We start from the raw sequence: 115,226 nt of genomic DNA on the forward strand, positions 1-115,226 counted from the left end.
CTGCGCTTAACTCAAAAAATGCTAGCTGCTGTCATTTCTAGTAAACTTGTCATTGAGCATTAATCTTAGCTGTATAACAATCCTTGGCTCTTAAGTACTCTCTCCGTGTTTTTTTAAGTGACACACTTTTCATTTCCGACCGTATTTTTTTAAGTGACACACTTCCTCTTTTAGATTCCTTACATTTTAATAATATATATTCACCCCACTATCTCTTACTTTATCATTTCTCACTCCTTTCATGGTCCCCACTTCCTCTCACATTCTTTTACTTTATCATTTCTCATTCCTCCAACCTACCCCACTAACATCTGATTTATTAAAGTTAATAAAATCTCCTAAAACTCTGTACCGGTCAAACTGTGTCACTTAAAAAAACACGGAGGGAGTATACATATTACATACTTCACATAACTACAAAGAAACGCTGAGATTTTCAAAATGATGGCTTAGGGCCTGCTCTCTTTAGCTTATTTTCAGTTCAGTTCAGCTCCAATAAGTTCAATTCAGTTCAGTTCTTATCTTAATTTCCTTCTCTCATAATATATTTAGGGCCTGTTCATATTTACTGAGCTGAACTGAACTGAACTGAACTGATTGGAGTTGAACTGAACTGAACTGATTGGAACTGAACTGAACTGAATTGAGCTGAAATGAATATTCTATGAGAGAGGGATATTAAGAGCTGAACTGAACTGAACTGAAATTAAGTAAATGTGAACAGGCCCTTACTTCAGTTCAGTTCAATTTAGCTCCAATAAGTTCAGTTCAGCTCAGCCAATTCAGTTAATCAAAATAGGCCCTTAGGCAATATTAATCCCATTATTTGTTATAGATAATGAAAAATCTTCACCTCTTCCATTACATTCCCTGTGTCACATGATCTGTTTTCCTTCCTATGAAAACTATAGACATTTTTTTTTTGAAAGAAATGAAAACTATAGACATTAAGCTTTGAAAAGTCTTCACTTGAGTTCATTATATGTTTCTTGTTGGCAGGGTTGTTAAGATTGGGATTTCATTTTGTATTAGTGTGATTTAGGGCTTGTTTTGATTTACTGAACTGAACTGAACTTAAGTTGAAGAGAACAAACCCTTATATAATTGAATGTGTAAAATTATTTTGTGAGATCTTACAAATTTGAGAAAATGCATGATAGAATCTTAGAATGATACAATTTGATAATTTTACATCTTTCAAGCTATATAATATTAAATTGCATTGGTGGCCCAATAATAGATGATGCTACAAACTCAAGATGATTTTGAAATATATTTGAACATTTTATGATAATCATTGTGGATAAAATATGTTTTGTAGTAAGAGTGAGTGAAGAGTTTACATGTGGAGTACAAATTACGAGAATTTACTTTATAAGGTATCTCGAATTTTAGTGAATTCTCAACTCTCTGCCCATTGGTATATTAAAGACTTATCTTTGATATTTGTTTTTTTTTATTTTATTTTATTTTTTTAAATGTAACTCACATTAATAGATTTCACGATGATCCAATTTTATCCAATTACCTATGATGTTATAGCTTTAATCCAAACAAATTTGTTGTACTTATGCATCAGGTTTGTTTAGAGGAAACGAGAGAGACATGGATTATAGAGCGAGATGGAACAAGAAACAAAACAAAATCCCTTATCTCTCAAATTCTAAATCTAGGGGGGAGGGATGGAGACTAAAATTAGGCTGCTTATGAGACGAGACAGCTTGCGGGCTACTCGCGAGCTACTCAATTAATACTCGGTCAACAATCTATTCAAAACTCTAACGAGTCGAGTCGAGCAAGCCACTACTCGACTCGAAAGCTCGTTAGAAGCTCGATATAATTAACATTTGTTTCTAAAAATATTTTTACACTTCAAACAATTTTTTAAAATTATTCTCTTAATGTCTTAAGTAAAGCTTAGCTTCAAAGGATAATGCATTAAGATAACACTAATAATATTATAATTTTATTTGTAATTACAATATCATATACAAGAATATTAAACTAATTAAATACATACTATTAATTAAATCAAATTTACAATTCTTTAAAAAAATAAATCAAATTTAGAATGTATAAGTAATAAAATGTTAAGGTTGTTGGTAATAAAATATCTCTCTTTTTTTTTTTTTTTTTTTTTTTTTTACAAAAGACGATAATAAAATTCATGTATATTAGAATGTTGATGGTATATTCTATATATATGTGTATGATACTAATATACTATAATTGTACAAAACCATAATAATAATAATAATAATAATAATAATAATAATATACCAAGCAAAGCTTGGTGAAGTTGGGGAACTCACCTTGTGACTTTGAGGTCATGAGTTTGAACCCCACCAACTACAAAATGCTTGGGAGTAGAGGGATTCCCTTATTTCTCCCCTCTACTTTCAAAGCGATGACCTGTGGAGCTGGCTGGTTAAACTTATGAGAAGTGTCGGTTCAGTAGGATCCTTCTTCTTACCTTAAAAAAAATGATGTTACACAACTTGTACTATATCGATAAAATTATAATGATGTAGAATAGAATGAGAGATATATAAGATAATACTAATGGGGCCTTCTATAGGGCCACTGGTCATGCTATTGAGTTCAAATCAATCAATAACTATATACTAAAAGACACACCAGCAATGACACGTGTCATGTTCTGGTGTGTCCTTAGTTTTTTTTTTTTTTTTTTTTTTTTTTGAAAAATTATTATGGAAAAAAATCTTATACATTACATAAAAAAAAAGATACGGAGTAGAAAATTTATACATATATAACAGATTATAAAAGATTTGATGTATATTTCTATAATCTATTGTGAACTATATAAAGATAAGTAGATACAATAAGATTTTTTTTTTTTATAGAATTTGTGTCATATATTACAAGAATTCTATTTTTTATTAATTTTATTTAATAACATATTAGAAGCTCGGTAGTTCGAATATCAAATATTAAAAATTAGGGTTTTTCTACACAGTAACCCTATTTTTTTTCACTTTTCTACGTTGTGCCCCAACATATATGACTTTCTACACGGTAACCCCAATATACTTTTTGTTTCCATACGGTAACCTTGCCGTTAAAAAATTCCGTTAGTGGGTCCCACTCTCCATTTATTAATATTATTTTTATCGAATTGGTATTCCGTCAAAGGTTTCGGAGGCTATTTTGGGCCTTAGGGGTCCAAATTGAGCTCAGATTTGGTAAAAAAATAACGTAGATGCCTCGTTTTGCTTATTAAGAAATGTCTTGATTTACGTGTTGACATTTTAACACACAAAACGAGACATTTACGTTATTTTTTTTGTCAAATCTGAGCTCATTTTGTCCCTTAAGGGCCAAAATAACCCTCGAAACCTTTGACGGAATACCAATTCGATAAAAATAATATTAATAAATAAAGAGTGGGCCCCAGTAACGGAATTTTTTAACGGCAGGATAACGGCAAGGTTACAGTATGGAAACAAAAGGTATATTAGGGTTACCGTGTAGAAAGTCATATATGTTGGGGCACAACGTAGAAAAGTGAAAAAAACAGGGTTACTATGTAGAAAAACCATTTAAAATAAAATATTTGATTTATCCTTCCACAAAAAATAAAAAATATAACTACTATAAATTTAAGCATTAAAAAAAAGTGACATTTTTCACATAATTTGAGACATACATGGTGTAATGTCCAACGTTTTTTATCCAAATGATACCAATACAATTTGTTAGTGAAATCGAGTATATAAAAAAAAATATGCATATTAACAAATGTGTAGTTTTAAATGCCCCAATCATCGTTCACCTTTTATAATTTATATACACCCGGGTTCACATAGAGGTAGGTGTACGGGTGTACTCAAGGTAGTTTTTTTTGCTTATTTAATATATTTTTTTCTTCTCATTTAAGAGTTAAAAATGAGCAAAAATAAAAAAATATTGGCTAACGTACTCTTTCATAAATCATAATATTATAGACAAATTTATATTGTATAATTAAACGTACTGTTAATACGAAACAATTACTATAAGTTACCGTGCATGGCACGGGACCTAACCTAGTAGATCTCTAAGTTCTTAGATGTAGATAATTATGTACGTAGTATTTATTTTTTAAAAAAATTTGCTTAATTTATTTACTTTTATTTTTAATTTAGATGTGGAGTACATAATTACTTCTAAGCTCCTAATCCAACAAAAATTAGTTAAAAAGAAATTATTTCCTAATTTCTGTTCTAACTTTCTTAAAAAAAAAAAGAAAAAAATTAAAAGGATTTATTCCAATATCTTTCTAAAAGGATTTGTTTCCTAATTTTTGTTAAAAGGATTTATTTCCTAATATCTGTTAAAAGGATTTATCTTCTAAGAGTTCTTTCCTATGTTACTTGGACTCAGGTACCGATGTCTAACATGGGTATGTGTCTAAGCGTTCGACTCAGCTATTTTGTGAAAAAAATTCCATGGTTTTGAACCAAAAGTGAAGTATCCGGTGTCAAACCTATGTCCGAGTGTCGAGGATCTGACATTGGTACGTGAGGTGAAATGAAGAGTCCAAGTAACATAGGTTCTTTTTAACCCACCTAATTCAATTTATTTTTTTTAAAAAAACCACCACCCCTAACCACCAGCCAAGGCAACCACCCCCCCTCTGATCCGCAGTCCCCTGGAAACAGCTTCATCTCTCATCGGATCCGCTGCCCAAATCCCCTGGACCTAATGTATGTTTTCTTCCATTTCATTTATTAATTTGCTCGAATTTTGAGATTATTTTGTCCGAAAACTCTAGAAAAATCGATTTGGGGGTTTTTAATTTTGTGCATATCGATGGTTGTTTTGGCTTTGATTATGTATATATGTGATGCTAGGGTGATTTAGAAACAAATTGCAATTGATTTGGACTTGATTTGAGCATGTTTGAGTAAATTAGAGCCAAAAATTGATTATGATGATGGTTATTGTTGACATTATCAGTGCATCCTCTAATTGTTATTGAATTTTATGATGTGATTAGCTTGTTTCAGATAGAGGTTAATTGTTAATTGTTACTCAAGTTTATGATGGAGGATTGTTTGTTTCAGGAAAAAAGTTAGGATGGAGGTTAACTGGGCAGAACTGCCGATTGATTTGGTGGTTAATATACTCGATAAACACATAGTATCATTCGTAGATGGTCTAGCCTTTTCCGGTGTGTGTCGTTCGTGGCGCAAAGCTTCTGAATTAGTCAATTTGAAGCACAAGTGGGAGTGTCAAATGCCGTGGCTTATGCTAACTGATGGCAACCAGGATATCACCGAGCATGAATGGATAGGGCCTTATCTAAAACCCGATCATGTTGAGAGTGTTATCGTAGCAGCAAGGAGTATTGAAGACAAGTTTGATGATATTAATACTACTCGAAGCTTGTTGGATTTAACGCAGGAGAAAGTTAGATGTTACAGTGTCGAGTGTGATCTAGGATACGAAAGGAATTGTTGGGGATCGTCTCATGGTTGGATACTAACTCAAGGGATTGATGATAACATGTACTTATTTAACCCTCTTACCAAGGATCGCCTCGATCTCCCTTGTCGCCGTACAATCCCCTTCCTTCAGGATAATTCTGGTGAATTCCTTCGTGCATATTTCATAAACAGGGCTGTTGTACTTAAGGTGTCAGGTGATACTTTATTGGTGGTACTTATATATGATTGCTATCGTAGAGCTGCAATTGCCAAGCCCGGGGACACACAGTGGACACCAATTATAATTCCAAAACAGGAAGGTTTCCGGAGGGTTATGGATGTATTATACTGTAGGGATAATCTTGGTACCGATGGACTTGTATTCGTGGATGAGAGTGGCAATATTGCACTGGTAAACCTTGATGATGTTCAGAATAAGAAACCTCTGGCATTAAGTTGGTACGGATGTTACGTACCGTATATACAATCTGTATTTCTACATACAGATTCACATCTTAATTTTTTCGATCACTCTACCTACATAGTTAATTCTGGTCAGGATCTTCTCTTGGTATTGAGGAAATTTGACACGGAAATAAACGCTGAAGAAAAGGTCAGAGAAGATGAACATGATATTGATCATTACAAGACGGTTAATTTTAAGGTTTACAAGTTTCAGTTTGATGACAGGAGTTGGGAAGAGTTGAAAGATTTGCAAGATGTTGCTCTATTTGTGGGTAACAATGCAACTATGTCTGTTCGTGCAAGTGAGATGGGATGCCAACGCAATAGCATATACTTTACAGATACTTACCCGTTCGGTTCCAGTGCCACCAAAGATAAACTTGCGGGACATGACATTGGTGTTTTTCAAATGGGTGACAATATCATCCGGCCATTGAAGCTGGAGAATAACACCCACTTACGTTCTTCCTATTGTTGTCCCATGTGGTTTTGTCCTGCAATCTAAATCTAAAATCCATTTTGTCTTCCAACTTGTTTATATTCTTGTAACTTAAATGTACAAGCATTAATTTACATTTGCTTAAGTTTACAGAGTTTTATTGTTGTCCTGCAATCTACTTGCTTACTCCGTATCTATATGTTAATTGTAGTAAGTTTCTAAAGGTATGTTCACATTTATTGAGCTAAACTGAATTTATTGGAGCTGAACTGAACTAAACTATAAAGCAGACATGAATATTTTATGAAAGAAATAAATTAGGAGTTAAACTGAATTAGACTGAACTGAAATTAAGCTGAATTGAATAGCTTAAGTGCCTACTTTTGATAGAAATTAAAACAAAATCAATGGGAACTTGTAAACACACACTCACACAAAGATATTTATTGGTATCTAAAAGTACATAATATAATCAATTACTGGTACTTCATTTACTAGTCTATCACCTACCTTACCCATTTAATCTATGACCTACTTTACTCGTTTAATCCATGACCACTTACTATTACGAAGTACCAAGGATCAACATTCAACACCCACTTATAGAGCCAACCTTATCACCACATTACCTACAAATCTATCTTTACCCTTAATTTTCAGGTAGAATACACATCTAGATGATAAAATTATTATTCCCTCAAAAAAAAAAAAATGATAAATTATTGATTTTTAACAGGGAAATATATTGACATGTCACTAATCTTATTTAATGGCTTTATAAACATCTAATATTTATTACACAAGTTTTTAAAAATTGTACTTAAGGTGTATCTCATCACATATAAAAGATATCAAATATATATAGTAATAGTATAATAAACATGCATAAAACTGAAATTCAGTCTAATACTTTTTAGAGCTGGAAATTTAGTTTACTCAACAATAGCAACATTTTTTTTTTTTTTTTGGTGAACACGAGGGGCAAGCCTCAAAAGAGAAGAACAATCTAGCAACTAAAAAAACCAAGAAAAATAACTACTCTACGAACAACACAAAATAAACTACTCATTATTCTCCGGCACCATCCTAGGAAGCGCCATACCACTAAGGTCCTCCAATAAAACGGTATATTAAAGGGCTTTTTTGTTCACTATTTTCACTTTTTTCAAACCTAATAGTTCAATTATATTCAATGAATTCATGAAAAAATAAGTTATGAAAAGGGTAATCTAAGTTCAAATTACAACTAAAATAAATTCTAATAAGAGCTAATAAATTCAGGTAAATTCAAATTAGAAAGGTAAGTTCAAATAAGTGAAAATCAAGGAATATGATGGTTTCTATCAAACATTAAAATTTGTAAATTATAATTAGTCCTTCGTTATAAACTGATGTTTTTTCAGGTAGTATTACCATCACTACACTTTTTATGTATGTTGTATGCTGTAGCACGCCTGATCTTTCGCAAAACTTATAAGAATTGTAGTTTGCAATTGTTTACATAGAATAAAGGAGTAAATACAAATGGAAGCACCTGAAGTTTGACAAAAGTTGCAAACAAGGTACTCAAGTTTCAATAGTTGCAAAGAAAGTACTGAAACCTTGACTGTAGGTAAAAAATCCATTGGCTACTTATTCCAACCGGTTACCTCAATTTCTACAACTTGTTGTATTATGGTGGAAGTGGTTAACAGTGAAGGAAGGATAGAGAGAAGTGAATTAAAAAGTTGTAAGGTTATAATGTCAGTGTTCAGTATGTCACCAAATATTGGTATCCTCTCATTATGTCATTATTTTTATTTTCCTGTTTTTTTTGGCAAATGGTAACCCGTTGTAATAGGTTGTTTTTGGATTGAGTACTCTAACTGCAACTTTTGAAACTTGAGTACCTTCCTTGCAACTTTGTCCAAACTTTAGTACCTTCTAGTAGTATTTTCTAGATGGTATTGTTATCGCTACAATTCAGATGTATGTGGTATGCTGTACTTTTTGTAGCACGTCTATTCTGTAATACTTTGAAAATGCCCTTCTTTTAAAATACTCTTTTACTCCAAATTAAATTTATTTTTAGAAAATATTCAAAGTATTATCCTCACCGTGATAACGGCTAAGGCCTATTTTTAAAGTCACACGACAGAAAGCTAACTTTTAAAAACTCAAATAAAATAAAGTTTAATCAAACCAAACTCAACTTTAAAACCAACTCAAGGCCCTGTTCTTTAGAGCTGCTCTGTTCTGCTCTGCTGAAATCTAATCTGCTTTGCTTTGCTCTGCTCAGCTTAAAAATAGTACTTAATGTTGAATTTATTATTATAACATAATATTATTTAATAATAATAATAAATTATTAATATTTAATAATAATAATTATAATATTAAAAAGTACTCCCTCCGGTTTTCAAAAAAAAAAAGTACTCCCTCCGTGTTTTTTTAAGTGTTACATTTTGGCCGGCACATAGTTTTAGCCAATTTAATTAACTTAAATACAATAAGAGGTAAGTGGGGTAGTTGGAGTATTAAAAAATTGTAAAAGAAAGATAGTGAAATTGATAGTTTATTGAAAAGTAATGAATGTGAGAGGAAAGCTATTATAAAAAAGTAGTACTGGGTTTGGGTGGGGACCATGAGAGGAGAGAGATATAATATTTAATGTAACTTTTTGACAAAAAAAAGAAGTGTAACACTTAAAAAAACACGGAGGGAGTAATATTTAATAATACTAATAATATCAATACTAATAATAATTAATGTTTAATAATTATAATAATAGTAATAATAATACTTATAATTAATAATATTACTTATAATAATAATAATTGATTTTTTATAATAAAAATCAATATTTAAAGATAATAACTAATATTTAAAGATAATACTAATTATTAATATTTAATAATTATAATAAAAATATTTCTTATTAATTTTTAATAATAATAATAATAATAATTAAATAATATTTAGTAATAATAATAATTAATATTTAATAATAAAATTTTAAGATTATAATAATAATAATGCGATAATATTGATAATAGTAATAAGAGGAGTAGTAGTAGTAGTAGTAGTAGTAGTAGTAGTAGTAGTAGTAGTAGTAGTTAGTAGTAGTAATAATGATAATAGTACTAATAATGATAATAGTAGTAGTAGTAGTAGTAGTAGTAGTAGTAATAATAATAATAATAATAATAATAATAATAATAAAATCTGCTCTGCTCGGCTCTTAACTGCTGAAATCTGTCCTGCCCTGCTGTGCCCAAAAGCTCAAAAGAACAGGGCCTTAGATCATCTCCAATGGTGAGACTCAAGTGAATATTTTTAGGGAAGAGAGAGTATTTTATGCAATGTATATCAATAAGTTGGTATCTAAACCTAGCAGCTCCAAAAGAAAGTTGCTAAGTTTAGATACTCAACTTTGAGTCTCATTTGACAAAAGTGTGGGCCTTTGTTAACATTCTAATAATATATTTTGTAATTTATTTATGTTTCACCTTTTTTTATTGTTTGAATCTTATAATAATTGATGGGTCATAAATTGAACGTGACATTTGTTTGTTTTAGAGAGTTTCACCATTAAGAAATTAGACTTCACATGAGTTGCTAAATTGAGAATTAAGTATGGTATCACCATTGAAGGTAAAAATCAACTCATTTTGTATTTCAATACTCAAACTTGAGTCTCACCATTGGAGATGGTCTTACATCAAACCTATAAATTGGAACCATCAAAGGCCTTTTTAAAACCAAACTAAAATATAAACAATACAAAACGGGGGAACTGGGTAGGTTCTTAGGACTTAAGTCATCCCTTCTGCTTTGGAGTTTAAGGCTGAAACCCTTCCTGGTTGCCGATACCGGGGGAACCTATAAATTAATGCTATTGTCAACGATTACATAAATAATTATGTTCGTCACTCAATCCCATTATGCTTGATATACTCATTTTACTTGTAGTTCTCTCTATTTCAACCTCACTACTCGCCATATAAAACGGGTCATAGTAGGGCCAATCCAAAGAAAAGACAAACACAAAAAACAAAGTATAAATCATCAAAAACTGAGTACATATGCACTAACAAGAATAATCACACCAACATGAATATCCTAGCAATGGAAAATACATAAATAAATGAATAAATAAACAAAACATGCTTGTCAATTAATAAAACATGCTTGTGAAGCGAGGTGTTTTCCCTGGTAGCAAATGTCAAAATTTCCTAATAAAATTCTAGCAAATATAATATTAATAAAACTCATTAAAATTCCATAAAGATACAATCTTTAAGCTTTATTAACACTTACAATCAATAGGTATATAAAACCTCCAAATTAATTGCAAGTTAGAACCCTTAAAATCAATTCTTTTATAATTAAAACTCTAACTTTTAATACTTTATAAAATTTTGAAAATAAAACATTTTATAATCTAAAATTTACAATCTTTAATCATCAAAACATAATTATAGAACATACTAATTAGTTTAGATAATAAAACTAAAAAAAGTCCAAAGTATAAATTATAGGAATAATAATTAAAACAAGAGGAGAAAGAAGAACCAACATCGGAGGGGTGGCCAGCCGACAGCTGGGTGTGGGACGCCAGAAGGGTGATGTGACACGCCGGCACGTGATGATTGATGATGTGGCAGCGAGAGTTCGGCAGCAACAAAGAGCCAACCGGTCACCAAACTTGTAATAATATGTTATGTGACACGTGTCAATGATCACTACGTGATTAGTTGGATTAAAAAATTAAAAATAAAAAAAAAATAAAAACTTAAAAAAAAAAAAAAAATCGTTAAAAACCCTAGCCCCACCGCACAAATACCACATTCGAGGTCTGTAATCCAAACTTTCGTCCATTCACTCAAAATAATCCCAACTATGAATTATTATTAAATAATCCGAACTTTGGGGTCATTTGCTTTTAACAGACCCAACCGGTCACCAAACTTGTAATAATTGGTTATGGGACACGTGTCACCAACACGTGTCACCACGTGATTGGTTAAATTAAAAAAAAAAAACTCGTTATAAACCCCAGCCCCACCACACAAATACCCCAGTCCGGCGACGGAGCGACGGCATTTAGGGGAGTACCTGGCTGGCAGTAGGCGGTGGCTGCCGGATTTGAGGATTTCGGGTGCATGGTGGATTTCAACTTTTTTTAAAATAAAAAAAAAATTAAAAATTCAACCAATCTTGAGGTGACATGTGTCACACAAAAAAAAAAAAAGAATTACCTCTTTAACAGGTTACCGGTAATGATAGTAAGATACAATTCGATAATTCGATTATTTTGAACCAATCTTGAGGTGACATTTGTCACATAAACACATGATTTATGTTCCCTCTTATGAAAATTGTAGACATTAATTTTGCAAAGTGTTCAATTTGAGTTCAATATCTTTCTATGAATTGGTTTGTGAGATCTTACAAATTTGAGGCAATGCATGATAGTAAGATACAATTCGATAAAATTTAAATCTTTCAAGCTATATAACATTAAATTGCATTGCTTTGGTCCAATAATACATAATGTTACAAGAATTTTACAAGTTTTCAAATTAATACAAGAAATTACTATACTTATCTACCTAAAAACTTGACAATTTAAAAGACAATTATAATTATTCATGTCCCATTTTATCTCACTTTCTTCCTCCACTTCACATATTTGTTGAGTTGCAACTATTTTTTTTTTTACTGAATTCACATATAGCGAGGGAAAAAAATTTAAATACAATGATGAAAAGTCATAATAGTTTTGAAACTCTTTATTTATTGAGGCAATTACAACCTAGATTGGCCTTATCCTATTCTTCAAATTTTGTATTAGAAAAATAAATTTAACTAAGACCATTTTTAATTTTCATTAATTTCATTAATTATGTTTATCTCATCTTCATTTCGGTTACCTCTCACAATCTATCTGAAATTTCTCCCTCCTTACTCCATCCAACAGAAGGTTAACATCTCCTATATCAACATATGTGTTTTAATAAACCTCTTCCAATCTAGCGTATCTATTCGAAAATGGGTTGCCCCTCAAGCCCCTTTGATAAAGTTGGAAACTACGATATCCTTGTAAATTAAATCCGTTTGATAGACTTCTATTGGCCTATTAAAAAAAGTTTTTCGAAATTGTTCAACGCCTACCGTATTTAAAATTTTAAGTGGTATCATTATCAAACGCGGTTGTGTTTATTTAAACGTTACTTTTTCTTATATTTTAATAATTTTTTTTATCTCCACCCAAACTCACTCCTATTTATTAATTATTATTTCTTTCATATCACATTAGTTACTTTTGAATAAACTATTAACCTTAATATATTATTTAAGTTAGTTAAATTCTCTAAAACTATATGCCAGTCAAAGTGTAACATTAAAAAAAAACTGATGGAGTAAAGAAATGGACAAACAATATTTAACGTGGGAAAAACCCTCAATAGAAGAGTACCATGAAAGGGTGAGTAGTACAAGCGAACTCTCACTAAATTAATAGAGAAGGTAAATAATTCACAAGTAGGGTAGATATGTATGAAGGCTTGTGTATAAGCATGGCTTTATGTGTATGTATTTCTTGATTAATGCATATGACCTATATTTATAGTGGAAGATGGAACTTGGAAGAAATGACCGAAAGATTTAAGAACTTCTTTCATCATTCTTGTAGCCATAATATTCTAGAAAAGAATAATGTTCACGAATTATATATATTTGTTGTTGCTTCAAATATCAAGAATTCTCTAGAACATTCAACTAGATAATTCTAGAGAAATCATTAATTATTACTAACCCTTGATTTTTTTCCAAAAACTTTTAGTAAAATTTATTCCACCAAATTAGAAGCTTAAAAATTTTGGGACACACACAATAAGGTGATATCACCTCTTACATGGTTAAGTTGGTTTCATCTATTAAGAAAAGTTTGGTGATTTATTGTAAAAAAAGATAGAAAAGTTTTGGGAAAAAAAACTCAAAATCGTAAAAGAAATGAGGAGAAAGAACCTTGGAAAAATGGAAACAAATGTTTTAGGATTTGGGAACACATGCTTGGAAAAAGGTGAAAGCAGAAAGATGGAGAAGGGAGTTAGGAAACAAACCTACTGTTCAGTTCCAAAGATATGCTTGGAGGACATAATATTGATGTTTTTCGAATGATTGACAATATAATTCGGCCACTAGATCTGGGAAATAACACCCACTTACTCTATTCCTATTGTAATCCCATATGGTTTCGTCCTGCACTTTCAATATAGAATCAAGTTTATCTTCACTTTTAAGCTTAGCTTTTCATAAGTGATATCTACATTTAGGCCTCGTTTGGTTTGATATAAAAAATTTTCAATGAAAAATTAGTTGGCTTCATTTGGTTTGTGAAGGGGTAGAAAACAATTTTTACAATAGTAGAAATTTGCAACCCTCACAAAAAATAGTGGAAAAGATTTACCTTCACAAAACAAGGGGAGCCACATTTCCTCCCTCCTTCTTAGTTCTTTTACTTTCCTCTCATTCACCCTCTCATTCTCACTCCTATCTTTAATTTTTCTTTTACTTTCCTAAAATGCAACTAAACAAAGGAAACTAATTTATAATTGTAATTTTACTTGAAAATATGTTACGAAAACTAATTTTTCATTGAAAATATTTTACATCAAACCAAACAAGGCCTAATCTTGAAAAGTCTTCACTTTGAGTTCATCATTTGTTTCCATTGTTCTCACTAAAAATAAACGAGATTCTCGTTAACAAGATTGTTATGATTAAGATTCGCTGGCAAGATTGTTAATATCGGGATTTCGGTTTGGATTGGTGAGAACAATATGATAATTGAATGTGTAAAATGGATTTGTGAGATCTTACATATTTGAGAAAATATAGGATAGAATCATACAATTCAATAAATTTACTAATTTTATGCATAATAAAACATTAAATTGCATTAGTTTGGTTCAATATAATAACAGACGGGTATTATTTCACCATATGCCCCTGAGTTTTTTTGTTTACTCATCATATACCCATAAAAATTTTTAAATTCATCATATACCCCTGAGTTTTCACAAAAATACACCATTTACCCTTAATGACTAATGATTGTTAATTTCATCAATCATTTGGATTTAATATGAACCAAAACCACCCTAAATGCATTCCCCTACCCCTGAAAGCACCCACATTCCTTTTTCCCACCCCTAAATCCAACCTAAATTTCTTTTTTCTCATCCTTAAAACATCATACGGATATGGTTATAGAGATTTAGAGTGGTTTCGGGGGCTGGAGAAAGGAGAGGAGTGGTTTAAGGGCTGAGGGGGGAGATCTAAGGTGGTTTTGATGTATAAATAACCAAATTCCACTCATTTTATTTTCATTAGGGGTATACGGTGAATTATTTTAGCAACTTAAGGGTATATGGTGAATGTGAAATTTTTCATGGGTATATGGTGAATTAAAAAAAAAAAACTCAAGGGTATATGGTGAAAAAACCGAATAATAGATAATGTTTTTTCCAAATAATGCAAGAAAATGCCAAGTTTTGTGCATAAAACCTTAATAATCTACAAAGCAAGAAAATTTTATCTTCGTCATACCATGATTCAATTCTCACCATTAACATAAACTAAGCTCCCAAGATGTTTCATGTCCATATTCTCATTTCACTTTCTTGCACTAATTCACATATTGGTTGATTTGCAACTATCTTTTGACTTGATTCACAAATAGTGAGAAGAAGAAATAGTTTTGATTAAATGGTGATGAAGAGACCATTTAGTTGATTCAGAGCTTTTTAATTCTGTGGTAAACTATAATATCAAAAGAAAGTTGCACTTTGATCACCTGACAACTTTAGTATGATGGCCCAATCTTGACCAATCCTGGACCTAATAATCGATGAGAGTAGTGGCGTATCTAGGATAGCTAAGAAAATAAAATTAGAAACAAGTAATTATATGTAGGGGCGTATCTTACTCGTGTTTTGGTGTGTATTAGCCCACCACACATAAAAAGCGTTGTATTGAGTTAGTGGACAGAGTTTAATAATTTCTAAATTAAGGTGGCCAGTAACTCAAGTAGAGAAATAAGGAGAAAAAAAAAATATAACTTAATGTAGGTACTATGTATATTGATTGTTAGTTCATTGTATTGAATTTCATGTTTTTTATCCTCCACAAGTGAAAGAAAAATATGAGAAATAATATTTATATACATAATAAAATATCAAATTAAAGGTTTATAAAAAGATGTGACTTTATTCATGCATGCTATATGGGAATATCAAAATCTATTTTTAGAGGTTTCATGTAAAATTTCAAGTGGTTTTAGAGGCTCGAGAAAAAAGATATGACATTATTTGTGATATACGAAATACAATATAATAATATATACAAGGATCTCGTTGTTATTATACTAGTAAATTTTTCCAAACATATATTAAGTTCACAAAGTTTCAAATGTGGTTGGCCATACCGTGTGGCCGAGATTACTTGGTCAGGGGTTAGTTGGTCAAGGGTTACTCGTGTTTTGGGTTACTTGTGTCTTATTGTGTGTCAGCCGGTCATAAATAAAAGTGTTGTATTGAGTTTCAAGTAGAAATGAGGAAAAAAAAAGGACTTAATGTAGGTATTGATTATTAGTTCATCGAGGTTGAATTATATTTAAAAACTTTACATCCAATTTAAGAATAAATAAGTTGTTTAAAAGTAGTATATCACTATTTTGAGAGGTTAATAATGTATGATTAAGACATCTATGTAAGTAAATTCATTATTACTCATTAAATCGTTTTATCTCACAATTTTGTGAATTGAATATAGGTATTAAAATTTGTACGGCCCTGTTCTTTTGAGCTTCTGGGCAGAGTAGAGCAGATTGAAGTAGAGTATAGTAGAGCAGAGCCGAGCAGAGCAGCTCTAAAGAACGAGGCCTAAATCGTGCATCACACGGGTACTATGCTAGTTTCTACTAAGGGTCTGTTCTCTTCAAATTATTTTTAGTTCAGTTCAGTTGTTAATATCCTCCTCTCATAAAATATCCAATTCAGTTCAATAAAAGAGAATAGGCCCTAAATATATAACACATCAAACTTGTAATGATGATTAAATTTTCAAGAGGAACAAGAAATGGAGAATAGTTAGGCATTTACAAATGCATAGCAAAGGGTATTCGTGTAATTATACATATGTACAAACAAATTCATATTCTGATATCATTGGGCAATCAAATGGTACCACTGAATATACAGTGATATTATATATGCACATAATGGTATTATATATGCATTTAGTTGTACAAAATTTATGCATAAATAGTACCACTGAGGATTCAATTGTACCATATAAACTTTCAGTGGAACAATCAACATGTGGTCCCCTGTCACGTGATACAATCCGACCAAAAAATAGGTGGGGTCCACTTACAAACCTCTCTCTTCCTATCTCTCTCTATCATGTGTTTTAAAAATATTTTAATCAATGTTATGTATTTACAAATGCCTAACTTTCCTCCTTTTAAAATTCCTTAATTTTCAATGCCTCAAACTAGTAGGATTACGAGGAAGTATTAATGTACTTAAAGCACATGGGGGTGAGTGAAAGGAGGAGAGAGATGGGCACGTGGGACTAGTTTTAAATGTACCACTGAAAGCTAATATAATACTCCCTCTATTTTTTTTATATGCATCAGTTTGACCGGCACATTTGCCGAGACGCAACTTTGACCATAAATATCTTTAATTGTGTATTAGTAAAAATTGTAACAAAATTATATTATGAAACTAGACATTATGACGAATCTAATGATATATAATATAATAACATTTATTCATTTTTTAGAGGTGTAAAAATTAAGTCGACCATGGTATGTGAATAGTGCAATTGTCAAAGTGATGCATATAAAAAAAACAGAGGGAGTATCATTGACTATGTAGTGATACTATTTCTACACGTAGTTAGTACCACTAAATGAATATACAGTACCATTGAATGAATACATAGTACCACTGAATGTTCAATGATACTTTTTGATCATCTAGTGATACTATTAATTACCCACTGGTACACTTAAATCCAGCACATGGGGGTGGGAGAAAGGAGGAGAGAGATGGGTAAATTCCATGCGAAAATTCCATGCGAAATGTCTCTTATGCCTCTTGATATCTATGTACGTATCTATCAAACCTCCCTTGGAAGGCCTCGTAGGATTACAGAGTAGCTATTCGGAAGCCGACGTGGACAAAATATAAGGGTGCCATCTAAACCCTCACCCAAATGTCCAAAACCAACAACTTCTTCATAGTCCAACACCACTTGTACCTCTCCTTTATAATCCACACCATCTTCCCCCATTTTCAACCGAAGCCTCTCGAACAAAACACAAAGCTTCGACAAAAATGGCGCTTCGAGCTCTGATGACCAGAAAAACCCTAGCTTCTGCATCTTCGCACCAAGGTCTTCTTCATCAATGTCGATCGTTGCAGACTTTCTCTCTCCCTGACCTTCCGTACGACTATGGCGCTCTTGAGCCTGCCATTAGCGGCGAAATCATGCAGCTTCATCATCAGAAGCATCATCAGACTTACATCACTAACTACAACAAAGCTCTTGAGCAGCTCGATGATGCTATTGCTAAAGGCGATGCTTCTACTGTTGTTAAGCTTCAAAGCGCCATTAAATTCAATGGCGGAGGTTCGATTCTCTCCCTCTCCTCTTGAATTTGTCTTGTGGTTTGATTGTCGTGTTTTGAGCTCGGATAATTGATTTTTCTGGAATTAATCGCCTAAGAGTTTCATCAATTTGACTTTATGAACAACAATGAAATGGTGATTGTTTGGCCATGATTGGTTTACCTTTCGATTTCGATTGTAAAATTGTTTGAGAGAATCAATATAGAATTTGGATATATAAATGCTTCTTAGTTGTTTGTATTAACATCCAATATGATAGCTTTTATTCATCAAGTTGTAGATTGGAGTCATAAGCAATGCTATATGAGTAAACAATTTTAATTTCCTTCAACTGATTAGAGTCATCTTTCATTGTTAAATTCGTATACCACTTATCGATTCTCGAAGTCTTCATTTGTATTTTTGTGAATTAGTAGCTTTACATCTCTTGTGATATTGTTTTTATTCATCTGATTGTAAATTGGAGTTATAGGTAATGCTATATGAGTAAACATTTTTGAATTCCTTCGACCGATTAGAGTCATCTTTCTTTGTGAAACTCGTACAGCTCTTATTGTATTTCAAAGTCTTCAGTTATATGGTTGTGATTGAAAAACACTTGGAGGTGAAGTGTAGGTGGCCTTGTATTATGTGGTTGTGGAATATTGGAATTGGCTTCTTTAGGTTGCAAAAGTGAAGGTGTAGGAGGAGGGTATTAGCAATACTTGGTACTTTTGTAGATATGAGAATTTTTCTCAACGCCAATGATCTGTGACAGGTTACATTAAATTTGTTTTGAGTGTTAAGAGGTTAAAAAAGGATTGAAGAGGATTGCATCCATGGAGTGTGAGCAGCAAGACAGACAATTACTATCTGTGTCTAGTGTTTTCTGAAGCTGTGTTGACATTGTACTTGCTTGCAGATTGCAGTCTTCCAAGAATCCTAATTGGTTCTGTACTATGCTCTTTGTTGGAATTTGAATAGTTGATCAACTGATTGATTTTATGCATTGTCTCCTACATTGTCTTTTGGCATTATATGTATAATTATAAGTATTCCGTGATGTTTCAATGTTTTCCTAGCTTCCTACAGATCCTACCTTTTAATCAGTGTTTTATTCATATCTTTAAGTTGAGTTTGGACAAATTTAATGGCAGGTCATGTAAATCACTCTATTTTCTGGAAGAATCTTGCTCCAATTAGTGTAAGTGTTGATACTGAGATATTTTGTTATCTAGTTTATGATTAAATTCGATAGACGATGTAATTGATATCATGACATTGTTGCAGCAAGGAGGTGGTGAGCCTCCAAAAGCTTCACTGGGTTGGGCAATTGATTCAAACTTTGGCTCTCTGGAAGCTCTTATCCAGAAAATGAATGCAGAAGGAGCTGCCTTACAAGGTTCTGGATGGGTGGTAAGTTTCAGTCTCAGAAACCTTTAGTTGAACTTTCTCCTTTTACCCCTTCTTAACTGTGTGATAATTTGAATTCTTTGGAGCAGTGGCTTGGACTTGACACACAATCGAAGAAGCTTCTTGTTGAAACCACTCCAAATCAGGTGAATGACCAGATTGTTATCTTTTATTCATAGGAGCAAAGCTTGAAAGTTTTTGTGTTTCTAACGTGATGTTGTTAGAAGGAAATTCCTTCGTGCTGATTAGTATACCCTTTCCTTTAGCATTTAGGTTGTTGAGTATTTTCTAGTCTGTGCGGTTGGGTTATTTTATGACTGCTTATTTTTTTTTTTGTTTCAGGATCCTCTGGTAACTAAAGGACCAAGTTTGGTTCCTATACTTGGTATAGATGTATGGGAGCATGCGTACTACCTGCAGGTAATTATTCAAAATTCTTTTTATTTGCTAAATTGTACTGAGCATTTTGGTCTCTAATGCTTGACTCTTGCTTATATGTGGTCAGAAGCTTCATTATCTGGCAGTTTGGCCTTCTTAGTACCTGCAGAAATTTTCCATGTTCCTCTTCTCGGTTTACTTTATATATTGATAGAGCAAGCAGAAAGATGTTCATTCACATTAAATTGTTATTAATAACCAGATTGCATATAGTATTTTCTTTTTATGGTAAGAGAAAAGGATAGATACTGATAATGGGTCATGAGTCTCATGACTGGCCTTTTTTGCAGTCAATCTATATTCAGCCTCGTCAATGTTCCTATCCATTGGCTGCATTAGGTAACATTGGCACATGATTGTTTCTAATTTGACTTTTAAAGCTTGCAGACAGAGGAGCCTCCATACTGTGCTAAATACTATATGCAGCAATACCTTCTTACATTTTGCTCTAATTTATCTTGGTGATTCTTGGCATTCTTCAGTAGCTTGTCTGTTTGTGATCATGAAACACTTGCTTTTAAGGGAGAAGTTCAAATGTTAAAGATATTTTATCTACTATCATTGGATTGGGGGGTACATTGGTATATGCAACCGAGTGGATTGATGTGTAGGAATAGGCTGTAGGCCTGTAGCCATATATGTGTGATAAAAACACTGGCTTCACAAAATTGCCTTTGGATCGAAGTATGATGTGAATGATAACTGGTTATGGGGATTGGAGATTGATGTCTCTGAGGAAACAGCCTATCTAATAGTCCTTTATTAAATAGGGGTGAGACTGTGCATCCAGGCCTATTTAAACCTTACTTCAGAAGGGCTACTACTGGCATTGTTGAAGAATGTAGGGATTTACCACCTAAATGAATCCTTGTTAGGTTTTGGAATGGATGTGTATCCTGTTTTGATAGATAAGCTGATACCTAGTAAACCTCTTGAAGTTGACATGACAGAATGGCCTTAGAAACAGGTTAAACGGCATAAATAAATGGCAGTATCATTTTTAGAAAGTGCCAGCATAAGTGGGTTACAAGAATACAAGCTACGGGTTTTTCTTGTTCTTTGACTTCGGTATTTGAGCCTTTGAGGCAGATTTTGAAGCAAGTATTAAATGTCTGCAAGATGGATTGCATGTTAATCTGAGTTATCTACCTAGGATTCCACATCCTCTCAAATATGCTGAATATAGAGCATATCAACATCTCGACTGAATTAGGTGAAAAACTAAAGTCATTTTATAACATAGACAACAAAGAGATTCTCTCTAACCCTCCGTGCTCCTCAAAAGGGTCATTCAATGCCCCAACCCAAGTACCTTTGCTATTAAAAGCTCTTTATATTCCACTTTTTTTTTTCTTTCTTTTTTTTTTTCTGATCTTCATAACCTGATAAACTATTGAACATAAAATCTTTCTATAAAAATTGCTGACTCGCTTGATTCTGATTTAATTTCAGTTTTGGATACATCTCATTGCTTTGATCAATGACAATAACAAAGATAGATAAGAAGGGGAAGGGGGAAGGGTGAAGGGGGAGGAACTTTGAGGAGAGGGTTGTAGATTTGTAGTTTGAACCTTCAAACTTGTGTCAAATTACATAGCCCTTAATTTGTTCTGCTCTTCACCAAGCAAGGTCAAAGCCAAATACTAACCTGATGTTTAAGTCTATTTCTTTCATGCCTTACTTTATTTGATTCTCTGCTATAACCGGAATGGGGCAGACATGCGGAGAGGAAGAACCCACCACCCATTTTGTTTTCCCCTGCTCCAAGGACCTTGCCTTTAAGCCTTTTTGTCCCAATTGATGCCTTATGAGTTATGACCCAAAACTGCTGGTATGCTTTGCAGCTTGCAATGACTTCAAATGAGTAGGGGATCTATTTTTCCTTCTTGTGGGGTGTATGGACTAACGTATTGATTGAAAGGCATACAGCGTCTAGTCGTCTATCAAAGACATCAATTTCAAGCCAATAGCACTAGTATAAGAGAACAAAATCAAATCCTTTTTTCTAAAAAGACTTTATCTTTCTGTTTCTAATTCCTAACTTAATTTGCAAATACTTGTTTTTGTTGTCCTCTGTTGTCCATGCATGTTATTTTCCTGTTCATTTATATATGAACATAAGCTAGCATTTTGTGATCACTTATAATATGGATCTTGGTTCTGGCTTTTGTTGACATTTCTGCTGTTTCTCTCTTGTGCAGTACAAGAATGTGAGACCTGATTATCTGAAGAACATCTGGAAGATTATGAACTGGAAACATGCAAGCGAGGTGTATGAAAAAGAATGCCCCAGCCACTAAGCTGATACCATCACTTACGTACCATCATTTGGCAAGAGGAATAAATATAATGCTTTAGAAAGAGAGGAAAGCCATGTTGTGCAGGTTTGCTTTGCTGTCTCATCTGCAAACAGGCTTGCTTTCCTCTCTAGGATCTCGTAATCCTGTTTCAACATTCTGTGTTTTTGACAGATTAATAAACTGTCTTAACTACTGACACTCACTGAGGCTTTTTCATGTAGATTGTGTGCAGAAATTCTGTTCCTATTTATGTTATTTTTCCTTCCAAATTCTGTTAGTCGGTACACCATAGTATTTGGTAATGTGATATCGGGTGAGACACCCATTCTTGCTTCTTTCAAAGTTCCAAGTATACAGCACCCAAGCTTAGTAATCATCTTGCTTGTATAGGAAAAGCTTATGTCTTGCTATCCTACAATTTCTGTTATGCCATGTTTTAAGTTCTTAACATATCATGTCTTCTGTTTTCCCTTGTTCCCGTCAGAACGTCAAATATGCAATTGTGGACAAACATATCAGGCGCTTAAACTGCATGAATTATGTCCTTATCTCGTTTCTGAGATTTTGCTAAACTTGAACAGGATATTCAAGATTAGCCATATGTCCGTGAGCTGAATACAGTCTTGTGGTTTAGGCAGTGGCTTGTAAGGTGATTTAGAGCGTCATGTGTCTTATTACTCAGATACTTTGTATGCTGTTTTATTGGCATGTTTCCTAAGTGCTGGTTGATGTCACAGTGGCCACCAGCCTGTGGTGCCTCATTTCCCTAGCTAGCTATTGTAAGAGGTGGTTTTTAATTATAAGATAGGGATTGATCAATTGAACGATTACAGTTAAATTTAATTAGAAGACAAAACTGTCAAAAATAATGCCTTGTTTGTATTTCCTATTTGTGAACCAGTACATAATAATTTTTCACTATTTCAAGAATCTAACATGATTTTCACCAATGAATTTTTCTTTGGGATTTTTATCTAGAAATCCCAGTTCGAATCCTGGCTTCAGCAAATGTATTCCTTTTTTCCTTAAAAAAATGCTTAATATTAATGGTTGAGTTCTCAATAACTTTTTTTTTTTTTGACAGAGAGTACTAATAACGAAATACAGAATACAAAGACTACCAACAAACTACGCTACGCAAAAACACCAATGAGACACCTGCGAGCAAACTTTATTCGAGCCAAGTTGGAGTACTTGAAGTCCACACTAGGCCCACGATCATGCTTTGTACCCACACGAACCACCTTGCAATCTGGTGTTGAACTAGGTCGATCCACCAAAGAACTCATTTTCCTAAACCGAGGATGACAAATAGACTTGTGATGGCAAAGTGGTTGACCCGAAGACTTGACATTGGGATGAAAAGCGGCAAAGTGAAACCTGGAATCACTCGCTTTTCCCACAAACTCCGGTGAATTCATCCCTCCCATATGACTATCAATATCAGAAAGGGTGCACTCCGAACTGTTGTGCACCACTGGATCACCTAAGGACTGCTGCAAAATGGGAGCTGACTAAGACTCTGTTATGGGCACTGTCTGTCGCTCCTCATCACATGATACATGTAGTGAAGTAAGGGTAGATGACACCTCTACACTGGACTTCACATCTTGGGAGGCCTCTGTCATAACAGAGGAGATAACCTTCTCCGGATATGATTGCAAAACCGGAGCATACGTGGATTGCAAAATGGGAACTGACAGGAACTCTGAAGTGGACACCTCCTGTTGCTCCAATCCACCTGGAAACTTAACTGAAGTAGAAGTAGAGGTCTCTGCTTCCCTGGAAGTTACATCTTGGGGGACCTCTGTCTGGATAGAAGTTTTACTCGGACGAACCCGAATAGACATTAACGACATAGACTTAGGATGGAAGAAACGAATGACATTGCCTTGCCTAACCTACTGCAAATTTGAGGAAGAAAGCCGAAGCAATAATCTCGAACCATTTCGAGAAACAAACTCATGCATATGAGGGACTTCAGCTTCCTGACGAAAAGGTGGTACATACTTACCACTCCTGTCATTACTAACCGCATCTGATTGGAAATCACATTCCATATCAACACATTCTGAAATCGGTGGTGGGAGATTACAATCCTTATTACCACCGGACGAACCAGGCAATAAAACCGACTCCGAAACAACGGCTGATCTTAACTCACTACGCGAAAACTCAGCAATTGGAACAGTCATATCCGCAATACAACAATCCGTTTTGACCTGACAATCATCGGGAACATGAGAAGTCGACTCCACTTGGGTAACAGACTGGACCATCTTACCCTTTCGTTTCAGATCGACCAAAGACGCATCTTGTAACAAACCCTCAACACAATGTAAATTTCTTAACACCTCTAAATTATTAGGATCACCCTTAGTGGCCTTAACCAGATCCTTTCTAGCAGAACGAAGCTTGCCCAATTCTTGATATGCAGAGGCTCTCCTATAAAGGGCCTTAATATGACAGGAATCAAACTCTAACACAAATGAACAAAGCTTGACAGCAGCAGAATAATCAAGAAGCTTCAAAGCACAGGCCGCAAGATTAAGATGCAAAGCAAATGCCAAAGAACGAAACGAAGAAAAAGCTTCCACTGAACATGGCATAGTAAAACACAACAACTTACTAGCCAACTCATACTTAGAAAAGGCAAGTTTAAACTTGCCAGCCTTAAACAAGGAGTTCCCTTGCTCTTTGAACTCCGAGGAACGAACAACAACATCACCAGGATTATCCATAGAGGAAAGAAGGTGGAAAATACTTTCATCATTGAAATCATCGGGAAGATGAAAAGAAATAAAGGCGGGAAATAACTCCATATTAAGACTTAAAAAACTAAACTAAGAGCCTAAAACAACGACTAACCAGAAACAACATGCAACTCAAGGAGGAGGGAACTCCACCAAATACAACCACTCAACGACGTCTACTACAAATCAAAAGAAGAACATCACTCGAACAGAACAAAAAAAACTCCAATAACTCTATTAAAAAGTGGTAAACTAACCCAAGAAAAAGAAATCACTAAAAGAGGCAAAATCTAACAAAAACATTAAAAGAAGAGAGAAAAAACTAACTCATGAACAAAGAGAGAAAACAAGAGCATATAAAAAAGGAATTAAAACATGACCAGGAGACTAAACAAGAGCATATAAACAACACAACCAAACTAAGGAAAAACAAGAACTGAAAAGGAAAATTGAACTAGTAGTAAACAAAGAAAGGAGAACGAAACACCTAAAAGATCGGGGTTGCCGGCGGAAGGAACACCCCAGCGACTCTGTACGAAAGAAGAGTTGAGGCTCACCGGCGAACGGGAAGCGGCGAGGCCTAGCTAACCCAGTTCGCCGGCGAGCAAGCTTGAGCGGTGGGGAAGCGGTGGGTACAGAGAATCTAGGAGAGAGAAAGTGGTGAAAGCGGTAGTTCTCAATAACTTAGAAATAGCAAGAAGCCAGGAATTATCATCGAGGACAAAAAAAAAAGAGCTTCTTAGAGGCACATACTTTGAACCTTGACAACATCATGTCCTCATAACAGATGTTTAAGCACACACAACACACAAATAAATTGAGAGTGAGGGATGGCTCAAGTGGTTAGAGCTTCCCTCCCGATTCCAGGAGATCTTGGGATCGATTCTCACCCCCGCCCTTGTGGCTCTCTAAACACCAAAAAAAAACACACAAATAAATTTTGTGCTCGAAAAAGGGGTGAAAAGACATCTAGATTGAAGGTGACAACATCTTAGTCATTAAATCGAGCATATCATTATAGATAATTAAAATCTTCTCAACAATTTTGAAAGTTCCAAAATATTTACCGAGATACAAATCGAACAACAGATTAGATTGTTAATACTAATCATCTAATCAATAATTACTCCATGAGTGTATAAATAAGTTCATCATTTTTGGAAATGATACACTTGTCAATGCACAACTTTGATTATAATTATTTTTAACTGTATTAATTTTAATTTATACGAACTTGATATCATGAAAGATATATTTGACTAATCCAACTAAGTCTACATACGAGTATTAACATTTGGTAAGGGTCTGTTAACACTTACTGAAGTGAGCTAAATTGAACTGATTGGAGCTGAACTGAATTGAACTGAACTGATTGGAGCTAAACTGAACTGAGCTGAAATAAATATTTTATGAGAGAAGAAGATTAGGATCTGAATTAAACTGATCGGAGCTGAACTGATTAAAGCTGAACTAAACTGAACTGAAATTAAGTAAATGTGAATAGGCCTTAATCCTATAACAGAAACTAACTTATCCGAGAATACTTGGGAAGCATCATTGTGTCATCGAAATCGTATTCTTTCTCGTTGATCAGTTTGTTTTTGTCCTGTTGAAAGTTGAGATGCTCCTTGACCTGATCCATCTTTGACAAAATATGAAGTCCAACCGCATGATACCGTGAAAAAACAAATGTTATCATTCTTGTAAGACTACGGTAGTTCTTCATAATAGAAAGTATACAAAAGTACAATTTTTTTAAAAAATTGATAATACGAACAATACTACCCCAAATTATCGTTTAATTAATTGTGACGCTTAAATAAAAGTACTAAAAATGCAATATTTACACCAAAAATTTCAGTTTGATTTTTCTTACTTTCTTTTAAATATCTTTCAAGCTTGGATTCAATTTTACATATTTTTTTTTTGCACACCATTATTAAAAACAGTTTTTTTTTTTCTTGTTTTTATTTGAAGGGAGGCTTATCAATTTTATTTTATTTATTTTTTATTTTTTATTATTATTATCTTTTACAAAAATGCTTATTAATTTTTTTTATTATTTATTTTTTATTTTATTTTTTTGAAATATGAACAAAATTGTTTATTACTAGAGTAGTAATTTAGAGTTTCTCAAAAAAAGAAAAAAGAAAAAAGAGTAGTAATTTAGAGAGACATCTTATTATTAATTTTGTTTTTTCTTTTTCCATAATCTTAGAGTAGGGAATGCGAGGGTAAGTGAGTGTCCAATATAAAAACCCTCACACCTTTCATTACTTTAGAAACCCTAATTACTCAGAGAGCGCAGCTGCAGTCGGAGGAGAGAGAATCATCTTCTACCTTCAACAATGGTGATTTTCTCCATCTTCTCCATCTATCTCTCTTCATCTTCTTCCTCAATCTGAAACTCTCTTTGTTAACTTCTTCTGTGTTTTAATGGCAGACTTTCAAGCGAAGGAATGGAGGTCGCAACAAGCACGGCCGTGGCCATGTCAACTTCATTCGCTGCTCTAACTGCGGCAAATGCTGCCCTAAGGTCTTCGATTTTTGAATATTTTTTCGATTTTTCTTGTTTTTTTTATGAATCTGTGAATGTATGAAATGGCGATTTTTGAAATCCGGTATGAATTTGTGCGTCTGTTTGTAATTGTTGTTTGATACTATGAATATGAGGATCGTAATCTATTTTGTAAGTTTGTTTACAAAATCAAGGTGTTATTTTTCCCGATGAATCGAAAGTAATGTTCTGATGAGATTTTATAGTTTGATATACTTAGAATTATATCAATTACGAAATAAATATGCTTGCAATTTGATTAATTTGCACAAATGTGAGGGTTTTGTGTTAGTTTCTTCTTTTGAGTGTTTAGGTGTTAATGTTTTGTTATTGGATTTTGGTTGTGTGTAGGACAAGGCCATCAAGAGATTTATTGTGAGGAACATTGTTGAACAAGCTGCCGTTCGTGATGTTCAAGAAGCTTGTGTCTATGATGGTAATACCCCGGTTTCGTGTAATTTGTAATGTGACTATATTGAGGTTTAAGTAGTGAAAGTCGAGTTGTATTTGCTGACCTCTTGTGGATTTGTGTGTGTAATTTTGAAGGGTACACACTCCCAAAGCTGTACACCAAGATGCAGTATTGTGTTTCTTGTGCTATCCACTCCCACGTTGTGAGGGTGCGATCTCGCACTGACAGGAGGAAACGTGACCCACCACAGCGTTACACTAGACGCAAGGTACCCATTTCATTTGCTCATTGATACGTTTATTTGGTTGCTTATTCTGTGTACTGTATGGCTATCTAAATTGGTGTATGTGCGTAAAATCCTACTCTTGGCTTTTGGGTTTGTTGGTGATAATTGTAATTAATTGTTCCTGCCTTGAGCTAATTAGAAGTTTAGAACAGTGAAAATGTGAAGAGTGGAAATGATTTTAGGTACTCATTTTGCATCCATTTCTCTGATCAATCCAGCTCTGAATTTTGTAGTAAGATGTTCCTTTATAGCTATGCTTGCACTGTTATGTAGAGAGTATTGCATATTCATGTGTTCGGTGGCTTGCTAAGCGGTAAACGTGGAGAAAACTGCATCAAACCATATGTTCCGTAAAAAACTCCCGCAAGTTTTAACAGTCTTAACATTTTCTATATTGGTGCCTTGTTATATTTGCACTTAGTTCATTGGCAATGGAGCCTTAACAATTTAATCTCACTATGTCAAGGAATTGTGAACTTTTCCTTACGACCCAATCTTAATGGGATGCTTAACTATCATCTATGACTTTCAAACTTCTTGTTACCTACACCTAATAGTAGAAGAGAGTCAAGTAGGCATTTTAGTGGTAGAAGAAATTGATTATTACTTAGCCCAATTTGCAAGGAAAAGAGTGTATTGAAACCAAAAGAGTGAAGAAGAAAGCATGGATTTCATATTGCGCCCATGGTCTGTTATTGCCCTAATTTTTTTGATGATTGCAACTAAAAGAATCCTTCAAATTTGTTTCCACCTTTAGAAGACCAGCAATATAAGTTTTGTTTTGGATGGGATGTATGCATATACTGGATTAGCTTCCATGCATTTCTGTTGAGAATTTAGTGGCTTTTAATTCTTTTAAGCATCTCTGCTAGGGGTGGACATACTAGTGACTTATTTACAGGCTAAAAAGTCCCAATAGATCCAAACCTTATCTATTCATGTGTCCAAATGTACCCCTTCAGGGTGGACATTGTGGACTAGCTGGCTAAGTGTACGATAAATTAGTCTTCTTTTATTGAGATACTCCTTATTACTCAGTCTGTGGCTCAATGCCCCATGTTTGGTTTCATCAGAGATTGCCAATATATGCTGAAGTCACGAGGACTAAACGTCAGTTTGGGGGAACATGGGAAATTACAAATGTATTTTGGGAAGCCATCTTTTCTATTTGATAGAAGAGTGAAACTTGTGATTGTTTTATGTGCTGTCAACCAAACTGTTATGTAATCTTCCGTAATCTATACTGTGGATTGGTAGAGGTATTTTGTGTGCTTGACTTTCTGCCAGTTAGTTGAAGCCAATTTCAGAGATTAATTTCTTGTAGAATTAAATTGATTGATATTTGACCGTGTCTAAGTGGTTGATTATGGTTGTGTCTTTACAGGAGGATACACCAAGACCTGCTGGTGCTGCTGGAGGAGCTCGCCCTGCTGCTGCTGCTGGAGGAGCTCGTCCATAGAAGACAAGTCATGTTCATCTGAAGCTTTATGCCTCCAAGTTTATCCCATAGATTTTGAGAACTTTAGCTCTAAGTTTTGGAACAGAATTTTTGTTATCTCAACTATATGCTTGTGTTGTCTTTATTTAGCTGTCAATGAGGATGATTGTTACTCAAAATTTTAATGTCTCTATTCATAAATGGTAATTTTCAGCGTACTTATTCTGTGTGGATCACCCTGGGAGTAGTTGTAAGGTTAATTAACAACAATTTGAATTTGCCTATGTGCTTATATATATGCCGAGGTTTGTCCAGCAGGACACCTGCTTGCCAACGGTTAATTGCATATTCTCTACTCGTAAAGCTTCATATTCCTTTCTAACCAGAGGCAGTAAAAGGTTGATGCTACCAAAGTGCTGCAGGATGTCTCTTGCACACCTTTTTGCCCAATTTGATGAGCTATTCTGCTTTTACCAAGGGGTTTGTGTACTCTTTGAACGTTTACATGGACAGTGTTAGGTATGTTAGCTAAGATATGTGTAAAACAGAAATCAGAAACTCAGTGTAAAAATGATGCAAGCAGTCTTGTTAAAATGATGCATTGGAGGTATTTGAGTATGCAATATGTTTCATTAGTTGTTTAGAGTTTTGGACATTAACATGTGAACATGTATACTGTACACAATGCTTCATTAGTTGTTTAGAGTTTTGGACATGAACATTTGAATTGTGAACATGTATCCTGTGCACAATGCCAGGCTTCAAGGCTTCTGATCTGCTGAATGCCTATTCTGAACTCTTAAGATTACAGTGAATGTAGGCGCCAGATATGATTATCGATCAATCAAGTCACAAAAATCTAAGATTGTTGAAGATTACAGGCAAAACTATATAAGAACCACTTTCAATGTTGTTCATATTAATACCTACAAAATTTACCACAAGTTTGAATCCAATGAATTATACTTGGTTGTTTCTGACAGTGCAACACCAAAATCTTTGTTAATATCAATTCAAATGTAGGTTGGATTGGATAGGTGAAATTTTCTATCTGATGCTTGAGCCTTAAAAATGTGTTTTTAGACAAAATTTGCTGTCAGTTTTCAAGTACATAAACATATACAAATACAACTAGACATCCTAACAATGGAGCTGAAACTGTCACCCTCTCGTGCACTCCCTTGTACCTATTAAAGGTAAAGAGTTCGTAAAGTCAATTCTTCCTGTGTCCTCAGTTAATCAAATCCAACTTCTGTTCTTTTTATGCAACAACTGGATCAGAATTGTCTGCCTTTTGCACTGGTTTCCGCTGAATCAAGATGTGTTGCCTGAGATATGCCAAGCTACAGCATCTTGCGTTTCTTCTTGTTGGAACTCCCAACTGCATGTCTTATAATAGATCAATAAGAACTTATATAACTTTATAAGTTCTAACTCTGGTCTCCTTCATGCATGGGTTGTAGTTGTTGAATTGTTAAGGTCCTTTGCAATGCTAATGCAAGTAGTCATTGGACAATTTGTCTTGATCGCGTTTGATACAATATGCGATCTGCTTGCAGCATAACCCTCCTGCAAAAGAATACACCATACCTCCAACACATCAGTTTTGTCATATAATACAAGTTTGTTGACGCTTAATTTTGCATATGAAGTTAAAGTTAATGCAGCTAGAGCCAAATGATGGCAACTTCTGTTGGTTCACAGGAGGCACAAAAGCCATCATACTGAGGAACCAGGCCGGGAATTTCATTTACTTCAGGTTCAAGTCTATAATACTACGTTAAAATCTCACTAGTACAAAGATTCTCAGTCATCAACTCATTATAGCAGCATATCAGAAAGTATACCTTCTGCAGGGTGCTTATCAAACTTCTGAGGGACGGAGAATTTACTTTTGCACGTTTAGCTATCTGGCAGGTAATATACAAAATTAGATAGGTTATTAAGCAGAATCACAAACAAATGATTCAAACTGAAGAGTTATCAGATTGTAAATATGTCGAGAAATTTGAATACCGTACCTGATCTATTTTGATATAACCTGATGGTAATTTTGGATCGCTTTCACCAATCATCAGGTTAATAACTTTCTCCAATTCGAGGCCTATGCCATTACCTATCCATCCCCATTGTTGAGCTAGATCTAATAACTCTGCAAGGTACGCACCATCATGGAGTGGTCCAGTCCAAAGGGGCCCTGAGACAACAAGTGAACCACCAGAAGGCGGCTGACAGCAGACGAGAAATTTATAAATACAGTAAAATGTGCCTCTATGTATGTCACAAATCCTATGAGATGGAGTATTCAAAACTTTTAATGAAAAGGCCCTAAAGAAGGGGCATGCATGTTATGTGCCTCTATGTACGTTACATGCCAGAACATAATATGTGTGAATATTGGCACATGTAAGTCACGCTCTATGAAGAATTCAGTAGACATGTAGATTTCATTTAGGCCTTTAGGCTTGGTGATTAGGTTTGAGGTTTTCACTTAAATTCAGAGTCGAGTGGGATAATAATATCCAACAAACCGTCTGATTAATAAAATATATCCAACAAACTGTCTGATTAATGATTAGACGAGTAATTAAGTTGATGTGGAATAATAAACGAATAATAAACACTCATACTAACCCAAAATAATAGGCTTTGTATGATTTTAGATCAAATCTGGTCAGTTTAGATCGTTATTTTTTGCCATTAAATTGCAAATCAAAACAATGATCCAGAAAGCTGTTCATCAGTAGCCAGATAAGCGATGGGGTCAATATGGGGCTATTTACAAGAACACGTGAAAAGCGAGGAACAAAGAGCACTGCTTTGTGCTTTCAACAACATATCAATCCACTTAAAGTAGGAAAATGCATGTTATAACAAGCAAAATATGGAATATCAATCAAGTTTAAGTAAGCACCATAAACATCAGTATCAACTGAAGCAATAATGGACCATTTCATCAATGCTTCTAAAATTCACAGGACCATAAATAATACAGTACTTTGTATTCCGTATTTCTATGACAATAACTACAACAATAATAATCCAATATTGATTCGACATATTATCCTCATATTATCATGTTTGGTTGGTCTCTTCATACAAAAATTCTAATTTCTGATCATACAAAATGTGTACATTCAAATAGGCATATCGGTTTTTAGAAGCTTCATTTTTTGGCCAAGTAAATGATTCAATGAGAAATCCATACCTTAGTGCTGCAGTTGGAGCAGCAGATCTTTCCAAGTTCTTGCCAGGTAAATGTCTCAGAGTTTCCACAATCACGACAGTAGCTTATGAATCCATAATGTCTGCCATCAGAAGTTAAAGCCACCTAATTAGCTCTCTGGTGTACGAAATTAAATGATCGATAGCATAAGCTAATAGTGTCACAGTTCCAACAAGTATAACCTCATGTCAATTAGCCTCCCACGGTTAACTCGTAACATAACTCGAAACACAGGTCCATGGTAAGAGTAGTATGAAAAGAGAGGAGTCACATGGTATCCCATCACACAAGCTTCACGAACTGCACCTCCTATTAGCATTCTTAAGCCAATCTCGTTTGGATAAGGCATTGGCCTAATATAAGCTCCATAAGAAGCCAGAGAACTAACAAACAAAACAGCAACACTATTAGGTTCAGATAAAGAGATACCAAATTTATTTTACAATTTATCATAACAACAAGTTCAAGTAAGTTCGGATAAATTATCATTATTCCACTCTATTTCGAGATTTTTACTTCAAGATACACAAAGCCAAGCTCTGTTTAGCTGAATGAATACATGTACTCATCAAATTGATTATGTTTATATAATATAGAGAGTAGATAAAAGCTCTAACTCATACGAAGCTAAAGATTTACTATATATCCCTCAATTTAAACATAATTGTCGCATTAACATGATTCTTCATAATTATAAGATCCATTATTAAAGACAAATAATAAAAATACAAAACTAATATTCTACTTGTATTACTCTTGTACTCAGATAGCTAGCCATTTGTCAAGTTAACACATTCTTTAGTAGAGCTATGCTACTATTTGCCCAACTACCCATACATATTCAGGCAATTAATTATAACATCTGTTAGATCCAACATGTCCAAATCTTCTTTTCTTTTCTTGATACATTAACAGTTCCAAAGATTTACATAGATTTAAAATTTGTTAATATAAACAATTAAGATGTGGAAAATAGACTAAGCGAGGCCTAAGAAATGAAAGAGACATAAACATGATGATTCACGTGAAATTATAGAAAATGACAAATTTAGCTAAATGCCCTTTTCACTATTTATTAATTCCCTTTTACAAAATATATATTACATATCTTAAAATTTGAATAGTCCAACATAAGCTGGTTGAGTACTCCGTATCATTCATTTATTGTTTGCTTTCTTACTCATCTTTTGTACTATTCTCTATCCACTTTCGAAATCTGTATCTGCAATCAATAATTATTCTTGTTTCTAATAAATTAAATAAAATATTCATTCTGATTTACAAAAGACCCTAATATTTAATTACGGTATATTTCTAAGTCACTTCAAATTACATACAATTCAACCCATTGCAAAGTCGAATTTTACATGATTATAAATTACTACGCCTATTGTTTTTAGTGTAATTTTGCCTAACATAGTTCATGCACAATTCTAGCAATCTGTCACCTTCATACTTAATTGTCCAATTAAACATCATTATAGAATCCAACCTTCAACATGTCCTACTCTAGTGACTTCTACTACTTCTCAAGAGCCAAAATCATGGAATTTACACAAGGGAAGGGGGCCTAGGCTTGACTCTTGAATATACACTATTCAAACTTAAGAAAATTCAATTAGGTTAGTACACATATTCACATAAACATGACCCACAAACTTTGGCCTATGAGCTCTCCTTGATAGCTAATTTACCTCCACCCTTATCTAGTTAATCATACGAGATTTGATCTCAGTTTTCGACTTTAACCAGCTAAACTAATCGACAGTTTCACACCCAAACACGAATCAATGTCAATAGTAAATAGTTTCTTTTTCAAAAAGGTAATGCATACAAAAAAGCATAAGTCAAAAACATTTAAATGACCATGAGCTACAATCCAAATGGGTATAGTTGGTATACAATAATTTTGCAAATAAAAGTATAGAACCACAAGGACCATTTTCACAAACAGTTGGTGTGCATTACACACACATTTTAAACACAACCAAATAACAAAATGTCAATATTTGAAGAGATCAAGATTAGGTGTACTCACTTATGGGGACGATGTCCTCCAGCCGAGTAGCCATCAGTTGAAGTAACATAAACCAAACCATCCATTTTTATAGCATTAAAAGCCGATCTCAAGAAGCTTGTTTCACTACCAAATGAGTCAACATCAATAAAATCGAAAAAATCCCTTTGAAGATAACACTCACTCATCACTCTATTAGCATCCAAATGGGTAATTACCCATTTCTTTTTACCCTCTAAATCCTTTGGAATTTGAGACAAATTATCCATTATCAATCCCCTGTTTTCCTCATTTGCATCATTAACTAACACAAAATCGGCCCCCGATTCGGCTAAGTACCGAAGGGACCGCACCCCGCATCCACACATTGCATCAAGAACCCGTAATTCGGGGTTCGAACGCTTGTAGTGGGCGGCAGAAAGAACCCCGAGGTCTCGGCCTATGAAGCTTTCGTGTCGAAAGAACGAATCACCCACTTGAAATTGGAGACCCCTTTCGGTTTCGTAATCGGTGGATTGAATTGATGAATGAGATTTGGGGATAAAAGAGGGTGGAATTTGGGGTTTTGGAAGATTGAAGATAAAGGGTGAAAATGAAAAAGTTTGCATTTTTGGAGATAATAACGAATTTTTGAGAAATTTTTGGCGGGAGATTATATAAATATTTGTGTTTTTAAGAAATTGGTTTGGTTAGTTGAATATATTTTCTGGGTTCTGTTTGTTGGATTTTTGGAGGGGGTTTGGGTTTATTGGTTGGATAATTGTGAAAATTGGAAGCACACATTTTTGAGACATGGCAACAAACAAAAACAGGTAAGTGTATCCATAATTATTTTATTTTATTATTTTTTTTAAAAAAAATTTCTTTTCTTTATTAAAAACGTAAGTAATTTTTAACTTGACGTGTAAATAAAAAGAGTTACGGAAAAAATGTATAAAAGAGATACTATAAAAATTCTTAGGTATAAATTATAGAATTATGCCAATATAATGATTTTAAATGTTACATTTTTAAAATTTTGAAAAGATCTTACCTTTATTGTCTTAACTTTCTTTATGAATTCCTACATCGCGTATCAAAAAGTTAGAAAAAAGTGTGATAATTATTTTATAAGAGAGATACTATGTAATTCGTATTACTTTGGTATAAACAACCGAATTAAGCCGTTGTTAAATTTTGTTATGATTTCAAACTTTCTATTATTAATTTTTTTTTGTAAAGATCTTTCCTTACCTTCATCGTGAATCCCTTACTAAAGTTTTTATTGTTGATATATTTCTGATATGTTATGAATATTTGTTTTAGCCATGGTAATTTTGTAGCATGTTACAAAGTTACTTTTTTAAATTTGAAAATATAAAATTTAAATACTTTAACACATATTGAAAATAGTTATTCCCTTCACTTGTTTGACAAAAAAGTCAAAGTAAGATGAATAGATAAAAGAGACTGAAAGGGTACTATTTTCCCTTCTTTTTTTTTTACACAAAGGTACTATTTTTCTAGTTTTCATTTTATTATATATATATATATATATATATGTATATACATATATATACACATATGTATATATATATATATATATACATATCTATATATATATGTATATATATATATTTATATATTTTATATGTATATATATATATATATATTTATATATTAGGGACATATATATATATATATATATGTATATATATATATTTATATATTAGGGACATATATATATATATATATATGTATATATATATATTTATATATTAGGGATTGTAAATTGGATCACTAATCTCAACTGCTGGTTATATTTTATTTTTAAAAAGAAATATATGTATGGTGAGCGAATTATTATTAAAAAAATATTAATATAATATTAATTTTGAAGTGTGTAAATATAAACCTATTTTGAGATTCTTCATTTTACTTTAACTTAGACATAAAAACTAAATTGTGATAAAGCTACAATAGTTTTACAATCGATTATAACTTTTGTCCATATGTCATTTCGGATATCAATACAATTCAAGTAATTCAACCATTAACACATTTTGTTTCTTCTTGACGGGATTTGTTAACACAATTTATATGTTTCGTTATACATTAGCATATTTAATGATAATGTTTAATCTTGAGGAGTGCGTTTGATTTGTGGAAATTGGGGATTGAGATTGGGGACTGGAGATGTGCGAATTTATATTATTATGTTGCCTTCGTTGGAAGGAGAATTTAAGATGGGATTGGGGATATAATGGGCCTATTCCCATGGTTTTATTGCTAAGGGGTGGGATAGAGCACGAAAACACTAAATTTTCATTAATGAGAATAATAGGAAAGAAACTTGGTAAAAACAATTATGTAACCTTAGTATTTATTCCGAATCAAATTCTCATTACAAACCAGACAAGGAATTGTTAATAATTTTCTAATTAAAATTTTTCATTCCAATATCATCCCTGGTTTTTTATTCTACATATTTTTAGCTTGATGATGTGGTATGTTTATGTATAAGGAGGGTCCCACGTGGCATATATACAGTATTGAGAACAATTTTTATTAAATGAAAAAACGTTTTGTGTAAATTAGTTTAGATATTTTTTAGGGTACACAAAATGTATTTTGAATAACTTTGCCATCTATTTCAACTTTTTGCATATTCCTTCCTCATTGTTTTTGATGCTCTTCTCTCACTTCAAGCAAAAAGTCTCAATATTTTACAAATTTGCTTTGTCAACATTCGTCACTTGGTACCTTATTTTCCTATTCTCATCCGATCTACAGGTAACTTTATCAAGTGTATACCTTTTGTATAATCAAATTTTCCATTTATTACCTTTTCATTTTTCTGATTATAGTAGTATGAAACTATATATATTAAAATGATACATTTAGTTGGATTCCAATGTTACATTTATGGTTTGATATGTGATGTACTGAAATTGTTCATGTTTAATCCCTATGTGCCCTTGTTTTACTTGAAACCTTAGTGATAAAATCAAGGCTTAATTTCTGTTTTTTTTTTTTTTAAAAAAAAAAAATCAAGACTTGATTTGAACAATCACGGTGAAATCAATTTTTATGGTTTGAAATTGAAATAGTTATTTACTTTGTAGATTTATTTCAGATTATAACTCACAAAGTGTAAATCTGAAAACTAAATAAATCAACAAAATTCCCTCCATATATCAGTAACATCGCTATTTTTTTTAGACTTGAATTGAATTGTTGTGGCTTGATGTTACTTGGGTGGTTGCCGGTAGTAAGAAAATTTTTCGCCGATGCAACATTATTTGTGATTTTGATGACTAATGCAATGACTACGACCGACCAAACATGTGAATAGAAATTAACACGTCATTACTACATCACACATGTCAATCCTGTGAGCCAAATGCCTTTATTAATTCTGGTTGTTTCCAGGAAATCTGCAGATTTTTCTGCTGATGCAACGTATCTCGTCAACGTTGTTGACTAATTTAATGACTATGAGCAACCAAACTCGTGAGAGGAAAATAACACGTCATTACAACGTCACACATGCTGATATTTTGAATCAAGGGTCTTTATTACTATTGATTGTTACCGGTAAATCTGAAGAATTTTCGCTTATTTAACGTTTTTTGTTTACCACTATTGATGACTAATGTAGTAAATATGCGTTACCGAATACGTGTATAGAAATAGTAGGACTAATTCAGTGACTATGTGCTTAACACATGTATAGAAGAACTAGTCGACCGTTCCGCACCCTATTATGTCAATATTTATAAACCAAATACCAAATAAAAAATACCATACCAAATACCTTATTATTCTACATAGAAGAAAAATAGGGGAGAGAGAAACCTAGACATATACGGAGTAGTGCATACCACCTCTAAACCCAACAACATAGATTTGAGAAGAACCCTTGAATATTCTTTCCTAAATTTTTCTCTCTTTTCCATTGTTTTTCATTTAGGCAGTTGGGTTTGTTTCCTGTTTAATACTATGGGTATTAAAACTGGAAACTACATCTAATTATGGAAGATTTCAGCGTTTCTTTGGAATTCATTACACTCAATTGCTCTTTCTGGGCCAATATCTTTCCAAAATATATCTAATTAAAGAATCTGCTACCCGATTTACATGATCTTGAGGGATAAAAATTTTGTATTTTTATTTTCTTCCCTAATTTTGAAAAATCAAAAATCCCATTTATTAAACATGATAAACTATTTCCCATGCTTTTCTGATTTCATAATCATCATAATTATAATTTGTATTTATTGTTGTTATTATTTATATTATGATGATGGGTTTCATATTTCATGGGATGTCTCCATTTTTGGTGTTGTGTTCTTTGAAGAGATGCTGAAGGAGCAATTTCCTTATTACTCAATTACAAGGACAAGGGCACTCCAAATGTGGAAGGTTTTTCATTCTCTGGACTTTCACCACTGCAAAGACTTAGGGTTTTCTATGGGTAATCACCAATTTCTTTCTATTTTAATTTATTTTTTGATATACTTATATGCCTAATTATGATTATTGTTTATTTTTTTTTGTTTGAAATACCCGTATAACTGATTATGATTATTGTTAAAATTTTGAAGTACCCACATTGCAAATTAAGATTTTTTGTCTAATTGTTTTGAAAAATTTGATTTTTATGACAAATTTATTTATGAATTTATTATTATTATTAGAGTGGGATTTTGATATTTTGTTTGTGTGTACTCTGTTTCAGCAACATAAAGTGAGAGAAATTGTTGAGGCTTGGGCATCAGAATCTCTAGCATTGCCTTTCAGTTGCTCCATTTTACTGTAGTAACCAATGTCTAACTCCTGGTTAGTATCACCCCTTATACTGTATGTTGTTATTTGTTATACTGCCTCAATTCTGGTTATTGTTTTGTTGTTTGTAATTTTTAGCATGCTGTGATATCTTCTGTGTTGTTCTGTTCTGGTTATTGTGTTCTGTTTTTGGCCATTGTGCTCGGGTTTGTTACAAGTTGATTTAAGGACATTCATCGTGGTCAGACTTCGTTAAATCAATTTATTTATCGTGTGTGTGTGTGTAGTGCTGTATGTCTTCACTGTTGAGTGAGACCAATATTAACTTTGAGAACAACACTTTGGAATGTGCAAATTGGTGCATAGTGTAAAATTGTACCAGCTAGGACTACTTTAACAGGAGTAGGTCGTGAGTTATTAATTCATAGCTGTTGCTGCTGCTTTCCAGCTTCCAGGCAATACCGAGCTAGACTTCTTGATACTTGATCAGTAATGCCTTGTTTGATTATTCTAAATTCTAATAAGAGAATGCGTATAATTTTATCCTAGGACTTTTAAGAAACTTGGAAGCTATTGCAATAATAATGGGATTTCAGATTTGGTGAACTTTGGAATAATGTATCATTATGGAACAAACTGATATATACGATTCTTATGTGTTATCATGGTGTTGTAAGAAAAATCCTGTTATCTCTGCTTGCTTTTCTGCCCTTGTGTAGAGCTTCTTATGGCTTTGATTTTTCTCAGAAAATTTCATGAAAAATGCATAGACAAGGGTGGACGAAGTTGGTGACTCCTATAATGTGTACCTTCGTTTATTTTCGAAGAAGGGATGCTTTGTCTCACTGCTATTCACACTAGTCTTTGATAGGTGGTCAGTTGTTTGTAGATTTTAGTCACAAAAGATTAACATATCTGCAGATTTTCTTGTACTTCTGTTTTTAATCTTCTGGGATGCAAAAGAGGAAAGCTAACAAGTATAATTTATTGGCTTAAACGATCCTACTTTGATAAATTTTTCTACAATATCCTAGTGTAATACATTTTCATGTTCAGCTGATCAGCTCCTTGTGCCCAAATTTTGCTGGAATACCCATGCTGTGTAAAAAAGGCTTTTAGTAGTCAATCCTAATGATATACTCTGCCATGAACATTGTAATGATCATCCTGGCATAAAAAAAAAGGAAAAAATGGAAATTAATAATCCCACCTTTGCCTTTTCTGCTCTAAACAATCCCACCTTTTCGAAATCTCAAAACAATCCACCTTATGTACCCCCATTTTCTTAAAACAGGTCTTTTACCGGTTTGTGAAATTGGTAACTTGTTTTAGAAGGTCACTTACCACATGTCAGCTTTTAATTGGTCCAATTTTATTTTTTTTTATAATTTAAAAAAAACAAAAATAGTTTTCTCTTCCCAGCTCCCCACCACCGCATTCCGAGCTCCCCACCACCGCATCAGACACTCCTGATCACCACCCCCTCCTCTTTCCCCACCTCCCTTTTGTCGGTTTTCTGGGTTCAACTTTCCCTAATTCCCTTCCTTTCTCTGTTGTTCTTCCCCAAAACTTCCAAACTGAAATCAGAAATTTGTTTCCAGATTCGTCTATGTAATTCAAATTTCAATTAGGTTTTTAGTCCAAATTGTTTCCACAATTACGTTGGGACCAACTTAGTAGTATCTTGAAAAAATAAATATTAGGGTGTTTTAGGTTTGAGTTTTGTTTTTTGGGTTTGGGTTTAATTTTGGGTGTAATTTTGTTGGGGGTGGGGGGTTTAGGGGTTTCGTGAATGGTTGACTTCAGGGGTTTCATAAGGGGTGGTAGGATTTAAGGGTTAGGGGGTTTCAAGGGGGCGGGGGGGGGGGGGGGGTGGCGGGGTTGTGTGGTGGTGGCTATAGAAGGGAGTTGGTATGGTGGTAGCCATGGAAGAAACTTGAAGAATGGAGACTTGAGGTTAAAGAAGCTAAGAGAATTTTTTTTTAAAAAAAAATCCTGTTTAACAGGTTATAGGTCAAAAGACCTGTTTTAAGAAGGTGGGGGTATAAGATTGTTTTGAGATTTCGAAAATGTGAGATTGTTTCGAGTAGAAAAGGCAAAGGTAGGATTATTAGTTTCCATTTTTTCAAAAAATAAACATTCCTCTAGATATAAAGAGTAGAGAGGTTATTGCTATTTTCTATGCTCTACAATTTCTCCTACTACACGAAGTTCGCAGTGCAATTTTCTTATTTCTTGCTTGAATACGAAGAAGGTCGGAGATTGGGGTATGTTGCATATTTAAAGTATGCTATTCTATCCAGACCTTTCAAGTCACAATTTAAAGTATGCTATGAGGATGAAGCATTGGATCGTAAGGGATGGAGGAGGTATATTTATGTCGATGACTACACGGAATAATCAAATTTGGTTCATGTAGCCGACCCCACTTATTGGATTAAGGCTTTGATTGATTGATTTCAAGTCACAATTTAAAGTCAAGGTAGATGATGGGTGGTATCGTTGTTCTTTTAATCGAGTTTTTAATAAGCTGTGGACTTAGAATATAAAATTTGGAATATATTTTTTCATAGGTTTTATGGAATAGTAGTTTATATTTATATAGTCTCCTTGTTGCTTAGGCATCCTTTTGTTATGTAGCTGTTAATATCTGGAAGGTGAAAAGGTTTGTCTTATGAAGAGCACACCGTGAGTATATCCCTGATATAATGTACATAAGTTTTGAGGTGGAAATGTTATTCGTATAAGTTATCATGTATGAATGTATGATTGCATCTACCAATCAAGAATAGTCAAGTGGGTTCAGAAAAAGCTATGCCCTAATCTATACTGGCATTTTCCATCCAAGTGCATCAATGCCCCATTATAGTGATAAAGAATAATCTATGATGCCTTGGCTGGCCTCAGATTTAGTGGTCATTATTGGATGTCATTTAGTTAAAGACAATTGAATCAGCATAAGTTGTTACTTGTTAGATATCATATTCTTGAGCTGTTTGGTATTGAGATTGATAATATTTGAAGATTTCTTGCTTACAGATGTTAAGATAGGATGAACCGATGAATTGCCACAGAGTTCATATTTCTAGTAAAGTAGTTACTAAAAGTATGTTGAGACTTGTTAGGGCTATGTACTTGTGAATGAAGGACTTTTATTAAGCTGTAGGACATCTACGTAGTCATAGTATTGGCTCATAGTCAGTAGTTTTTTTTTTTTTTTTTCTTCCAAAGTATTAGTAGTTAACAATGAATGTAAGTGGTACTTTAAATATAAAGGCAAATTTTATAAAAATCAATCTAATATCTCATGATAACTAATATCCTATTATAACTTTTATTAGAATTCTTTTATTGATTGATCTATGGAATGTTATTAGCTGTGAAGAACGGAATTTTTTGGGGAAGCATGTCTAAAATTCTCGCTTCTATTGTCTCTCATAATAATTTGATTATTTTGATTCACCTTCTTGCTTAAGTGTAGGTTGTGGGTTGTGTTAAAAGTTAAGATTAGGGATTAATATTTTATTTCTCTTTGAAATTTTCATTCCATATTATACTACTGCCTTCGTTTCACATTATGTGCAACAATTGAGTATATTTTGTGGGATATAAAAAATTTAAATGTTTCACATAATGTGAAATGGAGGTAGTATTTGAATGAAATAAAAAAAAAAAAGGAAAAAAAAAAGGAGAGAATGTATATTAAATGCTTTTAAATGGACGAGCTGGTGGCATAAGCGTTCATCCGTTAAAAAGACAAAATTAGCTAGTTTTCTCTTTGCATTGGTTTCAATTATTTTATATTATTGGCCCTGATTTTTTGTTATCTTATCTTATCTTATCTGAACTTATGTGCCCTTATTTTTATCTTATTTAAACTTATTAGACATTATTGGGCCTTATTACACCTTATTGGAACTTATTAGCCTAATCTTATTTGACCTTGTCAACCCTTATCTAGCTTTTATATCAATCAATCAAAGCCTAATCTAGCTTTTATAAGCCCTTTTTTTTATCTTCAATGAACTAATTTGAGCTTATTAAGCCTTACCTTATTTTGTCTTACTTCCTTCGTTTTTAATTATTGCACCACTTGCCTTTTAAGGATGTTTCTCAAATGTTGCACCATATGTCCATATCCAGTTAAGGAAATGAAATGTCTCTGTTCACATGGTAAATACCTAATATACCCTTACTTTTAAACTTGATTCTTTAGTTTATGCTTACATCACATGGTTAATGTTGTACTTTTACCTTTTTCTCTCTTCCTTTTTTCCACTACCAAAAATATTGTGCCCAACCTATATGTTGCGATAATAAAAGAACGTAGGAAGTATATGTAATTCTGAATGTATAGGAAATTTGAGTCCATTGGTAATATATTTTCGTTATCTGCAATTCTGCATCACCTATGTTATAATAGTGATATTAGTTATATATGACATTGCTTTTAGTAATCATTTCAACATGTGCAATATGTTAAACAAGATCTTTGTGAACTCTGTTTGGATGTATATTCACAACTTAAGGCAACGTATGCAATGAAAAGAAGTGTATATGATAGTGTCACATTTCAATTATTTATCATGGGGTATTATTACATATATATTGGAATGAACTGACGTTTTTATATAGTAATTTAGTGAAGCTTTTGTTGTTCTTATTAGAGTAAAGAAGAGTTTTGTATGAGGTTGTGGACACCAATAATTAGTGAAGATTAAGTGTTTGTGTACATCATAAAAAAATTGTGAGATAGTGTTTAGTATGACATTTAACAGTTCATATTTTAAATAATTTATTGAAATTTTTCTTGTTACTTTCATGTTGGAAACTCATAGGTGTGTCAGCTGTGCCTTTGATACCAGTTTGTGCTAAAGAATTTTGATGAACTTGGGATGTATATTAAATTTGGTGTCTTAACTATTTGCCTAACCAATTATTTTTTTTTCCATTTTCCCTTGTAAAGTTCATGGTATTGAAAATTAGTCTGAGTCAGCAACATTAATGACCTTTTAAGTTTTAACAGAAAATCTGAAATCATATATGGAAATAATACCATCTGGCCACCATCAAAAGGTGAGGATCATGCTACATGCCTAATTTTGGGGTTTGGGGAGGTCTTGATGTACACTGCTTTGGCTGAAAGGTTGTTTTGGGGTTTGTTGTGGAAAATGTAAGTGAATTTGAATATGACGTCTATTATTGTACGGATTAATGTAGCGTATCCTAATAGATGCAGGTTTATGTATCTATGGGCTGATTAAGGCTGTAAGTAATTTATTTTTTTTTTTAATTTTTTATTTTTTAAAACAAGATTGCATTTATGAAAATAACTGTCTGGAGCAAGAGTATTGAATGGATTTTGAAAGTAATTTGTTTTCCGTTGCTTAATATTTGATTTACATGAATCATGCAACCTACCATTAAAGTTTTGTCTTTTGTGTCAGTTTTTACACTTCATTATGGAGTTACCTTCCTTTCCGTAAGATTACAATTTTTTTTTTTTTTTGCAAAAGGTGAAACTGTTGACTCTTATGTTCTGCATTTGGTTTGACCCGACTCCATCTTGACCATTCAGTGAGACTACATCAATTTTGATTTTCCTGATTTCTTTCCGCATTTTTTCTTTCCCCATTTCCCGTGTACTCACGTTTTCACCACGTGTCACTTAAGTAGACAATTTACGGATGTCTCCCTGAGTCAAATGCTTTTTTTCACTTCTTTTCAAATTCTGTTTTGCTCTCTTAAATTTTTTAGGAGGTTATTTCTCAGATTTCCAAATCTTAGAGTAGAGATCTAATCAATAGTTTTAACGTTGAGAGAAAAGGGGCAGGGATGGGGATATCTTAAATTAAAAAACAGAACTTTAGAACTCATTTCACCATTCTGGACAAAAATCACCAGAGTTCCTTCAAAGGTTAAGCTATTAATTTTCATTTGCTTGCTTTTCTAAATTAAATTAGAGTGCTGATTACTGCTTTAGTTGTTATCTCCCATTCATTTCTTACGTATTTAGGTGATTCTCAGTATTATTTTTTGTTTGCTTTTCTGTACATTGGCTATGCATTTGATTTCTGGTGATTTTATTTTTGATAAATCTTTGATTTCTTTTTAGGGATAAAGTTCGCAGTTTTCTGGAGACGATGGATATCCAAAATTTACGCTCACCTCATCCATCGTCATTCACATCCTCATCAAGCTCTAACTGCGACGTGCATCCTTTGCCAATTGATGTTAGAAGATGGGAGGTGGGTGACAGGACAGCTCAGCAGATTTTGTCTGTTATCCAGCCTAATGCTGAATCTGAGAATAGGAGGAAAGAGATCATTGAATATCTTCAGAGGCTTATTGAAGATGTTTTTGAAATTAAGGTGAGAACTTCATTTCTATATCCATTTCATGTATATGTTTGTCAACTATTAAATATAAAACTCTTATGTTCCTTGAATTTTGTTCTGTTTTGTGGGTTGGCATGGACAATTCTCTACTCTCTCTTGGCTTCTTGTTCATTTGATACTATTAGTCACCTCATAATTGAAGAGGTTATAAAGTTAGGAGTGGTTTATTTAAATTTTTATGTCAGGGTTAGTTTTTGGAATAAAGCCCTCTTTTAGATCCCTCCCAACGTTGAGTATTTTCTTCTCATGAAGTAAAATTTTGGCAAGACTTGTATCCCAATGGTGAATATTTACGAAAAAAATTCACGAAGATTTGTAAAAAAGTTCATGCTGTGAACTTCCTCACCAAAAAATCACACGGGTCCCATGTCTTTCAATTCTGTTTTTATTTTGTTTAAGAGAGAAATGTGGGGTATGGAGAAAAATAGGAGAGCAGATTGGTGAAGCTTTTTAATATTTTAGTCTTGGTTTTATTTTAAAACTCTCTTAATATTTAGGATTCTATTTCTTTTTCTCATTTTGCACACCTCTTTTGAAATTTCCCTTTCAATCGATTGTCTTGTTATGTCCCATTTTCTGTATGGAAGACTTGAATATTATGACCTTTGCTCGGTCCGACATAAATAAAACCACCTTTTGATAATCTCCCAATAAAACGGCCTTTGCACATGATCTTCCATAAGTGGGGTGTAACCGGTTGGTAACCTGTTTAATGGGTTGGTATGACACATGTCACTTTGTAATTGGTTGATTTTTTTATTTTACAATTTTCTTATAAAAAAAAAATGATTTTAATAAAAAAATTTGATTTTAATTTACAAAAAAAGAAAAAAAAACAAAATCCCCCCATTCTCGTGAACCCCCACCTATCCCCACACCGTCACGACCTCACCATAAAGTGCGGTGGCCTGGTGGTTGGGTTTGGGCGGTGGCCTGGTGGTCGGGTTTTGGCTGAGCAGAGGAGAGAGAGGTGGGAAAGTTTGGGATGAGAAGGAGAAACTGAGAAAGAGGTGGGCGGGTCTGGCTGTGAAGGAAAGAGAGGTGGCGGGTTTGGGCTGCGAAGGAGAGGGAGAGGTATCGGGTCGGGGTGGAGATGGATGGGGCTGCCAGAATTGGAAGGGGAAGGGGGTGCGGTGGACGGTGGTCGGATATTGAAGAGGAATAAGCAGAACCTGTGATTTGCTCTGTTTTTGGGGCCTAAATTGCTGTGAGCTGACCTGTTGGTGTGGTTTGGTAGTGGCTGGAGTTTTTGCCGCTGCTGATTGTGTGTGATTGTTGTTGGTGAAGTTGGAATGGTGGCTGAGTGCAGGGGTTGCGGATTGCTTGAGTTGGGGGTGGTGAAGTGGGGGTGCTGAATGGGAAGGGGGGAGGTTTTTTTTTTTTTTTTTTAATAAATATTTTATAAATTAATATCATTTTTTTAAAAAAAGAATTATGATAAAATTAAAATTCTAACTAATCATAATGTGACACGTGTCCTTCCTTAACCTATTAAAAACGTTACCAGGTTTTTTTATTCTATTTTTGGAAGATGATGTGCAAATATGATTTTATTGGGGGATTATCAAAAGGTGGTTTTATTTAGAGCAGACTGGGTAAAAGTCATAATACTCTTGTCAATTTTTCCTAATCTATCTCGGATGGTTCCTTATGACGATTTGTGTTAGCCGATCCCAAATCATTTTGGTACTAAGGTTTTGTTGTTGTTGTTGTTACTCCCTTTGTGTTTAAACAAATGAAACATTTTCTTTTTTCGACCGTGTTAAAATAAATAAAACGTTTCCTTTTTTTAGTAATCTCTCTATTTTTTTTTTAAAATAATATTCTCTCTATTTCTTTTTAGTAATGTTTTACTAATGACGGTCCCCACAAACCCCTTACTTTCTTCTCTCTTCTCAAACTTATACCTTACTACCTATTACTTTAATAAATTCAACTAACCTTTCTAAAATTGTGAAAGTCAAAACGTTTCATTAATTTTAATCTTGGTTTTAAAAAGCGCGCCTCGGGCGCGCGCTATGGGAAATGGGTTTTAGCTAGGCGAGGCTCAGTCACCTACGGAAGGCGCGCGCCTCCAAGCGCTTTTGGTAAGGTGCGCCTTTGCGCTTCAGGGAAAATAACTAAGATATGAGTTATAAATTGAAGAATGATGGACACTTTTTCAAATTTAGACTAGCTTAGCTTTACATATATTATTATTTAATTTATTATGAAACTTTTTAATTGGTATTAAGTACAATCAAAGTAAAAAATAATTTGAAATGAATATGTAAACACATGCGCCTTGCTTACAAAAGGGCGTGCCTTCGCCTTGCGCCTCGGTTGCAAGGACCATTTGCGCCTTGCGCCTTTTAAAACTAAGATTTAAATACGGAGGGAGTATTATTGTTATTTTTTCTCATATTTTAGATACAACACTTATATTCTCATGCTTGCTAATGCATAACTTCAACCATTAATATTTGTAAGTACTAGTAAGTAAACTTTATTATAGTCTTAAAAAAAAAAGTAAAATTTATAATTTGTAGAAGGCTATATTTTGTCAGCAACTTAGCATAAATTGAGATGAATCTAACAACTTCCACATGACTATGATTTCTCTTAATTATATATCATCAAAAAATAGTCAAAGTTGAGTCTATATATAGTGTTAATCGGTAAAAATGCAAAACTTAGCATGATTTGTTATAATCCCGTCCCAAGTAGGAGTCTCATTTATCCGAAAACATTACCCCTGTATAAAAGTCTCATACCTTTTTTTTATTGCTATTGCTATAATCACTTTTAAGCAACCATACCCCAATATCTTATTTTTTTAATCCACTTTAATCAATTAAACCCCATTAATCAACCAAACACTAACTCCTCAATGTCTTGTTTTTTTGTGTTTACCTTCCTAAAAACTAGTGCAAAAGGCAAGTAGGACTCTATTGGAGATGGAGTATTTGCCTTTTCTCTTCCCAAATTTGGCTTTTTCTTTTGTCATAGTCTTAAAAATTGTTTAATCAAATGGAACTTGCTGAATATGCTTTGTTTTGAATTTTTCCAGGTTTTCCCTTTTGGATCCGTGCCTCTTAAGACCTACCTTCCACATGGAGACATCGACTTGACTGCAGTTAGTTATTCCAATACTGGCCAAGATTTAGCTGCAGAGATCTGCCATCTCCTAGAAAATGAAGAGAAGAGAAGCACTAGTATTCAAGTTAAGGATGTGCTTTGTGTCCCTGCACAGGTTTGTCTCTAGGTTTGCCTTTTGTTAATTTACATTTCACTATAGATGTAATAAAAGCTCTACTATGCTCTTCGTTTTCGTACCTGTAAGCCCTCATGACAAAATGGTAATCTTTACCCTATTTATATTTATTTTTTCTTTTTTATATGGAGTAGATTTGGGGGATGGAAGCCTGGGGTAAATATGTGATGTTTATATAAGAGGATTATTAAAGCAACATTTATGGTCTTGCTACAAGCAAAAATACATAGTATGCATCTTATCAAAGGTATAATTTGGGTTAATGAGATATATTTGCATCCTAATTCTTGCACTTAGCCAACAGTGACCTGAGGTTGTTTATATGAAACTTTGCATTATTTTTTAGCGTTTAGTATATTGTAATTTTTTATTTGATAATTGATGTGATATGGTGAGAGTTAAGTGATGGTGTAAATGACAGTTTTGTCATCATTTAGCACTTTCATTAATGTATATTGTGTTATGCTCTTTATGTCCCTTACTATTTGCTCAATTTTACTTTTTAGTCTATCCTTTGAGCTTTCTCCATAGTCCATACTACTTTTGATTGTAAAGACATACCTTCACTCTTACAACCACTACTTTAACCCCACCACTTTTCTCTCTCATCAATTAGTCAATCACTTTTAACCAAAAATTTAAAAAGTAATTCTCCCCCAATGGAGCAAACAAAAAGGGATGGAGGGAGTATAGACCTCTGCTGTATATGCCTTTTATTTCAAAGCTTAGAGTTTTACAAGGGGCCTTGTTGGTGTTTTGGATGAAATCATTAACTTTTTCTAAAAGCATAAGCTGTAGATATGGTTCCATAATTAAGTCTTTATGGTTCCTTAATCTTTGCTATGAGCCTATGACAATAGCTCATTTGTGTAGTGTATTAGCTATTAAATTTTTTTTGAGCTTCATGTGTTAACTTACTAGATTAGCCCATGACACATGGTTTTATAATACATTTTAATTATATTCGTATTACAAACTCCATACAAAAACTTAAAAAACATATCCAAAATTTTGAATTTGGACTCCAAAAATTAATTAAAAAAAAACATGAAAGTAAGCTTGGGTATGGGCAATTTCAATTCCTTGCTGCTCCACCCCTTCTGTTGATAAGAAATAAAAAAAGAATTCACATATGACTTTTCCCTAACCTTCGGCTTGACAAAGTAGAAACCACAGATCCAAATGACATCTCATCTCTTGAAAATTATTTCAATCTTCATACTAAATCTATAGGGAGTAGGGGTGCTAATTGAGCGAGTCGATCGCGAGCTAGGGTGTGCTCGACTCGTGATTGAAAACCGTGCTCGTTACTCGCTAAGCTCGTTAAACTACTACTCGACTCGTGCTCGTTTAATTTTTTCGCAGCTCGACTCGGCTCGTGACTCGTTAAGTTTCGATTTCTCACTTAGCTAAATCTATTGAAAACACCCAAATATAAACACCCAAATTAATCATTTTCCACACATATTACAAACGCCCAAATTAATTGGAAAACGCCTTAATTAGTTCTCTAATTTCTCAAGAACATAAAAAAATGTCCAACATTTCGCATAAATTTTATCAAATATCTAATAAAACTACAAGAACATCTATAGATGTACATGAAAAGAGAGTAACAAAATGCAGCTGTCATATTAAAAGCTTGTTCCTTATTAAAATTGTCTTCTAGTTGACCTTGAATCCTTCTTGCTTCTTCACTTGATATCCTTCACGAGCTTATTACTTCAATTTTGAGGATGAAAGAAAAAAACAGAGCAAAAAACTAAGGAGGGAGGAGTCTAAAGGCAAGTGGCGGCTGTGAATGAACTAACGGAGGAGAAGTGGAGAAGTGTTTAGGGTTTTTTTTTTAAGTGAATGAGTGATAAGTCTAAATAATGGCTTGAGTAGTCTAGTACTCGTAACTCTAGTATTGCTAATTACGGATGAGTTTTTTTTGTTAATTTTTTTTTTCTTTTTCTATTATATAATTGCTGTATTTTTTTTTTTCTATATGCCACGTTTTAGTATTATTTGTTTTAATTTTTTTTTTTAGTGTTCTTATAAATTGTTATACAATATTTTAATAATAAAATATTATCGAGCTGCTCACGAGCTTATCGAGTCGAGTTATAGCCTCCTCGACTCGTGCTCGTTAAGGTTTCGAGCCGAGTCGAGTCAACTCGAGTCGAGTTTTGATCGAGCGTTGACCGAGTCGATCTCGAGTTGCTCGCGAGCTGCTTAACTCGATTATCACCATTAATAGGGAGGCTAACAGAAAAATAATTTTCATAATTCCTTGCCTTCATATGCTCCACTTAGTAGACAATAAATAAAATTACAGATTAAAAATGAAAAAGTAAATACTCTGAACTACTTGTCAAGTAGATGTAAATAAATAAATGTATCAAAAAATAATAAAAATTACTATAATAATTAAAAAAAATCACATATTAAAATTTGACCATTTGTTGATTGATGAACTTGTAGTATTGTACCTTTTCATCAAGAGTAAATTCGAAGAACCATGAAACTCATCCCTAAATTATCATTCGACCCTTTGTTAATTAACATAATGAATTAGATTATTTCTAAAATCACGCTATCTTCATTTAAAATTAATAATAATTCTTTATAAAAAAAAATTATAGTTACATCTTGTTGCTACAAAAAATATCACAAAAATTTACAAAAAAAGTTCAAACTAAAGTTCGTGCACGTTAGTCTTCAATAATAAAAATTCAATAGCAAAATTCTACAATCATGTCTTCTACAAGACCAAAGAAGTTTCATCAATACCAACATTACCTCAATTCTACAATCTTAATTCACATAAATTATCCCAAATTCAAATAATACAAAATTTCTCGACAAAAATACAATCTCAAACTACATTAATATATTATACTCCAAAAATTTCCAACAAAAATACAATTTCAAAGCACATAAATAATTCAAAACCAAAGAGATCTAAATAGATTTATATAATCAGGGGCACATAATAAAAATGTCTTTAATTCCAATAATCCTATAATGGAAATTTAAAGAAGTTCCGAAGAACGTTCAGAAGCTTCACAAGTACCCAGATTAAAAAGCTAATAAAAAAACAAAAAGCCTTCACAAAATAACGGCCGAGTTTTTACACGTTCCAAGCTACGAAATCGGGTCGCAAAGTCTGGCGACTTGAGTCGTGACCACCCGCAAACTGAGTCGCGTCTGTACCGTGTTCCGGTACGAGCGAATCAGGTCGCGATTCGCAGCAACGTACCGCGAACCTTGTAACGTTGGGTTTAACAATGGGCGACAAAAATAAGGAAAACAAAAGGTTTTACTCCATAGTCCATAGTAATGAAGACTTTTTCATTTTCAATAAGGACTTCAATGAATCATGATTCTCGGTCAAATGAAGTAAAGAAAGTAGAAAAGAGGGTTTTTTTTTATTTTTTACTTCTCCCAAAAAGAGTGCGTAGAGATTAGAGAAGATTTGGGGGTAGAAAAAAAAATTTAGTGTGGGAAAGTTTTCTTTAAGCAGCTGAAACATGTCAATATATGATGTCAACGGTTGTTATTTTAGTGATAGTATTTACACTTTTTTTTTTAAAATGTATTTTCTTGTTCAAGAACCATTTATCTATCTCATGTATGTTTTTATTTTTATTTTTATTTATTTATTTATTTTTAACTTTTAATTTTTTTAATTTTTTTTAATAATGTTGGTCCAATGTCCAAAATTGACTTAAGCCCTCTTATACCTTAAAATGTTTGGAACATTATCCAAATCAAGATCCCTTCCTATATTCCACTTGCAAAAGCTATTATGTAGGTAAGGAGACTAGTTGTTTAGTCATGCTACTTCCCCTAATGCATAGTGTTATTCTTGCATTGTATAGAAAGTTTCTCATTGTACAATGAGATTTCAATTGATATTTGTATTTAACATCTGCAACTCTTATGATGGTTGGGGGTTGATATTTGTATTTAACATATGCACCTCTTATGATGGTTGCAGGTTAAAATTGTTAAATGCACTGTGGGCGGAATTTGTGTAGACATATCCTTCAATCAAACAAATGGGCTTTGTTCACTGTACTTTCTTGAACAGGTTAAGTTGGAGATCTAAATTTTAATTGTTTTTTTAGACATATTTGTATTTTTTTTTTTAAATACATCTTTACCTGCTCTGTGTTTTTCGTAACCTTATCTTGTTTAGCAAGTTTTCCCTCTATATCCACCTTGATTTTTAGGATTCGAGTCCTTTGAGGATCATTCTACTTTCTTGAATAGCTTAAGTTTGGGATCCTTAATCTTATATTTCTTGCATTTTTCAATATTGCCTTTTTGTAACCTTTGTCTCATCAAGAAAGACTTTCTCAGAATCGTCAATTGAGATTTTAAGATTAGTGCTCACTCATATTGATCTTGATGTACAATTTTTAGACTTCATCTTTTGTTCCCCTTTTCACTATATGCATTCTGGGAATGCTTTGCATTCTACTGCTTTTTCTGATTGTTAGTACATATATCTTTGGGTCATTATTTCAGTAATGTGAGTTTCATTATCATTAATTTCTAAAAGGATATCCTGCTTGAAAATTATTCTCCTTCCAGTAGTCCTGTACCAATGCTTTTCTTCTTCCTTGCACCAGAAGTCATGGTTAAGACTCTTACATCTAACTGCTTTGTATGTATCTGAAAACTCTATCTGAATATTGATCAGGTTGACCGGTTTATTGGCAAAGATCATTTCTTCAAGCGTAGTGTGATTCTCATCAAAGCATGGTGCTATTATGAGAGTCGAATCCTTGGTGGATATCATAATCTCATATCAACATATGCTTTGGAGACTATGGTCTTGCATGTTATCAATCTTTTCCATTCTTCATTGACTTGTCCTTTAGCAGTAAGTTTTTCAAGTTAAAATGTCACAATCTTCAGTAGTTGTTATAGCCACATACAAATAAATATATTCAATTGAATTTAGTAAAAAATGTATTGGTATCATAAAGAGACATTTAGGTTTGATATGTCCTATTCAATTCATCTTGTTTTTGCTATAGTGAAATTATTTTTACTGAATTGAAATTATTTTTGCTAACCCTAAATTATTTTTACTGAATTGAAATTATTTTTATTGATTCCCTATTATATTTGTTATTTAAAATTATTGATTCTTAATGATTAAATATTGTATTTATTGAACTGAAATTATTTTTTACAATACTGAACTTAATTTCACTGAACTAAAATTATTTTTTTAAAGGTGAGGAGAAGTAGAGAATAGGGCCTAAATTGACTTAATTTTATGGATCTAATAATATTATGAAATTATGTTTATAACATCTCATTAATGTTATTTACATATGTTGGATAAAATGAAAATGGCTAAAATAATTTATATTTTATTTGGAAGGTGATATCATTGAGAAACTCAGGAGTTTTGTACTGGTTGCAGGTCTTGTATAAATTTTTAGAATACTATAGCACATTTGATTGGACCAGATATTGCGTTGATATTAATGGTCTTGTCTTAATATCATCTCTTCCAGATATAGTGGGTAATTACTCCATCTACACCTGCTAATTTTGTCTTTGATGCTCTGCTGTAATTTGATTATTCTTTTTTGCTGAAAAGTTTTTTTGTGCCTTTATCTCACAGTACAAGCACCACATGACTGTGATGATTTATTGTTGACTGATAATTTTCTAAGGAGTTCTAGAGAAGCAATCTTATCTTCTGTTGGAGTTGTTGGAACCAAGAATTCTGTATTTCCTGTAAAGTTTCTCAACATTTTAGATCCTCTTAGAGATGACAACAATTTAGGCCGCAGTGTTAACAAGGGTATTGCAATGCTTTAACACCAAAACTCTTCAAAACTATTTTTTAGATGTTCTGTTTATTTAACAATAATCTTCATGATACTGTTATTAGGTAACTTTCACCGTATCAAAGCTGCTCTCGCTTATGGTACTAAAAAGTTGGGCGACATTTTGATGTTACCATCACAAAATATTGAATGTGGGCTTGAAAAGTTTTTCAAGGATACATTGGAGAGGAATGGAAATGGAAGACGAGCAGATGTCACAGTTCCTGTGGACAAGTATGGTTCTAATATCTTCACTGACAACAGTGATCATGATCATCTTCTTTCAGGAATACATTATGCTCTGTGGTTTCTTGATTATGGTGTGATGTATCCTGTACTCCCTGAAGCATCAGCACATTGTATGGTCTGGACTAATCAGTGTATGGAGATGGGTCATACTGTGCAATTTGATCAGAGCTTGTATAATAACATCAACATAAGTCCACCTTCTGTTAATTGTCTGACAAGTTTCCCACAGACAAATCCCTCATATGTTACAGAGGAGCGGAATCTGACAAGTTTCCCACAGACAAATCCCTCATATGTTACAGAGGAGCGGAAATCAAGGGGAACAGGGACATATATTCCTAATCTTGTAATATATTTCTTTCTTTTTGGGGTTATTTATTTGGTTGAAAGTCTTTTTTGCACACCCCACCCCTCCCCCCCCCCTCTCCCTAAATTTTTTCGGAGTACTTATTTTGTCATCATATTGATACTAGGAGCACCTCATGCGAAGGCATTTTAATTTAGAAGCAAGAAATGATGAACAGGAAAAGGGAAAGGAGGTTGAATCTGTGGACTCTCCATCTTGCACCTCTACGAAGGCCAATCTGTCATCTGGTGTGGAAGGAAACATAAATGCTTTTAATTTTTCGATTGAAGACTTCCCTATTCTTCCTGGAAGTAAGCCCATACCTATTAAAGTCAACCAATCGAATCCCCTGGAGACTAAGCAGGTCAAAGAGACATCAGTGTCATTGGATAGCATTGAGTTTGATAGCTTCAAACATTCATCACCGAGATCTCTGTCACTGTCAGAAGCAGGGAAGCAGTCAGATTCCGATGCTTCGGCTATTTTGGACCTTGTGAGTGACCCAACAACTGTGACAGTACTTGAGGACGAGGATTCATCTAAGAGCGAGGAAATAATGTACGAGTTTCTTATGCCCTTGTTGCTTTTGCACATTAATTTTATTCTCGGTTCTCTTTTAAAACTCTCTTGATTTTTACTTGGATGCTCTTTCTTTTTCTCACTTTGCACACCTTTTTTCAAGCTTTTTCAACTGATTATCTTGTTATGTCCCTTTTATCTATATCAGACGGTTCCTTTTGATGATTCATGTTAGCTGACCCCAAATCATTTTGGGACTAAGGCTTTGCTGCTGTTGTGTGTGTGTGTGTGTGTGTGTGTGTGTGTGTGAGAGAGAGAGAGAGAGAGAGAGAGACACTGGAGTAGGGGTGAGACAATAACAACCTCAAAATCCTTGTGAGTTTTTTTAAATAACACTCTTCTCCCCATGTGTAGCTCAGACCCCTTGTCAGTATTCTTCTTAATTTAAGGAATTTCATTTACCAGTCTTTGTATCGTCCACCCCTGCCAAAGTTTTTGCTGCTTCTTCATATTCTGATTTGTCTCATCCTTCATCCCTTCTTTGTTTTGGAAATGTAGGGTGGTCCCTGTGCAGCCGTTGCAGCTGGCAGATGACAGTGAGTTTCCCCCTCTAAGCCGTCCTCCAGAACCTGTTATAACGCTTAATAAGAAGGAATTTCCTCCTCTTCGGGCATGTTTGAAGTCACAGAAAAAGGGGAAATGGAAATCAGTATTTAAATAGGTGCAGCAAGGGGTATAGAAAGGAATTGCAGCAATATGAAGGTATTGAAAGGAACAAATACACCACTCTCATCTTTTTGATGCTTGTAGCTCTTTTGACTAACCTCCCCCCTCAACTCCCTTCTCTGAGTTTTGTTGATAATTGCTGTGTATGGTCGGCATATATCTGAAATTGTCATTTTTACAACTTACCGGGTGGATTTACAGGAGTAGGATTTGTTGCTGTGATTCTGTGACTAATTTGATGACTGTCTTAAGAGAAGAAATCCAGTGATCGCTAATATAAGGGATAGAAGCTGTAGCTGTTTAGAAATAGTTGCATTTGCAGCAAATAGTTCAGAAGTTCGGAACATCATGTTGTAAGAACCTCTTAGTTTTAGATGCTCGCTGTGTTCGAGACATTCTATATGTTTCCGTTTTAGTCAATTTAACCTTATTCAGATGCTTTAGCAAAAACTTGTAGGCAAAAAAACATGGTTCTTGCTGAACTGAATTCTCTGAATGTCATCAACTTACCGGAATTGAAATCTTAGAAAGACCTTTTATAAGCCATTATTATTCTCATCATAATATAACTGTCAAAGTAACCTGAATTGTATGCTTGGTGTATGTATGGTATATATTTTGCACAGGGAGTGAAGTCAAAATTTATTCACACTTATTTCTCTCGAAAAACCCGAATTTATTAATTAAAATATCCATTATTACCCTTTGCATTTAATACTTCACTCCTTGTGCATGGTATATCATTTCTCACATTATTGGTGTACATCTTGATCATAGAAACAAAAGAATGATATAAACTATCATGCATCACTGCTCTTATATTTGCCTTATTTATTTATTTATTTATTTTATTTCATTTATGGATCCGATATTCCTACGAGTTTAATAGGAGTAGGAATTTGGGAATAAGGTGGGATTGAAAATGGAAATAAATGGGCTAGATTTTATAAAAATAACTTAAATACTTAATTGATTGTTGATGATAGGTAGGATTGATAAATTAATATCACCAAAATAACCTTAGAAACAAATTTTTACCATTTGTTTTATGGTTTTACCTTTTGTATTTTTACACTATCTGCATATTCTCCTTTAACTATTTTTCGTAATTCTTTATTATGTATGCATAAGGAGAAACATAGTCAATGAGTCATGTGATGTTTTGTTGATATATACTTTTCAAATATTAATTTATATATATATATATATATATATATATATATATTAATTATTTTTTATATTTAGTTCTAAAGTATGATTGGAAATGTTAATGGTAAATAGTGAATCGTATATTATATTTTAATTGTTCATTTTAAATGGTTTACTACTCGAAACATCAAAATAATTGAGCTTATAAGCAAAATTTTAATTTAGTATTCATATAGAAATGCATGCTAAAGTCACGTGTGAATTATCGTAATGTTTTTTTTTTTTTTTTTTCTTTCACTCTTAGCTATCTATATTAAAACTATACATTTAGTTTATTGTAGATTATGTTAGTTTATTTTTTGAAAATATAAATTTATTCATCGAACAACTACTTACGTGAGGGACGGATTCAATTTCATACGAGAAATTCTTTTCCTAATTACGTTAAGTAAATATTTGTAGAGAAGTCAATGAGGGGAGTTTTAGTGGAGATCTACCATGCATTGCCCCATTTAGGTGGAAATGAGTGAAGGTTTTGTGGGCGATGAACTAGGATGGAGTAAGCTTTGTCCCAGCCATAGGTGGTGGGACAAGTGTGGATTTAATGGTGTGCTTGCCTCATACCTACAGATTTAATTTACAGTAGAAATTATTATAAGGTATTTATAGGGATGTCAATGAGGCGAGTTTTAGTGGAGACTTGCCTCGCATTTGTTCCATTTAGATGGAAATGGATGAAGGTTTAATCGGTAGTGAGCTTGGATGGAGTAAAAGGTGTATCCGCCATTGGTGCTGGGACTAGAGCTGTCAAAAACTGACCCGACCCGACCCAAGAACTCGACCTAAACCGGCAATGATCTGAACCCAACCTGTACCCGGACAATGGGGTGAAACTAGTGACCTGTAACCCGACCTAAACCTGACCATATGGTAACCGATAACCGATTTGATCTAATACTTTTTGACCTGAACCCGAACCTGCTCCCGACCTGAGAGTAACCGCCAACCGATTTAATCCGACCCAAAAACAATCTGAACCCGAACTAGTACCCGACCCAATAAGAACATGTACCTGAGTCATGGAAGGTTTAATAATTTTTAAGGAAATTATTGGAATTGAACTTGAACCAAAACCCAACTCAACACTAGCTCGAACCCGAATGTCCCATCTATTAACCCACTCAAACCTAACGCACACACAACCCAAACCTGAAATTGAATCCGATCTGAATTTGGCTTGAATTGAACTCGACATATATCCGAAAAGGTGAACGACCCAGAATAAACTCAACTGAAATTGATCCGACTCGAACTTGAACCTGATGTGAGGCTAAATTGACCCGATATATAACCAGATCCTAATTATACCTGAGACATGATTTAACCTAACCCAAATCCGACTTGAATACCCGGATCGATAACTCTACTATAATACACGAAATCGAAGCGATTTAGGAGGTGTCGGGAGCTGGTGTTGGAATTTCACATAACACTACGGGATGAATCCCGTGATCAAATAATATTGTGTGGACCCATATATGACCATTATCCGGCGACGTAAAGACCCCGGGCCCCAAAACCTCAAAATTTCCTTAAAGAGCATGGATTATAGCCTTCAATTTTGTAATTTTTTTACCTTTATCGCTTGGAAATAAAAATTGCCGAGATGTTTACCATGGTTCCTAATACCCTCCAAGAGTCCAATTGGGTCGGTGGAACCATCTAATATGCCCTTAAACGGTCATTATAACTTGAATTGATTTCGTAAACTCAAGCCTACCACGGACGTGTATGACAACATATAATGATTAAATGTGGTTTCAAACGGGATTAAATGACCCCGAGATGTATCCCTTAGGGTCTCAAGGCTTTTCGCCACCAGGCCCCGAAACCTCAAAATTTCCTCTAAAACGTGGATTATAGCCTTCAATTTTGTAATTTTTTGACCTTTTTCGCCAGTAACTAAAAATTGCCAAGATGTTTACCATGATCCCTAATACCCACAGGAAGTACAATTGGGTCGGTGCAACCAACCAATATCCTCTTTAACGGTCATTTTACCCATTCACAACTTGCAGTGATTTCGTAAAATCAAGCCTACCACGGACGTTTATGACAACAGATAATGATCATATATGGTTTCAAATGACATTATATGACCCCAGGGCCGTTTCAGAAATTTCGGTGGCCCAGGGCGAAGACAAAAATTGGGCCCTATTTCACATATAGAATTATAAAATAAAATAAAATTTGGGTGGGCAACAAAATACATATTTTAATACGCATAATAATCTTTAATAACATCAAATTTTCTATAGATAAAACATTGAAATCAAAGCCTAAGCGTTCATATAAAGATATTTCTAGGAGCCTTTTTTTAGAAGCAAAGTCACTAATAATAGTTTCTACATTGATATGTTCTAACAAGTAGACAACACCAATCAATGACTTAATATTTTTCCCCCTATTGTACAGATGAAAACTTAATAGAAAGAAAAGATGTAGATGAATAAAGTAGAGTTTACAAAGAGAATTATATATAAATAGATAAATTTCCGTTGAAAATTGAAGGATAAAATTACCGTTTAGCATAATCATGTAAAAGAAGGGATTAATCTGACCAAAAATTGGATTGAGATACATATTGAAAAATAAATTTACCTGGATATAGAATTAAATTTATGGCAGTTTTTTTTTGGGTAAATCAAATTCACTTAGGAAAGTGAATATTTTGGGAGAAAAATCAAGGAGGAAGAAGGTTGAACAGCGAAAAATATGGCGATTGAATTTCTGAAACTCAATGTTTTGCTAATATGTCAGTTATACACTTCTTCCTTAGTTTTTCTTTTTTTTATTTTTATTTTTTTTTATACATAATTATTTTGGGGCCTTTTCTTAAACAGAAGTTGGGCTTTTGGTTCGGGGGCCCAGGGCGGTCGCCCCACTTGCCCTGGCCATGCTACGGCCCTGTATGACCCCGAGATGTATTCCTTAGGGTTTCAAAGCTTTTCGCAACCGGACCCTGAAACCTCAAATTCCTCAAAAAGCGTGGATTATAGGCTTTATAGCCTTCAATTTTGTAATTTTTTAACATTTTATCGCCCGAAAATTAAAATTTTCGAGATGTTTACTATGGTCCCTAATATCCTCCGGAAATCAAATTGGGTCGGTGGAACCATTCAATATGCCCTTAAACGGTCATTTTACCCGTTCACAACTTGCATTGGTTTTGTAAACTCAAGCCAACCACGGACGTTTATGACAACATATGATGATTATATATGGTTTTAAACGGCATTATATGTCCCCGAGATATATCCCTTTGGGTTTGAAGGCTTTTCGCCACCGAGCCCCGAAACCTCAAAATTTCCTAAAAAGGGTGGATTATATAGCCTTCAATTTTGTAATTTTTTGACCTTTTTTCGCTCGGATATAAAAATTGCCGAGATGTTTACCATGGTCCCTTGTATCCTCCTGGAGTCAAATGGGTCAGTGGAAACGTCCAATATGCCCTTAAACGGTCATTTTACCCGTTCACAACTTGCAGTGATTTCGTAAACTCAATCTTATCACGTACGTTTATGACAACATATAATGATCATATATGGTTTCAAACAGCATTACATGACACCAAGATAGAGGAAATTCAAGTTGATCAGCCTGATTTACAACTTCAGCAAATCAGCGGGCAATTTCGGCCTTTCAGTGTTATTATTGGGGGCAATTTTGTCAGCACAACCAAATTTAAGAAAGACGGAGCAATGACTTGGTAAACGTCTGGTTTAGTCAAACTAACAGTCAATGTCGTCTGCCGCGTCACAGTCGAACAATAAATTCGTACGACGAATTGAAGGGGATTCCCCCAATTCGAAACCCTTAATTGAAACCGCAAAGAATTGGAGTTGTTTCAGAGGGCTTTAGCAATTTATACTACGTAAACCTTTTTCAATTGCAATGGAATGCGATTCGATTGAGTTTTGGGACAGTCGAAGCGGTGGATTGAGAGGAATAGAAAAGCACGGCAAAAATAATAAGAGTGAAGGTGTTTTCTTCCAATTTGCTTATTGGTACCTGCTACTTGTTTAGGATTGGAAATTATTGATAGGATTAATATTGTGTTGTAGTGTTTTGATATTGAAGAATTATTATGTCAGACCAAATGGTTCAAGAAAGCAAATATCTATTTCCTGCAATGTTTACCTGGGCACATAGCAAAGCAATGGCGTCAAGAGTTTAACTAACGCGATCTAGATACTCTCGCTAAAACGGGTACAACGAATACACAAATATTGAAAAGACGAAGTTTGTGGTGGTGTGCGATCTATTTTTGCCTTTTAAATAAATTTTAAAAAAAAACCAAAAAAAAAAACAGATCTAAAATGGCCTCTTCCACCACCACAACCACCACCTTCGATCAACAGAAAATCCTCGCCACCACCACAAACTTCGACTCCGCATCTTTTCGGTGCGCGCTCTGTCATCACCTCCAATGGGCACAACGAATACACAAATATGCAGATGAAGATCCAGAATAAATTTTTCCATTTTTTATTTTCTTAAGAAATTTGTATATGACGTTAGTAACGCCTGTCCTAACGTCCATAAACCGACCGTCAACCTTTGCCAGATCATCAAACGTAAAGAAGAATATAAAATTGATTTGTTTGACAAGTGGGGCCCACTAAAGCGACTGATTGACATTATTTCGTCAATCAGGCTGATTGCCTGGGGCAGCCTCCACCAAGACATATTCCCTAGGGTACCAACACTTTTCGCCACCGGACCCCAAAACCTCAAAATTTCCTAAAAAAGCGTGGATAGCCTTCAATATTGTAATTTTTTTACCTTTTCGCTCATAAATAAAAATTGCTGAGATGTTTACCAATGGTCCCTAATACCCTCCAAGAGTCCAATTGGGTCGGTGGAACCAACCAATATGCTCTTAAACGGTCATTTTACCCGTTCGCAACTTGCACCAATTTTGTAAACTCAAGCCTACCACGGACGTTTAAAATGGTATTATATGAGCCCGAAATGTATCCCTTAGGATCTCAATGTTTTTCGCCATAGGCTCCAAAACATCAAAATTTCCTTAAAAAACGTGGATTATAGCCTTAAATTTTGTAATTTTTTGACTTTTTTTCGCCCGAAAATAAAAATTACCAAGATGTTTACCATTGTCCCTAATACCTTCGAGAGTCCAATTAGATCGGTGGAACCATCCAATATGCCCTAACACGGTCATTTTAACTGTTCACAACATGCAATGATTTCGTAAACTCAAGCGTACCACAGACATTAATGACAACATATAATGATCATAAGTGGTTTCAAACGACATTTTATGATTTCTACAGGTATCCCTTAGGGTTTAAAAGATTTTTGCCACCGGTCCCCGAAATCTCAAAATTCCTCAAAAAGCGTGGATTATAGCCTTCAATTTTGTATTTTTTTGACTTTTTTTTCGCCTGGAAATAAAAATTGCCAAGATGTTTACCATGGTCCTTAATACCCTCCGGCAGTCAAATTGGGTCAGTGGAACCGTCCAATATGCCCTTAAACGTTCATTTTACCCGTTAACAACTTGTAGTGATTTGGTAAACTCAAGCCTACCACGGACGTTTATAACAACATATAATGATCATATATGGTTTAAAACGGCATTATATGACACCGAGATATATCCCTTAGGGTGTCAGCACTTTTCGCCACAGGACACCAAAACCTCAAAATTTCCTCAAAAAGCGTGGATAATAGCCTTCGATTTTGTAATTTTTTGACCTTTTTTCGCCCGGAAATAAAAATTGCCAAAATGTTTACCATGGTCCCTAATACCCTCCATGAGTCCAATAGGGCCAGTGGAACCATCCAATATGTCCTGAAACAGCCATTTTACCTGTTCGCAATTTGCACCGATTTCGTAAACTCAAACCTACCACGGACATTTGTGACAACATATAATGATCGTATATGGTTTTAAACGGCATTATATGACCCCGAGATGTATCCTTTAAGGTTTCAAAGCTTTTTGCCACAGGTCCCCGAAACCTCAATATTCCTCAAAAAGTGTGGATTATAGCCTTCAATTTTGTATTTTTTTTTACCTTTTTTTTGCCCGGAAATAAAAATTGCCAAGATGTTTACCATGGTTCTTAATACCCTCCTGGAGTCAAATTGGGTCGGTGGAACCGTCCAATATGCCCTTAAACAGTAATTTTACCCATTTGCAATTTGCACCGATTTCGTAAACTCAACCTACCACACGGACGTTTATGACAACATATAATGATCATATATGGTTTTAAACAGCATTATATGACCCCGAGATGTATCCTTTAGGGTTTCAAAGCTTTTTGCCACCAGGCCCCGAAACCTCAAAATTCCTCAAAAAGCGTGGATTATAGCCTTCAATTTTGTATTTTTTTTTACCTTTTTTCGCCCGGAAATAAAATTTTCCGAGATGTTTACCATGGTCCTTAATACCCTCTGGGAATCAAATTGGGTCGGTGGAACCGTCCAATATGCCCTTAAACGATCATTTAACCCGTTCACAACTTGTAGTCGTTTCGTAAACTCAACTCTACCACGGACGTTTATGACAACATATAATGATCATATATGGTTTCAAACGGCATTATATGACACCGAGATGTGTATCCCCTAGGGTCTCAACAATTTTCGCCACTGGGCCCCGAAACCTCAAAATTTCCTCAAAAAGCATGGATAATAGCCTTCGATTTTGAAATTTTTTGACCTTTTTCCTCCCGGAAATAAAAAAATTCGAGATGTTTACCATGGTCCCTAATACCCTCCAGGAGTCCAATTGGGTCGGTGGAATCATTCAATATGTCCTGAAACGGTCATTTCACCCGCTCGCAATTTGCACTGATTTCATAAACTCAAACCTACCACGGACGTTTATGACAACATATAATGATCATATATGGTTTCAAACGACATTATATGACCCTAGAATTTATCCCTTAGGGTTTTAAAGCTTTTTGCCACCATCTCCGAAACCTCAAATTTCTCAAAAAGCGTGGATTATAGCCTTCAATTTTGTATTTTTTTTACCTATTTTCGCCCGTAAATAAAAATTGCCGAAATGTTTACCATGGTCCTTAATACTCTCCGGGAGTCAAATTGGGTCGGTGGAACTGTCCAATATGACCTTAAACAGTCATTTTACCCTTTCACAACTTGTAGTGATTTCGTAAACTCAAGCATACCACGGACGTTTATGACAACATATAATGATCATATATGGTTTCAAACGGAATTATATGACACCGAGATATATCCCCTAGGGTCTCAACACTTTTCGCCACCGGGCCCCGAAACCTTAAAATTTCCTCAGAAAGCGTGGATAATAATAGCCTTCGATTTTGTAATTTTTTGACCTTTTTTCACCCGGAAATAAAAATTGACGAGATATTTACCATAGTCCCTAATACCCTCCAGGAGTCCAATTGGGTCGGTGGAAACATCCAATATGTCCTGAAACGGTCATTTTACCCGTTCGCAATTTGCAATGATTTCGTAAACTCAAACCTACCACGGACGTTTATGACAACATACAATGATCATATATGGTTTTAAACGGCATTATATGACAACGAGATATATCCCTTAGGGTTTCAAAGCTTTTTGCCACCAGTCCCCGAAACCTCAAAATTCCTCAAAAAGCGCGGATGGATTATTTCAATTTTTTATTTTTTATTACCTTTTTTCGCCTGGAAATAAAAATTGATGAGATGTTTACCATAGTTTTTAATACCCTCCGAAAGTCAAATTGGGTAGGTGGAACCGTCCAATATGCCCTTAAACGGTCATTTTACCCGTTCACAACTTGTAGTGATTTCGTAAACTCAAGCCTACCAAGGACGTTTATGACAACATATAATGATCATATATTATGACACAGATATATATCCCCTAGTGTCTCAACATTTTTCGCCACCGGGCCCCGAAACCTTAAAATTTCCCCAAAAAGCGTGGATAATAGCCTTCGATTTTGTAATTTTTTGACCTTTTTCCGCCCGGAAATAAAAATTGCCGAGATCTTTACCATGGTCCCTAATACCCTCCAAGAGTCCAATTGGGTCGGTGGAACCATCCAATATGTCCTGAAATGGTCATTTTATCCGTTTTTTAATTTGCACAAATTTCGTAAACTCAAACCTACCACGGACGTTAATGACAACATATAATGATCATATATGGTTTTAAACGGCACTATATGATCTCGAGATTTATCCCTTAGGGTTTCAAAGCCTTTTGCCACCGGTCCCTGAAACCTCAAAATTCTCAAAAAACGTGGATTATAACCTTCAATTTTGTATTTTTTTTTAACCTTTTTTCGCCCGGAAATAAAAATTGTCAAGATGTTTACCATGGTCCTTAATACCCTCTGGAAGTCAAATTGGGTCGGTGGAAATATCCCGATATGTCCTAAAACAGTCATTTTACACGTTCGCAATTTGCACCGATTTCGTAAACTCAAACCTACCATGGACGTTTATGACAACATATAAAGATCATATATGGTTTTAAACGACATTATATGACCCCCCGAGATGTATCCCTTAGGGTCTCAAGGGTTTTCGCTACTGGGCCCCAAAACCTCAAAATTTCCTCAAAAAGCTTGGATTATAAGATTTATAACCTTCAGTTTTGTGGTTTTTTGACTTTTTTCGTCCGGAGATAAAAATTTCCGAGATATTTACCATGGTCTCTAATACCCTCCGGGTGTCCAATTGGGTCGGTGGAACCATCCAATATGCTCTTCAACGGTCATTTTACCCATTCACAATTTGCATTGATTTCGTAAACTTAAGTCTACCACGTACGTTTATGACAACATGTAATGATTATATGTGGTTTCAAACGGCATTAAATGATCCCTAGATATATCCCCTAGGGTTGCAACACTTTTGCCACCGGACCTCGGAACCTCAAAATTTCCTCAAAAAGTGTGTATTATAGCTAGAGTTGTCAAAAACTAACCCGACCCGAGAACCCGACCTTAACGGACAAAGATTTGAACCTTGTCTGTACTCGAACAATGGGGTGAAACTAGTGACCTGTAACCTGACCTGAACCTGATCTTAACCGAAAACCCATCTGGTCCAATACTTTATGAATTGAACCTGAACTTGCCCCCAACCTGATGGTACCCGTCAACCGATTTAATCCGACCAGAAGACAATCCGAACATGAACTAGGACCCGACACTATTAAAACATGAACCCGAGTCATGCATGGAAGGTTTAATAAAATTTTATTACCTTTTATTCAGCTTATATACTGGTATAATTCTGTAAACCCTCAATCCGATTTAATAAAAGCTTTTGTTCAGTTTAAATAACTTTTGTTCTCTATTACTCGTATATAGGTTTGATAAAATCTTGATGATGCTTGATCAAAATATGGAAGGCGTAATTATATAGTTCAACTTGGCCACATCGATATTTATTAGAATTGAACTTGAACTAGAACCCGACTCAACACTAACCCGAACCCGAATGTACCATCTTGTTAACCCATCCAAACCCGACTCAACACAGCCCGAACCTGAAATTAAACCCGATCTGATTTTAACTCGAATTGAACCCGACCTATATCCGAAAAAGTGAACGACCCGTTATAACTTGAATTGAAATTGACCCGACCTGAACCTGAACCTGATTGGAAGCTAGATTAACCCGACACAACCTGATCCTGATTTAACCCGAGACCTAATTTGAACCGACCCAAACCCGACTTGAATACCTGAATTGACAGCTGTAGCTGGGACGGGTGTTTATTTTATGGTGAACCTGCCTCATTAGTCCCCTTCGCACTCACTTCTTGACCCTACTACTGCAATATTTTTTTCAAATGTCACTTTTTTCATACTTCCTTCGCTTGATTTTTTTTTTTAATCGCAATGTTTGAACATTTATAATTTTACACACACCCTTTAGTTGTCCTTTATGATTTATACGTTGGAAAAAATATTATCATGTGTGATCTTGTTATAATCATCTCAAAATATACTTTTATCATATCAACTTTTTGATTATTATTAAAACGTAATAATATACTACGGCCCCGTTCTTTAGAGCTGCTTTGCTCTGCTCTGCTTCAATCTGCTCTGCCCTGCTCTGCTCTGCTTAAAAATAGTACTTAAAAATAGCTGCTTCAATCTGCTCTGCTCTGCCCTGCCTTGCTCTGCTTCAATCTGCTCTGCTCTGCTGAAATCTGCTTTGCTCTGCTCTGCTCTGCCCAGAAGCTCAAAAGAACAGGGCCTACCTCCGTTTCCTTTTAGTTGATACGTTTTGACTTTAACACTATTCATCTACCTCCCTTTGACCGTATTTTGTGCTTTATACGTAATGAAAAATATAGTCATGTAGGATCTTGTTAGATTCGTCACGTTATATACTTTCAAAATATCAACTTTTCATAATTTTTGCTTATCGATAATTAAAGATATTGATGATTGAATAAGTGCATTGGCAAACGTGACTAAAGAAACGTATTAACTAAAAAGAAACGGAAGAAGTATATTAATGTTACAAAATGTGCATTGGCAGGTATGAAATCCCTACGGTTGCGATTACAAAGGAACGAAGTATAAGAAAAACTATACCTTGAAAAAATATAACAATATAAAATTATGTAATACAATATAACTATAAGCCATTTAATTACACAATATTAGTGTTGTGTTTTTTTTTTTTTTTTTTTTTTTTTTTTTTTTTTTTTTTGTTAATTATGTATTGAATTGAAATTATAACTTGATTTGACATGTAAGGTGATATTGGATATTAGATGGGGATGGATATCAAGTGGGTGGTAAGGAGGTGATAGATTTTTGTATTTGGTGGGGGGGGGGGCAAAAATGGGATGAAATTATTACTTATCATGGGTAATGAGACAGAAATAGAATGAAAATTTAAAATGTGGATGGAAATAAAGGGACCAACATTTGCATCCGACTTGTTCTATTATATGCTTATATAATTGTAAATATAGTGATATCTATTCCCACCTAGAAGCTGTGGTTTTAGTTTAACATAGATGTATTGTTGAATCCCATTGTAGCCCACTTATGAGTGTCCCACATTGGAGAAAGAGGAGAGGTGGTTCCACTTTATAAGGTAGAGGAGTACCTCCTACTATTGCCAATTGGTTTTAGTATGGAAGCTCTAAAGCCTTGTTTGTGGACCTAACTCTCCTCCTCCTTGTTCGGGTTGCCCAGGCCCAATTCATATTGTTTCAAAATTTATCATGGTATCAGAGCCCAGGTTTGTTGGGCCGTTTATAACTGGGTATTTGTCAAGCCACTGGTTAAGGGGCCTCTATTGGATGTTCATTCCCAAAGAGGATTTATATTGTACCTTCTGGTGTGCTCTAGTTCTAAGGACACTCATAAGTGAGGGGGAGTGTTGAATCCCATTGTAGCCCACTTATGAGTGTCCCACATTGGAGAAAGAAGAGAGGTGGTTCCACTTTATAAGGTAGAGGAGTACCTCCTACTATTGCCAATTGGTTTTAGTATGGAAGCTCTAAAGCCTTGTTTGTGGACCTAACTCTCCTCCTCCTTGTTCGGCTTGCCCAAGCCCAATTCATATTGTTTCAAAATTTATCATGTATTAATGTATATGTAAATTTCTTTTAGGTCAAAGTATACATTTAGTGATTTTTTAGTACACCATGAATAATGGGAGAAGTGGAAATAATTGAGAAGCATGATTTTACTTTTTTGGGTTGTTAAATTTTATTTTATTAGAACTAAATTAAATAACTTTTCTTTTTTTTTTTGAAATAAAGAACAAGAATTCAAGACTGTGCTCAGTGGATTACATATTCAATAGGATATGGTGATAAACAAATATCGGCTAGCTTAGTTGATAAAATAAGGGGTGTTTTAACTCATAATCACCTCTTTTTTTTTTCGTTTAGAAAACTCACCTTATATCAGCTTCAATTTGTGGGATCTATATCTATATACAACTACAAAAATTCTGTACAATAAGGATTCAATTTACTGAGGAATTGGTAGAACAAATCGTCTAAAACACAAACTTTATTTATTTCCAAGAAACAAAAGTAGCAAGAAATGTCCAGGTACAAATTTACAACATGCTTTAAATCTGAGTATACACTTTGCACTTTGTAATCCACATTTCACTAACATTTACATCAAAAACAAAATCCAAATGAAACCACTCATCATCCGGAAATGACTCGAGTTCTCTTATTCCTTCTAAAAATGGAAGTTGCTCCAAGTTTGCAACAGAAATGATGTTAAATTTACATGACAGAGTACGACTCCGACATCTTGGGGGTGAAAATGTACATTGCACAATCATGAGACTCTACAGAAGCTCCAAATGACGATACTGCATCACTGGCAACTAAGTTGTGCTGCCATTAACAAATTCAGTATATTAGTCTAAGATATCAGCTATCAAAACATTATATCAACAACAATGCACACTAATAACATTTTATCAAATATTCAAATTATCAACATGCTTTGTTATGTTTTACATGCTACTCATGCCTTTTTCCTATTGAATGGGTCATAGTGTGTGGGAAATCTGGACACAAGGAATGCTTGAATGTAAGCCGACAAGAGCAAGACACTAGATACCAAAAATCTCATCTTAAGATTGTTGCATATTGATAGTATAAAAAGAAAGAAGATGTTCAAGTACCTTCCACAAGTCTCTAATGGAAACGCTGATTGACGATTGAAGTCCTAGTACATTCCATTCAGCAGTAATCAAAGCAGCACTTGAACATCTATTCCAAAGAGCAACAGCTAACCTATTCCCAGACAAAGGACCTGCCCAAACCTGTAACACCAATATACTGCATATTAAATAACAATCCAACAACCCCTCCCCCGTCCAGAGGACAGCCAGACAAGGGGACTGTGATATTTCACTAGCCAAAAGAAAGTTCTATCAAAGACAGGAGCCTAAAGGGAAAATAAATAGGGTTCATATGATAAGGGATTACCTGTTGACAACCATCTTTTCCAGAGGCATGAACCTTTCTTCCCTGGACACCAAGAGGATCTACGAAGAGAAAAGATTCGTAATTCTTAGCATTTATAACAAATGAAGGCATCAGGAATTTCAAGTAAAAATAAGCTGAAGTAACTAGCAAATTGTCTCCATCTCCCTTCAGGCCTACAATATAAGCCCTCTTATGCAATTGGAAGATCTAGATTGTATATTTATGGAATACCTTGGTTTACGCCAATCACCTCTGTGTTGCTAAGTATTTTTAGTGTCTCAGCATTCATGTTTCTTATATCACAGCCAATCAATAGAGGAGCCTGAGAATGCAAGTTAATGAATTCAATATGCATATACATATAAGAAGCAACTTAACATTAGTAGTACCTCCAGCTGTGGCAAAAGATAATTTGGAAAGCGGATAAATTGATAATTTGATCAAACATTAAATCAGAGAGGTAAACATCTGCTGTTGTTGAGTAGATCAATTTACAAGAAATTGATAGTGCTAATCATACACATTAGAACACTGTCAAATCACTCAATTGTCAGAAAAAAATAACATAGAGAATTAATCAATCATAGAGCTAGAGGTGTAAGAAGTCTGAACTTATCAAGAATGATCAATCAATTCCCACAAAATTTTCTGGATTGTCAAATTTGGTAAGAGTTTCAATCAGGACACTTTCATTTACCTGCCCTAGCTGTGCCTATAACGAGTCTAGTGGAGGTCACTGGTGCACCATGGAAAATCAATACAGTGAATAACAATGGAGCGCCAAAAAAAAAAAAAAAAGGAACGATTTTAAAATAACCTCCACTTGACTGTTGTGTATTAGCAGACAGTCATTTCATTACAGGCCAAGAGTATTACCAGTATTTAATTAGGTGTGCTAGTATTCCAGTAAACCAACTATACAAGTGACTGGCAATGATTTAAAAATTAAAAATATGGTGCGTCTAATAGCTGAAAGATTCATGATCATGTTATGGAAATGATCCATTAAACTGCTTATGGTTCTTGATTGTTGTGTAATCGTAGAAAGTCATTTCATTTCAGGTCGTCATTGAGAAAATGTCTTCCTCATCACAGAGGCAAGGCTGCATGATGGGAGTCTCTTAAGAGGTATGTTCACGATGAAGTTTATGTAAAAAAAATGAAGGAAGATAAGCAAGAATGTTTAAGTTACACATCACCTTCATCAAAGCCCAGATGCTAAAATGTGCACGATATTCATTGTAAGTCATCCCACCATTGCCCACCTCCAACATATCTGGATCTGGTCAGAATGAAAATACAAAAGTAAGTGGCTATTCTACCTGAATAAGATTTTCAGTCTGCAATCTTAACCCTTACCATTCCATCCACCAGGGCCAGCATAGGATGCCCACTTGTCATTCAGATCGGCAATAGTAGTCATGCTTCACAATTAAGGAGAAAAGGCTTGTCAGGTTAAGGGACACTTCTAAAGATTGAAGCAAGGAACTCGAGTTCTTCCCAAAGCATACTTATTTAGAGATATTGTATGTGCAACTTTCTTTATGAAAGTCAAGATTTTATACAAATATGGTTCTGAAGATTGAAATAACTGGATTGTCACTTCATTTATTTCAGGCCAATCATGCCAAGTTTAAATCATTGAGATGATAGAATAATGGTCAGTGCTGTTATCTGGTATATAAGAATGAAAAGTGCACAATCTGACATGACCACGATCAATGGTTATTATGAAGAGAATGTGGTACAGAGTGCTAACCTTGCCCATGAATCATTTATGTCATCAGTTGTTCTCCAGCTATTCCCTACCTCCCCAGCCCACAAAGCAGGGTCATCAACACCCCTGTGTAAAATCAAAATGAGACCGTGGGATTTTCCTAAGATGTAAATTCTTCCATTTAACTTATATTCAACACAAGTCTGTGAAGAAACTTAAATTACCATTCACAAAGTGAGTAGAAAATTGGACGCTCGGTTGCATTAAGTGCATCACGCATGGGAGGATATCTGCAATCCACAAAATCACATGTTTTGATTAAGGTACTTAATAGAGATTAAGGGGGAAAAAAACTCATAATTTGATTTGATTATTATTGACCTCTTTTTTGGCGGGATACCCAAATTGAAGCAGTTGTCATATTTCAAATAATCAACACCCTGTATGTAGCATACAAACAAGGAGATACACACAATAAGACTAATTGAACATAAGTATTCTCACAAACACACACATCAAATCAAATATAAATTAAATAGTTAAAAATACTATATTGTACATTCAAGGAGCATTTATATTTAGATTTACTAAGCTTATACGAACTATTACAATAAGGAAAAATAACCAAATTTGATGTGGTATTACAGTACAGTCAGAGCAGGTAGAAGGATGCAGCAGAGATTAGTTCACTTTCAAAATTCCACCCTTTTTCTTAATATCCAATGCTACAGCAAGTGACCAAGAGTTGTGCAAAAATGCCAAAAACATGGTTGGAGCTTATAAATTTCTTGCTGTTCAACAATGTTAAGGTTTACAAGCTACTTAAAGCTGTAAGACATCAATTCTTGTTAATACGTAGCAGTATTCTGTTGGTTACAATTACAGGATTTCACCAAAATAGGAATTTGGTAGTTATTGTTTTCTTATGTTAGGGACTTCAAGAGGGTGTTGATGAGAGTAGTTCTTTATTCAAAAAGTAATTTTAGTAAAAAAGACATATAATACTTGGAAACTTTTTCCTCAAGTTTTTATTGCCAGCTCTCCACTGTTTCTATCCTATTTTGCTCCTCAGGGATTGGATCAATCCAAACGAAAAAGTATAACAATATAACCTACTCTTGACATCTGTGATAGTGCACTAGCCAATAGGAAATGGTTGTCAAAGTGTATATTGAGTTTAGGCATGACTAGATAGTAGATACTGACCCAAGAAGCAAAAATCTGGGCATCATCCTTTTCGTGGAAGATTGATCCTGGCCGGACTTGACATGTAAAAGCCCTATAAAATATGAAGCAAAAACTTAAATGAACCCATAATGATAAAGCATTGGATTAAGCGACTCTTTAACATATACTCAAGGTTACATATAAATAAATCATAGTATCATACCCAGCATCAGAATAGATACCAAGCTTGAGGCCTTTATCGTGAACATAATCTGCAAGAGCTTTAATTCCAGAGGGGAAAGTCTTTGGGTCAGGTACTAACTGATCCTGCAGATATCAATAATAACAAATAAGAGAACAATGGCATATTTAAGACATTTCATAGATCTATAGTTGTACAAGAAATTCAAAGTCAAGAGAATAAAGAGCTGTGAATTGTGAACCTTTAAATCTCGTGTTAATCTGGACCAGCAATCATCTACCACCAAAGAGTTAAATTAGTAACTGAAAAAGAAATGAATTGAAGACAAAGATAATGCGGCTATGTGAAATCAGAGTGAAATAAATCAAATCATAGTTGCATAGTCATTACATATAATCAATAGTGACAGATAGGAGTGTATGCTCACCTATATTTACATAAACATAACCTAAATCAGCCAATCCAGTTGAAACTAGTGCATCAGCTGTCAAAGGGAAAAGGCAAATACCATGTTAGTATGCAGTTAAGCCTCAATAAATTTATAATTATATATACATGATGTAACTATGTAAGGTAAGGCTGACCATCATCAACCAGGAAATCAAGAAATAGTATCAAGTACTTCAAAAGAAAGTTCACAATACATAATGAACTAGGTATTCTAAGTACGTAGTATATAAAAATCAGAAATTAAGTGCTCTAATTAAGAAAGAGATGCAGTTCAGAGTTCAAACTCAACATACCATCACAGCACCAACCCCTAAATGCTTAAATAACTAGTTTCTCATGTCTCAGTAATTCGAGCTAGTCACACTCAGTAAGGATCGAAAAAGTAGAGATTACAGGCTAGAATACAGTCCTTTTCTTACGGAATAAAGTTGTACCTCTACTTTGTACTAGGGGAGCTACTCTTCGCATCAAAAATTTCAGATATACAAGCCAAGGCACCCAAAACATCTAAATACTTTCACAATTATATGACTCCATTTGATCAGAGAGTAACAAGTTCCATTTTTTTTTTTCCTTCAATTGTGTTATGCATAGGGAGCAGCCAAGGGCACTGACGTTGACATGATTAAATCCCGCCTTGAGTACCACCCCCAAGACTTCAATTACCTAAGCTAGTTGGAAGATTATTAATTCTACTTATCTAATCAAGGGGTTCCAAAATCATATTGAAAATATTATGATCAGTTTGAAGATTATTGGTCAACTGCCAAAAATCAGCATATAATAAGGACCTAAGAATTCCAATATACCCATAAATTAAAGGGAGAACAGTTTAATAAACAGCATTTGACAAACAAAGAAACAAATTACAAGTTCAAACAATTTATACCTGTTTCCTTGATGACTGTCTCATTTATATTACAAGCAAAATAGTTCCAACTATTCCACCTGTCCATAATCACATAAAATCATATAATTAATCCTAAATAAATCAACTTAGAATATAAATTATCAATATCAAGCTTGCATTTTAATCATCCAAACCCCAAAATTGGCACTTTGACCAAAATGATTCACACCCAGATAACTTTCAGAACTCCTGATTGCATACAATCATAATGAACCACGCAAACTTAACAACATAAATTAAAAAAGTCTTTAATTTTCAAAAATAAAACACGGGTTATTAGATCATACACTCGAGAACATGACGTGTATCATGCTCTCAATATAACATATAACCAACCATTCAACAATTGGGTAGTTGGGTACTTAGAATATCAAATTAATAACAGAATAACAAAATAAAATCAAGAAAAGGGGTTTAAAAAAATACCCCATTTGAGGAGTTCGAGCCAAGCCATTAAAGAGCTGAAATTGGCCATACTTAGAAGTATCATACAAACTATAAAATCTTGAATTAAAATACAATTTATTGGAATTGAAATCATCCAGAAGAGGGTGAGGTTTAATAGCTTTTGTGAAAGAAATTGATGAAAATATTAGAAATAAAAACAAGATGATTAATTTAGAAGGAGGTCTACTGATGAAGATTTTGTGTTCCATTTTTATTTTCTCTCTCTTCCCACGTCTTCTGTTTGTGAATTTTGGATAAACCATAAACGTGAAGGATTTGAAGTACTAATAATACTTAGTATAATCTAGAAATGGATAATTATTGTTTATCTAAGCTTTTAGCTTAGCTATGCCCCACATCTTATCTGTCCTAAGCTTAAGTCTTAACGACCTAACATAACAATTAACAGACCATTATTTGATTTGAGTTTTTTGTATTGGGTTTGGGTCGATTTACCGGTCTAGCTTGACTTTGATTGGGTCATTTCGGGTTATGTTCAAAACACCAAAATAGAACAACTCGTGTAATTCATGCAAACAATGTAGAGGTGATCAAAATTCGGGCCGGCCCAGGGCTTAACACAATCCTCGTGTCCAAACCCGTAAAAAGTAGGGGCTTTCTCGGGCTGGACTCAGACTTTTTAACTAAAAATGCGTTTTTAAGCTTGCCCAAACCTGCCCTATTTTCAAGCCGGATCGAGCCAGGCTAGCGAATCGGGTTAATGTTGATCACCTCTAAAACAACATAACGGCCTAGTATGGTAATTGAATTGGTAAGTAATGCATGGATGAATTTGGATTGATAACCCAAAGATCAATTCTGGACACATTAATAGATCTCTACATGCCAACTTGGTGATTGAAACAATCTCTTGCAATTCTCCATTATTAGTAAAACAGAATTTCAAAATAACCACGTAATAAAACTAAATTCATTTTTAGGACTTTATATACCTATTGGTAGGCTTGAGATCACTCCATGGGACAATGCACATATTCACTTCAATATTGGGGAAATTTCCTAAAATAGGTCCGAAAGCATGAATTGTAGCCTTTAATGATGACGATTTTCGACGTTTTCACAACCAAAACGGAAAGACGTCATGGTGCTTTCTATAGACTCCATATCACATTGGAGGCCATTTATGTGATTGAAACCGTCCATTTTACCTTTAAACTGTCAATTTAGTCATTTCTGTACACGAACCCCTCCATCAAATCAAGGTTATCATATGGGTCTTACGGTTCAATAGTCATTTTTGGTTCCAATTAAACAATATTATATGACCACGATATATATGCATACCTCATCATCCCATTAGTTTCAGCACCGATCTCGAAATCTTTGAAAGTACCTCATTTTGTGTATTATAGATTTTAAATTTGGCATCCATTAAAAATTTGTTTGACCTGAAAAGATTTTGCATCGGGATGCTTCTCGGAGTTTCCAAAGGGCTTAGGTAGGCATGTTTAGTGTGTAAAACCATCTCATTCATGCCATGGCATCTCTATTTTGCCTTGGATCACTCTTTGTTGACATGTCTTAAGATGTCTTCCCTTGCTTTTATCTTGACAGTATTGCTTTGTCTTGACTTATATTGTCTTGCCTTTCCTTGCTCTTACATTGTCTTGCTTTGGCCATAAGACAAGCTAAGACGCTACCCTTAATTATCAAAAATAGGTGTTCTTTTACGATACAATGTTTTTATCCTTTGCCCTTGCATCTATATCTTATACACATTAAGTGTGTAGATAAATATGTTTTTAGTTTGTGAAACCGTATTTCTAAAATATTTTCATACGAATTATATAACAATCCACAACTTAAAAAGAAAATCGACCAATCTTTAGTGACGATATTACTCATGCAAGCAACTTTCTACTAGATCTAGATCTCACCCCAAACAAATCAACGATAAACCCTAAAATCAGCACAAAACTATAAAAATAGAAATCTCTCCATTAATGGAATAGACAAACCTTTATGTCTAATGTCTATATATTATTCTTTCCCTCTCGAAATTGAAGAAACTTAACCACCGACTATTCCTACTCTACTCTTCTTCACCCTTCTTTCCCTTTCATTTTCTTTCTCCTTTCTCTCTTTCCTACCTGTCCTTCTATCAATTTGACACCCACCTCTTTCACCTCTTAAACCCCTTTCAACTTTTTCCCATTTTTTTTCTATCTCACTTCACTCAATAATTATAGAAATCTCAAAAAACCCCAAATACCCCCCTTCTAAATCCCTCAAAAATCTAAAAAAAAGTTCCTAAATTCATAATATTTCCATTTATTTCTTCCTCATTTCACTCCAAAATCATACATTTCACAAAACCCACCTTCTAAATCCCTCTAAAAATCTTAAGTAGTTCCAAAGTTTTTTCATTTCACTCATATAAATCTCAAAAAACCCATTTCATAAATCCCTCCAAAAATCTCATTTAGTTCCTAAATTTTCTTAATTCACTCATATAAATCTCAAAAAACCCAAATTAGTACAAAAAAAAAACAATGAGTTCTAAAATGGTAGCTTCAACACCTTCATTAAGTGAAGGAATCATCAAGAAAATCATCTTAACTTACACATACATATCAATATGGTTGTTTTTTTCATTTAGTGTAATAATCTACAACAAATACATCTTAGACAAAAAGCTCTACAATTGGCCATACCCAATTACACTAACAATGATTCACATGTCATTCTCTTCAATTTTATCATTCCTTCTTGTTCGTGTGTTTCATGTTGTTGAATCTCCCCTTCAAATGACGAAATCAATGTATGTTTCATCAATTGTACCAATTGGAGTACTCTTTGCTCTGTCTCTTTGGCTCTCAAATTCAGCCTACATTTACCTCTCAGTCTCATTCATCCAAATGCTGAAGGCTTTAATGCCTGTAATCGTGTACTCGATTGGAGTTATCTTGAAGAAAGATAGCTTCAAGACGAACACAATGGCTAACATGATATCAATTTCAATTGGGGTTGGGATTGCGGCCTATGGCGAGGCGAAATTCGATGTTTATGGAGTGATTCTGCAATTGGGTGCGTTGATCTTTGAGGCAACAAGATTGGTTTTGATCCAAATCTTGTTAACTTCAAAGGGTATTCAACTAAACCCAATTACTAGTTTATATTATATTGCACCTTGTTGTTTGATTTTCCTGACTGTTCCGTGGCTATTCGTCGAATACCCGGTTTTAAGGGCGCAAACTAAAGGGTTTGAGTTCGATTTCGTGATCTTCGGCTCAAACTCTTTGATTGCATTTGGGTTGAACTTGGCTGTTTTTCTTCTAGTTGGGAAGACTTCGGCATTGACTATGAATGTTGCTGGTGTTGTTAAGGATTGGTTGTTGATTGCGTTTTCGTGGTCTGTGATTAAAGATACGGTTACTCCGATTAATTTGTTGGGTTATTTGTTGGCGTTTTTGGGTGTTGTTTATTATAATCGAGTTAAATTTCAGAGTTTGAAGGCTTCTGAGGGTCAAGCTCATCAAAAGAAAGATAATGTTGTGGATTATGCTAAGGTTAATGATGATGAAGAGAGTGTTAAGAAGTTGTTGGATGATAGAGATAGTAATGGTGCTAAGAAAGATGATTCTTAGCACTAAATGAATGATTATAACTCGAGTTTGGATCGATTTATGGGTGTTTGGGTCGTGTTTATGTTTGGTTTTAGCTCGAGTTTGGGTTGTTATATTGTATACGAGTACAATGCAGGATGATTGCATAACATGACTAGAGGATCAAATTAGCTTGTACGTGTACGGGTTGATCGATTTGTGTTCGTGCCAAAATCAAAGTTCGTTGTGTTGTGGGTTAGAGATTTAAAACTCTAAAACTTGGTGTTTTACGGTTAAATCTATCTACATGTACAATGGAGTATATTGGTTATTTGGTATTAGATGGTTCGAATCTTTAAGCACATTGCAATGTCATTGCAAAATATTTCCATTAATGCTTCTTATAAGAGCTCTTTTATTATTCTTCTTTCATTTAATGTATTAGTTAAACTTTTCAATGAATTGATGGTATAATAGTAAAATAAAAACGAACTCTTCAATGATTTTTTTTTTCTTTCCAAGTTATTACCAATATTTGCTAGTTTGCTACTCTATTGTTAATGACTTATAGTCAATTACTAATGTACTACAAATCTACAATGGAATAGATAACATTATTCAAGACTTTAGTAATTTTTTTTTATATAATTATATGACCTTTTTTTTTTTTTTTTTTTCTTTGAAACCTAATTATGCGACCTTAAGTAAACTAAAATGATTGTTTATTTTAAAATTAGTGTAATATTCTATGTCAAAAACAAAAGCATTACTCCGTGCTATGTGAAGAAGAATTGTTGAAATAGTAGGACCAAATAATTTAGGCAAATAATTGCATATCAATCTCCCCAACTGTACAAATTTGATAATTGACGCTGATTTTGGTGTTTACTTGCTCCTTGAAAAGTGTGAACTCATGTCTGACTGTTACACATGCAAGATCTACACGGTTAAACTTAAAGTTCAATTTAGAATTTTCTTTTTTAAGGAAACAAATTAACCCAACTTTTGTACACTAAACGAAAATATTTTTAACTACGGAGTACTATACGTTCTATTTTTTGTTATATCCAATATGGATCAAATAAAAATGATTATGAAAGATTATCATTTACTAGTACTATAACTATTACACTTAATCTCGCTCATTTCTTTCTCATCAACTCTAAATGCTTAGTATGTCCAATATCAAACCTCTAAGGGCATGAAAATGAGAGTGCATAAAGTACGTGCCTACGAGATTAAGGCAAAATTGAAACGCACCATCTTATAAAAGATCATGATTTTAACGAAAATATATTCTCCTAAAACAAATTATGGATGATATTTATGAGTTGAGTAGAAAGTTTGATCTATAGCTTAAACGCCTATCAAGCTCTATATTTTTTTGGTATAAAAAGAATTAAAAGAGCACTGATATAGACGAATTATGATCTCAAGTATCGAATACCACCTTAAACTTTTAACCAGGCCAACTAAACTAGTTAACAATTTACGAGTAATATTCACATTTAAGCTATTAAAATACAATGTTACATGTCTAAGACATTCTTGCAACTAAGGAATACTTGTATTATTTTTTCTAATACTTTGAATTTTTTCTATACTACTACTATACGTTAAGTTTCTAGTTGCAAAGCATATATTTGCTTTTCATAAAGAGTTGCTAAAATTTGCATGGAAGCATGTGATTTTCTAACTAATTAAATAATTCCCTTTATAGAAAGTTAAAAGTAGGTTGATTGGATCTCTCTTTTTACTCTTAATCCTGACTGGGAGTATGTATTATTGTAGATTATTGCACATTTAGTCCGTATTTGGTGCATATTTTTTCTTGGTTAGGTGAAACTATTTGTCTTTTTTTGCATTGTCTCAGATTTTTTATCATGTGACGTTCAAGTAAATTATAAAAAGTACAATATTCCAGCACACTCAATTACTCAAACTACTACAAATCCAGATTTTTATAGTTTCCTTTTATAGTCAATTATCAAATTAATTATAGAATTCCCTCAATTATTTTATAGAAACTATTTACTAGTGGGCTGGCCTTATCCATGTGTGCATAGAAATTGCTTTGGAGACTAGGCATGCATTGGACTTTAGCATTTCTAGAGATGGCATAGTGGTCTTAAAGTAGCCCATTAAGAGGCCTTATACATTCTCAGAATCGTGCATTTCTAGAGATGACTTAGGACCTGTTCTGAAGAACTAAACTGAGCTAAAATGAACTGAATTGAACAAAACTTATTGGAGCTGAACTGAACTAAATATTTTATGAGAGAAGGATTTAAGAACTGAACATAACTGAAATTAACCTGAACATAACAGGCCCTTAGTGCTTAAATTAGTGGTATCCAAACAATGTGTATTGAACCATTGATAGATGTACATACTCATCATCATTAGACATGGAGTGTAAAAAAGAAATGGTCGAAGTAGTAGATTATAGAAAAAGCACAACATGATACATCAAATCTAACCTGACTAAATTTGCCCTAATTAAAAAATTGATCTGATCTAAATTTTGACTTTGCATGCTACAATGATTTAACGTGGCTCAAAGTCGAACTACAGTCGACCCAACCATACATGACCAATGACTCGAATTGACACTTCTTCCATCTAGTAGTTTTTTCTTCTCGATAAATCAATGAATTATTGCTTCAAAATGATTAGATAACTTTGATGATATAATTATGTAAATGCCAATGTCAATTCAAAGAGTAGTGCTCCACTAAACATATATAGATTGTATCATTGGACATCATGCTTTTGTTTGTCCAGTAAAGTTTGAGAAAGCTACTGCTAGAGATATGACGTAAAAAAAATTAAATAAATAAATAAAAAATTAAAAAAATTAAAAAAATCTATTCATTGCTTGCATCATCAGAAACAAGGATAAAGAAATCCCCAACTCCCAAGATCAGTTAGTTCCTACTGGCTACACTGACTACACCAAATACTAATTGATGACTAATTGATTATGATTCTAAGGCCCCGTTCACTTCATCTTATTTTTGCTGAACTGAAATTATTTTTTCTGAACTTAAATTATTTTTATTAAACTGAAATTAATTTTACTAAACTGAAATTATTTTTACTGATTTTCTATTATATATCTTCTTTAAGTTTACTAATTTTTAATGAATTGAAATTATTTTTGCTGAATTATTTATACTAAATATTAATTATTTTTTTTAAGGTGAAGTTAACAGGGCCTAAATAACTACTTGATACTATTTTTAGCATTAGTGTTATTTTTACTCCCTCTGTTTCATTATAGTCACAACACTAGGCGTTGCACATGACATAACACATAACTTTAGGAAAATCACTAGTTCAAACCCCGTGCTATGCACGGTTTTACAATAATAGTTTACTATATGTTTATTAGAAAATGTACAAAACGAATCATTAGAAGTACCAAAAAAAAAAAAGTGTACAATAAACCTGATGATATACATATACCATAAGATTAATCTCAATGTCTAACTTACATTACAATTAATGTGAGATGGAAGAATTATTTAGATTTTAGTATACTCTTTTCTTAATAAAAAAAAGTATTAACTATTCATGTTATTCTGGTTGATAAAAAAAATAAAAATTAAAAAAATTAAAAAAAAATACTTTTTTGATGATATCCTAATAGTTCTCGTGTTTATAATTTTATCTAACATTTTATTCAATACCACTATACTTTTTTTTTTTTTTTTGTTTGAAAGCATACCACTATTTTTTTTTTTAATTTTATTAAAATTATTATTGTATATCACTCCCTAAATATAAGGCAAAACCTTAATTATAGTAACAAACTTAATTATATCAATAACCAAAAAAAAAAAAAAGTAACAAAATATTTTGGCGGGAAAATTTTTTATAGGGTGATGACACGTGTACTTAGGGGATAACTACGGGGATTACTTTAGTATATAGGTATAGATAGATATTATGTTTTGGGAAAGTTTTACTCCGCATGATTATAGTTGTCTAATTAACAAATGTTTAACTTATTCCTGAAATTTAGGGAGTATACTTGTCTAGTTTATAGTATATATGTCGTACATGTTATCACTCCAAATTTGTATGTGATTTGAAGTATAAGTTAGGAGGTAGCACTTTTGCAAAGTTAATGAAGCGACTAAACTTGTTATATTTACAGGTGAGAGAGTTCATATTTTACTTAATTGGTTCCATGGAAACTAAAGCTTAATCTTAGTACACATTCTTTTTATAAGTACATTTCATACAAAAACTTACTTTATTAACTCTAGTACAAAAGGGAAGAAGGGAGAGAAATGAAAGAACAGTCAATCTCACTCCAAAAAAGCTATGTACATTTACAAGGACAAAAAACAACATAGATTTTCTCATGTTGTAGTCTTTAGCACTCTTCTTCTGGTGAACTTTTCCCTGAAGTTAACTGCAGAATTGGCTTAGGCAGCTGAGCCTTATACCACTTAGCCGAAAGCAGGTACAATCCGAAATTTATCAAGCTTAAAAATGACAGGAGCCCGTAAAAGCAGTCAAGTCTTCCCTTATTAATGTTATCTCCTATCCATCCTTCACCTGAACCAAAGCTTGAGGTAACCTTCTGCACGACAATAACCAAAAAGCTGCTTACGAAGAAACCTAGTGAGATTGTAACAAAGAAAAGGCCCGTGCTCAGTCCTTTCATCCCTTTTGGGGACTCGGTTATGAAAAAATCCAACTGGCCAGTGTATGTGAAAGCTTCTCCAGCACCCATTAACAAGAACTGTGGGATCAGAAGGAAAACACTGACTGGAAGAACTGATGTTTCAGAGGTAGATTTGGCCACTGATCGTCGCTTCATTTCAGATATTGCTGCAACAGCCATTCCTACAGCAGAAAGGAGTAGACCCAGAGATATTCTTTGCAGGTTGGTGAGACCTGTTCAGAAGTAGAAATGTATAAAAGGTCAAGTAACAATCAACTTGGACATGTTTTAATTTCGGATGTCCTAAGATTAACATCTTATCTTTTATAGGTTTGAATTGTGTCGGAACATAAGTACAAATGAGTCCATGTCATGCTACTAGTAACTCATTACCCAATGTTCAAGTTAGTTTGAGCAATAGTCTGATACACAAATAAATCAATCGAGTTAGAGGTTCTAAAGAGATTGCTTACCAGCTTTTCCTTTCCATTTCTTCCACAGAGGTATGACTAAGCGATCATAAACTCCCAGAGTGATTAACACAGCTAAAACAAAGAATACAGTCAGCGAGGCAGCAGGTATTTGAAACCCGCCAATGGATCTCTCCATAGTGGATGCTTGTTCGACTGAGAAGGTGAGTATCTGTGCATATGTAGTCCAAAATAAGATTGTTGTTGCCCAAATAGGCAGTAGTCGGATCACTGCCTTCACCTCCTCCACTCTTGTAACCGAACATAGTTTCCAGGGATTGCAGTCCAAGACACCATTTTTCACATGATCTCCTTCAGAGATGACTGCAGCTTTATCCAAGAAACTACGGAAAAATGCAAATAAATTAAACAGTGGGACCATGATTAAATTGGCATATTAAGACCATTGTACCTTACAACAAAGCATCAACTTTCAATAATTCATTCTTTTAAGCTAATATATTATGATTGTCCTTCACAAACATGGAATTGAAATGTGATATATAAACAATACATGAAAAGTAAAGTTGTTTTTCCTTTTCGAGAAAAAAAAAAAAAAAAAGGATCAGAGACACTTTACTGAAATGAGTTGGGTAATGCAAAGCTCCTAACCTGAATTGAGTGGTGTGATGAATTCTTGATGCATCAGGAAAATTTTCAAATAGCATGTCTGTATTATAAGGAAGTTTCATTCTCCTTTTCGAGGTGGCAGCTACAATTACTTGCAGAATATGAGAAATGGGGCTTCCATGACTTTTTTGGTATCTGTATCTTTTGGTTCCCATGAATAATGCAACGATGGCAATAAACATTGATGCTGAGCAAATTCCGTAGGCCAAGGCTCGACTAACTTCCTCTTGAACATAGACAAGCACTGTAACCGCCACTAAAGTTCCTGTGCTAATAAAGAAGAAGAATCTGTTGAAGAAATAGGCCAAGTTAGCCTTTTCCTTCTCATCACTCTCATCAAACTGGTCAGCTCCAAAACCTGAAGCACTTGACTTCAAGCCACCTGTCCCGAGTGCAATGAGGTAAAGCGAGAGATACAGAACTCCCATTTGGAAGTTACTAGCAGGCTCGCACTTGTCTGAATTGGCGGTGTCACAAGGTGGTGGATGCAAGTTTGGCAGTCTAGTTGACAGAGCTAACAGGCCAGTTCCCTGGTCAATCAGTGTTAATTAGTATTATGTCATGCAACTACAAAGGGAAGAATAAACAAAACAGACAAATTTGTAACAAGAAGCAAATCAAACAGCTTACAATGGTCTGAATAACAGCAGAGATAGCAACGGTTCTGAATCTGCCAAGGAAGGAATCTGCAAGAAATCCTCCCAGAAAACACAAGAGGAATGACGTTCCCATAAAATCGGTGACAATATTGGCTGAAGCTGAAGTAGTCATGTGCATGGTTCCAGCCAAGTAAGTGACAAGGTTCACTGCTATACCCATCGTCGAAAGCCTCTCACATAATTCAATTCCTGCAGACAGAGAAAAGAAGACCGATATGTAACTATGTAAGGTGAGACAAATGTGGATGCTAGATAAATGAGGGACTTAGGGTGTTGCAAGTGCACCCCTTTCATTCTCTACAAGGTTAGTTAGTAACTCGCGTATTTTCACTTGAGACTTGGACATTTAAGAGTTAAAACTTGAATCCAAACCTCATCTTATAGATATATGACAAAAACACGGGTATCTCTAGGCTCCATTTATCTGAACTATTACAAGGACGATATAGAGCAGAGTTCAGAAACAAGCATAAGTTCCAAGGCATCACTTACCTAAAATAAATCCGGCAGGTATCCAACCACCAGTTTTAGACTTGTCAGCAGGCAATCCGTTATAGTCAAAAGCTTGTGCATGGACGGAACTCATCTTCTTTCCCTGCTTGCAATGTTTAAAATAATTTGATGATCAAAGCCTAACACAAAAACAATTCAATTATGTGAACAACCAGGAAAATGAAGGAGATATAAAAGTATCGACCATGAGTACCAATGTTAGTAAATTTAGTAGAATATGATAAGAGAATAAGTTAGATATTTGAGCAAGAGAATTTTGGTTATTACCTTCTTCTAGCTCAACTTTACTTAGAATTATACAATCAAAGGATAGGGTGTCTCCTTTTATAAGCGAGGATACTAGTAGCGACAATGACTACATTTTGTGCTGAAAACAGCTGTTTCAGCAAAAAGTGCTTGCATCATGAAACTGAAGATATTAAGTAGATTGCTATTCCTGACCAGTGCTTCAGCTAAAATTAGAATTAGACCGAAACTATTGGATCAAAGATACGACAAAGTTGCAATCTTTAAGTAGTGCATATTAAAAGTTGTATTATAGATTAACAATTTAACATTAACATTAACACTCAGTGATCAATGCTGTTGCTACCCCACTGGTATATGGCTCTTAGCTCAAGCATTAAGATATCTTCCCTCCAACAAAAAGATATCTTAACAAGTAATGAGATTATTGCTGCATTAAGAAATTGAACAAATTTTTGCAGCTATGAAGCTGAGTGTTATCCACTGAAATAGTGAATCATGTCTGAGGAGGAACTGTTGTCCATGAAAATTGACTGCAACATTACAATTATTTATGTTAAAAGCCTTAAAACCAAATAACATACCCTCTTTATATGAAATTATCAAAAGAAAATGTGAATTTATTTTGTGAAAAATTTGGACCTATGGTCAATATAACTCCAGAGCCTTTAGCTGCTTAAGGAAATGCTATGGAAACTAAGACAAATCAGAGTAGTACTCTGCATGAAAGACTAAAATTTCTGAGACAATGCCCAAACAGGTAATATCATACTAAGCATCACGGTTCATTGTCAACAAAGCCATCACTGTAAGAATATGTTTCTTCATCATGATTACTGATTAGCTTGAGGCGTGTAAAGGACTAGATTGCAAAAAATACAGTAGACAAAAAGAATGTGATTGTCTGTCAGTCTGTCCGGTGAGTGGTCTACCTTCAGGCACAAGCTATAGATGGATAGCTCACAATGTCACAAGCATGTAGCCACAAGATAGTTCCAAACATACAGCACTTCATGGTGCAAACCTTGAGTGATGGAGACAAGAAAGGCGTATCCAGGAGCACCATAGTAGAAAATGAATAGGGTTGCAGGGTCATGTCAGAGTAAATTCAGAATCTTCGAGGAGCATAGCATGAATGCTAAATATCATAATTGAATTGTCTGTGTCAAGAATCTTAATCCGATTCTATGATCTGATAATGCAGACCTGTACTGTCAAGCAGTCAAGCCTACGCCAATCCAAAGAAAGATTAATCTTTACATTCTTATATACCTTCAATCCAATTGGCTATACACGCCCAAAAACAAAAAAAATAAATTCCAATTGGTATTCTCGGGTTAAAAATTCAAACTTTATCAGTATGTTTATCTATACAGATATGTAACGCAAAAGATATTATTGTTCAAAAAGATCACACATAGGCACACTTCATAGATGTTAGAATCAATAGGTAGGTAAAGTACTAAAGTATGCATAAAAAATTTAGGCAATGCAAATGGACAAGTGGCAATTATTTATTTAATCTACACTGCACTTTTTGTAAACATGGAGGAGGCATTTAGCCAATCAGTACAGTGTGTGACTTGATTATAATTTCCATCAGCTCAGTGGAGTAATTTTTCATGGAAGGCTTCAGCCAAATCAGTACATGCAAGTGGTTTGTATGTGGCTAAAATAAATCAGCCTATAGGCTGTAGCACCTTAATGATTGTACTCATAAATTAATCGGTTAATTAAAGATACTGATTAAACTGATACAGAAAAAACACTAAAGCTTTCAATCATGCAAATCTTCTGCTCCAAAATAGAAAAATTCAGCATATAACATAAACCAATCAATTGGAGAAAAGGTAGATTAAAATAACTTGAGATCACCAGTAACATCGAAGCAACTCAAAAGCTACATCGTGTGCATGATGTTAAAAGCACAAAAAGTGCACTTAAACAAAGAGTTTTGAACAGTGAACAATCAACATACATAATCTTTTATGTTTCTTGATTACTAGGCATAATCTGCACAGAATGTAAACCTAACTATGAAGATTTTGTACTACTACATCAGATGCCTACTCTTCTGCAAAGAACATGTAAATATCTTGTAGCACTATTAGTTAAGTAAATATCAGTATCAGTTTGATTGTGCAGCAGCAGTGAAAATATCGGTATCCTCAGTTTGCTACTATGTTAGATAACCTATCTTTAAGTGCAATTTTTAGTGGACAGCAGGAAATAGCACAAGAAGGTTAAATAGTTCCTTAGTTTAATGCTAGTTTTTTTTTGGCGAGGACTAAACAAAGACGAAAGGAGTGCAAGGCTTCCTTTCTGGCTTCGACAGCCAAGTAGTGCTAAGCTTCTATCCTTAGTTTAATCCTAGTTATGTCGCTGCCAAGTACTGCCAACTATGTTTAGCACCTTACCATATCATAGTATTTAACAAATCTCATGTACTCAGATATGCTGCTTTTAGTAGGATTCTTTGGAACAAATATCTACCAAAAAGCACCTAGTTTGGGGAGCAAACTAATATAGAAAGATGAATATTAAGATATTCTATATCCAGAGCTTTGTTTCTTGTGTTCCACCTTCCTTCCCCACACCACAAAATAAAATACTATAGTACTCCGTACTTACTTTCTTTATCCCAATTTATTAATGTCACATTGATAAGGGTATCATGTTACATAAATATAACTTGATTTATCTGAAGATATAACTGTTAAATAGTGATAGTCAAGAGTAACAAGGTTTTATGAAGAAAAATACGAAGTACATGTTTAGAGATGTAGTTCCATTGCCATGGTAATGAGCATGGGCTTTCCTTACAAATTTACACACAAATTCATTGTCAATTCCATAAGTAATAATCACTTGCCAAACGGGATTTAAGAGTTCAAGTCATTCATATAGAATTATGAAAAGCTACCTTCACAGTATTTGCTCTAATCCATATGATTGATGAACTTAAAAAAGATTAACAGCATTCTTTATGACATGGAGAAAAGTGAACACTATGCTTGCAAACTTTCCACAGGCAAACCAGTACTTATTCTTTGTGCCGCTGAATAGTATAGAGATCCAACTCTAGTCTGGCTAAAGGGCTCTGGTTTCGGCAGAGTTACCATTCTTACCAACAAACAGAACACAAATAGAGCACTTACTAAAAATATAAGATGAATTTAGGAGCAAATAATCCTACTGTAGAAACTTACACAAAGTGTGACACTTGCAGCTTTGCAAGTGTTCCATCATCAGTAAGCTGTAACAAGATAGTAATCGTCATATCTTCCAGGATATTTTGCTGAGTTGTTTCGATTTCCATAATGGTATGACCCTGAACAATTAAAAGAATAGAATAACTAAGGATATCCTGCTTGCAAATTCCCTGAAACTCTTCCCATCTAACTATCTAAGGATAGTTTCTATCACTGTTTGGCATAATAATCTTGGCTATTGATAGCTTATGCACACAAAGGTTATGTATACATAGGTGTTTTGTCAAATAATTGAAAATTCAAGTTAGGCTAATCAAGAAGATGAGAAATAATAGCTCAGAAGACAAATTGAAAAAAGAAGGTCCATTATAATTCCTTGACTTCGGATCCATACTTAAACCAAATGCACTCAGGTAAGTTTATTCTTACATTTTTCATAAGATTTCATTGACATAAGCTTCTGATATGCATACACTTATAGAAGATTATTTTACACTAAAGCAGTATGCAAACTTTTCCATCTCGTCTCCCTTGCTACATTGTAAAACTCTTACACTTGCACACTTACACCACATACTTGACAATTGGAGACTTTGATCATAAGCGCAAAATTTAAAAAAAAAAAAAATATATATATATATATATATATATGTATGTATGTATTATAAAAAAAAAAAAAAATTTCTTGACCCATCAATCATGATGTTTGACACCGAGTTCAAGGAGCAGAGCTCCTACAATTTATGAACAGTATAATTGCAATTTGCAAAATGGGCATAAAAATTTCCACTTGTTGAAGTAGAGTTTATATCATTGAAATCTGACCTTCATTTTGGCTTCTGAAAAGGAATTTAGATTGCAATGGTGTGCCAGGAATGTCTACATAATCTAACATTCAATAGACACAAATCCTGTTAATTCACAAGCTACTTTACAGACCGAATCCCAATAAAATCATCATGCCTGTATGATGTGAAGTAGCTCTTATACATAACTTGTCATCAGAAGATTCTGCTTTTTGGAATGATGAAAGAAGCCCCTGTTTACAAATAATCGGAGTAAAAGCATTATTAACCAGCTTTTCACTAAACCAGGCATGTCCCAAACTGCGATCCTCGCCATATCACATGAAAGCTTTGCAACAAGTTCAAACTGCATACAGCTTTTCATCATTCTCTACGTTTTTCTTACATCTTATGCATATCCACATTCATTCATTGCGCAATTTATAGATATCTAGTTAAACCATTGTGCATCCAGGAGTCTTATTTATCCCCTTCCGGTCCATCAATTCTCTGATGGTGTATTTGTTCTCCCAAATAGACAGTTTTGCATAGATATTGGAAAGAATAACGTAATCTGCCTCATGCATCAGATCATTCCCAATCAACCTCTCTGTGAGAATTTCATTAAGCTTTACCTCACCTTGACCATTATAAGAGTTGATCAAGGTTCGCAATATTATTGAGTTAGGTTCAATGGGCATACTTTCAACAAACTTCAGTGCCTCTTTAACAAGACCAGCCCTACACAACAAGTCCACTATACATCCATAATGTTTCATTTTAGGTGTTAGACCATAGTTCGTCATTGACTTAAAATAATATCGACCTTGATCAACTAAACCCGAATGACTACAAGCATTCAACACGCTGACAAATGCTGTATCATCAGGATTGACTCCATCTTTTATCATTTCCTCAAAAAAGGAAACAGCTTCCATTCCATGTCCATGCATTCCCAACCCCGAAAGCACAGAAGTCCAAGATACAATGTCCTTTTCCTTCATGTCTCTAAAAATACTCATCGCCTTCTCAACATCACCACACTTCATAAACATATTGATCAACGAATTACAAAGCTCGACACTTTTACGAATTTGTTTGCTCTCTATAATAGACGCAGCCCAATTCCCAAGCTCAAGATCACTCAAATCACCACAAGCCGATACAACATTTACCATTGTAAACTCATTGGGGCAAACCTGAGCAACCTGCATTTGTCTAAACAACTCAACAGCATCAACCGACAACCCGGACCTCATATAAACACCAATCACAGCACTCCAACTCACAGAATTTCTCTCAGGCATTTCATCAAACACCTTCCGTGCACCCTCAATTCCTCCCTCACAACACCCATACATATGAACCATCGTATTCCCCACATGTAAATCTCCATCAAACCCTAATTTCAACACCGACCCATGAACCTGTTTCCCCAATTTCAAATCCCCAACTCCAGCACAAGCCTTAAGAACAAAAGGGTATGTAAAATTATTGGGCAAAACCCCATTTTTTACCATAAAACAGTAAACATTCAGCGCACAATGCTTCAAATCAGATGTTTTTGCAAAACCCCTGATCACAGTATTATAGAGAAAGGTGTCGTAACAGCAAGTATCAGCTTTAGGGGAGAAAAGAAAGGAAGAAGCGTAATGAATGGCGTCGAGATCAGAAGATTTAGAGGTGAACTTTGTGAGGATTAAAGGGTTGCAATGGAGGCCAAGCTTAAGAATTTGAGCTTGAATTTGGAGAAGTTGAATGAGAGAATTGCAGGATTGGAGGAGAGAGAGAGAGTTGAGTTGGGCAGGTCGAAGTGGTGGTGGTTGGCGTATGGAGGAGAGAGATTGAATGGTGATGGCATGGAAGAGCCTCCTCATTTTGGGGGGTTAGATTCGCATTTACCGTTATTTTTGAGAGGGGAAATGAAATATTGATGTTTTTTTTTTTTTTTTTTTTTTTTTTTTTTTTTTGTGCGGAAATTTTGAGGCATTATTGAACACAACTACTAAATGCAATACAAAATATTCAATATATAAGATAAATACATGACATGTATAAACACAAAAGACCAAATTAACCTTATAATAATTACTAATCTACGCTCCTACCATCCCATCGTCTTCTCTTCCCAAACTACCAGAGATGGCAATGGATCGGATTCGGATCGGGTAGAGCTTCACCCGCATCCATCCATCATTTCAATCGCTTCATCCACATCTATCCATCACTCGCTTCACCCATCATCCATGTCCGTCCATCTATCATCCGCGGATGAAACGGGTGACTAATGGATGAGCATTTTATGAGGAAAAAAAAAACAAACTTGACATAAAATTTGGTTTATGGTTATACCATGAATTTTTCGTTATTTTTCAAATAAAAAGGAAGCGGTTACTATTTATTTCTTTGAAAAAATTAATTTGCAACAAAATAAATTATTTATTTATTTTTTATTTATTTTTTATTTTTTATTTTTTTATCTTTAAAAAAAAAGTATTTTTTTATTGTATATATATATATGTTTTAAATTAAAAGTCTTAGATTTAAAATCTGTATATATGTTAAATGGGTGGGTGGATGGTTAGCAAATGAAAAAATCTTCATCGACATCCGATCAAATCCATCATCCACCCCACCCGTCACCCGCTTCTCATCCATTTATTTCGGGTTTTCGTCCAATTACTTTAAGTGGGTGGATCGGGTTAGCGGATAACAATCCTTATTGAACTCATACTGTGGTTCGTACGTCTTTGGCTTCTTTGACTTAATTGGTTTCTAAGCAATCAAATACCCAAACTTCCTTTCTTTTGTTCTTTCCTTCTTTCTTTTTCCAGGCAGAGTCTTTCTGAGAAGATTGCTTCTTCTCAGCCCCCTTGCCCGGTATTTCAGCTTTAGTGAGTGAACAGAAGTCTGCCGCCTTAATATAGGCTTCGGCTTCCCGTAGAACGCCTGCATATGTCCGAACCTTTTTGCGGACCAAGTCAAATTTGAAACCATTATGCCTTAATCCCCGGAGAAATTCCGAATAGGCCATTTCATCCGGCAGATTATGAATTTGTGCTTTCTCTTGATTAAATCTCTAGACGTACAAACGCTAACCTTCATTCTTGCCCTGAACAATTGTAGCCAAGTTAAGGCTAGTCTTCCTTGGCGGAATGTTGTAAGAAAAATTGCCGACGAATGGCATGCTTAAAGTAGTGAAACAGTTGATGCACCCGGCCGGCAGACTGTTAAACCAGTCTTGTGCCACACCCTTGAGGGTGGCCGAGAAGCACCTACACCAAGTGGCATCATCCACACATTGCAAGTACATAAGATTCCGATACGAAGTGACGTGCTCTTCCGGGTTGCCCGTACTGTCATAGGCACCCACAAGTACACTTTTCACCTTCGCAGGCTGAGGAGTGCTGAGGATCTTTTGAGAAAACGGAAGCGGCTTGTCTCCAAGGTTTAACATGTGCATCCGCCAATCTATGGGTTGCAGCTGAGCAACCGGTTTGGCCAGGTAAGTAGCCTGGTCGAACGGCTAACCGTATTGTCCATACTGTCCAAAGACAGCAAGGTTAGTCAGCAGAAAAGTATTAAAATTCTAGGGAGCTGGATATTTAAACGGTTGCACTGGAGCAACTGGAACTGGAGTTTGAGTCCAATGAGCTTGACTCTTGCTGGTCCTTGCCGTGCTGGTATACTTGAAGGAGGTATGGTTTAAGAAATCATCCGGCATTGACGGTGTAGAGGCCATGTCCGAATAAGCTATTCGTTCACGCTGCTTGTGCCGAAGGTAATCTTGAGCATCCTTCCAACGCCGAGACGGCTTAGTAATCTCTTTCTCTTTCTGAGGCCGTCTGGCCTTCCCCCCAGCTGACTGCGTTTTGTCATCAAGGAGCCGTGTCATATTTGCCCTCGGCACCCTCGGCGTACGCTCATGCCGGCGGTATGGAGTATTTCCAACATCTTCAGCATTGGTCGCTTTGCTCTGGGCTTTCTTTTGTTGGCCTCCTTCTTTCCTGGGCGGTTGTCTAGAAGAAGATGGCCTCTTACCCTCCATCTCCTTTCGGAGCTTGTTCAAAGCGAGCAAGAGCGAACCAGCAGTAACTCGACGATCCTCTGCCTCATGGAATGAAGCGGTCAGAGGGTCGCTAGAATGAATTGTTGTGACTATATCTTCAACATGGCCTTCCTCGCCAGGGCGAGGGCCAGCACATGGTGTCTGACCATCCATTGCCATAACTGACGAGTATCCCCACAGACGGCACCAAATGTTTCGAGGTTTTTTTGGAATCCCTCAGGATACTGGTCACGCTCTGACTGGCAACGGGACTCGGACACCTGTAAAAACATGAATCTCTGGTGATTGGAGATCCGCCTCTGACGATCAAGTTAGTGACCGGAAACGGAATAAATGTAGAGAGAGAAAGTAGAGAGAAGTTGGAGCTTTTAGTGCTCAATTGAATGTTATGTCACAATCCACCCCTCCCATCATCAATGATTGGGGTATTTATAGGGGTGGGGATTTGTGCCCCTTAGGGTAAGTGACCTAGAATTTAGTGCCATTGATTCGCTACAGAATCATTGAAGGACACGTGCCCTTTGGGGGCGCTGTTTTGCGGCATTCCTCGTATTTTAGGCCTCCTGATGTAATGAGGCCTTTATGTCATTCTTGATTTCAGGTGCTCTCTTGATCATCGTACGTGCCATCTTCCTATGGTGACACGTGTAGCCGTTTATTGGGCCACGTGTCTTCATGGGATTGGACCACGTACTTGGGGTAATTTTTACCTTAAACAACTAGTATAATCAATACAAGACAAATTCTTACCCCAACCAATTATGTGTATTGATACGGAGTAGATATTAAATTACTCATAATAAATTTATATTATGTAACTTTTTCATATTGAATACTTCAATGTTAAATAAATAAACTTTTAAATATTTCAACATTTTTTTTAAGAAAAATAAAATTAAGTAGGCTCAATTGACACCCATAATTTAGACCTTCCCTATTCAGACTCTTCTCCAACACATGTGTAAAAAAAAAATTAAAAAAAAAAAAAAAACGGCAAACTCGAACACGATATCAAGGCAACAAAAACACTAAAACTACTTTTGGAACATGACCTCAACCAAGCCTCTAAAAACACTTAAGCAATCTAATACTCTAAGAACATATCAGACCCTTCTCTAGTCGTGACTAAAACAAGAAAAACAAACGGCAATAGAACACTGCTTGAATACGACATGACGCCAAGAACTCCAATAACACAACCTGGCCTCGACTCCAAAACACTTATGCAAACCAAAACTCCAATAACATATCAGACCCTTCTCTAGGCATGTCTAATTCTATTATTAGTTGCATGCATCTCGGCTACATGCCGGTTCCCTCTTTCAATTTCTATAAAATTTCTGTCTCCATGCTTCTCCATCCAGTAAATCACTAAAATGTTACGAAAACACCACTATTAAGACTGTGTGCTTTAATGAAACTGTCGTGTTGGGGGTGGTCCAAATTTTAGACCCTTGATGGAATATTTGTTCATGTTTTAGAAGTAAGCTTCCAGATATATGTAGCATGATTAATAGTGTTTCTCATTTCTCTAAATTTTTCTACTAGCTTGAATCATGCAAGCTACTAAAGAATTCTTAACAATGAAAGTAACTAAGAATATGATTTGTGAATTTTCTAGAACATCATGGATATAAGAATGATGAAAGAATTTATAGAATCTTCTGGCCATTTCTTCCATGCTCCATCTACAACTATAAATATAGGTAATGAGTATTCATTCAATAATCATATATATACACACAAATATATACACAAGAAGTCATTCCTTATACATACATAATGTAGTGATAGTTTTCTTGTATTACTCACCCTTTGGTTCTTGTACTCTCTTATTTTCATATAGTGGATTGTTTTTCGTTGACATGTCTCAATCAAGCCTATTTATTCAAAAACTGGCAGTCCCTAAACATCCTTCGATATATTCTAAAATTCTAAATCGCTTGTAAATCACTTTGAAAATTTTCAATGGTAGTGTCGTTGGCAAAAAAAATGTTGGAAGTGGTTTAATACATGTTATTCTTTGGGCTCAATAAGATTAAAGTTGGTGTTGTTCACTTCACCTAAAAAATAGTATTCAATAAAAATAATTTCAATTCAGTAAAAATAATTTCAGTTCATAAAATATAAGAAATTAAACGGGTTATTATAGCCCTAAATGATATTATATTTTGTTTTTTAAGAAGGGAAATTGAAGTTTTGGGCATCGGAAAGTCATATTTGACCCGTAAAAAATAAAATAAAAGTGGGTATTCAATCAAAGGAGTAGGGTTTGGATCAGATTTTCCTTTATACTTCTATTGAAAATTTTCGAATTTAAACTGTCGATAATTGAAATATATATGAATTGTTAGCTTTTGTTTTTTTACTCATTATTAATGTGAATTGGCGTTTTCGATTATTTCGTGTTGTACTAAGATTCTAGGATCATATACTATTCCACTAATAATTTAAGATGATGATATATAATCTTAATTTGTGTTAAGACTGTTTTTTAGGTAGATATATGTGGACTTTCAATTAAAAACTTCTTTGGGCCATATTTAATCAAATTTGAATATTCAATCAACTACTAGTTGTAAAAACTTCTATACTTCGTAATGTAATATATATTTTTCAATTAATTCTTATAACATCATAATTTAATATGGATTTTATACGATCACTTAAACAAAATGGATAGAGTATAAGAAGAGATGTCAAAAATAACCCAACCCAACTCGATCTAATCTAAAACTAATCCGTCCAAATTTTAATTTATCAGCTAATTATTTATGCCTAGACTCTAGTCTAGGCATTTCCCCCTACACCCTCCCTAACCGCATGGTATAGCACCTCTTCCCCCAAATACCCACTTTTCCATAATCTGCTCATATATATATATATATATTTTTTAATTTTTATTTTTTGAGGGAATCCAAAATCTGCTCATATAAATCGTATTTTATACCAAAAAAAACCCACTATTTTCATTTCACTTTCTCTCTCCTCACCCATTTTCTACATTTTCTTTCTCTATAGCATTTTTGCATTTTCAAATCAGAAAATTCCTACGCATTTACAAAAAATTATCAAAAAAAAAAATTTGTTGAATTAGTACAGAATTAAGCAAATTAAGGTCGAAATTTGAAGGAGTAAGTGATTTTGTTCGGATTTCGTTCAAAAAAAAGAGTATAAACCCTTAAATAATTTTTTGATGCAATTATGTTACAACAACATCATCGAAGCTTGAAACAAGGAAACAGAGTATGAATTATTGCATTTTAGTAATTTTTGCTAATTTTCGTTTAAAACTTAATAATCTAAACAAGTACATTTTGATTTTTGAGTATGAGTATATTTTTTTATATGATTATTAATAATATTATTTTAACAGTACGAAAGAAATAGTTTCAGAGAAGAACATCTAAAAATATGGAGAAAAATAAGAACTAATTAATATAGGTCGTAGTGGGGCTTTTTTTTATTATTTTTTTTTTATATAAATGTTCATTTGTATTTTGATAAATGTTCATTTATGGAGTATATATTAGTATAATGTCATTCACATGTTAATAGATGATTAATATATACTCCATAAATGTTCATTTATACGGAGTGTATTACTACACATAGTCATTGTAATAATGTTCATTCTTTTTCAAAGTTTGGAATGGAAAATTATTTTGATGAATGTTTAGATTAATTTTGGTGGATGTTCAATTACATAAATTTATATGGTTTTCACATATTAATATACGATTATCAGAATTTTGATAAATATTGATATTTGCTTTCATCTGAATATTTTATGCTCAATTCAATTTTGAGTTTCAATATATTTATGCTCAGTAGTATGTCTTCTCTCATATGGATATATGATAAATCACATATTGATAACTTTAAGAATGATTCACGTATATATTTCATATTCTTGATTGATATCTTTCATAGACATTTTTAAACTAATGCATGTTCATTTTTATATTAATAGATGTTCATTTCCATATTCAATTACGAAAACATGTTCATTAATATATTGATAGTTGTTCATTTCCATATTAATGGATGGCCATTTCCACACTAATATATGATCATTTATATATATACTAATAAATGTTCATTTCCATATTGATTATTTTAATTGTTATACTATTCATATATTCATATGAAACTTGGTTCATTTCAACACTTATTATTGCTCAAATCTAACTAATAATTCATTTTTTTTATTATTAATTAAATAAAGAATCGTGGATATAGTGAGTTAGCTAGACCACACAATAGCAACGGAAAAAAAGGCGAAAACAATTGAGGAGATCAATAAGGCATGGATTTACGCAACATGAACCAATAACACGAGCTTGAATTTTTCAATTTTGGATGGAGAAATTTATTGTGTATAATACTATGTGTGAATTGTGCTGTATATTTTAATTTCCAAGATTTCATTATTTGGTGATATACGATTTCTGTTTGATTTTAATAAGAATGAAGTAAACTTTTTTTTTTTTTTCCGATCCCTAAGTAGTATTATAAATCAACTCTTTCAAAAGAAAATATTTATTAGATAGTATATATATACATATATTTTGAAGACTTTTATAATGTTCATATTAGGAAAACAACATGTTCATAAAAAATAAAATAAAAAAAAACTAAATATTCAAAAACTTGAATTTGTGGTTGAGCATTACAATTGTCAACTTTGACCCTTATTTCAGTAACTATATTAGAATATTTGACACTACATGTTCATAAAAACTACATGCAATTCATTCTTGTAACTAGTCCCTCATAGGACCTAATATTTCTACACTTATCATCTTTATAAACCTCATTAGAACAAACAACTCTTTTCATAGAAAATTAGTATCCATTCACCTCTTACATACTCCTCTCAACACTAATTCCAAAACCTTCCATATAAGCATATTCATTATACATTTTATAGGCATCATCTTTAGAAAGAAGTTGTTTCCCCAATACTCATACTGACTTGCTTATTAAAAAATAAGAGCATCCTCTTTTCCCACTACAACATCAATCAAGCATGTAACAAATGAACACATACAGTAGCAATAATGTTCAATTACAATAATGCATTTGATCAATTACAGTTAAATTACCATATGTAAAAATATAAATGATCATCTGCAATTACATAACTGAACATTATATATAAAACTATATAAAAAAATGATAGTCATTAAAAATCATGTGCACACAAATATTAAATTATGTTCACTAGTATACGAGCGTATATAAAAGAATAAAAATCATTGAAATTCACATGTACGACATATATATTTAAATGCTATAATAAACATATAGTTTACTTCTAAAAACATAAGTTAAACATAAATGAACATAAACTATTACAAAAGTGAGCATTTTTTTATTCATGATCATTTCATTATGAACAATTACATTATTTACATGCATTTAATTTAAATGAACATATACACATACTTAAAGGTTCATTTTGATATTGAAACACTTATTACATATTTACATGTATTAGTTATATTTATAAAATTTATTATATTATGTAACAATGAACATTTACGCATATAAAAATGAACATCAAAATAATACATATTCATAATTCTAAATGTTCATTTGCATATTATTGAATGTCTTACAGTTAACGTATCTTATTATTTTTTTATGTTATTAGCTTTTAGATATGGAGTACTTAGTTTTCAATTGAAAGATGTTTTTTTTTTCATTGATCAATTAATAATTCAACTGAAACGTTAACCGTAATATGTTAATTTTAATGCTCTATAAATAAATATTCATCTTTATCACCATTAAAAAATGTTCATTTTAAAAATATTACATGTTCAATAATAAAATTAAAGTTTGCCAACAATTTCGAAATTCCTCTGTTCGATATTTAAAGCCCCATCGGTATCCCAAATTAGTTCAAGCCGCCATGTGTGCTTTCTCAGTGACGAATGAACCATGGCGGTGGTGATGTGATGGAATTTCATCTTCCAAAACTACTTATACTCCATGTAATCAAAGCCTTCCTTCAATTCTCTGCTTTCAATACGCTTACCGCCGCCATATCCACGACTACTGCCATAACCAAATTGTTGCCACTGGAAGCACGGCTGAAACTGTCACTAAATTTAATTTCGAAGATATGAGATTCTTTATAAAAATTGAGTGTTGTAAAGTAATCAATCTTGGGATTTTTCTGGAGTTCATAAAAACGGTGATCCTGCGGACGGGACGAGTTACCGAATATCGCCAGAGAAGAAGAGAATGGCGGTGAAATCGCCAAAAATTAACTTTGCTAGTGTTAGAGTTGATAAAGATGGATATGTAATATAATTTGGAAGTAAGATACGGTGATATATAGTTGCTATAATTTGGAAGGGGGGAAATATAAAAAAGGAGGGGGATGTAGTGGGGAAGGGTGTAGGATGATACAGTGGGGAGGGGGTGTAGGGACCTTTACCTACACTAGAATGTAGGTAAAAATTTGTACTTATCAGCTATGACTCAAATCTAATCTAATCTAATATATATATAAATAAAGTAGGCATTTTTGGAGAGCATTGGAAGCGCCACATAAGAAAAGGTATATTTTCGACCAATGAAAAATTAGAGTTCTATTTTATTTTAGAATTAAAAAAATCGCTCGCCACCTAAACAAAAGTGACGAATGAAATTTTAAAATTTTGCCACGTAGGTAATAATGACGAATAGTAATTTATTAGGATTTTAATTATTTATAAACACTAAATTTTATCATTTTTGTTTGTTATAAAACTAAAAATTATCTTTAGATATTAGGATTTATATTATTTAAAAAACTAAAAATCATATTTTGATATTTAAAAATTATAAATTATCATTTGATGTTAATGGTTTTATGTAAATATCTGATGATATGATATTTTCATACAAAATTTTAAAACTTATCATGCAAGAAAAAAATTAAGAGATCACCAAAAAAAAAAAAATATTTATATACAAAATGTATATAAAAATTCGTGCATCGCACGCGACATAAGCAAAAGTAATATTTCGACCAATGAAAAATTAGATTTATATATTAATTTATAATTTAAATTTTCATTCGCCATTTAAAAAAAAATTAACAAATGAAATTTGAGAATTGAAAACAAAAAATAGTAATTTAAGATTTAAATTATGAAAAAAAAACAAAAATTATCTTTTGTATTATCTTTTACATTAGGATTTATATTATTTTAACAAATAATTAGAAGTTAAAAAATATATTTTGATTTAATGATTTTATCTAACTATCCGATGAATGAGATAATATTTATTTCAATTTATAAATTCAAGTTCTATATACGTAAAATTTGAATAAGAATAATTTAAAACTTAACCAAATATTTTACCTTAAATAAATGTTAAAATAATAGAATAGAAAATAAAAACAAAAAATATTAAGAAATTACAAAAAAATATACAAAATGAAATATTTTAAAACCGTGCATCGCACGGGCTTACATCTAGTAATATATAATAAAAGGTCAATAGACACACTAGCAATGACACATGTCAATTTTTGGTGTGTCTTTAGTATATTATTTTTTCAATAATTAATTACTACGAAGTATAGTTTATTTAAGGAAATTATTTTTAAAAAGATGTTTGTTTTTGTCAAATATATAAAATGAGCAATAATATTTACCATTCTTATTCAATTTTATTCAAGATATTTTAAACAATTTTTATATTTTATGCTATAAATAAATTAGTTTGTCAAAAGAAAATATGGGGTAATTAAAATAACCGTGCATGGCACGAGAACTAACCTAGTATATATATATATATATATATATATATATATATATATATATATATATATAAAGGTGAGTTTTTTCCCAAGTTTTTAGAGAGCCACGTAGGATTTAATTTTCTTAGCGCGCCACGTAGGATTATAAAGTTTAGTTGTAGCCAATTAAATAAGAGATTATTAATTTATTTTACAATTAAATAATTCAAATATCATGTAAGCAAAATAGACAAATGATTTTTTTAAGTTTAAATTAATTAAATATAAAATATTATCTTTTGATATTAAGAATTTAATCTAAATATGCTACAAATTTTAGCACATAAATACAAAAAAAAATATATTTTAGAAAATTCAAACAAACCGTGCATCGTACGGGTTTCATCTAGTTTAAACTAGACCCAACTTAAATAAACCTGACTCAATTGCCAAATTGACATTGAATCGGGCAAATAATAAAGTTTGGTATAAACCATCGTATACATTACACGTTCACCATGTTAAAAGAAGCCACATCCTCAATATCAAATGTCGCAGTTTTCCTGCATTTTGGCTCTCCTCCTTCGTTACTCTTCTGTCCTTATTAATGGAGTCACAAACTCTGATGAATTCTCAACAACCAATTACGAATTGAACGAAGGAGGAGAGAGAAAATGATCAGACGAATTTCACAATTTTCCAACATCTTCTCACATTCATCTGTTCGTCATCATCATCAATTTCGACACAAATTCATCAGATTCTACTCTAAGCGTCCAGGTAATTCGATTCAATTCAATTCAATTCTCCTATCTTTTTAATTTGCGCGTAATTGTAGAATGAGAATTGTTGATTTCTCGAGTTTCATTGTTATAAACCTAGTTTTCTTTGTCCTCATTGTAATGTGATCATAATTCAAATTCTACCACATGTGTTTGTAATAGTAATGTGTTATCTAACTTGTGACTCCTCATTTTTACCCGTGTTGGATTATTGACACGACATGATTAGGTTATTAAATAGACGAGTCTGACACTTAGACACACATATCATGTCGGATATGAGTTCCCGAGTCCAATTAACATTAACATAGAAATTGGTAACTGTTGATTAAGTTGGATTTGAGATTTTTTTAGCTGGATTTTATATTCATCCGCAGTTCTTCACTGTCAATGAAACAGTTTTACATAGAATTTTGACCATTGGAAATTACACTGATCAATTGTTAGACTAAAAAAGAGAATATCTTTACTAAGAGGAGGAGGGGTTATGAAATTCTTGCCTAAGTCATGATTGGTTTAGTGAAACCTTTGATTTCTTCCATTATGATCCAATCTCTTTGGTTACCAGTGATGTATTGTCCTAGTGGCAAAGAATGGGGGCTAATTGATCACTCATTCGAATCTTTATACCCCGTTTGTAATTTGTAATGCCCTTTTTGGCTCATTTGGACCAAAATAAATGATGTCAAACTCAGATTGTTTTGATACTGCTGAATTCGAGTCTTGTTTGAAGTGAAATAAAAATAATTGCTATTGTACACGAGGAGATCAGAATTCTGAGATATGTACTGTTAGAATCTAGATGTTCTAATGGTAATGGACATAACAAAATTACCACAGTTCCAAAGGTTGCTTAGGAGGAATATTTTATGTCTTTGGATATACCTTGTAATTCGTTGATTGAACCCTCTCAATTCTATTGGTGTTTTATTATCACTGAGATGTGCTTCTAGGTGACAGAAGATGCTGAGACGGGTCATTGTTTTGACTTTGTTTCTAATTGCATATGTATTAACTTTGTCTATATCTTTCAGTCTTTTGTATGCATCTTTTGTCTGTAGACTAGAAAGTGGGTGAAAAAGTGTTAAGACTCCTGTTTGTATTGCCTGAATTATCTCTACGATTGAATCAGTTATTGGTTGAGATGTTGGTGTGTGAGTTTATGATAATTTGATTTGTTTGGAATAATACACTAAGTAAAAGCTATCTCATGCAGGACCATTGGTACAATACCAGAATCTGGTTGACCAAGGGAAGTTACAGCATGATCCATATCAAGAAAGAGTCGCTTCAGAGTTGGAAAATCTTATGGGGAGGTTGGAGAAATATGAGAAAGATATGGAGGAATATCATGTATGCCAAATGGCTGATATATTACATTTTTAGTAGTTTGTGATAGTGATAATAATGTATCTCTGAAATTTACAGCTGTTTTGGACTTCTACTTGCAGCAAAAGTTAGCCAGCTGGGAGAAGAAAAGGGAGGAAGAGCATCGCCGGATTCTAATGGAGGAGGCACAGCGTAGACAAGAGGGTGGTATGTGGTCAGAAATAAAGAAGAAACGAAATACATTGGTTGACAGTTGGGCAACTCGGTGAGGCATGATGTTTAATGTCATAGTTTTAATATTAGATGTGGTTGAGATGTCTTGAATAAGTGTACTCAATAGCCCCCCTCCCCCCCCCCCCCCTCCCCCCTTTTTTTTAATAACTAAACTTGATTTTGTAGACCTCTTGCTGCTTTTTCAAGGTTTATTTCTGTTTTAAAAAATTGAAATTATTCCTTTGCTTAGAGGTGGAGGGCGGGTTGGGGAGGGGGGGGGGGGGGGGGGGAGGTGGATGGAGATATCTTGCTTGTTTTGATCTTCAGAAATATGCATACATAAGCACCGGTCTGGAGAATTAACTGCAAATCGTGTCCGTACATCTGATATCTCTAGATGTTCTTCAACTTTAGTTATTTGAAAGAAGATGTCTAAAACACATATGAAATGCTTACCATATTCCATACCTTGCATCAATATGTGTAATTTAAAACTACTAAATTGTGTATGTATGGATAAGTAGTTGTAGTCTCTATCATGACTTGTAAAAAAATAAAAGGCTCCAATATAAATAGTTTGGGGTAATTCAAAGACAAATTAAATTCCATTCTGATGTGATCACATTGATGCAACCATTGAGACTTTTGGTGGTTCTTTGATGTTTAGTATTCCAGTCATTATTAATTAAGATGTCTTATGTGAAATACTTTTTTATTGTGTGTCTTTGTGTTTATAATTTGTATAGGGGCAATGAGAGGGATCCTATTGTCATTCATTTGGTGGTATTTATGCTTACAATTAGTGAAACAGTTTTTGACTTTTTTCAATTGCAATTCAATTGGCCTTCTCTTTTGATTTTTTCTGCTCTTTAAGATATTGAGGGAATGTGAAGTATTATGTTCAAAATATTGAGTACAAATCAATGAGCCTTCATGCACTTACCCCAATAACTTCCTGTGCCACTCTTGGTTGATGCTTTAAGTTTATTGGTGCTTCATTGGGGGAATTTTGGGTTCCTGTCTTTTTGATTCATCATTAGTTACGATTTAAAGACGATAAAACTTTAGATTATTATGAAGCTTGTGTCTACTGGCATTTTTCAGTTTTTCTTACATTTGTTGAGTCTGTGAGGCTGACAGAAAATTTATTTAAGGGAGAGGGGGCATGGGCTCTTGTGGTTGATAGTAAGGTGGAAGATTTCTGGTATAGCTTCCTTTTTTTCTCCTTGTTGGGAGGGTGCAGGGGAGGGAGGAGAAAGATGGAGTTTGTTTGCTCTGTAGAGTGTCTGCTGTATATATGTTTTAAATGATTGCTTTTCTTATGTTCCTGAATCTTTTCTTATTACAATTATTATGTTTTCTTATTGCTTGAGATTTTTTTTTTGGTTCAGGAGAAATGTTCAGGATGTAGAACCAGGAGTGGGAAAGCGGGTTTCGTATCTGAATAGGGAGAAGAAGTTAGATTCTATAATTGGTCATCGTCCAGTTGCTCCTGTGGCCCCAAAAGGATTATATTTGTATGGAAATGTGGGAAGTGGTAAGCTGTGATTCACTGTCCTAGACATTTTTTTTTGTTGTTGTAAATGTTCAGTGGGTATGAATATGATAGAAGATTATTTAGGGCCCTGATTGAAATAAGATGAGGGATGGGTTCCCCCAAAGTTGCTTGTTGAGTTTTTAGAGAGGATATTTCTCAACTCTTTTCTGTCTATCTTTGTAGGAAAAACTATGCTGATGGACATGTTTTATAGTGCAACAGAAGGAGTTGTTAAGCATCGAAGAAGGTTTCACTTTCACGAGGTAAAAACGGAGAAAGATTTTGAAAAAAGAAAAGATTTTGGGTATAGCGCGGCTGATGATTAAGCCGTTTGTATTTCATGACCATTTACTGGCAGGCTATGCTAGAAATTAATGAACATATGCATAATATATGGAAGAATCAAGTGGAAGAAAAACCCATGCAGTCGAGTATATCTAGCTGGATTATGAATCTTCCCTTTGATACCAAAGTCAAAGAATGGTTGGCTGGGGAAGAACACTATAAGCAAGAAGTGCAAATGAACCACATTCTTCCTGCTGTGGCAGATAAATTTTTGGTTGGTCAACAAGTTGGTCAAAGAGGTGCTAGCATTCTTTGCTTTGATGAGATACAGGTTAGTTTATCTAGTGATGTTCGAAGGTGTTGTGCCTTATGAGACTATACCTGTGTCTATATGGTGGGGAAACATAGATGTGGTGACTATAATTTTTTCTCATTGAGATGTGAGAATTTTAAAATGTATGTACAATATATAGAATATTTTGACTAGTTAGGGATTGGAGAAGGAAATTTTGTCTATTTTCAGGGCTCGTTTGGTTGAATGTAGGAATTGCAAATTTCTTGAAAATTTGATTTCCCATGAAATTGAACTTCCTAGGAAATTCTAAAAAGTGTTTGGTTAACCAAGGAAAGTGGAAATAAAAAACAATCGTTCCTAGGATTCTTATGTGTATTCCTGTTTTCTCTCTTTTTATATCCACTTAGCCTTCTCTTAAAAGACTTCTTCAAATTCTAGTTATATAACCTCATTTTTTGGGTTCCCACTTTACAATGTTCTTATTTACTTGCTCACAATGTTTCACTCATCTTCTTCCACTTTCATTTTATCACTTTCTCTGTTTTCTTTTCTTTAACTCGTCTCTTTACTTTATTTATTTTTTCTATTTTCGTCGATGGCTCTTTATTACGATCATTTTTAGACTACGGCTTTGTTGTTCTTTTTGTTTGTGTTGTAGTATATAAACAATTTGACACGAAAGTAAAAGTTCAATAGTTAGTTCAAAATTTCAAAATATAGCTCTCAAGAATTAGCTTATATGACTTGATATTCCAATGTAGTCTTCTTGGGAATTCCTAAGGGTATCAATAAGGGTAATATGAATCATGGAAAAGTTCAAAGTTCAAGATTACCCATGTTGTTATCAGAGATGCATTTAAACAGCAGTCTTGTATTTCTTATGGCTTGATGCACAATAGAGAAAGATCAAATTTTGGATGAATCATGCAAAGTACCCAATTATCATTTTGTAGTTTTTGTTTTGTTTTTTTTTGTTTTTTTTGTTTTTATTATTATGTTGTTGTCTAAAAAGTTTATAAATTGGGAATCTGCTTCACTTCTTTGGATTTTAGATACTCTCACATCTAGTAAATGTATTATTTATAAGATGCGGTCCTTGGTATTAAGGTTGGTTTTGCAACTCAGTTTGACTTGTATTTTTTGTTTTCTACACAGGCTGTTGATGTATTTGCTATTGTGACCTTATCTGGAATTGTTAGCAGATTGCTGAGCACTGGAACTGTGCTTGTAGCTACCAGTAATCGAGCTCCCAGAGACTTGAATCAGGTAGGCCATTTAGGTTGTAATTGAAGGCATTTTCTTTTTGGGTGATTCTGGTCACTTCTGATGGAAGTGATGGAAAATTTTTTTTTCTTTATTTTTTTTTGAAAAAAAAATTATAATATATATTATGCTCAGAAATGATTGTTCTGCATTTTTCTCTGTCCTGTCTTTTCCTGATTCTTCCATGTTTGGAAACTGAAAAAAAAATATGTTAGCCATGCAGTGAGTGAATGAACTAAGGTATAATAAATACAGTGAAACATTTTGGACTTCCTTTGTTCTGTTTTATGCGCAGTACCTTCATTTGCAAATTGCAACACCCTGGCGAGCTTTGTTCTGTCAGCTTGGATTTTGATTTACGGACTTGAAACTTTGAATCCTTAACAGTAAAAAGAGATTTTATTTGTATATTTCTGATTGCTATCTTTTATGGTCTATGTATTAAAAAATCCCTCTGTGCCCTATTATTTTCCATTTCCTTTCTATGTTTATCCTCTTTTTTTTTTTCCTTTTTTTTTTTTTTTTTTTTTTTTTTTTGTGTGTGTGTGTGTGTGTGTCTGTGTGTGTGTAAGTCTATATCGAGCTAATTTTTTTTCCTTCTCTTCTTTCTTTCCATTGATGCTTTTGACACCGTATCTTAAAAGGATAACACACTCTCTCTATCCATGCCAAATGCATAATCCTTCTCCTTTTTTTGTGATGATTTTGAGTTATGCGAGCTGTAAATCAACTATTTTAACCCTGAATACCTTACATCTGCAGGATGGAATGCAGAAGGAGATCTTCCTAAAGCTGGTTGAGAAGTTGGAAGAACATTGCCAGAATGTTCTTATCGGCAGTGAGATAGATTATCGCCGACTTGTTGCTCAGGGTTCCAAAAGCCAGGTGAGAGCTGGTTTGTACTTAATAAGTATTAGTATGCAGGGCTTTTTTTGTAACCTATCAACTCTACCTTGCATGCTTGGTTATGGTTTCCCTTCTTAATTCAGGTATCTCCATTCACAGGTCAACTACTTCTGTCCTTTAGATAGCAAGGCATTGCAGGAATTTGACAAATCATGGTATGAGGTCACTAATGAATATGGAGGAATTGTGACAACTGAGTCTATTCCAGTGATGTTTGGAAGGTATTATTTTATTTCTTCAAGTCTTTTATGATTTTATATAGCCTGTTTGATTAATTAGTTCATTTATGCAGGTCTTTAGATGTTCCTCAAAGCTGCAATGGGGTTGCACGTTTTTCATTTGAGTATCTTTGTGGAAGACCGGTAAATTAAATTTGCGCATTGTCAATTCTCTTTGCTTTTGGAGTAGTTTATATTAAATACCTACATTTGTTTATTATTGCTGTTAGGTTGGGGCTGCAGACTATATTGCATTAGCTAAAAACTACCACACAGTCTTTATTTCTGACATACCGGCAATGAGTATGCGTATCAGGGACAAGGTATGAATTGCTCTGTCTTTTCATGTGCTTTGTAGTGAGTAAAAATTGATTAATTTCATGATTTTATCCAATAAATATTTAATGACTAAAAACCAGTTTAGACCAATTTGAATATCCCAAAACTTAACAAGGATCTTCCCCAAGTAAATCTCTATCTTAGCTGTGGCGGCTTCACTTATGCTCTATAATCATGACATTAAATACCAGCTAATAGGTTATGTAGTGGCCTATACATATCAGTTATGCATTTCAAATTATTACTTCTATACAACTTTTTAAGATTATCGACTTAGCAAGTATCGTGCTGGAATATTGATATGGACGTAGACACTTGACAAACTATTTTAGACAAACATACAAATTTCTTAAAATTTAGTTTGACACCTGGAGAGATACAGATATCCAACACTAGTGGTCAAGCCTGAAATCCTGAGACATAGCTTCGTAATTGTGTTAATTTTCTACACTTGCTCAATGAAATTATTGTTATGTATACTGATTAGTTGTGTCCAAATGTAATGCATTAACCTCTAGGAAACTGTTTCATGTTTGAGCAGTATATCTAATGCTTTGGATGTGTCAAATGTTATCGATTTCAGGCACGGAGATTTATTACTCTCATAGATGAACTATACAACCATCACTGTCGTCTATTTTGTTCTGCTGCTTGTTCCATTGATGACCTTTTCCAAGGAACCGAAGAAGGAACTCTTTTCGATTTGGAAAGGCAAGTGCTAGTTTCTTCATGCCTATCTTTGCTTTGTGAATTGTCTTGGGCAAATATTAAGTTAAGGTGTTATATTTATTGATCTGTCATCTCTTGACTCAGATATTGTGTGCTAAACTTTAATAGTTAGAAATCAGTGCAATTATATGGCAGTGTGTTACTGGTTATAATATAGGGTGTTGAACTGTTTGTACTACTGATGGGAATTACTGTTGTCCATACCATCCAATCTTCTAATAAATGTATTTCTAAGCTTACTTGTAATGCCGTTTTGTGTAGCTTTGCTTCACCCTTCCTTAAACATGAGCTGGCCACAACCGAGATCCATGCTATATAATCCTAAGTGGCTTGGTATGCCCCATGCCTATCATTGTTTTTATATAAAATGTGTTTGGAAATTTACTTAGTTTTTTGAACAGAGAATATCAGCTGCATGCCTTTGTCTGAATATTTAGGCACCCATATAAAGTCAGTGCCTAAAGTCAAATGGTGTTTGAGTTTATAATTTTGATCTGAACATCACATGATGATTGACCGCTATGGAAATTAGACTGCAAAACTTCATAACAAACTTTTAACATGGGTGTAACTTTTGGCTTATCTCTATATGCTGTCTTCAGGTCATCTGAAAGCCAAGTTGTTAAGCTCATTAACAGATGACTAGTCGAGTTGGACTACATATATCATAAATTATATGAAGTGCGTAACTACTTTTCATGATTTATTGTTTTAGTGCTGTAAGTAACTTGGTTAATGAAAGTACTAAAGGGAAATTGAGAATATTTATGTCATGGAACTTGTGTAAAATTCTCTTGTTAAAAAAGCATTTTTATAGTTGATGAACACTGACAGAATATGGTTTTTTTTTCCAGTTTTCAGTTTGAAACAGAGATGGAAGGTTCAAAGCTTCGCAGGGATGTCTTAACAGAAGGCAGTATGGGTTCTGGTGGTTCACCAAGTGGCATCATATCCATACTATCTGCACAAGAAGAAATGTTTGCCTTCCATCGAGCTGTAAGTGGTTTCTTTTTATGCAAATTGTACATAGAGAATCCTCTTTCATTTTGCAACTTTGTAAGGATAAAATATCTTCAGTAAATATATACTACCTCCGTTTCATATTATTTGCCAAAAAAAAGAAAAAAAAAATCTCACAAATAATATCTTTTGCTGCAAATAATATGAAACGGAGGTAGTATATCGAGGCAAAGTCTTTCCCGACAAAACTAGCAAGGTACCCTTGCGCCCCAACCCTCCTTCCCCCTTATGGGCACCTTTCTCAAAATTAGAGTTTGCCACTTGCACATTAAGGCTAATGTTGTTACTGTAGTATCTTGCTGTTTTAGTTGCATAAAATTTTCTTTCCAAACATGTCTGACTCAATACTTCTGCTTGAACAAATACTGCATGTCAGCACGTTCTACTATCTCTGTCTCCCTGTTTTATTTGGAAGTTTTCTTATATTCCTGTCAATGGGAAATATAGAATTTGTTGCTGTTAATTAAATGCTCAAAGTATCTGTGCTTAACCCGATGCTTTCCTTGTAGATCTCCCGCTTGATAGAAATGCAGACCCCTTTGTATCTGGACGGAGTTCGTGATTTGCATCCATATTTCCAGAGACAACACATTCATCATGAGAGCAATCATACAAAAACATTGCAATCTCAAACATCCATTTGACCTTTTTTACTTTAAAAGTTTACTCGGTCACCTGTTTTCTCCTTGTATCTGTTTATTCTTTGACTTGGGTGTATACATCCTCCTAAAGTTTATCCATTGTTTTACTATATGAGCTATGAGCTAACAGTTTCCGTTACAATAAAGTTATGGAGTATGAAATTGTATGTGCAAGTGTGCAACTACTGCAATGTACAATTATAGATCTATATGCACACGACGTTTGCATGAAACCGATATATTTTGATTGATGTGCATGAAACTGAGACATTTTAGATTGTAGTTAAAAAAAAAAAAAAAAAGTAGTAAATAAAAAGTAGTAAAGAAAAAAAAATAGTATAAAAAAAAAGTAGTAAAAAAAAAAGGGTAGTAAAAAAATAGGGATGTATGCATGAAATTGAGACATTTTACATCTAGAATTGGGGAAGGAACGAAAGGGCAAAAAAATCCGGTTGGTAGTATACATTAACTCGAGCTCACAAAGACATAAACAATGATTTTAAAAACAGGTTAAACAAGTAGGAAAATAAGATGACCAAGATTTAACAACACAAGTTGAGTCACCTTCACGAGTGACTTGATACCCTAACCGTGGGCACCTTTGGCCTCCATTTTAGGGAAGAGACCATTACCATACTAAAAACCCCCAAAAGAAACTTATGGGAGCCCCATGTTGAAGAGTAGGGAAGCGATGGATTGAAAATTTATTGTTAAGCTAATCATCTATCAATCTACTATTAGTTCATTACTTATCGATTCACTTATTTAAGTATGATAAGTCATCGATAATTTGATTTTAATTTGGCTAAAAGATAATAAAAAAAAAATGACACAAGTACTGATCTAATAGGAAAACTAATTCTTCACGAGTGCTAATGATGCACAACATAAAAATTGACATGAAAACCTGATAAAAGAAAAATCAATTCTTTTTAGAGATATCATTAAATTAAATATGGGACAAATTATTAAAGATTCATTTCAGTTTAAACATGACTAAAGAAGATCGTGGCCTCAATATTATTATTATTACCTGAACGCTTTACATAAATCTTTACCCCTTTTTTCTATAAATATGACTATATACCTACCTTATAAAAAGTAGAAGATTACTCTTATGAATAGTCTGATGTCAATTATAGCCTTCAAAATGTGTATTTACCTATGTACCCTCATTAATATGTACAAGTTTATTTAATGAATAGTATTGGACAATTACACCCTCTAAGATATTTATGTACTTATTTGCTCTCATTAATATTAGTTGTCTTGGACATTTATATTCTTAAAAATAGTTATTTATATATTTTCTCTCATTAGTTTTGCCAACAACTAAGTCTAAGATTTTAAGGCCAAACTGAAAAAGCTTCCAGACATGGCTAGCTATGACGCGCGCGTTTGCTGCCATAGTGAGCAACAAAATTACTAATTTACTATTGCTTATGAACAGTACCCACGCTACTATTCCTTATAAATAGGGAATTTCCGGTTGTGCCCTCCAAAAAGTTGGTTGATATACCTTTTTGTCTTTACCCCTATTATTCAATACTTGCCACATAAGTCACCTTTTCTGCATTTGCCTCCCATCCGTGCCTTTTAGTGGGCTTTTACCATGTTTTTTTTTGGGAAATTCTCACTGGTAAACTCCAATTACTTAATTTTACAAGTGGTAAACATTCTTAAAATTTATTATCAACGGTAAACCTAAATTATTGGTTACCATTGATAAGTGTTATTTTACTAAAAATTCTTAACTATAGTTAGATTTTATTTATTAATTTTATTTTTATTTTTTTTAACAAAAAATCCAAACCCCTCCCCCACCCAACCTAGCCACCACTTCACCAGCAACCCTTCCCCTTTGCCGGCGACAAGGCCACTGACGGTGACACACGTCCTCCCCCGGCCCACTGCCGGCGAACGACAACACACGACCTTCCCCTCTGTCGGCGACAAGGCCGCGACGTCAAGCCTCCCCCACCCCACCTTCTCTCTTTACCCCATCTCAATACCTCCCGATCGACGTCAAGCCTCACCGCCATTCGTTCCCCTTTCCCGATTCTGGCCACCCTCTCCCTTCTCCTCCCCATTTCAGGCAACCCCCTCCCTTATCCCGATTTTTTTGCTCTAAATGGAGGATTTATGCTCGAATTTGCTCAATTTTTCTAGGTTGGTGTGGGTTCAAATTTCTTAGGGTTTTTTTTTGGTGTTTTGCTCGAAATTGGGGGATTGTAGCTCTGAATTTTTTCCGATTATGGGTGTTGATTTGATTGCTTTTTTGTTGTTGAATTTGCTGGGACTTTAGGGTCGAATTTGCTCAGATAATCGGCGATTTGGTTGTTGAATTTGTGGGGGTTTGTTGGTCGAATTTCTGGGGCTTTTGGGTTGAATTTCTGGATGTTTTTTGGTCGAATTTCTGCCGGCGGTGGTGGGGGAAATGGGAAAGAGAGAACGTGCGGGGTGGGCGACGGTGGGGGAAAGGAGAAAGAGAGGAGGTGCGAGAGGTGAGGGAGGCCGGGCGTCGCCGGTGGGAGGTGGGGAGGCCAGGCGTTCCGGCTGGGGGTTGGTCGCTGGCGTGGGTGGGTGCAGGGGAAGGGGAGCTGGCAGTGGGTGGAGGGAAGGGGTGGTTGATTTTTTTTTTTTTTAATTTTAGTATAATTATTAAATTATTAAAAAAATAAGTAAAAACCTAACTATAGTTAAATGTTATTGTTAAAAAAATAAAAAAAACCTAACTATAGTTAAATTTTTTATAAAATATAATAATTAATGGCACCATTAATAATTATAAAAAGTTTAGGAGTACCAAAGATAATTTTAAAAAACTTTGTTTACCACTTAGAATTTTATAAACTTGGAGTTTACCAAAGAGAATTTCCCTTTTTTTTTCAGATTTTCTTTCACTCTCCCATGGCTATTATCTACTTCCCTCTTCTCCATTTTCTTCCTTGCTCATATTGTCATCATTTAATTGTCCCTTCTCCTTCAATTTGTAGTCTATGAATAACCTGTAAGTTAGGGTTTTGTATACTACGATAAATTTGTTATTAGTTTGGAAAATTTGTCAGGAACTACACGCTTAATAGAGGTATTTGGAAACA

General features: G+C 33.9%; 9 protein-coding genes and 1 pseudogene across 10 annotated transcripts; 6 read left to right on the forward strand and 4 right to left on the reverse strand.

Moving 5' to 3' along the window:
* Nucleotides 1–5,082: 5,082 nt before the first annotated feature.
* On the forward strand, nt 5,083–6,402 carry LOC145594400 (F-box protein SKIP23-like). Its single transcript, XM_081650712.1, has one exon. It carries the CDS (start codon nt 5,083–5,085, stop codon nt 6,400–6,402), a length of 1,320 nt encoding a protein of 439 aa, XP_081506838.1.
* An 11,221-nt stretch (nt 6,403–17,623) lies between these two features.
* On the forward strand, nt 17,624–22,488 carry LOC145593712 (superoxide dismutase [Mn], mitochondrial-like). Its single transcript, XM_081650037.1, has 6 exons — nt 17,624–18,024; nt 19,160–19,206; nt 19,293–19,418; nt 19,505–19,561; nt 19,758–19,835; nt 22,055–22,488. Exons 1-6 carry the CDS (start codon nt 17,730–17,732, stop codon nt 22,151–22,153), a joined length of 702 nt encoding a protein of 233 aa, XP_081506163.1. The 5' UTR covers nt 17,624–17,729; the 3' UTR covers nt 22,154–22,488.
* A 4,619-nt stretch (nt 22,489–27,107) lies between these two features.
* On the forward strand, nt 27,108–29,819 carry LOC145593713 (small ribosomal subunit protein eS26y-like). The gene is made up of 5 exons (XM_081650038.1): nt 27,108–27,257; nt 27,350–27,442; nt 27,815–27,899; nt 28,010–28,143; nt 29,546–29,819. The coding sequence occupies exons 1-5, from the start codon at nt 27,255–27,257 to the stop codon at nt 29,618–29,620; spliced, it is 390 nt and encodes a 129-aa protein (XP_081506164.1). The 5' UTR covers nt 27,108–27,254; the 3' UTR covers nt 29,621–29,819.
* Nucleotides 29,820–30,624: 805 nt separating this feature from the next.
* Nucleotides 30,625–35,450, reverse strand: LOC145594401 (uncharacterized). Its single transcript, XM_081650713.1, has 6 exons — nt 34,864–35,450; nt 33,008–33,208; nt 32,808–32,907; nt 31,621–31,827; nt 31,447–31,509; nt 30,625–31,168 (listed from the first exon to the last, which is right to left on the reverse strand). The coding sequence occupies exons 1-6, from the start codon at nt 35,448–35,450 to the stop codon at nt 31,046–31,048; spliced, it is 1,281 nt and encodes a 426-aa protein (XP_081506839.1). The 3' UTR covers nt 30,625–31,045.
* Nucleotides 35,254–57,486, forward strand: LOC145593714 (uncharacterized). 2 transcript variants are annotated; one of them, XM_081650039.1, is made up of 14 exons: nt 35,254–35,654; nt 38,254–38,418; nt 39,182–39,298; nt 39,563–39,663; nt 45,725–45,980; nt 49,057–49,239; nt 53,246–53,338; nt 53,954–54,136; nt 54,689–54,791; nt 54,893–55,075; nt 55,166–55,695; nt 55,823–56,253; nt 56,773–56,976; nt 57,142–57,486. In XM_081650039.1, the coding sequence occupies exons 4-13, from the start codon at nt 39,650–39,652 to the stop codon at nt 56,933–56,935; spliced, it is 2,139 nt and encodes a 712-aa protein (XP_081506165.1). In that variant the 5' UTR covers nt 35,254–35,654; nt 38,254–38,418; nt 39,182–39,298; nt 39,563–39,649; the 3' UTR covers nt 56,936–56,976; nt 57,142–57,486. The 2 variants fall into 2 exon arrangements, with proteins under 2 accessions (XP_081506165.1, XP_081506166.1); XM_081650040.1 differs by lacking the exon at nt 38,254–38,418.
* A 12,663-nt stretch (nt 57,487–70,149) lies between these two features.
* LOC145595667 (alpha-galactosidase 3-like) lies at nt 70,150–76,253 on the reverse strand. The gene is made up of 15 exons (XM_081652088.1): nt 75,976–76,253; nt 75,529–75,587; nt 74,617–74,673; nt 74,431–74,465; nt 74,211–74,314; nt 74,027–74,099; nt 73,202–73,260; nt 73,045–73,110; nt 72,863–72,946; nt 72,463–72,527; nt 72,303–72,385; nt 71,335–71,425; nt 71,104–71,162; nt 70,797–70,937; nt 70,150–70,503 (listed from the first exon to the last, which is right to left on the reverse strand). The coding sequence occupies exons 1-15, from the start codon at nt 76,203–76,205 to the stop codon at nt 70,390–70,392; spliced, it is 1,320 nt and encodes a 439-aa protein (XP_081508214.1). The 5' UTR covers nt 76,206–76,253; the 3' UTR covers nt 70,150–70,389.
* A 1,918-nt stretch (nt 76,254–78,171) lies between these two features.
* LOC145595668 (putative sugar phosphate/phosphate translocator At4g32390 pseudogene) lies at nt 78,172–79,809 on the forward strand (annotated as a pseudogene).
* Nucleotides 79,810–83,738: 3,929 nt separating this feature from the next.
* On the reverse strand, nt 83,739–90,091 carry LOC145595669 (protein NRT1/ PTR FAMILY 6.2-like). Its single transcript, XM_081652089.1, has 6 exons — nt 89,968–90,091; nt 86,492–86,631; nt 85,971–86,188; nt 85,323–85,870; nt 84,714–85,054; nt 83,739–84,473 (listed from the first exon to the last, which is right to left on the reverse strand). The coding sequence occupies exons 2-6, from the start codon at nt 86,583–86,585 to the stop codon at nt 83,947–83,949; spliced, it is 1,728 nt and encodes a 575-aa protein (XP_081508215.1). The 5' UTR covers nt 86,586–86,631; nt 89,968–90,091; the 3' UTR covers nt 83,739–83,946.
* A 656-nt stretch (nt 90,092–90,747) lies between these two features.
* LOC145595670 (putative pentatricopeptide repeat-containing protein At5g59200, chloroplastic) lies at nt 90,748–92,693 on the reverse strand. The gene has a single exon (XM_081652090.1). The coding sequence runs from the start codon at nt 92,630–92,632 to the stop codon at nt 91,211–91,213; it is 1,422 nt and encodes a 473-aa protein (XP_081508216.1). The 5' UTR covers nt 92,633–92,693; the 3' UTR covers nt 90,748–91,210.
* A 10,420-nt stretch (nt 92,694–103,113) lies between these two features.
* On the forward strand, nt 103,114–112,271 carry LOC145595672 (uncharacterized). The gene is made up of 14 exons (XM_081652091.1): nt 103,114–103,348; nt 104,567–104,703; nt 104,802–104,944; nt 106,284–106,429; nt 106,613–106,692; nt 106,788–107,045; nt 108,165–108,275; nt 109,035–109,157; nt 109,278–109,399; nt 109,471–109,540; nt 109,627–109,719; nt 110,319–110,446; nt 111,319–111,460; nt 111,994–112,271. The coding sequence occupies exons 1-14, from the start codon at nt 103,243–103,245 to the stop codon at nt 112,126–112,128; spliced, it is 1,794 nt and encodes a 597-aa protein (XP_081508217.1). The 5' UTR covers nt 103,114–103,242; the 3' UTR covers nt 112,129–112,271.
* The last annotated feature ends 2,955 nt before the right edge of the window (nt 112,272–115,226 follow it).

This window comes from Chenopodium album, chromosome 19 (assembly GCF_948465745.1).
Source record: "Chenopodium album chromosome 19, dcCheAlbu1.1, whole genome shotgun sequence".
NCBI lineage: Eukaryota > Viridiplantae > Streptophyta > Magnoliopsida > Caryophyllales > Amaranthaceae > Chenopodium > Chenopodium album.

Coding starts and splice junctions, on each gene's coding strand:
- LOC145594400 (XM_081650712.1), top strand. CDS start 5,083: ATGGAGGTTAACTGGGCAGAACTGCCGATTGATTTGGTGGTTAATATA.
- LOC145593712 (XM_081650037.1), top strand. CDS start 17,730: ATGGCGCTTCGAGCTCTGATGACCAGAAAAACCCTAGCTTCTGCATCT. Junction 19,207..19,292: donor AGAATCTTGCTCCAATTAGT/GTAAGTGTTGAT, acceptor ACATTGTTGCAG/CAAGGAGGTGGTGAGCCTCC. Junction 19,562..19,757: donor TTGAAACCACTCCAAATCAG/GTGAATGACCAG, acceptor TTTTTGTTTCAG/GATCCTCTGGTAACTAAAGG.
- LOC145593713 (XM_081650038.1), top strand. Junction 27,443..27,814: donor GCGGCAAATGCTGCCCTAAG/GTCTTCGATTTT, acceptor GGTTGTGTGTAG/GACAAGGCCATCAAGAGATT. Junction 28,144..29,545: donor AGCGTTACACTAGACGCAAG/GTACCCATTTCA, acceptor GTGTCTTTACAG/GAGGATACACCAAGACCTGC.
- LOC145594401 (XM_081650713.1), bottom strand. CDS start 35,450: ATGCAAACTTTTTCATTTTCACCCTTTATCTTCAATCTTCCAAAACCC. Junction 31,510..31,620: donor GTTATATCAAAATAGATCAG/GTACGGTATTCA, acceptor ATTACCTGCCAG/ATAGCTAAACGTGCAAAAGT. Junction 31,169..31,446: donor TGATAAGCACCCTGCAGAAG/GTATACTTTCTG, acceptor ATTCTTTTGCAG/GAGGGTTATGCTGCAAGCAG.
- LOC145593714 (XM_081650039.1), top strand. Junction 54,137..54,688: donor CATTGACTTGTCCTTTAGCA/GTAAGTTTTTCA, acceptor TACTGGTTGCAG/GTCTTGTATAAATTTTTAGA. Junction 56,254..56,772: donor TCTAAGAGCGAGGAAATAAT/GTACGAGTTTCT, acceptor TTGGAAATGTAG/GGTGGTCCCTGTGCAGCCGT.
- LOC145595667 (XM_081652088.1), bottom strand. CDS start 76,205: ATGGAACACAAAATCTTCATCAGTAGACCTCCTTCTAAATTAATCATC. Junction 74,674..75,528: donor GACAGTCATCAAGGAAACAG/GTATAAATTGTT, acceptor TCCCTTTGACAG/CTGATGCACTAGTTTCAACT. Junction 74,466..74,616: donor TTATGTTTATGTAAATATAG/GTGAGCATACAC, acceptor CTTTGGTGGTAG/ATGATTGCTGGTCCAGATTA.
- LOC145595669 (XM_081652089.1), bottom strand. CDS start 86,585: ATGAGTTCCGTCCATGCACAAGCTTTTGACTATAACGGATTGCCTGCT. Junction 86,189..86,491: donor ACCTGCCGGATTTATTTTAG/GTAAGTGATGCC, acceptor CTCTGTCTGCAG/GAATTGAATTATGTGAGAGG. Junction 85,055..85,322: donor CATCACACCACTCAATTCAG/GTTAGGAGCTTT, acceptor ATTTTTCCGTAG/TTTCTTGGATAAAGCTGCAG.
- LOC145595670 (XM_081652090.1), bottom strand. CDS start 92,632: ATGAGGAGGCTCTTCCATGCCATCACCATTCAATCTCTCTCCTCCATA.
- LOC145595672 (XM_081652091.1), top strand. CDS start 103,243: ATGATCAGACGAATTTCACAATTTTCCAACATCTTCTCACATTCATCT. Junction 107,046..108,164: donor TTTGCTTTGATGAGATACAG/GTTAGTTTATCT, acceptor TTTTCTACACAG/GCTGTTGATGTATTTGCTAT. Junction 111,461..111,993: donor TGTTTGCCTTCCATCGAGCT/GTAAGTGGTTTC, acceptor CTTTCCTTGTAG/ATCTCCCGCTTGATAGAAAT.